This window comes from Herpailurus yagouaroundi, unplaced genomic scaffold (genome assembly GCF_014898765.1).
Source record: "Herpailurus yagouaroundi ecotype Mexico unplaced genomic scaffold, PumYag 139, whole genome shotgun sequence".
In the NCBI taxonomy this organism is placed as follows: Eukaryota; Metazoa; Chordata; class Mammalia; order Carnivora; family Felidae; genus Herpailurus; species Herpailurus yagouaroundi.
Window position 1 is genome coordinate 82,404,210 of NW_024412394.1, and position 144,179 is coordinate 82,548,388.

Sequence of the window (144,179 nt, forward strand, 5' to 3'; positions counted from 1 at the left end):
AGAGTTTCTTAATTATAATTGCTTTGTAGTCATATTTATTAATCACTTTCATTATAACTTCTGGGCCCTAATTTATTAGATCAAATTTATTTAGCATGATATCCACTCCTCACGTAAACATCTTCCAAAAGTATGTATCAACACAATCCTTCACCTTATCTAAAATTATCCTCTTGCTTATGCTATGCTAAATTACACACCCCTCTCATACTTCAGAATATTTAGAAATAACCTCCTCGAAGATAAATTCCACTTTGCACTAGCCAGTAATCATCCTGTTAATGCATGTCAATGTCTTCAGGAAAGGTTTTGGGACAAGAACTGAATGTTCATCTTATTCCCCCAGTGAGTTAGCTAGAGCTGAGCAGTGCTGATGAACAACTTCCTGGATCTCCAAACCGTGTCACAATGCCTTGTTAAGGAACAACTGATGTGATAACAGTAATAACAGTGCTAAGGGAAGAATGAGGAGGACAGGTAACATTTACTGATCATGACTCACCTTCCATTTTTATATGTGTTATCTTATTTGATCCTCAAAATGAAGACAGTATAATTATTACCTCTGTTTTAAAGATGAAGAAACTGATTCTTCAGGAGAAGAAATCTTGCTTGAAGTCACAGAACTCTTGAGGGTTATAGCCAGGATATGTTTAGTTATGACTGACCCCAGAGCTGAGCTCTTAACCATAGCAGTACACTGACATTGTATAGTCTCTGCAATATCTGTACTACCTGGTTACCCACACTCTGCTTCACCACCTGAGGCACCAAAATCCACAGTCCTCTACTCTAGACAGAAAGCTCCTTAATGGCTGGGAGCTCTTCTTATGGCCAATCAGGTCTTATCTATCCTTATAACCCCAATGTTTGGCAGGGTGCATGGTACCCTGGAGGCATTCAATAAATGTTTGTCAAGTTTAACTGAAGTGCATTACTGAAGGAAGTGAGCCCCAGAGAAGTTAATGGATTTGCCCAACATTCCACAACTAAGCATCAGAGTTGGGACTGAACCACAGGTTTTGGATTCCTGGCTCTCTTCCCCCTCCTCCACCCCATACAATATTCAATCACAAACTTCCAAGCATGTGTCTTAAGATTGTGGTGCAGGAAAGAATGATCCTTCCTCTAGCTCCTCAGGTACTTTCCTTTAGGTCTTAGGGTATAAGTGAGAGAAGACGGGAAGAGATTTTGGGGGCGTGGTGGTCGTGATGGTGGTGGCATGTGTGGTTGCCCTTGGGAGAAGAATTCCTTCATTTGTAGATCTCTTAGTTATTGGCATTCTGAAAAAATGTAGGCTGTAGGGAAATTCCAGGGCCTCAGGGATTTAGGACACTGGCTGGGGGTTACATTTCGTTTCCAAAAGCAAATCCTAGAAAATGGTTCTGAAGACCATTTAAATGAAGAGGAAACTATCCATTGAGTTTGCACTTAGGTTATGGGATTGAGAGAAGAGTGCTAAGTCAAATGATAAACTGGATTCTCTAGTCTAACTTATTATGTTTATTTAGGAAGATTTATCAGGCAAATAAAAAAACAACGAAGAAGGACATTTTATAAGAGCATCTTTCATAAAGTAGATAATGTGGGTATGGGCAAGGTAATACAGTGTCTGATACTATGTAAGCATGTAGTAAATGTTAACTAGATCCTGCAACCTCCACTTATTAGCTGGTTTCTTATCTGTAACTGTTTCCTCTGTGCCTCAGTTTCCTTATCTGTCAAATGAGAGCAATAGTACCTTCCTCAAAGAGATATTATGAGAATTAAATAGATTAACATATTTAAAGTGTTATTATAATACATACATTTACTTGTTTTTTCTTTACCCTTCAACGGTGTTTCTAAGATTCGTTCATGTTGTTACTGCAGCTATATTTTACTGTGTGTGTGTGTTAAATATTCCTCTGGTGAATATACCACTATTTATCCACTATTTATCCATTCTCCTGTCAGTGGATAGGGTTATTTGCAGCTTTGTGCTTTTTGTTATGTTTGGTCGACAAAATGTGAAAGACTCTCAATGGATGGAGCTGCTGATCCCTGGGGTATGTGAATATTGGGTTTACAAAACCCCACAATGTTTCACAAAGCAATTGTATCATTTACATGCCCACCATAAGAATACCTAGTCCAACATCTGATATTGTTAAATTTCTTCATTTTTGCCATTTTCAAGGGTGTGCAAGGTTATTTCATTGTAGTTCTAATTTGCATTTCCCTACTAATGAGGATGAGCATCTTTTAATATGTTTCTTGGTCATCCATGTTTTCTCTCTTGTGAGATGCCTATTTATGCCTTCTGCCTGGTTCTTCTAGTCTGTCTTCTGGGAAGTGGTCACATGAAATCCTTGCTATTCCTGCCTTACAAATAATAAACATTAGTCAGCCTGCTAATCCTATCTACTTCTGATGAGGAGGACAAATAATTAATATGATGTAATCAGAGGTTCTCAGGCCCTTACAAAGGTATTGTCTCAAAAGTCTCCCTGAAGCAGGCAGTATCTAGGGAAGGAGTGAAAAAAGAGGATGTTTGTTGGATTACATTTTGCTTTGCAGATTTGGGCATGTATTGGTACTTATTAATCTGGTTACGTGATTTTTTTTAAGAAACATCATAAAGCAGTTTATTAAACATTTATTGAGTACTTATGAGATAGGTACTATTCTAAGCATGTTACATATATTCTCAATTAATATTCACAATAATTTATGATGGTCAGGAGGTAAGATACTACTATTTCCCAATTGAGGAAATGGAAGCCCTGAAAAATTAATGACTTGTCCAAGGTAGAATTATTACATGGTGGAAAAAGTCTTCAAATGATAGAAACAGGCTTCCCTAGCCCATGCCTTTAACCACTCAGATAACCAGAGAAGAGAGCGAGTTGGTTGGGAGTATAGCAAAGATGGAGGGAGGGCACGGTGGGTACCCAGAAGCCACAGTCGGAGAACTTATGGGCCTTTGGGGTCTATGCTGGGCAAGGATGAAAGTGAAGATGGGAGGGCAACTCAAAGAATTGAAGAAAGATCAAGAACAGAAATTACTAAGAAGTCAGGAAAGTGTCAAAGTTGCAGAGGTGTGAAGGGTCACTAGAGTTCTGGTTTTCAGAGCATGTGAGTAAACATAAAATTAGGATTTTGCCACAGGAATGAGTTGAGTTAAAGAGGAATGGAGGCAAAGGGCAATGGAATCCAGGTGCTTGAGGAGCTGTGAATCATGGGCATGAAGGCTGTCTGAGATTACAGTGGGAGTCTGGCAGCATTTGTGTGGGCCAGGTGCTGAAGCTTTCAGTGAATCTGGGGGAGTGACCTTGAGCTGGTGGATGATGATGATTACACTTCATGCTACAGCATGAGACTCAAAAGGGGGCATAAAGTGGGGAGTTTCATACAGGTAAGAATGGAATCACCTGGAACTGGCAGCTAGAAGCTAGGAGAATATCAACACTGCATCCACATACCTCTCAGCATGTTGAAAGGCAGGGGAAAAAGCAGATTTTGTTTGTCAGGGCTCAAGGGAAGTGATGTCTTTGGGGGAAAAGCCAGGTTTCACTTGAGGCAAGAAAGTGAAGGTATGGCTCTGTGAGGATGTTGAGGCTGTAGAGAGTGCTTACGATGAAACTGTGGCTTCTGCAGTGGAAAGAGTTTCAAAGAGGTCAGCGGTGGAAAGAAGCTGGGGGAAAGAAGCATAGGCAATTTATGTACGAGTAAAGAGTTTGAGGGTAAGTAATAAGAACAGGAATGAATGGTGTAGATGAGTTATTTGGCCTTGAAGTTATAAAGAAATGCAAGTGTGGATCTGACTAAAAATTGACACTAACTTCAAGATGGTGGGGTGTGCTAATTTACATAGTAGCTGTCTTCTGTCCATTGGGGGCAACAGAAAGTACCTCTGTCCTACTGAAGGGGTGGAGGATAACTCCCTCTATCAACCACCAATTAAATTGATCCTGAGTAGGTTGGTTCATCTTCCTGGGTCCCATTTTATCCACTTCTAAACTAGGGACAATAATATCTACCTCTCTGCATTGTCAGAGAATCAAATTAATGTACATACAAGAAAGTGCTTTAGAAAATTATAAAATGCTAGACAAAGGTAAGTTAGTACTACTGATTAGGGTGTTGGTTATATCAAACTTTGTTTATGCTGAATTCTTTATCAAAAATACAAAGTCCAAGTGTAACCTTGTTCCTGATAAAGTAAGAATTACTTCCAACAATTTGTTTGAAGACGTGGCTTTCAGGAAAGCACTATGGGGGAAAAAAAAGCAGAAATGTTTGCATTACACCTCTACACAAATAAACAAAATAATTCATCAGGGGAATGGCTAAAATCAAAGTTGTTGTAAGAAGGGATTTTTTTTTTCTTTTGTCATCCTTTCCACTACAAATGACTTACACAGTTTCCATTTAAGAACAACAATTCAGGACTTTCCTTCAAGCACTTTAGCAAAGCTCAAACAGCCACAAGTTGGGACTCTGGGCCACTTGCCAATATTTATTCAAAGAGAGTTTTAAGTAAGGCAGCCCAGTAACCAGAAACTGGAAATTCCTCTCCTTTCCCACAGATAAGCACTCCTCCCTCCCCTTCCTTTGCCTGACATGTCACTCATTCCAACAGATGGAGGCCAGTTCACATCTAATATTTAGTACCAGGCAATAGCCATTTTAGCCTGAAATATTTCCTTTTATACTGCTTTTCTTAGGGAAGGAGAAATGTGTTCATGCTTGTTTTCCTCTTACCTTCAGAAAAATCAAATTTTCTTAGGGCACCTGGGTGGCTCAGTCAGTTGAGTGTCTGATTTTGGCTCAGTCATGATCTTGTGGGTCCTGGGTTCAAGCCCCGCATCAGGCTTTGCACTGACAGCATGGAGCCTGCTTTGGATTCTCTGTGTCCCTCTCTCTCTGCCCCTCAGTCACTCACACTCATGCTCTCTCTAGCTTTCAAAAATAAATATTTTTTAAAAATTAAAAGAAAATAAAAATCAAATATTCTTGAGACACTGGTGAAATAGCAAAAAGGTATCTCCATTTACAAAATAGAAGCCAGGGAAGGTCTTTGTATTTATGTTTAGGAAATTTCTATTTAGGATGTGGAGAAGGGTGTCTACTGTGGAGACACAGTGTGAGATTAAGATAAATCCACCCACACACTTTCCCTATCTCAGTGAAAAGGGAAGAGACACACTATACTGTATCCGACATATAGTTGTACCAGTTCTATAGTCCATCTCTGCCAAAAATACGAAAATTTGCCTGAAAATGTCCTGTACTTTCTGATAACGGGGTTGAGCAACTCAAAAATTTATGGAATGAGATGTTTATTTATTAAACAGAATGATTAAAGGGAATGAAGTTCATCTGGAATCCTGAATTTTAAAAAAATCTGTAAGGATATTTTCCTTGTGGTAAATGTAATATATTTTCATTGTTGAAGATGTAAAAAATACACATAAACAAAATCAAGGAAAAACATCAAACCATAACTTATCCATCCAGAGATCACAGTGCAGATATATTGGTATATATCCTTTTCGCATTTTCTTACAAATCCATATGTCTATATAACAGGGACTCATACTAGACGTAACATCGTGTAACCTACTGAGCATATGCATGTGTCAAAGTACTGTGGTGCAGAGCACAGGTTCCCATCAAGCTGCTTGAGTTGGGGTCTCACCTCTGTCATTGATTAATGGGATGACACTGGGCAAGTTTCTTAATCATTCTGCCTATGGGATTGGAGGTTTTGAGCAGAGGAGTCACAGAATCTAGAAGTGGAAGGATCAGAATGCCATCAGCCGAGGTCAGAGGTCTGTGAATAAGAGGTTTATAGTAGGGTTATCAGCAGCAGTTCAATCTATTGGACACCCAAATGGAAATACCAAGTATGCAGTTGGATTGTGATGTGAAGAAAAGGATGAATAAAGTTAGAAATGTGGGAGTCATGGCATATAGATGTTTCAAGCTTTGAGACTGGATAAGATCAAGGAAGTGAATGCAGATAGAGAAGAAGAGCAAGGAGTAAAATCTGGAGCACTCCAAGACCTGGGGTTTAGAGAAGATGTACAAGGAAAGAAACTTTTAAATGTAATAAAGGTGGAGTTAATTGATCGGGAAAGGGTGGTGGGTTGATGTAGCTTCCTCAGATGGTGAGGAATGGAGACACCTGAGTAGATGCACTTAAATGATGTGTATTTGAGTTGGCAACAGCCACTCTGCTCCTGTCCTCAGAACTCCAGCATCTCTGCTTCTCTGCTCTTTACCAGTGTAGCTATGTCTTTGGCATTCTTTCAGTACCTTCTTTTTTCTTCCTGTGAATAATTTGTTTGGTCTGTTCACATTTGCTCCCTTTACTTCATTTACTACCATTCTCTCTTAAACCCACTAGAATGAGGCTTCTTCCCCAACCCCAGCAGTAAAACTGCTTTTCTCAGCTTTACAACAACTTCCACTCAACTGCCAGTCCTCTTTGTATCCTATCAGCAGGCTTTGACAGAGCTCATCACCCCCTCTTATCCGAGATCATCTTTGCTTTACCTCCAGCACACCACTTACTCCAGGGCCACTCTTTCTCAGTCATGGTTCATTATTTCTCACTTTTCTGATTTCTAAATTGCCAGAGTACCCCTGGCTCAGTCCTCTGAACTTTACTTATACTTACTCCTTTGGTGATCTCTTCTAACTTCAGGAATGTAAATATTACATGCTAAAGATTCTAAAATTCATATATGCAGCCTGGATTTCTCTCCTGACCTTCAGATTCATACATCCAACTACCTAGTGACATTGCCACTTAAATGTCAAATAGGCATCTGCAGTGTACTGTATTATTATTTGAAATATTTTTTGCCTTCTGCTTTTTACAGTCCTAGAATTATACTTAATCTTGATGTCAGAGTTGGCCAGGTGACTTACTTTGATCAATGACATATGAGTAGAAGTGACTTGTGCCAGCCTGAGAAGAAGCCTTAAGGGCCATGATGTGGCTCCACTGTGCTCTTTCTTCCCTCTGTTCTAAAATCGGAACCATCTCTGCTCCTTCAGCCTGGGTCATGGGATGAAGTCAACACAGCCAGAGTCAACATGCAGCAGACACACAGGTGAGCAAGAAATAAACTTTTTTGTTTTAAGGCACTAAGATTTTTGGAGTTGTTTACTGCAACAAACTTACTCTAAAGAGCCTGATATAGCAACTCAAATTCATATACCCAGAACTGAATTCCAAGGCTTCCTTGCTCCCAAACCTGCTCTTGCAGAGTTCTCCATTTCATTAAATATCAGCTTCGACCTTCCAGTTCTTGGACTAAGAACCTGGGAGTTGTCCTTAATTACACTTGGTATCTATACTCCACATGCAGATCCTGAGGATACTTCAATGCACTAAAAACAGACAAAAATGATAAAAATTCCTGAGAATTTTTGAGATTACATTCAAAGAGGATGAAACAGACAATAATAATATATAATAATATTAAATATTTAAATATTTAAATATAAATATCTAGAAGGTAATGGGCAGGATGGAAATGACAGAAAAAGGGAAAGGGAGAATTAGGGGGTGAGAATGAGGGGTAGGTTGCCAAGGTGGTCAGAATTGACTTCATTAGGGAAGAAACATTTGAGCAAAGACTTGAAAGAGGTGAGAGGAGAAATCTGCACTGCCAGTAGTAGAAAGGAGTGTGTTCTGGGCAGAGGGACAACCATTGTGTCTAGATGTGGGTGCATGCCTGGCTGGCATAAGTAACAACAAGGAGTCCAGTGTGGCTGGAGTAGAGTAAGCAATGGAAATGGTGGTGGTAGCTGATGTCAGAATGTGAGGAGGTGGGCAGGTGGCTTATTATGTTGAGACTTATGGATCCTCATAAGTAAGTACTTTGGCTTTTACTCTCAGTGGGATATAGAACCATTGAAGGATGTGGAACAGAGGAGTGACACGATCTGTTTCACATTTTAAAAGAGTCACTCTGGCTGTTGTGTTAAGACTACACAGTAAAGGGGGCAGGAAGAAGGTTCAAAGTAGGGAGACCATATAGGTTATTGAATAATTTACATAAGAGGTGATGGTAGCTCAGCCAAGGTTGACAGTAGTGATGACATCAGATTCTGGATGTACTTTAAATTTCCTGATGGATTGGATATGGAGTTAAAGGGAAGCATCAGATATGATGTCAAAATTTTTGTCCTCAGTAGATGGCAGAATGGAGTTTTCCCTCAAGTAAGATGGTAGCAGATTTGGGAAGGAAGGAGCTTTCCCCATAGCCTAGTTTCAGACATGTTTATAATATATGTTATACATGTGCATAAGGTAGTTGAATAGGCAGTTGGCTACCCAAGTCTGGAGTTGAGGGAAGAGGTCTGTACTAGAGATTTAAATTTGGGAGTCACTGGCATACATGTGTTCACAACCACAGACGCGAGATTACCAAGGGGGTGAGCGTAGCCAAAAAGAAGAACCTTAGTAAATATGTACAGCTTTTTGTATGTCAGGGGGAGAGAAAGGAGGGGAGGGGAAAATGGGGGAGAGGAAACGATGTTACACAAGTCTAATTCAGTTTCTATGTTAAATAGGAGCACTGAACCTTCTATATTTAAATGCAAGTAAACCATATGATCCCTTACCATCACTACCTATTTATTGGTAATGACTTTTAACATTTATTGAGAGTTTTGTGCCAGGCTTCCAGGCTTTAGTTCTCAAAATAATGTTTGCATTAAACATTATTATTATCCTCATTTTATAGATGAAGAAAGCCTTGACACAGAAAGATAAATAACTTAGCCTACATCTTCACAGATGGTAAGTTGTAGAATTTTCTGACTCCAGAGCATGATTGAAGCAAGGCTGCTACTAGCCCATATGGTGCCCTTGTGAAATCAGAAAACACTCCATTTCCACAAGTAAAATGTAGTTATTGTCACAAAACCCAAATGGCTGATTCCCAGGGGGGCTAACCAGAGCACCAACTGGTAGCAGCTCTGTGTGCACACAACTGCCTATGCTTTTGCGTGATCCCACACCAAGACTCCAGACAAGTTTTAAATAGTTTGTGTTGCTTCTCCCACTTCCATGGCAGACACCTCTATCAAGCTCAAAGTTGGAGAATGGGAAGGGAGTCTTCAAAATTGCCAGGTAGGGGAGGGACCAATCACAGGTGTCACTAAGACAGGACAGGTGCACCTTGTGCAGGTATGTGCCAGTGTGCAGGTGAATGGTTTCCTGAGTGTGTGTGTGGTCATATGCGCCCAATGTGGGTTTAAAAAAAATTTTTTTTTTAATGTTTTTATTTATTTGTTTATTTATTTTAAATTTTTTTTCAACGTTTATTTATTTTTGGGACAGAGAGAGACAGAGCATGAACGGGGGAGGGGCAGAGAGAGAGGGAGACACAGAATCGGAAACAGGCTCCAGGCTCTGAGCCATCAGCCCAGAGCCCGACGCGGGGCTCGAACTCACGGACCGCGAGATCGTAACCTGGCTGAAGTCAGACGCTTAACCGACTGCGCCACCCAGGCGCCCCACTGTTTTTATTTATTTTTGAAGGAGAGAGAGAGAGACAGAGTACGAGTTGGGGAAGGAGCAGATGGAGAGGGAGACACAGAATTTGAAGCAGGCTCCAGTCTAAGCTGTCAGCACAGAGGCCTATGCGGGGCTCGAACCCACGAACTGTGAGATCATGACCTGAGCCGAAGCCAGATGCTCAACCGACTGAGCCACCCAGGCGCCCCCCCAATGTGGGTTTTTGTAGGAGCCAGCTCTCCACTGCTCTGGAACTCTTAGGCCTGCCTGTGATTTTAGGGGATATTTATCTATGATGCAAATTAACACATTTGCATTTATGGTACGCTTGTACAGTGTGCAATCTGAACACTTCCATGCAGCAACCTTATTCCTAGACACTTTTATTCATCAGACAATTGTTAAGTGTCTACCTACAAGCAAAGGGCTATAGGAGGCACTACAGTAGATTCAGACACTTTATCAAGGAACATAATTTCTAGTAAGAAAAAAGATATCTACATAAATAGTATACAATAAAAAGTGTTCAGTTCTACAAGAGAAGTATTGAAAAACTGCTATGTGAATTCACAAGAGGAAGTACTTATTTTCAGTTTGGTTAATTAAAAAAAAAAAATGTCATGAAGGAGGTAGTGTAGCAGGATTCTCGCACAGGCAGTCGTGACACTAAGGCTTTTCTTTCCAGGAAGCAACTTTATTCCTGCCAGCACCACTCAGTTGGGTTTGTACCCAAAGAACTGAGCCCCGAATGCCATGTGGCATAGCTTTTTATATATTTTTTACTTCTTGGTTTCCCGTATATGGTAACACACAAACATGCAGCCTGATTAAGTGGTCTCATGTTACAAAGTTGTGAGGCATGCTGTCACGTAGGCATATATACAGCCAGGTTGCCTTGAGGGTTTTTTTTTTTTTTTTCCTTCCCTTAGAGAGGGGACCACAGTAGCTACCACAGTAGCATTTGAGGAAGGGATTGGAAAGGGGATGTGCAGAGATGGAAACAAAGACTATCTCAGAGGGAAAAGTGTGGATAAAAACAAAGTGATGTGAAAGTGTATATCAAAGTGTATATTACAGTGCATGAAAATAGTGGATACTTAAGGCAAAGTAGTGCATCGATTCTGAACTTTGCCTTGGACTCCCGAGAGAGGCTAGGAAGCTATTATAGTGGTCCCCCAAACCATTGGAAAACTGCAAAAGGAATGAAAAATATCTTGAACACATGTGTACAACTACTTAAAAATATATAATTTTTTTTAAGTTTACTTATTTTTGAGAGAGAGAGAGAGTGAGCAGGAGAAAAGCAGAGAGAGAGAGAGGGGGAGAGAGAATCCCAAGCAGGCTCTGTAGAGCCCCATGGGGGTCTTGAACCCACCAACCGTGATTTTCTGACGTGAGCTGAAATCAAGATTCAGAGGCTTAACTGACTGAGCCACCCAGGTACCCCTAAATGTCTTCAAATAATACAACAGAAATCATTCAAAAACGACTGCATTCACCATAGGGCTTTGTTATTACGTATTTTCTAAGCCAACAAATAACAAGGTTACTATAACAAGCTAGTCTAAGAAATTTTTCAGTGTGAATAAAGGAGTTCTGTGTTCAAAAGGTTGGTGGGGGCACCTGGGTGGCTCAGTTGGTTCAGCATCCAGCTTCAGATCATGTCATGGTCTCTCCGATCGTGAATTCAAGCCCCACGTCAGGCTCTGTGCTGACAGCTCAGAGTCAGGAGACTGCTTCAGATTCTGTATCTCCCTCTCTCTCTCCGCCCCTTCCCAGCTCACTCTCTTTCTCTCTCAAAAATAAATAAACATTAAAAAATTAAAAATAAATTCTGGTGGATTCCTGAGTTAGACCAACTTTTATCTTAGTGGTCTAAACCAACCTTGTTTATTTTAACAATTAGAGAAATATATGGCACATTTTAGACGTTCAGTAAATGCCAAGTATTACAAAATGAAAAGCTTAGGTCAAATCAGAGTCCATCCTGAGTATCAAATTAACAAAGTGGGGCTTTTTTGGGGGGGGGCGCGATAATTACTGAGTAACAGGAGAATGGAGGAGGGAAACTAATTAGAGGGTTACTGTAGCATGAAAGCATGAAGCAGGAGCAATGAATTTCTGGACTATTACAGACTATAAACTACAAGACTCCACATTTACCTGTGTATTGAGGAATGTGAAATAAAAGCCGCTATTTTGATCTAGCTGGTGCTGTAAACAACAAAAAAGTAGACAGAGATATGAAGTTCAGTTTTGGATATTCTGAGCTTTAGCAAACCATCGTGGCTGAAAATGCACACACGAAAGAAAAGATCAAACATAATCTATGTTGAAAAGCAAGCTCTAGAAATTGTGCTCATTCGTTTAAAACGTACGAAATTTTTAACACTTTTTTCTTTCTCTCTCTCTTTTTTTTTTCTTTTTTTCTTCAAAATAAAGCGAACTTCCACCTTCGGAAAAGAAAGTCCAACGTACCCACCAAGTTCCTTTTGGCCAGACGTGAGGGCGCGCAGGTGACGTCATCGCGACGGTGCGCGCTCCTGCGTCTCGAAGGACGTGTTGCGTCTTTACCAATGAGACGCAGGGGGCGGGGCGACTCCCGTAGCCACCAACGGCTCTTCCCGCTAGCACCCATGTGCGTACTCGCACGCCCCCTCGTGTTTCCTGGCTTTGAGGACCATCTCTGCGTCGCCCTTTGTCTATCGTCATCCTGGATCAGCGCGTGCGCCCAACTCCCTGCCTTTCTCTGCGCCAGGCGAAGGGCGACGCCTCCAGGTAAAACTGAGGAGGTGCAGGAGGCGGACTCTGCGCAGGGCCAGTGGTGCCCGAGCCGTCATAGCTCTTGGCCACCCGGAGCGGGTGCGATGGCGGAGGATCAGAGGTGCGACAGCGTGGGGTCCGAGCCTTGCTCTGAGGCAGCGGCGACTGCGGAACCTAAGGTGTCTTCATCGAAGACCGCCGAAGTTGTCTCAAGACCGTCGAAGCCCGAGGACTACAGTAGCAAGTGCGTGTTCTGTCGGATCGCGGGGCGGCAGGAACCGGGCACCGAGCTCCTGGACTGTGAGGTGGGCTGCGAAGCGGACGGGGCGTGGGTGCGGGAGCCCCGGGTCCGAGGCCTCGCGTGGCGGACCGTGGTGCGGTCGTGTCAGGCTCCCGGGAAGGAGGGAGGCCTCGCAGGTGTGGACCGGGATTGGGGAGGCTGGGTGTCGTGGTGTTAATGACGGACTTGCTTCTTTCGGAGTGGGGACTGTCTCCACCAGTATCCTTGCTGTGCCGAAGGGAGGATATTGTAGTGATAAAGCCGAACACTTCGGCTTCTGTCTGCTGATACCAGGTATTTGGCAGAAAATAGCATTTGTGATCTGTTTTTAATTGAGGGATTCCTCCGCCGTGTCCCCCACCGCCTGCCTTTCTAGACACTGCTTTTAAGTTCTGCGCAGTCTGCTACTGCTACTGAGGAGCAAACTGGTGGAAAAGAGACAATGGTAATTGGGAAAGCTTCTTTGTGAGACTGGAATTAGGCTGGGGGCGGCGGGGAGCGGGGCAGAGGTCAAACTATTTCTTAACCCGCGCAGATTTCCACTGCAGGGTACAGTTCCTACAGGTGTCGACATGTGGAATGTATGCAGATTTTCAGAGCACTAAGATTTTGCTCAGATGCTTGCACACAGATACCTGCTACACGTTTTCTTCTACCGGTTCTACTTGCCTTTGAAGAAGCAGCCTTTGGAGAGGATCAGCTCCAGAGATTCTGGTATCTTTTTAGTAATCATTAATGCATTCGTTAAAGGTGAACTGGAATCTGTTCTAAGCACCTAGTGTCGGAGATTCACTGGCGAATAGGATAAAGGATAGTCAGTGTTCAGCTCTTGTAATCTAAAGGGTGGCATGAATACGGAGGAGACAACTGATGACAGTGCTCTGTGCTTGGTGAGGTGGTTCTGCCGCTTGCAGTATTTTGCTGAGCTGTGGGTTTGGTTCGGTTTGATCCCGCTAGCCACAGCCCCAATCTAGTTTTAGACAAGGTGGTCAGTTGTGTCAACCCAGGGTTGGGTCTGGCTTTGTGGGTGTTACGGAAGGGCAGTGGAACAAACGTAAGAAATTATGGCTGGACAGAGGGCTGAAGTGATGGACCTTGACATCTGTGCTGAATGGGGGAAGGAGTGAAGACAGGCAGCAGCTGACTGGGGGGAAGACCCAGTAGTCAGTTGTCTGCCAAGTAGGCCTCTTGAGCTGATCCATAGAGTCAGCAGGGACCACCAAGCTCTCCTCCTTCATTCACTCCTTATTTTACTAAATTTAAAATTCACTCCTTATTTTACTAAATTTAAAATTAGGCTAGCAAGAGGTAAAGTGAGGTTCTTAACTTCACAGAATTCAGTATTTCGTAGATTCCCAGAGACTGCTTTTAAATTTTGCACACTCCAGCACCGATGTTGAGGAAAACTAGGAGATAATAGATACTAGTAGTGTAAAAAGTTTGTCTACAAATAGTTGGGGGGGGGGGGAGTGGGATGGCCCAAACTTGTATCACAGGTTTTGTTGTTGTTTTTCTTGGCCAAAGGTCAGGGTTTTTTCTTTGTGAAGAACATTTTCAGAGAAAATTATGTGAAAAGCCTGGGGAATTTTTATAGAGGAAATTAGACAAATAAACACTTTTTACTTTTATACCCTATCTAGGGGGCACACGATGAATATAGACATTAGTCCATGCAATACAGAACATAAGCAAGATGCACATGCTTGTACAATAGTGCCTCAAAAAGGTGCAGATCTTTTTACAATTGAATCTAGAATGATTTGATATATCAGAGCTCATTAAATGTTAAAGATTTATGTTTTTAAAAAGAGAACCTAATCTTTAGCTTATGTATTTTGTATTATACACATTATATTCCTATATTAATTCATATATGTTTATTTTTAGAAATAAATATTTAGAAACTACTGGGTTTATATAAAGTAGAGTAGATTTATAATTAAGTACAGAGGAGAACATTGATTTGGAATCATTGGAGGTACTAGCATAATGTGTGGGTCAGTCTGGGAAACCTTTCTGGCAAAGCTAGAGAAAGTTCCTCACTCCATAAGCATCCATATAGTGTTTTCTTGTTGTATACTGAAGAGACTAAACAAATACTAGACCACACATTCTCAGTGGGGGAGATATCACTTCTGAGGGGATAAAAGTTGGTTTTGGGGCACGGTATCTTACTCTTTTTGTATGAGGCAAAGATAAACATAGTGGACATAAACAGAAAAAGCGTAATCTGCGGTATTAAACTTTCATGACAGTGGAATCAGGAAAAAAAGTCTTAAGAATGTCTTTTGAGGGGTGACAGTGAAGAAATGGTTGAGAAACACAAGGCTAGATGTTTATTTTCACCTTGCTTGAGACCACACTGAGGAAATACTAGTTTAACTTTGATGTCCTCCCCCTTCTTAAATCAAACCTCAGATTGCAGGGTACTGAAATGTTCCTTCAAATGTTATTTCTTCTTAATTTGCTTTAGATATTAGGGGTCAGTTGCAGAAATAAAAACTAGTTATTTAAAGCAGAAATGGATTTAATATAGGGAATTAGTTGCTAAAAAAAGTCGTTGCAAGAGCTGAAGGAACAAAATCTAGAAAAGCCTTCAAGAATGACATCCAGAACAGCATTTGCAGAACTGGAGCCGTGAGGAGCCATTTCCTGTGCCACAGTCAGGAAGGTGACTGCCATTGGAGCTGAGACTTCAGGAAGAGGTCTCTTGAGGTGTGACCCAGAGGTGAGGAAGCAGTGTGACTGCCACTGTTGAGCGGTGTCTCCAGTGAGAGCACTGTTGGCAGTTTGGGCTGGATTCTGCTTCGTTGTGCACGGCTGTTCCGCCTCTTGCAGGATGTTTTGCATTTCTGACCTCCGGACAACGAAGGCCAGTAGCACCTACGTATTTCTACTCTTCTTTGAGCAACAACACAGCGGCAGAGCTCTACTGCACCTGCTAGCTCCACACCGGTAGGCCATGGCGACAAAACAAGGGGTGTCTCCTGTGTGTCTCTTGACTCCCAGGAAACTGTTGACTAGACATTGGAATGGGAGGGGAAAGGAAGAAAAAGGAAACTGGGTAGTCCTACAGCTGACCAGTTCGCCGGCTGGAACTAGCCGAAGCAACAGAAAGATGGCTTTGCTTCAGGTTAGCTCGTCAAAGCACCTAGGTCTGAAGTACATCTAATTGGCAAGAGCTGAGTTCCATCTGGGGATTTTGGCTTTTTAAAATTTCTGAAGTACTAAAGACACAGAAGTATTTGCAGTGGAGGTTGAGTACCTACCTACCCTGTTCACCGCAGTTTATTTGTTGTATGTAAGTGGATGCTTAGCCTACATTGCTTAGATTCAGTGGTATAATGAGGTCAAGAGAGACTAGCTGTTTGTCTAATCTGTGCATTCTCAAAAGTGTTAAAAATTGATGTTTTTGCCTGGGGCAGGGGCAAAAAGCTTATTATTTATATATATGAAATACAAGCATAGCATATAGGATATAAAGGGATGTCCGAATGGCTGTGGTTCTAAAATATCAGAGGAGGGGAGCAATTAGGAAAAAAAAAAAATCTATAAAGTTTCCTTAGGGGGATGATAATGAAAAAAGGCTGAGAAACACTGTTAAAATCAAACAGTGGCCAAAATTCCAACTTAAGGTGTTTTGCAAGGACAGACTGAAAGATCATGGAAAGTCCATCTCTTATTGGAAAAGTATGTAAAAATTATAATGACATCATTTAAAAATTTTTTTTAAATGTTTATTTATTTTTGAGAGACAGCAAGCAGGGTAGGGGCAGAGAGAGAGTGGACAGAAGATCCAAAGTGGACTCTGCACTGACAGCAGCAAGCCCGATGTGAGGATCAGTTTCAAGAACCGCGAAATCACAATCTGAGCTAAAGTCAGACACTCAACCACCTGAGCCACTCAAGTGCCCCAACACCATTTTCTATTCTTTTCTTTTCTCTTTTCTTTTCTTTTCTTTTCTTTTCTTTTCTCTTTTCTTTCTTCTTTCTTTCTTTCCAGGATTAGAGGAGGGAGCATTGATAGCTTTATCTTTGTATTTAAGCTTCTGTCATTTATTCACATTTATTTATTAAACAGTTTTTCAGGCTTACTATGTGTTATTCACTTGAAGTTCAAGGATAAACATGGCATGTCCTATACTTGACAAGCTCGCTGTGATCTGCATTGAAAGCATAAAGGAAAACTTCTCACTTAGTGGTTGTCAGTAATGGAGAATCAAAATTCTGTTTTAGAGTTACTTGAAATATCTTTCTTTGTGTAGTTGTGTTATCAACATGGCATACAGTTAGGATTATTTGTTTCTGTTTGTTTTCAGTTTTTAGGGATTACCTTTTTTTTCTATTTAAGTCCAAAAAGTATGTTAAATATTCATGTTTTAAAGTCAAAATTGTAAAAAGTACATTCGGAAAAATGTAGCATCCATTCTCTTGTCATCTTTACCCTGTTGCTCTTCCTTCACAAGAAACTAAAAAACATATTTTTGGTTTATCCTTCTTCCATTGTGAGAATATGTATGTGTATGTTTAATTTTGTATTCTTCTTTCTTACACGAGAGATGGCCTAACAATTCTCCTGCTTCTTGCTTTATTTATTTATTTTTTTAACTTAGAAGTATATTTCAGGAACTCCTGGTGGCTTAGTCGGTTGAGCTTCTGATTCATGATTTCTACTCAGGTCACAATGCCAGGATCATGGGATTGAGCCCTGCGTTGGGCTGCATACTGAGTGCGGAGCCTATTTAAGATTCTCTCTCTCCTTTTGTCCCTACCCTGCGCATGCATGCTGTCTCTCTCTCTCTCTCTCTCTCTCTCTCTCAAAAAAAAAAAATACTTTTCAGCAATCATTTCATAAGTATATAAAGATCCTCATTCCCTTTTATAGCTATATATTACTTTATCGTATGTATTTAATTTATTCAACCAGTCTCCTAGTTGAATTATGGACCCTTGGGTTATTTTCTTCTTTCTTTCTTTCTTTCTTTCTTTCTTTCTTTCTTTCTTTCTCTCTCTCTCTCTCTTTCTTTCTTTCTTTTTCTATCACAAATCATGCTGTGAAGGATAGCTTTGTACATGCATCATTTCATACTTTTTTGTCAGTGTATCTTTGTAATAGGAGAAAGTTTTTCTTAAAATGAAGAGTCTAAAAGGAGCACCTGGGTGGCTCAGCTGGTTAAGCGCCTGACTCTTGATTTTATTAGCTCAGGTCATGATCTCATGGTTTGTGAGTTTGGGCCCCACATCGGGCTCTGCAGTGACAGGGCAGAGCCTGCTTGGGATTCTCTCTCTCTCCCTCTCTCTCTGTCCTTCCCCTGTTTGTGCTGTCTCTCAAAAAAAAAAAAAAAAAAAAGTCTAAATAATGGCTGGTTCAGTAGTAGCAGTGGGAGAGAGGGTAACATCAGAGGGCCAATTTCAATATTTTAGAAAGCTTGATGGAAATCTAATTCAATCATTGATTGCATAGGCTAAGTTTACTACAGGATCTTAAAAGTAACCATTTCCCCCTCCTCCCCAGCCTCATCTTATAGACAAATTACACTTAAAAAAATTTTTTTTTTAATGTTTATTTAGTTTTGAGACAGGAGAGCATGAGCAGGGGAGGGGCAGAGAGAGGGGGAGACACAGAATCCAAAGCAGGCTCCAGGCTCTGAGCTGTTAGTACAGAGCCTGATGCAGGGCTCGAAACTCACAAGCTGTGAGATCATGACCTGAGCTGAAGTTGGACACTTAACCAACTGAGTCACCCATGTGCCCCGACAAGTTACTCTTTATAAAAAAAAAAAAAAAGATTTTATTTAAATTCCAGTTAGTTAGCATACAGTGTAATATTAATTTCAGGTATGCAATATAGTGATTCAGCACTTCCATACATCACCTGGTGCTCATCACAGCTAGTGCCCTCCTTAATCTCCATCACCTATTTAACCCATCCTCTCACCCACCTCCTCTCTGGTAACCATCAGTTTGATCTCTATAGTTAATGTGTTCCTTGGTTTGCCTCTCTCTTCCTTTTACCCCTTTACTCATTTGTTTTGTTTCTTAAATTCCACATATGAGTGAAAGGATATGGTATTTGTCTTTCTCTGACTTATTTTGCTTATCATAATAGTTTCTAGCTCTATCCACGTCATTGCAAATGGCAAGATTTGGCTGAGTAATATTCTATTATATATATAATATATATATCATACACACACACACGCCCTACGTCTTCTTTATCCATTTATCAGTCAGTGGACCGTTGGGCTGTTTCTGTAATTTGGCTATTGTAGATAATGCTGCTATAGACATTGGGGTGCTCTTGCACTGTTCGTGGGAATGTAAACTGGTGCAGCCACTCTGAAAAGCAGTATGGAGTTTCCTCAAAAAGTTAAAAAGAGAAAGAACTACCCTGTGATCCAGCAATTGTACTACTAGGTATTTATCCAAAGAATACAAAAATGCTAATTCAAAGGGATACATAGACAAGTTACTCTTAAAAGCTGGATAATATTCAAGATTTTCATGTTGTTGTGCCTATTCGTTTTTGCAAATCTGGGTTGAAGGTACGTTAAGTGAGGACAGCAACAAAGTCAATAATTAAACATTATTAGTATTATTATTTAAATGTTTATTTTTGAAAGAGAGAGAGATTGTGAGCAGGGGTGTGTCAGAGAGAGAGGGAGACAGAGAACCCCAAGCAGGTTCCATGCTATCAGTGCAGAGCCCAACACAGGGCTCGAACTGATGAACTGTGAGGTCATGACCTGAGCCAAAATCAAGAGTCAGACGCTTAACCAACTCAGCCACCCAGGCACCCCAAACACTGTTTTAATAAAATGATGTTGTGGGCATTTTATAGAAATTTTGAGACAGGAAAGGGACACATAATACCCTGTTTTTGCTGCCTTCCATTTCAATCATGGCGCTCCTGAGGACTAAAGTAGACAAGTCTCATTTTCTGAAGTGTGGTCTTATCAAAAGTTGACTTGTCAGTCCCCTGAACCTTAGGTGATGAGCAGTATGGCTCCTGATAAGGAGGTTCATGGTATAATATGTACAATGGACTTTCACCATTGTTCTCATTGAAACCAAGATTACTGGTAAGGATACGAGGCCCTCATTAAATTGAATTTTTGATCTTGAAATAGAGAACTAGTGAGCAACAGTGTATTCTGGGAATTTTTCTGAGGGAAACTTGTTGATATACTGATTTATAGTGATTTTAATTTTGACTTAAAAAAATTACTGAGGGGCGCCTGGGTGGCGCAGTCGGTTAAGCGTCCGACTTCAGCCAGGTCACGATCTCGCGGTCCGTGAGTTCGAGCCCCGCGTCGGGCTCTGGGCTGATGGCTCGGAGCCTGGAGCCTGTTTCCGATTCTGTGTCTCCCTCTCTCTCTACCCCTCCCCCGTTCATGCTCTGTCTCTCTCTGTCCCCAAAATAAATAAAAACGTTGAAAAAAAAATTTAAAAAATAAAAAAAATAAAAAAAAATTACTGAAATGTAGTTGACACACAATGACAATTTCAGCTGTACAAAATAATAATTCAATAATTCTATACATTACCCAGTGCTCACCATGGTAAGTGTAGTCACCATATAACATTATTATATTATTGAGTATATTCCCTATGCTGTACTTTTCATCTCCATAACTTATTTTATAACTGGAACTTTGTACCTCTTAATTTCCTTCACCTATTTTGCCCCCCCCCCCTTTCTTCTAGCAACCACCAATTTGTTCTTAGCATAAGAACGCCCTCTGGGTGCATCCATGTTGTCAAAAATGTCCTTTTTTTAATGTCTGAATGTATTGTGTGTATACATCATCTTCTTTATTCATTCATCTATTGATGGATTCCTGGGTTGCCTGCATATCTTAGCTGTTGTAAATAATGCTCTACTAAACACAGAGGTGCATATATGTTTTTGAATTAGTGTTTTCATTTTCTTTTGGTAAATACACAGTAGTGGAACTGGTGGACCATATGATATTTCTGTTTTTAATGTTTTGAGGAAACTCCATGCTGTTTTCCACAGTAATTGCGCTAATTTACCTTCCGATATAATGGATCGGACACTTAGTACAATATACTGGAGTTTGTTTTAGCATTTCAAAGGTTTTTTAATGTTGCAAATATAGTAAAAATGTATTTATATACAGTTTATGGAAAAATGTTTAAAAAGGTAATCTCTGTAGATGCTAGATGATTTTCTTGTTATAATTGAGGAATATATATTTTGTAAAAAATTGTACAAGTGAAAAAGAATTTATCAATCTTGCTATATTTCTGTAGTCAAACTTTAGAAGTACATATTAAGAGTGAAAGACCCTTAGGTAGGTAGAGATGGAGAAATATCTAATGAAAATAAAACTCTATCATTGTTGGTAATGAAGTTTTAATTAACTTCATTGATAATTTTTTTCCTGAAATTAGCTTTATATAAATCTTCTCATTTTCTGGAATAAATGAGCATGTCATGAAGGGCAGTAAGGCTTGTCTTTGTGGACTAAATGCATATTCACAAAATTGCCCAGGTGGGCTTAGTTGTAACGTAAGTACTATTTCCCTATCAGACTGAGATTTATGGTATTCAAGACATGCCAGAACAGCATTAGGAAGCTCTTAAAAAAAAAAAAAAATCCACTAACAAACGATATGTTTTCTCCTTCAGAATGAAGACCTAGTTTGCTTCAAAGATATCAAACCCGCAGCACCTCATCATTATCTTGTGGTGCCAAAGAAGCATATTGGAAACTGCAGAGAGCTAAAGAAAGATCACATAGAACTGGGTAAGAGGACAGTAGTGTTCTTCTTAGTTATATCGTTTTCAGTGGGCATCAGTGATGGCCGTGACAGTTAAAAGAGAACAAGTCTGGCAGGTATTATGAAAAAGGAGCATTATGACTCTTCGAAATTTCCACTGTGAAAATTTTCAAATATATACAAAAATAAAGAACATAATGTAGTCTCTATATATTCATCACCCAAGCTCAACATTTATTAACTCGTGGCCAGTCTTTTTCATCTGTTAACCTTCTCCCACTGGATTTGAAATTCCAGACATCATATTATTTAATCTTTAAGATCTCTAAAAGATAATGCCTCTTTATGTTTTTTTAAGTGATGGCTTTTCTCGACTCTGGAAATGGAAGATGCTATTTAAAAAATAACAAGCAAATAAGTTGTGATATGGCCTAGAAGCTCATATTGCCTGGGAGTGAGACCATATTGGTACCTCCCTTGTAAGCTTCTGGTGTAGATGACACCAAAATTTAGTTATGAAGTTTAGCAATGAATTTTTCACTTCTGAAAAGAAGATTTTGAATCTTGTCCTTGTAGGATTATCCTGTATTTTCCTACTCATGATTTCTGTGAGTTAGCAGTTATCATTTACTAAGACATTTCTAAGTTCACTTCATATATGTTTTGATAGCCTTTGCCAACAGGGTCTGGGATTAGTTTGGTCAGTAAATTAAGTAGCTGATAAAATAGATAAATTGGGCCAGATTATTTTGGTGTTTTTTTTGTTTGTTTTTTAATTTTTTTAAATGTTTATTTATTTTTGAGAAAGAGAGAGAGAGAGAGAGAGAGAGAGAGAGAGAGAGAAAGCAGGGGAGGGGCAGCAGAGAGAGAAAGAGAGATACAGAATCTGAAGCAGGCTCCAGGCTCTGAGCTGTCAGCACAGAGACTGATGTGAGGCTTGAACTCATGAACTACAAGATCATGACTTGAGCTGAAGTAGATGCTCAACTGACTGAGTCACTAGGCACCCCTGGGCCAGATTTTTTTTGAAGGTGAATAAGAAATATCTTTGAGGGAAAACTTTGATGTGTACTTCATTAGTGTTTAGACTACTGAATTATCCGTTTTTAAATTGTTTCTTCTCCATATTGCCAAATGCCTTACTCATCTTAAGTTCTATGAGTATATTTCATACTCATTCCAGCAGGTAAAGGCCAATATATATGCAATATTTAGTATCAAGCAACAGCTACCATGCCTTAAGTATTTCCTTTTTATACTGTTTTTAAGCAGTGAAATATATGTTCATGCTTGGTTTTCTTTTTCTAATATGTCTTCTATTTTATTGAAAGTTGTTATAATTGTTGCAAATAAAATGTTACCAATTTTGAAGCAGCATGGTAGGTGTTTGAGGTTTCATTACACTGTTCTTTCTGATTTTGTTTATATTTTAATAGTTTCATAATAAAAGTTTAAAAGTTCTTTCAGGGTGCTAGGTTGCTCAGTCTGTTAAGCATCCCACTCTGGATTTCAGCTGAGGTCATGATCTTGTGGTTTGTGAGATCGAGCTCCATGCTGGCAGTGTGGAGCCTGCTTGAGATTAGGTCCCTCCCCCTCTCTCTGGCTCTCCCCAGCTTGCTCTCTCTCTCGCTCAAAGTAAATAAACTTAAAAAAAAAAAAAAGGTCTTGCAATTAATATTTTTATACAGTTTATAAAGTTGGGAAAATAATAAGCATATGGAAGAGTTCAATAACACTGTCATAAGCACTGTGATTATAACTGATATTTATAGAACTCCACTTAACTATAGAATACACAATTTGTTGAGACCACATGTTCACCAAGGTAGGCCATATGCTGGGCAGTAAACTAAGTCTAAATACATTTCAAATGATTGAAATCTTATAACATCTGTTCTCAGATGACAATGGAATTAAAGTAGAAAAATAATAAAATCTAGAATAGCACTAAGTATTTTTAAATTAACATACTTTTAAATAATTTCTAAATAAATAGGTCAAAGAAAACAATATTGAATTGATTGGTAACAAAAATCCAACATATCAAGATTTGTGGAATTTGCCAAAACAATGCCTACAGGGAAATTTATAGCTGTCTGTGTTTATGTTAGAAAATGAGGTTTAAAACCAATAGCCTAAGTTTCTGCCTTAGGATGCTAGAAAGGTGAATCAGTCAAAACCAAGTATAAAGAAAGACAGAGGACGTAACAGTGAAATGGAAAGGAGACAATAGGTTTTACTCCATGTATTTTGAGTTTGATTTTAAGTGAATACATAATTATGATTGTCATGCCTTCTCAATGAATTGAGCCTTTTTTATCATTGTAAAATGTCCCTGTTGATCTCTGGGAATACTTGTTGAGTCTATTTTGTATGATATTAATTTAGCTACTTTAACTTTCTTATTGTTCACATTGGGTATCTTTTTCTATACTTTCAACCAATTGAATATTAATATTTAAAGACTTGAAGATAGCAATAGACTTGGGTCTTGCTTATTTATAATTATATTTTAAATTTAATGTGAAAATCTGACTTTTAATTGTTTAGTTCATAAATGTTTAATGTAACTATTGATACAGTTCAGTTTAGGTCTACTGTCTTGCCATTTGTTTTCTGTTTGTCCCATTTTTTAAAAAATGTATTTATTTTGAAAGAGAGAGAGCATGAGCTGGGGAGGGGCAGAGAGAGAGAGAGAGAGAGAATTCCAAGCAGGCTCCACACTCAGCATGGAGCCTGCCACGGGGCTGGATCCCATGACTATGAGATCATGACCTGAGTCAAAATCAAGAGTTGAACCCTTAACCAACAGAGCCACCCAGGTGCTTTATGCCCCATTTTTTGTTATTGCACTGTTTCTTTCCTTCCTTCTTGTGGTTGATCATATATATATATATATATATATATATATATATATATATATATATTTTATAATTCCACTGTAATTTATCTCGTGCCTTTTCATGTATTCCTCTTCATATTAAAAAAAATTGTTGCTCTAGAGAGATTAAAATATACATTGTGTAATTATCACAGTCTACTTAGACTTCACATTGTAGCAATTCATGAAAAATGTAACTCTGAAACACTTTGTGTTATTGTTGTCATATATATTACATCTACACACTTTATAATATGGTACTGTTAAAAGCATTGCTTTAAAGCAATTAAAAGAAAAAAAAAACATTCTTTACCCCCATGTCTAGGATCTTGGGAATATTTTATTTTATTTTATTTTTTAAAAAAATTTTTTTTTCAACGTTTATTTATTTTTGGGACAGAGAGAGACAGAGCATGAACGGGGGAGGGGCAGAGAGAGAGGGAGACACAGAATCGGAAACAGGCTCCAGGCTCTGAGCCATCAGCCCAGAGCCCGACGCGGGGCTCGAACTCACGGACCGCGAGATCGTGACCTGGCTGAAGTCGGACGCTTAACCGACTGCGCCACCCAGGCGCCCCGGATCTTGGGAATATTTTAAAAGAGAACAAGATACAATCTTGCTTGAAGTAATGAGCTTTTTTGGATGATATGCTACTGTCATCCTCCTGGCTCAAGCCTGACTTAGAGAAGAAAAATTAGCAATAATTTTATAATCCTCTTTATGATAACCATCTTCTGTAGATTCTCATTTCTTCCTCTTCTAAATACTTGACTACACCATTCAGAAATAAAAGGGGTCTAAAGCTTGGCATTGTGCTTTGGACATTGCAGGTTACCAAATTTTTTTCTCATGGGAAGCATATTTCCATCCAAAGGCCATAAAGGACCAAGATAATAAATACAGTAAGGCAGAGAGAGTTTGGCAGCCAAAACAATTATACAAACATTTAGCTAGTCAAAGGTGGCCTGACACAAAGTGCTATCATATCTCTAATTTTGACTGAAAGAAAAATTCAAAGTTTTCCCGTGTGTCTTTTCTTAATTCAAGTATTTTTTTTTATTACTTGGTCTCCTTATGATTTGAATTAGACTTCAGTAGGATCAGATGTCCTAAGTAGTCACTTGATAGTACCCCTTAACAGCTGTTCAAAGTCAACCTATACATGACGCTTTGTGATAGGTTGAACCTTCATTTCAGTGCTGATGGGCAAACTTCTCAGTAACGTAAAACTATTAAACAGGTGGTTTAAATGTTTACCCATTTGATACAACTTTTGACTGGGACCCTAAAAATTAATATTAATTACAACTTAGTAATGTCTCTTGCTGTGTAATGTCATTTCTTTTCTGTTTTATAGTTGAGAACATGGTAACTGTTGGAAAAAGCATTCTTGAAAGGAATAATTTCACTGACTTCAAAAATGCGAGGTATGTGTACTTGCAGATAGAAACCAATATATGCAATCGTTTTTTCTGAAATATTGTTTCTTCATGGGAAATGAGAGCAGAGGTGGCAGGCAGCCTGGTTTAAATGCAGTTTTCCTGAGAGTGAAGCATTCATTGTTCAGTGGTAGTGTAAATTTAATAAATAAGTCTTCCTGTCATGTCTCAAGATTTTCTAATGATTGCCACTCATAGTTTAGACAGACAAGTATATTTAAGCAGTGCATAGGTAAAATAGTTGAGTCTACCTTTCTTTGTTCAAGATGTGTTTTTCTATAAAATTGTGTGTAAATTGAATTTCTTTAGAAAATATTTTATATGATTTAAAAATGTATTATTATACTTGTCGTGTGAAACTACGTGAATTTTTTCCCTGCTGAACTGAACTCTGGCATTCACCAAAGTTTGAGCAAAAAGCATGTAATAAAAATACTCAACTTGGCAATTATTTTAATTAATCTAAATAGTGGGTTTTTTCCTTTTTAAAAGACTTGTGACTGCCTAGTGTGACCAAAGGAGTAGCAAGGCAGGTGTAGCAGAGATCACGTCTAACATCAGAACTGGAAGTGAAAGAGATCTGAATTCTGATGTTATCTGTGCTACTTGCTGAGTACTGTGCTTGTACTGGCTGTGCTACCTGAAGACATTTAACCTCTCCAAGATAACAACTGCTCTGCCTACCTATGGGCTCAAATAAGATGGCGTGTGAGAAAACGCTCTGAAATCTGTTAAGCACCATTTAAGAGTGATAATGACAAGGAACAGATAGTATTTGAGACCCTTTGGCCAAAAGCAGCACATTGCCTTTCCAGTCACAGGAGTGTGTACTAGAAGAATGAACGGCACCATGAGAGTCAAGAGCCCTGAGTCTCAAGCCTGTCTCTACCACTTCCTTACTTGGGGACCTTGGGAAGTCTCCCACTTTCTGGATTTTGGCTTCCCCATCTTTGAAATGAAAGGGTTGAATGAACCCTTGAGTCTCTTCTACCTTTTATTTATTTATTTATTTAAAAAAAAAAAAATTTTTTTTTTCAACGTTTATTTATTTTTGGGACAGAGAGAGACAGAGCATGAACGGGGGAGGGGCAGAGAGAGAGGGAGACACAGAATCGGAAACAGGCTCCAGGCTCTGAGCCATCAGCCCAGAGCCCGACGCGGGGCTCGAACTCACGGACCGCGAGATTGTGACCTGGCTGAAGTCGGACGCTTAACCGACTGCGCCACCCAGGCGCCCCCTCTTCTACCTTTTAGATTAGTTGATTCTATATTATATGAGCTCCTGTTTCATGGAGGGAAGACCCAGTCTCCTTTTCTCAGTAATGGTGGAAGCTTTTCAGTCTGTCTTGTGTATCTGACTCCACATTGTCAGCTATACTGTTGCTGCAGCATAGCCCTTCTCCCATGCCTTCCTCCTACACTCCACTCACTGGAGTTTTTTGTTTGTTTGTTTGTTTGTTTGTTTGTTTTTTAATGGAGACTCACAAATATTTGAGCAGGCAAATATTCCTAGGCTTGGATTATTCTTACAGGTATGCCTTGCTCCACTCAGAATTGCTAAGTGGACTTCCAAAACTGTGAACTTATTTTTAAGAGGTAGAATCACATTTCTTAGTAGAAATTTGTTAGTAGTCCAAGGAATTCTCTTATGACTGTTTTATAAAGCAGATAAATTGTGAATAATTAGGTTATCTTCATTATTAAGAAACTTGAGTGATGATAAAAATTTTAAAATAATGGTATAATTAATCTCATTACTGAAATATTGGTTGGTAAGGAAATCACTATTAAAGGAGAAAGCACACCATCTACTGGCTATGTCCTGGAATAAAGGAACCCTTCTACTTGAGTTTCCTGTAATTTTTTTTTTTTTTTAAAGATTCATTGCAGAGCCATATCTTAGGAAAATTAAAGGTTAAAACGTTAAGGACCAAGGTTATAAAACAATGCCAAATTAGAATTCATCAAGGTTTTACTGAGGCATAGTATGCCTTTAAGCCCTTCCTTGATGAAGAGTTTGTTACTATGAACTTCATGAAAAGAGGAGGAATTGTGAATACTTTTAACTATAGAAAGAAGGCAGTAAAAGATACTTGAGTGGTAACCTGTTTGGGATGTCCTTAATGTTTATGTGTTTTATCGTAAAAAAAATAGTTTTAAACTATTGTAGAACTGATTTGCCAAGTATCTCTTACCTTTCTGTTTTAGAATGGGTTTCCATATGCCGCCTTTTTGTTCCATTTCCCACTTGCACCTTCATGTTCTGGCACCTGTCGATCAACTTGGCTTCTTATCAAAATTGGTTTATAAAGTGAATTCCTATTGGTTTATCACAGTAAGTGTTACTATTGTAGTAGCTGCATACAAAAGTATTTAAAATATTTGTCCTTTTTGTTGTAGATCTTCTTTTCTTGGCAACACTAGGCACTTACAGCTCTCATAGACCTGATCATCTCTTTTAACATACTGCTTGAATGTATGCAAAATAATATTTTTATTTTGAGGGATTTTCCAGGCTATCGTATCTGTAGGAAGAGAAGCTATGGCTAAGTCTCTCCATTGCAGGCAGTGGGTATGATATAAAAGAACCATGGCATTAATAGTTTAGAATCCAGGGTCCAATCTGGATTGAAATTGTGGCTCCATTAGTTATTTGAGGTTCTATGTGCAAGTCACAAACATTTTAAGGCCCAAGTTCTTTATCTGTTACCTACCGATAAGGAATACTGCCTACCTGTAGAGTTGATAAGTGGATTGATAAAGTAATTTGTATGTAAAGCACTTAAAACTACCTTGCAAATAGTGCTAGTAAATATTACCTGCTGCCTTTGTTATCATCATCAATATTATTATAGAAATGAATTTTTGTAATTTTCTAGTTTAGAAAAGGACTGCAGTAGTAGCATCACCTGTCAGATCTGAGGTTGAAGCTTTGAGACTAAAAAAATGCAGAATTCTGTTTTGCTAGTGCAAAAGTAGAATAGAATTCAGCTGATTATAGGCCTGTTGCTGGACAGTCAAACCTTAGTTGATAAGTGACTGTCCTTCCAAGGCCACTTGACTAAGTAATATGCCAGTTGCTATTGTGTCCGTGATGTTAAGGTGACCTGTAGTTGCCATATACAAATTATCATTGAATTACAAATAAAATAATTACTGTTAGTTAATGCATATTATTATTATAGCCATGATACACAAGAAATTAAAAAGCATGATTTCTAGAAACTTCATATTTCAAACTTATCCCTCTAATTAACTTGTCCAGATGATTAATTTAAAAATAATTTAAGATACATATGTGTGTGTGTGTGTGTGTGTGTGTGTGTGTGTGTGTGTGTGTATTGTGTGTGTATGTGTTCAAAATTTAAAAAGTGGATGTTTGACAGGGCAGTTGGTGTGGTCTCTTTAAAAAAATCAGTGTGATTAAAAAAGGAATGTTTTTCCTTATTTGTATTTTTTATTTTCTACACTATCCATGCTTTTATAATAAAAAACTCATTAAAATATATTCTTGTAGGGTTTTTAAGTATACTTCATTACATGACTTTTTAGTTAGAAAAAAATGAATGAACATTGTAAATTATAGGATCTGTTAATGGTTCATCCTGTGAATCTGAACTCTTCTTAAATCTGTCAGTATGTATTATGAGACTTTGAAGAAAATTAGGAGAAAGATATTAAGGTTTATTTCAAAATCTCTTATATGATGTTTCAGATATATAAGATGTTTGAGAAAAGTATTTGAAATAATAATTAGAAGACTTTGGTTTACTTTTTTTTAGAGTGGTTTTAGGCTCACAGCAAGATTGAATGGAAAGTACATTGAGTTCCGATATAACCTCTGCCCCCCCATACTATAGACATCCTATATACCACAGTGATACATTTGTTATAACCAATGAAATTACAGTGATACATCATTATCACCCACAGTTCGTGATTTACATTAGGGTTCATTATTGGTAGTGTATATTTTATGGGTTTGGACAAAAGTGTAATGACATGTATCCCCCATTATAGTATAATGCAGAATAGTTTCACTGCCTTAAAAAATCCTCTGTGTAGCCACTGATCTTTTTAATGTCTCCACAGTTTTAAGCCTTTTGTAGAATGTCTTATGGCTGGAAAAATACAGTATGTAGCCTTTTCAAATTGGCTTCTTTTACTTAGTATTATGCATTTAAGATTCTTGCACACCTAGTTTACTTTTTAAAATGTCAGTATTATATTTATTTTCCCTTTCTTATTGAAGCTTTTTAACAAATATGCAATGTGGATAAAAATCTGCCTACTTATATACAATATTGAATCCTTTTACTATAGTTTATAAAACTATTATATTGAGAAAATTTTTAAGATATTTTTAGGAACAGAATATGTCATATCCACCTCTTCTGCTGTGACTTATTATAATAGGGATGCCAGTAGAATTATTTCATGTAGGCTGTAATAATTAGAATTTAAAAATATGTTATGTTTTCAAAATTACAGGCTGATTGTTTGATTGAAAAACTAAGAACATGAAAATGTCAACAGTGGAAGATTTTCCTAATCTTGGCTCAACATAAACTAATATTTTGGTCCCTTTGAAGTCTAATTATCATTGTAAGGTTTGTTGGGTTTTATGAGAGGCTATTACTGGGTAGCGTTAAATCTTTTTTGAATGTTTCTTGAGATCTGTGATACAGTTACATGGATACTTTGTCACTAACTTCTTTGTTTTAATGGTTACATGTCTAAGGTATAAGATACTGTAGATAATATCCCATTAAAACAAGTTCTGTTAATCAGGGAGGGCTCTATTTTCTTTTTTAAAAGTTCAAATGTTTTCATTTTTCCAGTAGTCAATTATAATCATGATTTATTTATGAAGAATAAACTGATACAGAAAGTACTTTGTCGACTTTGTTGGAGCCTTAATTATTATAAAGGGGGGAAAAGTAACCATTTCTTGACAGTTCTGTAATTTTACACACGAAATTTAAAAACAAATAGTACCATACTACATAGTGAGCTCTGTTCTTGTTGCTGGAAAGAATTGTATATGTATTCTGTTTTACTCAGATTTCGGGTGCTGGTTTTCACTTCTGAAAGCCTAATGTTTTTGTAATAAATTGAAAGCTATATAATATACATAAAATAATTACTAATGGTGAATTTACAAGAACAATCAACTTGGTTATCCAAGAGAAGTCGTTGTAATAGAATTTTACCTATAAGAGCATAAATGGGGAAGAAATACAAAGTGGTTATAATAATGTTATTAAAACTGGACAGAAACTGTTGTTTTATGGTTTGTTTATTGTACCAAAGGAAAAGTAGCATTCAAAAGTGGTTATGCTTAGCTTTTATCGTGAAGAAATCCTGATTAGAAAGTAGTGATAGATAAGCTTAGGTGAGAAAATTTATTTTAATAGCACAGAGTTAGCATTATTGATCTATCATTTCATGAGACCTGTATCTTTAGAAATTGTGCTGATCTACACTAACAATAGTGAATGTGAATGAAGAGTAGGTACTGAAAGCTTATCCTACGTTGTGCCAGCATATAATAATACCATGTGCATGAATATAAATGAACACAAGGATTAAAGTTTTGATGTTAGAAACAGGCTGTGATGATTAGTTTTCTTTCTTATTTTTGGCATGATATTAAATGTAGTTTTATGTAATGAAATAATTATTATAATTTTTAGTTACAACATCTGGCCTATTTAGTTACAGCATCTGAAATAAATATTCATTTATTCATTTAACAAACATTTGTTGAGCATTTAGCATTTACCAGACACTGCCAGGATCAGGAAATAGAGAAGTGAGAGAGGACAGTCTTTCTTCAAATGCTAATCTGAAGACAAAACCAGTGATCGTAGTATAGTGTGTTAAGTGCTATAAAGTTCTCAGAAGAGGCTGTGGAAAGGAATACAATTTTGAGAGCAGGTTGTCAGTAGAACTGAATATTTAAGACTCAGTGTTAGGCAGGTAGACAGCGAGAGTTCAGTTAGGCCAAGAGTCCCACATGTACTTTTCTTGAGTTCTGCTTCTGTTATTATTTATTTTATTATTGAAATGAATGTTCACATTCCATTTTATTCACTGAAAGTGGAAGTAGGGGTTATAGGCTCTCAAAATTAGATTTCCAGGGTTTCCAGGACAGCTTTGTTAAGTAGCTCTCTGAGCACCTACACGGATAAGCAGTTGCAAGTTTGCAGAAATTAAATATGACCACTTTCAGAAAAGGAATTTTCTGCATGTACAACATGTTGTACTGTGTGAGTTTGCAATGGTATAATTGACAGTATGATGATAATAACATGTAAGGTATTTAAGGAATTCTCAAATGCCTTATGGACTCTTCAAAAATATGATTAGCCAACTGATTTAATTTATACGTGTTTATACCCTCTCATAGTTGTTTTCCTTCTTTGTTGGAAAACCATTGATCCTCATATTCTTAGCAGCATTTGTCTTTTACTTGTAAAGATTAATAAGGTTACTACAGTTAAAATTCACTGAGCCTTTTCAGTAAAATATTTGATAACTTAGTAGCTATCCATAACATTAGCTCAGCACAAAACTAATTCATAACTTGTTTTTAAAATGTTTAAAGTACTATCTAGAACATTATTTATGCATGTTATGATTTTACTTGTTTGTAATTGCAGAATTGTAAAATTATTAGTGACCTGTTTCAAACTGTTCTTACTTATATAAAAGAAGGCTAAATAAATATGGAAAAATACTATGTCAAGTTTTGCCTCTGGAGTTTTTAATGTATATGGGTTTTTTTAGTGATTTTATTTTTTTACAGCAGTTGTAGGTTCACAGCAAAACTGAACAGAAGGTACAGAGATTTCCCATATAGCTTCCCCCCACACATATGCATAGCCTCTCCCATTGTTAACATTCCCCCTCAGAATGGTACATTTGTTGCAATTGATGAACCTACACTGACACATATAATTACCCAAAGTCCATTGTTTAGCTTAGGGTTCACTCTTGGTGTGGTACATTCTAGGAGTTTGGGCAAATATATATTGACATATATCTATCATTATAGTATCATGCAGAGTATGTTCACTTCCGTAAAATTCCTCTGTGCTCTGTCTATTCATCCCTACCTCCACCAACCTCTGGAAAGCAGTAATGTTTTTACTGTCTGTGTGGTTTTGCCTTTTCCAGAATGTCATATAGTTGTAATCACACAGTATATAGCCTTTTCATATTGGCTTCTTTCACTTAGTGATATGCATTTAAGGTTCTTTCCTGTCTTTTCATGGTGTGATAGCATATCTCCTTTTAGCACTGAATAGTATTCCAGTGTCTGGATGTACTACAGTTTATCCATTCACCTACTGAAGGATATCTTGGTTGCTTCCTAGGTTTGCCAGTTATGAATAAAGCTGCTGTAAACACCTGTATGCAGGTTTTTGTGTGGACATAAGTTTTCAGTGCCTTTGGGTAAATACCAGGGAACATGATTATTGGGTTGTATGATAAGCATATGTTTAGTTCTATAAAAAACTGCCAAACTGTCTCCCAAAGTGGCCATACCATTTTGCATGTCCCACCAGCAATGAATGAGCTTTTTGCTTCACATCCTTGCCAGAATTTTACATTGTCAGTGTTTGGGATTTGGCCATTCTACTAAGTGTGCAGTGGTATCTCATTGTTTTAATTTCCTTTTCTCTGATGACATATGATATGGAGCATGTTTTCATATGCTCATTTGCCATCTGTATCTTCTTTGTAGAGATGTCTGGGTTGGCCTGTTTTTAATTTTTTTTTTTAATGATTATTTATTTTTGAGAGAGAGAGAGGACAGAGTGTGAGTGGGGGAAGGGCAGAGAGAGAGGGAGACACAGAATCTGAAGCAGGCTCCAGGCTCTGAACTGTCAGCACAGAGCCTGACGCAGGGCTTGAACTCAAGAACTGTGAGATCATGACCTGAGCCGAAGTCAGCCGCTTAACCAACTGAGCCACCCAGGTGCCCCTGGGTTGGCCCGATTTTAAATTGAGTTGTTTTTTTATTGTTGAATTTTAAGAACCCTTTGTATATTTCGGATAAAAGTCTTTTATCAGGTGTGCCTTTTTGTAAATATATTCTCCCAGCCAATGGTTTGTCTTCTCATTTTCTTGACATTGTCTTTTCATGGAGCAATTTTTAATTATAATGAAGTCCAGCTTATCAGTTATTTCTTTAATGGATCATGACTTTGGTGTTGTATCTTGCCATATCTGAGGTCATCTAGGTTTTCTCTTATATCTTAGGAGTTTTATAGTTTTGCATTTTACATTTAGGCCTGTGATCAATTTTGAGTTAATTTTTGTGAGGGTTGTAAGGTATGTGTCTAGATTCATTTTTTTGTATGTGGATATGCAGTTGTTCCAGCACCATATGTTGAAAAGACTATCTTTACTCCATTTTATTGCCTACGTTGCTTTGTCAAAGATTAGTTGATTATATGTATATGGGTCTATTGCTAAGCAATCTGTTCTGTTCCATTGATCTGGTTGTTTTCACCAATTCCATGGTCTTTGTTACTAGAAGCATCATAGTAAATGTTGAAGTCGGGTTGAGTAAGTTCTCCAACCTCATTTTTCTCTTTCAACCTTGTGTTGGTTATTCTGGGTCTTTTTCCTTTCCATATAAACTTTAGAATCTGTCAGAATCCACAAAATAACTTGCTGTGATTTTGATTGAGATTGCATTCCAAATCCAATTGATTTTACGGATCAATTTGGAAAGAATGGACATCCTAACAATATGGAATATTGAGCCTACCTATGAACATGGGCTATCATTTATTGAGTTCTTTGATTTTTTTTCATCAGAGTTTGGTAGTCTTCCTTGTTAGGATCTTATACATATTTTGTTAGGTTTATTCCTAAGTACTTCATTTTTGGGAGTGCTAATGTCAATGGTAATGTGTTTTTAATTTCAACTGTCACTTGACTTTTGCGTATTAACTTATCCTGCAACCTCACTATTTATTTGCTTATTGGTTTCAGTAGTTTTTTTTTTTTTTTATTGTTTTGGATCTTCTACCTAGATGATCATTTGATCTGTGAACAAAAATAGTTTTATGTCTTCCCAATCTGTATACCTTTTATTTTCTTTTGTTGTCTTATTGTACTAGCTAAATCCTACATTATGATGCTGAAAAGGAGTGGTAAGAGGGGACATCCTTGCCTTGTACCTAATTTTAGTGGGCAAACTTTGATTTTATGACTTTAAGTATGATGTTGGCTGTAGGTTTTTTTTTTTTTTAAAGAAATTCTTTATCAAAGTTGAGGAAGTTCCTCTCTAGTCCTAGTTCAGTGAAAGTTTTTATCATAATAGGTGTTGGGCATTGTCAAATACCTTTTCTCTATTGATACGATCATGTGATTTTTTTTAGTTTGTTGATGTGATGGATTACATTAGTTGATTTTTGAATGTTGCACCAACCTTGATACTTGGGGTAAGTCCCAACGAGTCATCTGAAATTTTTAAAATAGTACTAAAAACAGAAGTTGAAATAAAAGATGTATAATAAATTGATCCTAATATATGAAAGATCCACTGACAGAGTTGTAGACATACCTCTTCTAAGAATCCGAGGTCAAGAGCACAGTCTTTATTATTGCTATGCTCATACATTTCTAGATTTTGATATCAAAAGACCATCTACAAAAGTTGATACCCATACTTTCATTAAGTGCCCACTACTCCAATTCACTAAAATGAAGCTGATACCTGTTGATTATCTGCTTGTGAATCAGCTTTTATTATAGCAATATAAATACAAAAAAAACCCCTGTATTTCTGATTCAGTTTAAATAACCTTATTGAAAAGTCTACCTTTAATTGAGAAGAATCAGATTCCTGGGGGCACCTGGGTGGCTCAGTTGGTTAAGTGTCCAACTTTGGCTCAGGTCGTGATCTCATGGTTCATGAGTTCAGGCCCTGCATTGGGCTCTGCACTGACAGCACAGAGCCTGCATTGGATCCTCTGTCTCCCTCTGTCTCTGCCCTACCCCAGCTCTCAAAAATAAAAAATTCATTAATTAATTTAAAAAATAAGAATCAGATTCTTGTATGATTATTTCAAATCACATAGGTGGGGATGAATCCACAATCAAAACCAATCCCTAAGTCAATTTTTCTTTTAGGTAAATGTATTACATTTTTTACTGATATAAAACAGGCACCTTAAGCTTATTTCCCTCTACCCTGCCCATTCCCCTCCATCGTTCCCATCTTTGTTAATGGCAACTGCAATCTTACAGCTGCTCAGGCCAAAAATCTTGCAGTTATCCTTGACTCCTGTTTTTCATACTTCATATCTGACCCATTCACAAACCTTAGCAGTATTCTCCAAATATATTCAGAATTTGACCACTTCCCACCACTCATACTTCTGTCATCTTGGCCAAGTTCTCATCATCTATTGTCTGGATTATTGCAGTTGGCCTCTGCACTATCTCCCTGCTTTTGTCCATGTCCACCCTCCAGTGTATTCTCAACATATTTGTACATTCAGTGTACAGAACATGTATGCCTGAATATTCTCTCAGCCCATTGGTCCCAAACAATTTGCCCTCAGACATGATGTTACCTTGAGGGGCCTGAAACAAAAATCAACTCATTCCTCTCAGTGTCCAGTGTCTGTCTGCCTTTTCATCCATCCTCTCTTGCTCTGAACATTTCTAGAATCACTTGACTGGGCTCCATGCCCCCACTGGCTTCCTTTCTAGCACAGTCTCCATCAGAGTTCTTTCTACATTATGACCTGATTATGCAATTTTCCTGCTTATGAAAACCCCACTGTGTTCCCTCAGAATTATTCATCAGCATTTTCAGCTTCATCTCCTGCACTTGTATCCCATATGCCAACCATTTTTGCTATTCCAACTAAACTGAGCACACCCTTGGAAATCTGTTTACTTTTCATAACTGGATTATTGCCTCTTGGAAGTCTTCCCTAATACTCCAACCCACAACCACAGTATTGGTTCTTCAGCTCTAATCCATGATATTTTTTCTTAGCATGAACCTTACACAGTCTAACTGGGGAATAATAGGATATCTCTTGCCACTGGATTTTGAGCTTTTTTTGAGCTGGGGAATCTAATTTTTTATCTTATGCCCCCATTGCCTTAGCTCAATGACTGATTTATATTACTGGTCAATAAATGTTTTATTTTAATCTCTGAGTCCCTTAAAATGTTACCACAACAAACCAAAATCTAATTGAGTACTATGATAACTTTCATTTCAACTACTTTCAATCTAAAAATCAAGAGTATAACCTAGATGTCAGCTGGATATCCCTGGCCTTATGTTCTTAATGGCAGTATGCACAACCACTATAATTTAGGTGTAAAACCTCTTTGAGTTTCTGAAGAATTAACCCACACCAAGCATTTCAAGCATTTAATAACCAAATTTGGCAGGGCAATGGTAAAGTGTCATCTAGTTCCTGCCATCTTGCTGACTTTCCCTCTACTTCTCCCCTTGCCTTTAGAACATATTTCTCTTTTTTTAATCATTATTTTTGAGAGAGACAGAGAGAGAGAACAGGGGAGGGAAGAGAGAGAGGAAGACACAGAATTCAAAGCAGACTCCAGGCTCTGAGCTGTCAGCACAGAGCCCGATCCGGGGCTCGAACTCACAGACTGAAAAATCATGACCTGAGCTCAAGTTGGATACTTAACCAACTGAGCCACCCAGGCGCCCCTAGAACATATTTCTCTTCTCTTTACATTAGAATTTTAAAAATTCTCTCTGAAGCCTTTGTTCTAGCCAACATTCATTGCCCACAGGAAATCACCTAAGTAGGCTATTCTAGATATTTTCTCAGCTAAGGAGATTCTCTTGAGATTCTCAATCAAGTTGATAAGAGAGGAATACTTTCTTCTTGTTACACCTTCTCAGAAAAATATTTGCAGCATTTTGCCAATTTATCACATAAGTTCTCTCCCCAAGCAGGCGTACGCAGTACTGGGACTCAAAGCCTATCTATCCATACTCTTCTTTCCCAGGCAAGGATTCTCAAACTTCAGTGTGCACCAGACCACCTGGTGGGACTGTTTGAAACAGAATGCTGGATCCTTCCCCCAAGTTTCTGATTCAGCAAATTTGAGGGTAGGCAGGACTTTGCATTTCTAAGTGGTTCTCAAGTAATGAAGTTGCTGGTGGTTGCCATCAAATTAACTGAGGAGTTTTTAAAAATATGTTCATGCCACACCCCAAGTTCAATTTGAATCCCTAGGGATAGAGTCCAGGCCCCGTATTTTTGAAAATTCCTCAGGTAATTCCAACACGCAGCCAACTTTAAGATCCCGTGTCCTGTAGGACTGAGTAAAACTCCTTCTAGTGCCCTGTTACAGTAGATTCTCAGGAAGGAATGTTAATATTTGCATATTACTTGCCAAAAGCCTTTCTTTATTTAGAAATCATGTTTGCTTCTTATATTTTAGGAATGAAGGAAGGAAGGGGAGAAGGAAAGTGGGAAGCAGGGAAGGAGGAAGGACAAAAGGCCTGGCTCAAACCTGGCAAATGCACTGTGAATTTACATTACCTCTGGTTCACAAAGTTCTGCCCAAGAGAAGTATTTAAATGGCGTCCCACTCAAAAATGTGCAAAGCTACCTAAGCTACAAAGTTGAAGCCTGGTGCAGTGTGGATAATATCCAGGTCTTGCCTTGCCTTGTATTTGGAGTGGAATACAAGTAGAGTAAAACGTTTTTTGGTATCTTACAAGCTCAACCTCACTGCAAACAAAAGAACCAAATTAAGGACTGGCCCAAGGAAGGAAGGCATCCCTAATTTTGGTAGGCCCTAGTTTAGGCTCCTTATGGAAACCTGTTTCTATTGCAGCCAGTTGCTAAGATATGGGAAAAGTCGTTCTCTAGCCTAGCTCAATCATATGTCTGGAAGTGCATGGCTTTTGATTATTTGAATTGTGGCAGCATTAAGAGTTTAAGGATGACCTGGACAGAAGGCTGAATCTCCAGCCCATTTTCCTTCACATTTTTTTCTGTGCACAGAACCAACAATTCACAGGTAGCAAATTAGTAGGCCTAATTTACAATCAGCATTTCAGGTTTGTTCTGGGGAGTTTTTTGACCAGATGACAAGCTCTACTTTTTTCCACTTCTGGAGATCTTGAGTCATACTTAAATCAACTGCAGCTGCATAAGTTTAAATTGGTGCCTCGTCCCTACTTGTTTTATTTCCTAAGAGAACCCAGTGTTAGTTCTCTCTTACCCTCTTCCTGGATTATCTTCATTAAGATTGAAGTTACTGGAGACCCTCTGGCATTTCATGAAACTGAAACTCTGTCAGGAAGTTTCACTTCACTATAGTGAAGTTTCCATAGTTGTTACATAACTTCTTCCAATAAAACTTTATTCTCCAAACTGTTCAAACTGTTTTTTCCTCATTGCAAAAATCTTCTAGTCTTAATACATATTGTAAGGAAATTTGCTACCCCTCATTGGTACACAAATCTCCACGGTTCTCTGTGATACCCAATCCCTTTTCAAGTGTTAGATGCTCAGCCTGAGACAGATGTATGGACAGTTTTAACATTACATATAACTTCTGCTGCTGGGACCTATGAACTCTTTACTCATTTCCTTTCCTCACTGATTCTGCCCTACTAGTCTCAGCAGGATAGCAACATGTTATAACCAGAACTCAAGATCCTTCTCTCCAATTTCTGGTCCCAAATATTCAGGAATAACCATGGTTTTCCAATCATCATCAGCCTATTACCAGATACTCCAATGCTTGCACAATAGTAATCTCACAGAAGCAGCCAAATTTCTAAGAAGTCTGCCCTGGTAGATGAAGCATGGACAGAGCTTTAGAGCAGTTCCCAGAAGACAGACTATGAACTCTCTTGCCCCTTCCAGTACAAATTTAAAAAAAAAAAATTGCAAATCTCCAGATGTTTAAACACCAACTTTCAAAGTCTGTACTCTCTTGCTGCTTCTTAAGGATTCTAAGCTCAAAAACATGGAACAGCTGTGTGACTTCCTCAAAGGCTGTTTAATGAGTAGTTCCACACTACCGCTAATGGCCTGGCCTGTGCAGGGTTAATTTCTACTTTCCCAGACCATGTACCCAACAGTTTGAGATTCATGATGTACATGGTCTGCTCATTTATGGAATGGAGAATTAGTGGGGATTTAGCTTAAAGGAAGCTAAGGAAATTCATGTGAAGAACCAGTGAAACTTGAATTTGTCTGGGTTCTCCTAGACTGTGTATTCTCATTTGCTGTCTCTACACAGCATCATCGTAATCCAGGCATGATATCCCCTAAAAAGTTGCCCCATCAAAATTTAATGTTTGGTGATTCTGACAAGTTTTGGTGATGGGACATATCAAGCACTGCATGTCATTCCCCTAATGTTTCATTGGTTCTCTGTCCTACCTTGACCTCTCTTCTCATGTCTCAGAGCACTTTTATCCCTTTTCTGAGGCCTTGGAGCCAAGAGACATCTGTGTTCCTCAGAGACTCACTTTATCACTTAAGTGGACTTATCAAGACATTTTCCTAGCAAAGAGATTGTTTGTTAAGAGAAAATTTTCACACTTTAAGAGGAGAAAAGTCTCCTTAAATTCCATTTATTGGTTTGTACAATATACCAGGTATTAACATTAAACACTTTATGTACATTATTCCACTTAATCCTAATAATCCCTTGACAGAGGCAGTAGTACTCCAATTTAGATAAAACTGCTGTCAAAGGAGGCTAAGAAATTTGCTTAAGAGCATATAGATTGTAAATAGTGAAGTTGAGATTTGAACCTAAGACTGACACCACAGCCTAAATTCTTAATCACTGCTACTAAGTATCTAGTATATTCCCAGCACATGGTGCTCGGGATATGCAGTACTCTTGTATTATGCACAACGTTACGGTGGGAGGCAAAAGAAATTGCTCTCAATAAGGCAAAGGATTCAGTACTCTCAAAAGCAATACACATATACATGGACTATGCAAATTTAAAAAATTTGTGAATACGCTACTACTTATTTTATGTGCTACTATGAAATTTGTGCCAGTGTGGATAGTTAGAAGCATTTTCATCGTTTTAATATAGAGTTGGCTGTGGATTGAGCCTGTGAGTCTAACATCACAACCTCCTACTTATTGAGTACTTCCTCTGAGGATGACATTGTGTTTTCTGGGGAGGTACAGAATGAACCATAAAAGATGGTCTAGGTCAAGAGCTTATTGTAGTTGGCGCAGATGCTATGTATCCTTTAGAAGTTATTGAAAAAATACAAAAAGTATACTGCACGTTAGATGAGTGGTCCAGGTCGTCCAAATCTTGGAGTGGTTAGAGAAGTGTGAAGTAATAAGGTGAAATTCCAGTCCAGTTTCGAAGAACGAGGATTGGAATTGCTGTAGAGAAGGTTGAAAGTTCGCTCTTGGTGGGAGGATCAATGGAAACTACTTGTGTTATCACAACCTGCTCCTGAACACAACACGGCCCATCACACCAGCTACTCGTACTCCGGCACTCAACCACAAAGCACCTCGCAAGCGGACATTGCTCCTCCAGCAGCTGCCAAGCTCAAAGTACCAGTGCGGGAACGCCGGGACAGCGCCCACCTCTCCCAGCTTCCGCTTCCGGTCCTTCAGGCTCCGCCTCAGCAGAAAAGGCTTTGCGAGAAGGAGGAGGAGTAAAGGTGGGAAACTGCGCGAGCCGCGCAGGCGCACCTTGGACGGCTGCAATGGCGCTGTCGTGCTCCCTGAATAGATATCTGCTGCTCATGGCTCAAGAGCACCTGGAGTTCCGCCTGCCGGTGAGCCCGCGGCGACCTCCACAACTTAAGGACGGGAAAGGACGGCACGGTGGGGGTTGGTGTGCGGGCGGCGGCGATCGTCCCAGCCTGAGCAAGCAGGGACCCGGGGGTGTGTGCTTGTCGGGGATATCACGGGTCCCCAGTCCCTCGGTCCCTAGGAAGAATCTGAGCTTGGAGGAGGATGTGTGAGAAAGAAGTCCAAGACGCACTCTCTCAGCCTTGCCAAATATTTTCATTCATTCTTCTACCCATACGCCAGGTATTGGAGTTAGGTGAATATGACCGGTCCTCTTGCTTCGGGAGCTCTTCGTCTAGCAGAGAATAGAGACAGCCGATAGAAATGCTCAGGGCGGTGTTTTAAGTAGCAAATATGTAGGTCAGAGCCTGTGTAGCAGGGTGGGATTGCTGATGGTGGTAGTAGGTGGTAGGAGTTAGATAATGGAGAAGTTGGAAAAAGTGTTTTATTCATTCAAGAAAAATTTTCCGAGTACTTGTAATTGCACGTGCTGGACGCTGGGGATATAAAGATGAAAAAGACTATTTCTGTCTTCAAGGAGCTTACTGTTTAGGCTAAGGGCTGAACAGATGTTATGAAATAACATTTGTAAGTGCACTGATAGATGCTTAGGGAAGTATGAGAGCATAGAAGGGGAATCTAATCCACCTGTGGAGTGGAAGATGTTGGTCTTTAAGATCGCTTCCATTTGACACTTGAAAGTAACTAAAGTATGAATATGAGTTAGTCAGGCCAAGCAGAGAAGTAAGTAAATTAGGATTACAATTTATTATTACTGGATTATGAAATATGTAGCTGAGAGTGGCAAGAAGAGAGCAGGAGAGGCAAATAGGGGCCAGAAAATGCAAAGCCTTGAAAACCCTGGAACGGAAGAGAAAATGTATTTAGCTTGTAAGGGAAATTTACTGAAAAATTTTAAGCTAGGAAGTGACAATAGATTTTTCCTTAAAAATCACTTTGGCGGCAATAATGAGGACAGATTTAAGAGGAATTTGAGTCTAGAATCAGAGACCAGTTATGATTCTGTTGGCATAGTATTATTAATAGATCAAGGAGGCCTGAACTGTCAGGGGGTAAGAGGATGGGATAGACGGAGAAAATATTTAGGTGATGAAATCATCAGGATTTGATGATTGAATATGGGGAGGGGGGGAACAGGGGCCAATTAAGAATGACTTCTGGGGTGCCTCTAAGAGCTTCTCCATTTAAAATGTAGAGCACAGGCAGATAAAAGATTTAAATATTGGTTATGCCAAATTTGATGTGTTTGTGTAATAAGTGGAGATGACTGGGCAGTGAATATATGAGTAGGCACAGAGTACAATATACTGGTAATAAATGCTTGGGAGGCTTCTGCATATGAATACTGGTAGTAAATGGATACTAGGAGGGAAAGTGAAATTATTTAGAGAAAGCACAGTGTTGAAAGAGTGATGGGCCAAATGGAGGTGCTTGGAAGCACCGATATGGAGGGGAAGTGAGAAAAGGAGGTCATGAAGAGGATAGGCAAGTATCAGAATAGGAAGACTGTGAGGGCACAGAAATCAGGAGGGTAAATTTTTAGGAATTTTGCTAAAGCTGTTGTGTAGAATTTTAGGAGGGTAAGCTAGATTGCTTGGTTTAATGGTCGCTGAGAAAAAAGGAGAGATAGACTGCTCCAGAGCAGTCTAGAGCGTAAGAAGGGAAAGAGATTGGTTAACAGGTTGAGGGAGGCCTAGCTAGGGTCAAGCAAAGTTTGTGGGCTGAAGAGAAGGGGAGAATGGCTATAAGGACACAGTGGGGGGTGTTGGCCTTTCACTAGAAGGAGACAGCTTACAAAGGAGAGTTAGTTTGGATGTGGGGTGGCTGCCAGAAGGTCTGCTTTCTAGGTAATGGATGAGTCAGGGTTATTTCTTGAGAGATTAGGGACCAAGCAGTTGAGTGGAGAAGTTGAGAAAAATAGTTAAATTAAAATAGTCATTGAGAGCAAAATAGGGAGCTGATCGGTTAAAAAATTGCGAACACGGTTGTTAGAGCAAATGCTGAAAATCCAGCTGAGGGTGAAGATCATGTGTTTATAATTGTGCCTGAGAGTCTCTGATTTTCTTCAGTTGTGCTCAGTTCGCTGGCCTTAGGAATTATGAAGGAGACTGTGGCATTGATTCAGGATTGATGTTTTGCTGGGCTTGTGCATTGGCAAGATAGGGGTGCAGGGCGTAGAGCTTCATGGAGGAAGTAATATTTTAATAGATATTAATTGATAAAGAGTTGTTTTGTTGGTAAAGAGGACTAGAAAGCCCACTTCAGTAAGACACAAAAGCAGGTGTAAAGGCATGGAGGGAGTTGATTATGCTGGTGGTGTGGGGTGTGTGGGAGTGGGGATGAAGTAATGGGCAGTGAGGCTGGAGAGATGGGTAGGATCCAGATTTTGGAGTGTTTTGAAACTATTACAAGGGATTTGGATCTTATTTTAGATTTAATGGGGAGCCATTGATTCTTTTTTAAGGCAGGAAATGACAATTTTTTTTTTCTTTTTAAAACCAATAAGTGACCAGTAATCATTGGTGTTTTAGAGAATTCTGGAGTATCAGAGGATATCACTTAGAGGATACTGAAGTGGAAATAGAGGCCAAGGAGGGTACGTGCTCCATAGGCAAGCAGTGCAGTGAGAATGGGTGGCTAGGCTGCAGTCTTAACAGCATCCCCAGTACTTGCACATTTTACCTCTTTTCTTTCTCTCAAATTATTCTTAGTCATTGTCTTACCCTAGTGCCAATTTAATCTCCCAAAAAGCTCAGTTCTGTTTTACATTTTCATTGTCCCAAGGCTGAAACTTCTTAGTCTGGCATTAGCCTACCATTGCATGGTTCTTTTCTCTGTCTCCCCCCACCTCCCCATGTCCCCTCCTTCCCACTTCTCCTGCTCCCCACCACAGTGAGACCTGAAGTGAATCCCTATCATTCCTTGAATGATGCCCTCAGTTTTGTGCTTTGGTCTGTGCTGCCTTTTGTCTGGTGGCCCTTTCCTGTTTCAATGTTCGATCTATTATTGATTTTACATAGTCAGTATTCATTGAGATTGACCCACGTATTTAGTCTATTTTAGGTTTATTTTTTTACTTGTTTCTTTTTCAAATTCGCAATTTCCTTAATGGGTTTTTATCCTTCAATAAAATTCTTAATTATGTCTTTTATCCCCTTCAATATAGAAAGCATAGTTAAATATGATAAAAGGAGTCCTGTGGGTATGCTACCTTTGTGTATTGTTTCTCTTGGTTCTTTTTCATATGGGTGCTGGCTTATTTTTAAATATATGCTAGATGTCTTTGTAAAGTTATTTGAAGAAATAACATGAAGACTGGGATGATGTAAATCCTCTTAAAGATAGCAACATTAATGATCTAGAGTGACTTGAACTCATTTTCTGGTGTTAAATTTTGTTTCTGTTCTGATTCACACATGCTCCTCTGGTATGTAGCTTTTGGGGATCTCAATCCAGACTGAGGGGTTTATCAAGCCATCTTCCTTCTCCATGGACGGCCCAATATTCTTCTGTTTCTCTAGCTCCATTAAGCTGTCAAAAACACTTTCCACCCTCACAGCTGCTTTTGGAATTGATAAATGCCCCAGGAAGCAAGTGGCTGCACCTTGGGATTTTTGGCTTCTCCTGAAGTTTGGTTTGGTAATTCTTATAACGTCTCTATGTCTTCAGATGCCAGGTTTCTCTAGTTCTTCTCAGAAGGCTTAATCTGAATTACCTAGTTTGCCATCAGTGGAAGTGGAAGTCCTCTTTCATTTTTACCGATTCTCCCTGTATTACGGGCTTAAGTCAGTTTCCGTGAAAAAAAAACTGAAGTAATCTTTTCTCTCTTGAACTCTGATATAATACCTTTTTGAGCACTCACTGTTTTACACCTCATATTTCAGTTACTAGGTTGAATGTTTTGTTCTACTAGACTGTAAGCTCTCTGAGGATAAAATGTGTGTTTATCTTTACATAGCTTAGTGCCTTGCACATGTTAGTTTTTCAGTAAGTATTGAATTGAGTGAAAGGATCCTTTTGGGGAAGGGAATCATAAGGGCTGTCAACACTTTTGAGTCAGTCTTCTGTATGAGAACTGCTAAGAAGGAAAGCTGCAATGAGTAGCTGCCTTTATGATTTAAAATGAGAGATTAGGAATGTACGTGTGGTCCGGTTTTACCTTTGTAGAGTTAATCAGGGCCAATTTTAGTTGGCGCCTGCCTTATTGTACTAAAAGTAGACATCTGGGTTTTATTGCTGGCTCTGAAACAAACTAAGTGTATGAAAAAGTGAGTGGCTAAAAGAACTGAAAATCTCGTATGAATCAATGCATTAGGCATGCCCCAGATCAGGCTGTATTTTTATATCCGATATAAATTCTTTTGTTCCTAATGGAGAAAAATTCCCAACTAGAAAAGTCAATTTGCCATAAGAAGAGTAAAGATTTTGTGTTTTGCTTTTTCCAAGTGGATTGAGTAGTTTAATACAGGTTTTGCTTATAAATTTGAAACTTGGGTCATCATATCTCGTTTTTAAGTCATTGCTTAAGTTTTAGGTAGTAGAGCTAATGCTATGCCCTAAACTTCAATAATCCTTCACTTTTTTTTTTCCAAAGTAGGAATTTTAAGTGTTTTTTAAAACCTTTGTGGGTTTTTGGCCTGTTACTTTTATATTTTATTTTATTATTTTATTTTTATTTATTTTTAATTTTTTTAATTTAATTTTAATTTTTATTTATTTTTCTTTTTTGAGAGAGTGCACACAAAAGCAGGGGAGGGCAGAGGAAAAAAGAGGGAAAGAATCTTAAACAGGCTCTGCACAGAGAGTCCCCAGTCAGGGCATGATCTCACAACACTTAACTGACTGAGCCACCCAGGCACCCCAGCCTGTTACTAATTTTTAACAAGATATCTCAGGAGCAGCAAATTTTGATGTTTTAAATGTAAAGCTGATCTTGGGGTGCTTGGGTGGCTCAGTCAGTTGAGCTTCTGATTTCAGCTTAGGTCATGATTTTGCAGTCTGAGTTTGAGCCCCACGTCGGGCTCTGTGCTGACAGCTCTGAGGCTAGAGCCTGCTTCGGATTGTGTGTCTCCCTCTTTCTCGCTCGCTCTCTCAAAAATAAACATTAAAAAAAACGTAAAGCTGACCTCACAATATGATTTAATATAGAATGAACAGTAATCATTCTAGACCAAAGTAACTCAATCTAGAACTTCATTTTTTTCTTTTAAGAATTCTAACTGTCAGTCTTGCTTGATTTCTTGAGGTACTGGACTTCAGTGTTGTGGTCATCATCATCTTGATTCCTTTACTAACACCCTCATTTCTGTGCGCCTGTTGCCCAGACCTCCTTATTTTGTGAGGTAGCTATGATTCCCATTTTACAGGTGAGAAAACTAAGAGTTGGAGGACTGAAGTGTCTTGTATAAAACCACATGGTCCCTATTTGGAAGAGGTGAAAATAAAATTGTGGTCCCATCTGACTCCCAAGTCCAGTGGTACCTCCTATTTAAATGTGTATCACCCATGTTGCAAAATGACTTTTGGGTTACTTTCAGTGATTTACTGATAGACTATGCTAGTTCTTAGTCTCTCCATATAATTCAATTGAATTTAGCTCCTTCTACTACCAGGAATTAAAAAAAAAAAAAAAAGATTTATTTCATAGACAAAAGGAAAAACAGAAAAGGCATGAGTTGCTCAAACCTTCCATTCTTTTTGGTCTTGAAGTAGAGGATGTAGGTGGTCTAGGTATACTGTCTCATGGTGGCTGTGGCTCATGATGAGCTTGGTGATCAAGGCTTCTTGTAGTTGGGATGAAAGGGGACTGTAGGCACCCAGCAGAGGGGACACATCTCTAATTAGGTTACCTCCATAAGACCTACAGAGACCAATGGGATTCTACCTGCTTTATGTTATTTGAGGAGAGTAAATTTGTTAGCAGTACAAATTGTAAAATGTGTATAGTCCTCTTGTATTTAACAACACAAAGTGATTGCTTCATGGAATATACATACTATCTGAACAGATTTCAGCTTTGCGTTCCCGATGTTTTTAAAGTAGCTACTGTGTTCTCTTTCTAGTTCTATAACTTTATCCAGAGAGAAGAGGAAGTTCACTTGCTATTAACTTCTGTTTAATGAATCCACAGTGATGCTTCCTGGTTAATCACTTACTTCTTGTCTGAAAATCCTCAACTCATTTGTTTACTAATTCATTTTATTGACCAGTTGTCAGATTTGCTAATCTATAGTTTTTGTCATCTAATATTTTCTAAAATCAGGGCATTTTCTGACCAAGCCTTTTGGCAATCCTCTTGTCTAAAATTTCTCAGAAATTATTTACCATGGTGTGGCTGTAAAATTTTTTCAGAGCTTAGAGTTGTAATTTGTCTGGTGTTGAAACTTAAATGCTTTGGGTAGATCACCAACCCACTCTTTAAAAAGATCTAATTATACCAATATCTGTTAATAGGCTTTGAGTTCCCTGTGTTAAAATGTGTTCTTTCTATAATATTTTCCATATAGGAAATAAAGTCTTTGCTTTCACTTTTTGGAGGTCAGTTCACCAGTAATCAGGAAACTTATGGAAAGGTAAGTTGAATTTATATTTTTCATTAGACCATGTGCAAGTAGAATCTTGTATTTGAAGAGAAAAACTGCAAATCTTAAATTTATATTTGTATAGTTGCTTGTATCTGTTTCTAGGGGAAATTGAATAAAAAGTATATTTTTGGGGAAAAAGGTTGTGGTTTTGCAAAGTCATTCAAGTTTATTTTCTTTTTTTTTTTTTTTTAAATTTTTTTTTCAACGTTTATTTATTTTTGGGACAGAGAGAGACAGAGCATGAACGGGGGAGGGGCAGAGAGAGAGGGAGACACAGAATCGGAAACCGGCTCCAGGCTCTGAGCCATCAGCCCAGAGCCCGACGCGGGGCTCGAACTCCCGGACCGTGAGATCGTGACCTGGCTGAAGTCGGACGCCCAACCGACTGCGCCACCCAGGCGCCCCCAAGTTTATTTTCAATATTCATTTAGTTTACTAGTTTTTTTAGCTCAGCATCTGTACCGTAATGGGTATCTGTCCCTTAAATGAAAAAAAGGGCTGTTTTCTGTTGATGAGGTATGATTAGAATTTAGAATTTAGTGGAATTTCAGACTCATATTGAGAATTATTTAAAAATTTAAAATTGTGCATTTATGAGAATGTGAATTGATGAGATTTGTATTTTGTATTTGATAGTTTATCAGTGTATTAGAGAAGTTTGGAAAATAGAAAAAAGTCATTGACAATTCTTTCACATGACTTATAATTTGAGGGTACTGCCTTCCAGTCTCTTTTCATATGCTTTTTCCCCTTCAGTTCCAATACTATGAACTTCTGCAGTCTCTTTTTCACTTGATAATATTAATTATTAACATATGATTGATATTATTAATAGGCACGTATTGCTACGTAGCCTTCATCACTAACAGGGTTATATAATATTTCCACTGAAATTTTTCTGTAGACTAGTATAAATATTGGAAGAAGAAAGACAGGGTATGGAAGGGAGGATTTCTTCCAAAAAATGAGAGAACTTAGTTGAAAGTCGGCTATGGTTGGACTTTACTCCTGATTGACTTTCGTGTATTGAGGGAGGCGGAAAAGGGAGATTGTGGATATAATTGGGTGAAAGTGTTGAACTGAGGTCAGGAGGCTGCTTTGTGTTTATGTGTTCTGGCAAGGTGTTATTTGGGTGGAGATAAAAAGTGCCTTAATCTTGAGGGTTGAGACAGGGGATTGGTAAACCCTCCTGGGGCACCTGGAACTGTTTTCCTTAGGTAAAATAACAAATAATGATAATTTAATAACGTACCCTATGATTTTCCATCATAGTTATTTCAGAGTTCCTCATCTACCCACTCAGATGGCCACAACTACCTAAAAGAGAGGGATCATTCAAGAAATACATTACTTAGAAGTTAAAATAGCTCCATTATAAGGAATGATAACAATAAAAAAATTCCGAGATTATACTTTGGGGTAAAATACGCATCCTTTGCATTCATTATTTTGGTCAAAATACATAAGAGAACAAATACAGAATTAATCTTAACTGTGTATTTGCTGATCTTTGCATTTATAGTCATTTATAAAAATGTTCTGATGCTGTAGTTTAGTATCCTAACAAATAACCTGTTAAAATAATTCACTTTTTTACTATTGGAGCAATTGTTATTTTGGTTAGAGTCAGATCAGGTATTCTTACATAGACGTTGCAGATAGGAATCTCTCCTTATTGACTTCTTGAATAGAAGCATATGAGGCCATAAAAGCAGTTACAAGTAAGTTGTATATATTGTTATTTTTTTTCAGTCTCCTTTTTGGATTCTTAGCATTCCCTCTGAAGATATTGCCAGAAACTTAATGAAACGGACAGTGTGTGCCAAGTAAGAGAAACTTATAATGTTTTCCTGCAGGTTGTACACCATACTTATACTACTCTGTCCTTTTTTGCTCTAGTGGCAGAGAATAGAAGGGGTTAGTTGTGGGGAGCTCACTGTAGCTTGCAGTTACATGAATTTGCCACTGGATGGTGGTGGTAGAACAGGGAGTTCTCTGCTGAAACAGGGTGGGGGAATCTTAGTGGTGCAATGCATAAATAATTGTTTTGGAATAATGTTTTTAAACTTCTGTATAAACAGGAATATGGTATAAGATGTAAATGCTGTTAGAGGATAAATGCCACATTTAATTATAACCAAAGTATACAAAATCTAGATGGCTTTTAGTTGGGTGAGCTGATTCAAGTTGAAATGACAAAAAGTGAGGACTGCCATAAAATATGTTTTGATATTTTATTTGTTAGCAGAATCCTGACTATCATCTCTTGTGTGGAAAGGAAAGGAAGAGTTCGTTTTCAAAGGATAATATTCTCAATCCTAATGGCAGCATTAATTACAGTTACAAAGTAGTTTGAATTTAGATGCACAAAACTGTGCTACTATGTAGAATGCAGTTCCATTACAATGAATTCTTGCTTGCAATGTTTGTTTGAAATTTGCTTGTAATTGTCTAAATGTTCCTGGAAATTGGTGGAAGCTTTAGGATTAAAAAAAATTTTTTTTGAACATGTATTAATTTTTGATAGACACAGAGCGCAAGAGGGGGAGGGGCACAGAGAGAGGGAGACACAGAATCCAAAGTAGGCTCCAGTCTCCGAGCTGTCAGCACAGAGCTTGATGCAGGGCTTGAACCCACAAACCGTGAGATCATGACCTGAGATGAAGTCAGACAGCCACCGAGGTGCCCTGGATTTTTTTTTTTTTTTTATATAGTAATTTGCTTTTTGTAATCGTTAGGAGAGTAACTACTAGTTACTAAATGTTAGTATTAGCTAAGTATTATTAATAGTAACATTTTAGCTGGTCTTTTTTCTTTTTGTCTTATGGAGAAGACTTTGGGAAAATTGGATTTACTGCACCCTTTCACCTGTTTCACTAAAATAAATGATGTTACTGCATGATTTGTATTCTGGTATAAGAATACAATGATGAAAACCTGGAAAAATCTTGACACATGTTAAATTTCCCTCCTTCTGTGTAAAGTGAAACTTCTCTGTGTAATTTGAACTAAAGCTATGTTGATTTTTAGGACACATTATTTCTAGCTTAGAAAATACAGGTGATAGTATTACTGTATTGTATTAGTGGAGCAAGCATAACGAACTAGGGAAGTAATTGTTATATATTACTGCACGAGCTGATTTCTTTACTGAATTTAGTACTAATCATTTATTTCCTAGGTCCATATTTGAACTATGGGGTCATGGAAAATCTCCGGAGGAGCTGTATAGTTCTCTTAAAAACTACCCTGCGGAGAAGATGGTGCGTAGTGAAATGCGGTTTTATATAGGTATATTTACATATACTGTAGAACTACTAAACTTAAAAGAATTTATCTGCTTTTATTTTAGGTTCCATTCCTACATTCAGATTCTACATATAAGATAAAGATTCACACATTTAATAAAACATTGTCACAAGAAGAAAAAGTCAAACGAATAGATGTAAGTGAATTTAGCTAAAATCAAGATCAAATGTAGTCTGGCTGCTGTTGATAGGTGATAGTACTCAGCTCTGCTAAGTGCTTGTTTTGTAGTACACTGTGTGCTAGGTCATTTTCATGTTTTGTCTTAATGCTGATACCAAACTTACAAGATAGGTATTATTCTGTAAGCACTATTTTTCCTTTACTATTCTAATGAGACATGAGAATTACTTTTATTTTTTAGGCACTTGAATTTCTGCCATTTGAAGGAAAAGTGAATTTAAAGAAGCCACAGCATATATTCTCTATATTGGAGGATTATGGCTTGGACCCAAACTGCATCCCTGAGAATCCACATAATATTTATTTTGGTAGATGGGTAAGCAGGTGTTCTTGTTACCTATTTCAGATCGTTTCTTTAAAAGCTTAATGTTAGACCTTCGAAGGCTCAGAACTACTGTGTGAATTAAAATCGGTGGGAAATACGTGGTTATGTGTTCTGTTTGTTTTTTCAGAGATTCCTGTGAAGTGCAAGAGGCTTGTTAGATACAGGGTCTAGGTAGGAGGTGGTATATGGGGGAAAAAATAATGTAAGACTTGTCTGAAAGTCTGAATTGCTTTTTAAGCAGAGAGAAGGCAGAGTGCTGTGATAGCTGAGGGATCTCCTTTGTGGAGCTCTCGAATTTGAGCTTGCCTACTGAAAAGAAATGAGATTACAGCAGAGCAGTTCTGCCCACTTCCCCTAAGGCTGTAAGTGGGTAATGGAAGCTGAGCCTTATGTTACAGAATATTGTTATTTAGCAGAAACAAAAGAGGTGGCTAAAGTTTATTCACCACCAACCCCTGGAATTATTGCATTCAAATTCAATGCAAATTTAGTTTGAAAAGTCAAAGTCATTTGCAACCATTAAAAAATACAAGGTAATTGTCCATAATCACTTCAGTCACAGTTTTTAAAGGAACAAGTTTAGAGCAATGGTAAGTGGAAAGAAGTTCTTATCATTCAGATCCTGTGGTTTTATTGTGAATAATGATCTTAAGTCTGTTATGCAGTTACACTAATTTGAAGAATCTCTGATCTAGATTGCAGATGGACAGAGAGAGCTTATTGAGTCATACAGTGTTAAAAAGAGACACTTTATTGGAAATACAAGCATGGATGCTGGTTTATCATTTATCATGGCCAACCATGGAAAAGTGAAAGAAAATGATATTGTCTTTGATCCGTTTGTTGGAACAGGTATTTTTATTTAACTGCTAAAATAGTGCATAGATGTTACTTGTCTATATTAGTCAAGGTCATAGTAATATTTTTGCTAAAAGATTAGTACATTTGGACAATAATCATAATTATCATAAGACAGTGGCTAAGAGACAACCACATATTTGTGTAATAGCCCTGTATGTAACACTTTCACCACTTCAAAGATAATGCTGATACAGTTTTGTGAACTTTTTCCCCAGGTAAGCCACTAGGTGGAGAAGCATACTGTCCACTGCAATACCATGCACTGTGGAAGTGTTTTGCAGTTATATAGTTTATTTAAGTAGGAGAACTCTTGGGTGGAAAAAAGACTTGAGTGACAAGACAAAAAAATGTGTTCATCATTTAAAATTGATAACCATATATTTACATGGAAAAAAATGGGTAATGTGTCTTATCTTTGGTGTGGTTTGTAGAGGTCTATAAGTAAGTGTGAAAGTAAGAAAAGTGACTAATTACCAATGGGCTAGAGCCTGGCTGCTGAGGCTGCAATCTGGGTTTTCTGTACACACTTGATTAGATGTCCGTATAATTAACTGTGTGTAGAAGACAAAATTCCAAATTTACCTCATATGGCTCTGTGAAGACATTTTCCTGCTTCACCCCATGTTTTGCTGGGTCTTATTCATGCCTAGGGGATACTAGCATTTAGGTTTGTCTGGCTAAATTCATTGTAATTCCGATTATGTAGGAACAAATTATATTTGTGGTTGGAGTTTCTCCCTATAGCTGTCTTTCCTCATCAGAAACTTGGGAAGCAGTGTTGATGCAATAGCTAACGTTGTTGAATTAGAAAGAAAAAATCTTCCTGAGGAGATTATGGCACAGGGAGAGGTTATGTGACTTAGCTAAGGTTATACAGTGTATAAATTTCATGAGATTCAAACTTAAGCAGTCTAACTCCAAAGCTCATGCCCTTGACTGTTATCCTATCTGTATTAGGATCTGTCGGCCAACTATTATACCATAAACTAACTTGAAGAATGTCTCCACATGTGATTAGGAAGAAATAGTATCAAAGTCAAGAGATTTCCAACTTGGAATGATTTTCTGTGTTTGTTGTTGAATTAATCTGCTAGTGAGTCTCTCTTCCCCACTCCACCAGTGTCTCCATATATCCCACATCGAACATATTATCTGTTTGTTTCTTTCTTCATTATCCTAAGTGCCTCCCCCCACTTTTTGTTTAAGTTTATTTTATTTTGAGAGAGAAAGAGAGAGCAAGCACATGGGAGGGAGGGGAGGGAGGGTGGAAGAGAGATAGGGGGTGGGGGGGGGGGAGAATTCCAACCAGGTTCCAGGCTCCATGTTGTCAGCGCAGAGCCCCATGTGGGGCTTGAACCCATGACTGTGAGATCATGACCTGAGCTGAAATCATGAGTCGGACGCTTAACTGACTGAGCCACCCAGGCGCTCCGTCTCCCCACTTTTTTGTTAAACTCTTGTTGGAAATAATACCAAACTTATAGTAAAGATCTAAGAATAAAAATATAACAGAGAACACTGGCATATACTTGACGCAGATTAAACTATTATTAACGCTTGGCCTCATTTTGCTTTATTTGTTTTCTTTTTATGTTTTTTCAGGGAGACACGTTAAAACCACATAAATATTCTATTCCACATCTAAATTATCCTCACCCCTGTCAGGTTGTCAGGTTTAGCACTCATTGATGATTCTTGCCTGAACCAGTCTTAACTTTGATGGTTACAAAGCGATGATTTCCAATAACAGCATTCCCCCCACAATAACCCTTTGACACTCATTTTATTATAAGCAAGAGCCCTTTCTTCTCTTCTGTGTATTTATTATTAATATAAACTTGTAGATTCCCTTATTTCTCCTTAGTGATCTATAATCCATTACTTATTTTGTTGCTCAAATTGTCCCACATTTGCCAAGTGAGAGCCCTTTTGCACTGGATTTTTGTGACACGTTTCTATCTTATTTTTGAGCACTTTCTTACTTTCTGGCTTATCTTTTTACCTGCCCAAATCCTGGAATCAGTCATTTCTCTAAGAAACCATTGTTTCTTTTAGTGAAAATGGGATTAGAGACCACCAAGGTCTGGGTGCTAGACATCTTTGTTTCTCAACTCTTTCAGCAGGGAAGCTAGGACACTTGTGTGTGTATGAGCACATTATGTGTATAAATGTGTATGCAGATACATGTTCCTACATGTTCATGTACACTGCAAATTCTGGTCTATGCTGACAGATTTCTTTCTTGCCTATCCCTATTCCATTTTTACATGTGCCTTCTTCTTCAGTGAGAATACTGTTTCTGCTCACCATGCACAGGTTTATTCTTTTGCTCATTCCTATCATGCATCTAAAATAGTTTCAAAATTGCTTTGTCCATACCTCTAAAAGCAAAGCAAAACAATACAAAACCCTATCAAAATGATACGTTTTTGGGGTATGTATTCAGTTCTCTACCTCACCTGTCAGTAAAGTCAAATATTGTGCTTCTTTTTCCCCTTCATTTACAAATCAGTTCGGAGTTCATTTTTTCTGTTTGCCCTCAGTTTTAGATTTTTACCTCCTTCCATTCTTGTTGATTTATTTTTAAATATGTAGAAGCTCAATTTGCTTCCAAAAGTCAACTATACAGGAGGTGTACTCAGACAGATGTCACTCCTCTCCTTATCTCTTCCACCCTCCTCCCCGCCTAATCCCTTGTAGATAACCAACTTCTTTTTTAGTTGATTCTCCATTTTTTTTTTTTAAGGATAAGCAGATATATGTACATTTTATTTCTTTTTTCTTATACAACTTTGCTTTTTTTCACTTAATAGTATTTCCTGGAAATCACTTTCTGTTAATTCACAGAGATTGTCTTCATTCTTTTTTATAGTTGTACTCCATGGGTGTATGTACTATAATTTATTCAAATGGTCTCCTATACTTGGACATGGGGAGTGTCCAGTGTTTTACAGTTATAAATCATGCCTGCAATGAATAATCTTTTGAATATATACTCGCATAATGTTGGAGATGTGGCTCTAAGGTAAATTCTTAAAAGTAGGATTGCTGGGTTGACGAATGTATGCATGTGTAGTTTTGTTAAATGCTGCCAAATTCCTCTCCATTGTGCCATTTTATATTCTTGCCAACCGCATATGAGAGTCCCTGTTCTCCCACAGCCTCACCAGCACGGTTCATTGTCCAGGTTTTCAGGTGTTGCCAGTCGGTTGGATGAAAATGTTATCTCGATGTAGTGTTATTTTGTATTTCTCTTATGAGTGAAGTTTAATAATCTTTGATTTTTTAGGGGGCACTTTTTTAACTTTTTTTGAATTATCTTTCCTCTCTTTTGTCCATTTTTATGTAGACATTTTGTTCTTTATTTTTGAAAGTATTTTTTATGTTAGGGACATTAGCCCTCCCTCTTCTTTCCTGTTGTTTTGTTTTTTGTTTTTGTTTTTGTTTTGCTTTTGTTTGTTTATTTTTTTCTCTTTTTTCTTTTTGAGAGAGGGTGTGCAGGCACGAGTGGGGGAGGGGCAGAGGAAGAGGGAGAGAGGGAATCCCAAGCAGGCTCCACACCCAGCGCAGAGCCCAAGGCAAGGGGTCACCATCTCACCACCATGAGATCATGACCTGAGTCAAAATCAAGAGTCTCTCAACTGACTGAGCCACTTAGGCACCCTCCTTATTTACCCCTGTTTTCCATATGTATATAAAATGTATAAATTAGTAAATATATACATATATATGTACACACATACAAAATTAAATATATTCTTTCCATTTGCCATTTAACTTTGCAAGTAATTGCTTTTTTGCCATTCAGAAGTTTTCCCTGCATCTAAGTTATATAGAGGAATCTAACTATGTTTTTCTTTTCGTGCTTCTATAGTTTTAATTTTTTTCTTTTAAATCTCTGGTTTATTTGGAATTTTTCTTGTATACTATGAGGAATGGATCCAATTTCTTTTTCCAAATGTTAAACCCTTTATTAATCCTTAATTTGTTCTTGAACTTTTAACAACTTTTCCTGTGAACTGAGAAGTCTTTGAGATACATACATGTACATAATATGTATACAATATGTAGACAACACCATAAAGGTTACAGAGTTCCTAATGTACATAAAATTTCTTTCCTTTCCCTTGATGTATATGAGGTTGGGTGTATAATGAAATGCTAACTGCCACAGCAATCAAAATATTGATTACCTTCAGTGTTGTTAAGAGGCAAGGAGACCTGCCTCTAATTTAAGCTGCTTTAGAGCAGCTCCTTAGAGTGGTTAGGATATCTTGGTCATGTGACTGTTTGCATAGGACAATTAATGGAAATTTGCAAAGAGGAAGATCTTTGCAAAAAATGCTGCTAAAATATATTTTTGTAATATGTGTTTGTAATCTAAGCATAGATTTCGAGCTTTAGTTTTTGGTGCTTTAGTTTTAACTTGGTGATAGTCCATAACTGTGAATAGACACAGTTCTAAGTATCATTTGTCCTCTTTCTTGGGCCTTTGTCTCACTGATGGGTAGTACCTTCTGAAGGATTGCAGAAATAGCCTAGTGCCCTCTTCCATGGCCATAGTTTTTCACAAAGTATTTGATGATATTTTTATCCTTATGTTTCCTTTTCTAGTATTTAAAAACAAAGTCAAGTGCATTCAATCTTTTCTCATTTTAAAAGCACAAAATTAAAATGTATTGCATTCCCGAACGCTTTATCCACTGACTTCTCATGACCTGTGATTTTCTCAAGGTTACAGAGTAGAAGGTTTCTGGGAAACTGAAAGGAGAGCATAATCTTTTCCTGCCTAAATGCCTTTCCTTTTTCTTTGAGACAGTCTGCTATTGTTGTCTAGGATGACAGTATGAACTGCAGAAACACACTAGTTTTTCATTTTAGTGAATATGTTGAGTTTAACTTTAATAAGATTAAAATTTTTTTTTTGTTTATTTATTTATTTTTGAGAGAGAGACAGCTTGAGAGGGGGGAGGGGCAGGGAGACGGAGACACAGAGTTCAAAGCAGGCTCCAGGCTGTGAACTGTCAGCACAGAGCCCACTGTAGGGCTCAAACTCACAAAACTCTGAGGTCATGACCTGAGCCAAAGTCGGACGCTTAACTGACTGAGCCACGCAGATGCCCCATAATAAGATTTTTTAAAAGTTGTGTATCTCCATTTTTTTTCCTAAGAGAGGAGGTATGTATCATTGGCCAGATCAATCCTCTTGGTATTTAGGAAGTTAGGAAGTCCTGTTGTTCTAATATGAGCACAGCTACAGGATGGATGAGCATGGATATGTTGAGTACTATAATGGTACCAGCCTGCCTGTGATATATAAGAGTTGTGAATGGTATACAAGTCATATTAACTGAGTGTGCCCCTTTACTTATTTAGTTTGATAACAAATTTAATTTTGTTTATCTAATTGGTAAGCTAAGTGTATATGTCATTTCAATTGGTGCTGACCCCAAAGGAAATTAAATGGCATAGAGAAAACAAATAGGATGAGTTTAAATCTTTACTCTATCAGTTATTATGTCACTTTGGGCAGCATTCTTTACTTGTCTGAGCCTCAGTTCCATCATTGATAAAATGGTAATAGTAATACATTGTGAGGTTAAGTGAGATAATACATGTATATGGAATTCTTAGGAAGTTGCCTGATGTATGTAGACACTCAGTGAACTGTAATGGTTATCACTATTTTTAAATTATTATTTTGTTAGAAGCATGGATGCCTGTTTGGTGAAAGATGTTAGATATAGCCAGTATTGAATGGTGATGATAAACAATTTGGCCATGAGCTCATTTTCTATTCCCTTCTTTGGCTAATTTCCAAGATACTCATAATTTGCAACTGTTGACAATTGTGACAACAGGCAAGGAAAGTGAGTTAAAATCACGAACATCTAATTCTTTGTAATGAAAATAATTGGTACAAGTGTCTGCCAGTTGTTCTAGGTAGCTGTCGTGTGATTTTAGGATGGAGCTTCATAGATACACTTTTGATTCCTTTTCTCCTCCATCTCAAGTAAGTCAGCTGTTATGGTAATTGAGAATATAGCCAAGAGACTATGAAGTATTCCTTGGCTGCTTCTACCTTCAGATAACCCATAGTATAGGGAAAGGGGTGTAGCTCCTTTTGGAATTTCATCGTTGCAGAATGATAGACACAGGTCCCAGGTGTTGGGAAACTGACTGTTCTGGTCATGGGAAGAGACAAGGAGGGAGGAGATAATTGATCCCTATAAACCTATGGAAGAGTCTCTGCTTCCTTCTCATTTTTGTCCACAACACTTTGTAGTCTCCTTTTCCTTTTCTTTGTAGACTGAATAGCTTACCTAGTAAAATTTTTATTTTCTAGCGATATCCTTTTGCTCAGGCAGCTGGTGTGACTTGAGTTCTATTTTAAAAAGGATAAAGTAGATATAATTGCACTTCATTTTTCCTCCTTCTCTCCTTTTCTTTCAGCAAAACCAAATCCCAATTTCTCATTTCTACACTTTTCTGAGGCTTTTCACTTAAATCTCTAACGATGAAAGTCATACATTAGTTTCTGTATTATAAAGAAGTTCCACTTATCGTGTCCTTTTGCCTATAAGATATTGTCCTAACCTTAAAGTGGTTACAGTTTAAGAAAGCAAATATTAAAACACTGAGTTTGTGGTATTTGTACACTTGATAGCATAGTAAGAAATTGGGTGAGTCATATTACCTGCTCCCTCACCACGTCACCCCTCCTTTATCACCCCTTCCACCAGAAAGCATCAAGGAAACTCCAACTGGACTAGAACTAAATGCAAAAAAAAAAAACAAAAAAAAAAAACCTTCAATTTAATTGAGAAAACAACTAGATGTTTAGCAGTGATTACCCAGTGACCAGTTCAGAGAAACTAATTTATAATGATTTTATTTAAAATTTGAAAGCTTAAAGGGCATGGAGTTAACAGATGCCGTCTAACGGATTATCCATCTCCTTCCAGCAGTGTGCTCTAAATTGGCTCTTCTCAAAACACACTCTAACCAAATGGATAAGGTTCTGTTTAAGGAAGCACAGGAAAGCTTTTCTGTTCCCCTTGGCAACTAGTTCTTCTAGGTGAGTATCTGCCTTAATTGGCAGAATTGTAGTAATTCCTCATAATTTGGGTGAAGTGATTTTGTGAGAATTCCAAGCCACACAATACAGTATCTTTCCTAAATATGGACGGTTCCATTTATAGAGCAAGAGTAGTAAGGTCATAGCTTACCTCTCACACAAATGCTTCTGGTAGTTAGTATGAGGGAACCTAGGTTTTGGTTTCTGCTGTACTTTTAGTCCTTCATTTCTCTTCTTCATGGACTTCAATAATAGCAGTCAGTTACAGTATTTTTCACAAGCAAAGTATATTTAAGTACATGTTCCCAGACTGTGTTTTAAATGGCTATGGAAGGAACACCATTCAATTATAGATCTTGACCCTCTGGAGGCACTACCCATCCTCGTGTTAGAGATGACCTTTGTAAAGGATATAAGGGAAAATACATAGTTATTTTCCCTTATCTGAGTTGGTGCATAGTTTAAGAATATATTTCTGATGTCCGTTTTACTGACACGCCTTTCTACAGTATAGCTATTAAGACAGAGCATTTTACGTTGGATGATTAAAAAGTAAAGTTCAATGAGAAGTACAGTTACTAAAATATTTAACTTTGTGACTTTTTTCTTAAACAATTTAAAAATGTTAATACTTTTTAAAGACTTCCGTTAATTTTTAAATCTTTATTAGGATTTTCTTCGTATGTGAGCTGGTCACAGCTAACAAGTTTTTTAGTCCGGTCAAATTTCATTGGGATATTTGTTCTAACTTTGATCACAGCACGAAGGAAACAGAAAAGTTGTATTATTTTTGTGTATGCTTGATAATAGTTATTCAGAAATTCATTTTTACAGTTTAAAAAAAGAGATTATCGCTTCACTGGTTACAGGAATAACTATTTCTTGTCCTAACATTTTAATTTTTGTAGGGATTAATGTCTTACATATTAATTATGCCCTATTTAGTTATTTGAAACCCTGATTTCAGCGGGAATTGAGCCCAAATGTCAGAATTTATTTATTGCCAACTCTTTATGTAGCAGCCTTTTGTGCTCATTTGTAAGCAAGGATCAAGATGCTTTGTATAGACGTCTCAAAGTCAGATGAAGATGTCTAAACATCCATTATTTTGATCAAAAAGTAATTTTCCCTAAGTAGTGCATTTAGAGTAATGATCCCAGGACATGCATTAATTCCCTATGTTGTGACCATTGTAATGAGCACAGCTTTGGGGTTTGTTTCTTTAGTTCTGAGGCCTGCTAAATATAGTCAGGACCAGTGTTACTCTATGGTACTCTGCCTACAGCTAGTCAGTAAGACTCTGGATCAAATTAAATAGGGGAAGAAACAACAGTCTGGGACTTTATGGTTAAAAGATCATAATTGTGTGATTTTTTCAGGTGGCCTTCTGATAGCATCTGCTCATTTTGGTGCATATGTATGTGGGACAGACATAGACTACAATACAGTTCATGGCCTAGGTGAGTAGAGGTTCTAGACAGTGTTAGAGTCTTTGTTCTTGTACCAAATGTGCCTTTATAATAATTAAACAGGTTTATATGGTATTATACATCTATCTTTAGTGTTAAGGTACAGAGTTGTGATATAATGTAGTTTTACTTATTTTTCCAAACAGTAAGATTTCATTGGTTATCTGCTTTTTATGAAGTGATCCAGTATGTACAAAGTGATCTCCTGGGTAACACAAAGATGGCTAAGGAAGAGCTCTCCCCTCAGAGGTATTTATGGTTTTAGTAAGAGAGATTTTTTTCCCCTTTGTTTTATAGTAAGAGATTTCTAAAAAGTTGGCAAACTACAAGGCTGTGAGCTTTAGAGTTGGGAAAAAAGTTGGAGAGGGACTAGCCATTTTATTTATTTTTTAGAGAGAGAGGGCACAGGTGAGCAAGGGACAGAGAGAGAGAGAGAAAGAGAGAGGGAAGAGCTAGAGAGAAGCAGGGCTCACCCTAAGCGGGGCTTGTGCCCACCTGAAGCAGGGTTCAAGCTCATCTGATGTGGGACTTGAACCGATGAGCCATGAGATCATGATCTGGGCCGAAGTCAGATGCTTGACTAACTGAGCCCACCCGAGCGCCCAAAACAAGCCATTTTCTAATCAGCATGTCCATATTAATAAAACATACAGTTTCTTTTTAAAGATTGTCACCATTTTTTTATTCAGTAATCATATATTGTGTGAATACTAGATTAATTTCTAGTCCTTGAATACTATATCGATTTTAATTTCATAACCAACCAAAATATCTTTGAAACAGTTAAGGTGATAGTAACTTAGAAGATTCTGTGTTAGACTGAGGTTAACTTGAGACAAATATTTGCTTGCTTTTGAGGCAATTTTGGAAATTATTTTGAAATCTAGACACTTTGCTAATGTATGTATGTGATTGGATGGAATTGAATCAAACTGGAAAAATTTCTATATTTCCATATTCCCTGAATAGTACTAAAAATGTCAAGTTCACTGATGATTTTGAAATTCTGTTCATGTTGGTATTCAATTATTGTATCTAGAATCAGCCTTTTGAACACCCTTTTTCTGTTTGTCACCCAGTTATTCTCAAGTTATTGTATTGGTAAGAATTTTCCATACTTTTTCCCCCCTAAAAAATTTGACATATTGTGCTTGATGAACAGTCTTTTTTCCTAACTTGACTATAAGGAATTTAGTATATTTATCATAAGGAAAATTGGTTATATTAAGTTCACCTAAATGGGCTATCCAGAAAAAGATATTCTTGGCAATATGTTAGAGCAGAGAGAGTGCTAAGAATTATTCCAGTTAGCTTTTAGTAGAAGCAATATGTTTGCTTTAAGGGGATTGTCCTGTATAATTTAATAGAATTCTTATTTATGAAAATTATGTTTAAAGTTATTTATAACCTTTCAGTTTACTTGTATAGAATTCTGGTTGAGGTTGAATTTTTTCAGAGCTTATCCCAGATGCTGTTAAATAGGCCCTTTGTTTCTTATGCTTATAATCTCTTTCTATACTCTGAAATATTCTCAAATTTCTGCTATTTTAAAAATACAAAACCTTTTCTATTCCTGTAGGAGCCCTCTAGCTGCCACTATTTTCCTTTTCCTTTTGCCAAAGTGTATCTTGAAAGCTGGTATTTACTTGCTGTCTCTTTTTCTTCATCTTTCACTGTCTTCTGCCCAGTATTTTTTAATTTCTGTGCCTGCTGAAATCTCTTAGTAGGACCACAGATCTACAGCATTTGGCAGTGTTGACCTTTGTAAACCTCCCTTGGTTTCCTAGACAGTGATCTCATCAGGTGGTACTTGCTTGACTGTTCTGTCTCTGGCTCCTTAAGGCCTTGCAGTTTTCTTTGACCTGTATTAACATGTTGTTTTCTCCAGGCATCTCTCTTTGACCACTTCTCCTGTCACAGTGCATGTTATTCAGAGTCATGTCATTCTTCTTTTGATTTTTAAATTTTGTTTTTATTGTGAAGTAGATCAAGATGCAGAAGAGTGTATAAAAATAGAATAACTATAGAACAAACACATAACTGCCACCTAGGTCAATAAAAATGTCATTCGTTCTTACAGGATTAACTTTAAGTGCGTATATTCTGGCCTGTACCCACTAAATAGCTCTTTCTGAATGATCTATAGGTAGCTGATAAGCAAGGTTGATACATCTCAAGGAAATCTCATTTTTTCCCTTAAGCTTGTTTTCCTCTTGGTTTTTCTGATCTTAATCAACAGCATCATCATCCACTGGTGATGCCTAAACCAGAACTTTGAACTTCTTCCTTCAATCCTCATTTTAACTTTTCTTCTGTAATGTCTCCATTTTGCTTCCTCTCTCCATGGTCCTAGAGCTCCATATTTCCCAAGTTAGCTCTCTTCATTTATCATTTATCTGATTCATCACTATTTCTATATGGGGCTGATTGCTCCTGCAGGAAAAGGACCATGTTCTTTTCAGCTCTGTATCTTACTTGTATATGCTTTGAGTTTGGTAAGTATTGAATGAGTGTTTTAAGGCAGTTTCACTTGAAAGGTGACAGAACAAGATCAGGTAGAAAGTATGTTTTACTGTTCAAAATATTTTTTGTAGTAAATGGAAATAAAAATAAGTTTATGTAAATAAAATTAATAACTTGAACAAGTTTTATTGTAAATATAGGTGTAAAGGAGTTAAAAATTACTTCTAGCTAAATGACAAGAAGTAAGAATGTTCTATTTGATTTAGTAGTTTCTGTATTCCTTTTTCTTTCCCTTCAGGAAAGGCTAGTAGGAAAAACCAGAAATGGAGAGGACCAGATGAAAACATTAGGGCAAATCTTCGGCAGTATGGTTTAGAGAAGTATTACCTTGATGTCCTGGTTTCAGATGCATCTAAACCTTCCTGGAGGAAGGGCACATATTTTGATGCAATCATCACTGATCGTAAGTTTATTTTTATACAAAAGTAGGAGTAGAATTAGTTCCCTAAAGTCACTTACACTTAAAATACAAAACTTATCAACACACACAAAAATGTCAGCCTTGTCTTCTCCCTACCTCTACTGTCTTCATATTTCTTTATTTTTCCCTCTGGGACAATAATATCCAGTCTAGTATCAGGTATTACATTTGGTAATCTCTTTCAGGCCTCTTTTAGTTTGTCACACTTTCACAGCTTTTCTTTTTTATGACACTGACATTTTTGAAGAACACATTGGTTTGCTGGCCCTCCCACGGTTTTAAGTAGAATCTTCCTTGTGTTGTGTATTCTTGGCTGGAATATTTAATGGGCAGCAATGCGTTCCTTGAGTGTCACTCTAGAGACCCATGATGTCCATCTGCGCCTCATTGGTGATTAGGTGACTTTTGACCACATTATTTGTTTTTTGCCTAGCCCCATATGGTATCAGAGAATCTACAAGAAGAACAGGTTCTCAGAAGGAAATACCAAAGGGGATCGAAAAATGGTAAGTGACAGTTAAATGCAATAGGTTACTATTTTGAAAAGAGCATGTTGTTCTTTTTAATTAGCATAGTTTAAGCCTTAAGATTTTTCATTGATTTTGAAATTTTGTTTTCTTTTTCTAGTCCAGAAAGCCACGTTCCTGTTTCCCTGAGTTATCATCTGAGTGACATGTTTTTTGACCTGTTAAACTTTGCAGCGGAGACCCTTGTATTAGGTGGAAGACTAGTCTATTGGTTACCAGTATACACACCAGAGTATGTAATATTAAATAATTTTATTTTTTAATTTCACTTTCATTATGGTATTTGTATATCTAGTATATTTCCCCCTATTTCCAGTTGTATTCAGGGTAAATATATTTATGTTTAATGTTTATAACAGTCTTTGTTTACCTACATATGTGTATAAAACCAGCCCTTTTCTCTTATTGAATTGCTTTAACCTTTTTATTTTATATCAGAAGTTGGCAAACTATAGCCTGTGGGCCAGATGTGGTCCTCAGCCTGTTTTTGTAAGGCACTTGAGCTGTGTTCTTACATTTTTAAAGAGTTGTTAAAAAATAAAAAAACAACAACAAAGAAAGACATGTTACAGAAACATATGTGGTCCACAAAGGCTAACGTACTTACTGTCTGGCCTTTTAGAGGAAAGGTTTGCCAACCACTGTTTTATACCATTTTTAACTCAGTGTCTGATAAATCATAGCTCTTCAGTAACTGTTTTGCCAGGCCACAAACATAGGTAATTTTTAACAGCTTAGTGGAGTGATTCATCTACTACTAGCTAGCTTTAAATATCTATTGGCTATTATGATCACCCTAAATGCAGTAAATTTTTTTTTTTTTTTTTTAATTAGAGCATGTGTGCATGGGACAGAGGCAGAGAGAGAGACAATCATATTTTTTTTTTTTGAGAGAGAGAGAGAGAGAGAGTAAGGCAGAGAGAGAGGGGCAGAGAGGGAAACAGAGAATCCCAATCAGGCTCCATGCTGTCAGAGCAGAGCCTAATACTGGGCTCAATCCCACAAACCGTGAGATCATGACTTGAGCTGAATCATGAGTCAGATGCCTAACAGACTGAGCCACCCAAGTGCCCTGAGAGAATCTTAAGCAGGCTCCATGCTCAGTGAGGAGCCCCGTGCAGGGCTCAGTCCCACAACCCTGGGATCATGACCTGAGCTGAAATCAAGAGTCAGATGCTCAACCGACTGAGCTACCCAGGCTCCCTGCAATAAATCTTTTTTATTGTATTGTATTGTATTGTATTTTTTTATGCGTGAGCCGGGAGGGGAAGAGAGAGAGGGGGACAGAGGACCCAAAGCAGACTCTGTGCTGACAGCAGTGAGCCCAGTGTGGGGCTTGGACTCACAAACTGTGACATCATGACCTGAGCTGAAGTTGGATGCTCAACTGAGTGAGCCACCCAGGCGCAACATCTTTGTTAAAAACTAATACAAAATAAACGTTGTGCGTATATTTAAAGCCCTGATTATGTTCAATATTGTTGGTTTGGGTTTTATTATTCAGTAATTATTAATTATAAACAGAGCTGTATATAACAACAATGAAACACAAGATATCTTGAATAAGACAGCATCTTTAGATTTCAAAGATAGTTTAGAATTAGGTTCAAAATTTGGCTGTTTCCTTCAATCTGCCATAGAAATATTTTTTAAAAATTATGTAGTTCCTGTATCTGCTATACATAATTATATAGAAAGCATTTTAGAAGTGTTAACTTTCTGTTTTTTCAAAATGGCGGATGGTCCTTCAGCTGTTGGAAGCCGTGCTGGTTTTTGTTTTATAAATGTGTTGGAAGTTACCATGGCTTAACTTAAGTCATGCATTTGTTTATCAGCTGATAAGACTGTATACATTCCTGCCCAGACTTCTTAACACTGACCTGTGATAGTCTCATTTAATCTTTTCATTTTAGAAATAAGGAAAATTACTTCCAAGGAGTGAAGTGACTTGTCTAAAGTTAATAGCTAGCTAGCTAGCTAATTAGTTTCCTTATTCTCAGGGCTGTGTTCACTTAATTTAACAGTTTACCAGATCTCAGGTACCAGATCTTTATTAATATTTTCAGAGAAGAACACATTTATTTCTTTCTATACAAAAGTGGTTCCTGCCTTAGATAAGCTGAATTCCAGCAGTAAATTTTTAGAAAACTTATTTTGAGATAGTTTCAGACTTACATAGAAGTTTCAAATGTAGCACAAAAAATTCCCCTCATCCAGAGTTTCCAACCATTAATGTCATCTGCTGTATCCTCCTTTCTCATTCATTACGTAATCACATACCCATTGTCATTCATCCTTTTTGAAATTAATTAAGAAGTTGCAGATAGTAATGCCCCATCACTTGTACTTCTCAGAAACCAGAACATTCTGGAAGTTTGGAAATCAGTATTGATAACACTGCTGTTCAGTACATGGACCTTATTCACATTTCATCAGTTGCAGTCCATCTGAGAAAAGGTGCTCTATTAACCCATCTTGTCATTCTCCTCCAGTCTGGGATATGTCCCCATTCTTTTCTTTTGTGTCTTTGATAGTTTTGTAGAGTATACCGCGTATATTCTAAAGGTTGACCCTCAACCAGGGTCCATCTGATGTTTCTTTTTTATTTATTTATTTATTTTTAATATGAAATTTATTGTCAAATTGGTTTCCATACAACACCCAGTGCTCATCCCAACAGGTGTCCTCAGTGCCCATCACCCACTTTCCCCTCCCTCCCACCCCCTGTCAACCCTCAGTTTATTCTCAGTATTTAAGAGTCTCTTATGTTTTGGCTCCCTCCCTCTCTAACCCTTTTTTTTTTTTTTTTCCTTCCCCTCCCCCATGGTCTTCTGGTAAGTTTCTCAGGATCCACATAAGAGTGAAAACATACAGTATCTAACTTTCTCTGTATGACTTATTTCACTTAGCATAACACTCTCCAGTTCCATCCACATTGCTACAAAAGGCCAGATTTCATTTGTTCTCATTGCCAGGTAGTATTCCATTGTGTATATAAACCACAATTTCTTTATCCATTCATCAGTTGATGGACATTTAGGCTCTTTCCATAATTTGGCTGTTGTTGAAAGTGCTGCTATAAACATTGAGGTACAAGTGCCCCTATGCATCAGCACTCCTGTATCCCTTGGGTAAATTCCTAGCAGTGCTATTGCTGGGTCATAGGGTAGATATTTTGAGGAACGTCCACACTGTTTTCCAGAGTGGCTGCACCAGTTTGCATTCCCACCAACAGTGCAAGAGGGTTCCCGTTTCTCCACATCCTCTCCAGCATCTGTAGTCTTCTGATTTGTTCATTTTAGCCACTCTGACTGGCATGAGGTGGTATCTGAGTGTGGTTTCGATTTGAATTTCCCTGATGAGGAGCGACGTTGAGCATCTTTTCATGTGCCTGTTGGCCATCTGGATGTCTTTAGAGAAGTGTCTTCTTTAGAGAAGTGTTCTGCCCATTTCTTCACTGGATTATTTGTTTTTTGGGCATGGAGTTTGGTGAGTTCTTTATAGATTTTGGATACTAGCTCTTTGTCTGATATGTCATTTGCAAATATCTTTTCCCATTCTGTCGGTTGCCTTTTAGTTTTGTTGATTGTTTCCTTTGCAGTGCAGAAGGTTTTATCTTGATGAGGTCCCAATAGGTCATTTTTGCTTTTAATTCCCTTGCCTTTGGAGATGTGTCAAGTAAGAAATTGCTGCCGCTGAGGTCAGAGAGGTTTTTCCTGCTCTCACATTCCTGTTTTGATGGTTTTGATGGTTTCCTGTCTCACATTCAGGTCCTTTATCCATTTTGAGTTTATTTTTGTGAGTGGTATAAGAAAGTGGTCTAGTTTCATTCTTCTGCATGTTGCTGTGCAGTTCTCCCAGCACCATTTGTTAAAGAGACTTTTTTTCCATTGGAAATTCTTTCCTGCCTTGTCAAAGATTAGTTGGCCATACTTTTGTGGGTCCAATTCTTGAGTCTCTATTCTATTCCATTGGTCTGTGTGTCTGTTTTTGTGCCAATACCATGCTGTCTTGATGATTACAGCTTTGTAGTAGAGGCTACTACATCCTGTGATGCATCCCGCTTTGGTCTTCTTCTTCAATATTACTTTGGCTATTCGGGGTCTTTTGTGGTTCCATACAAATTTTAAGATTGCTTGTTCTAGCTTCGAGAAGAATGCTGGTGAAGTTTTGATTGGGATTGCATTGAATGTATAGATTGCTTTGGGTAGTATTGACATTTTAACAATATTCTTCTACTATGAGCATGGAATGTTTTTCCATTTCTTCGTATCTTATTCAATTTCCTTCATAAGCTTTCTATAGTTTTCAGCATGGTTAGGTTTATTCCTAGGTATTTTATGATTCTTGGTGCAATTGTGAATGGGATCAGTTTCTTTGTCTTTCTGTTGCTTCATTATTAGTGTATAAGAATGCAACTGATTTTTGTACATTAATTTTGTATCCTGTGACTTTGCTGAATTCATGTATCCGTTCTAGCAGACTTACGGTGGAGTCTATCGGGTTTTCCATGTATAATATCATGTCATCTGCAAAAAGTGAACGGTTGACTTCATTCAATTTCTTGAATTGACTTGATTCAATTTCTTTGCTGGTTATGGGTCTGTTCAAGTTTTCTATTTCTTCCTGTTTGAGTTTTGGAAGTGTGTGGATGCTTAGGAATTTGTCCATTTCTTCCAGGTTGTCCAGTTTGTTGGCATATAACTTTTCATAGTATTCCCTGATAATTGCTTGTATTTCTGAGGGATTGGTTGTAATAATTCCATTTTCATTCATGATTTTATCTATTTGGGTCATCTACCTTTTCTTTTTGAGAAGCCTGGCTAGAGGTTTATCAATTTTGTTTATTTTTTCAAAAAACCAACTCTTGGTTTCATTGATCTGCTCTACAAATTTTTTTAGATTCTGTATTGTGTATTATTTCTCTTCTTCTGTTGGGTTTGGGGTGTCTTTGCTGTTCTGCCTCTATTTCCTTTAGGTGTGCTGTTCGATTTTGTATTGGGGATTTTTCTTGTTTCTTGAGATAGGCCTGGATTGCAATGTATTTTCCTCTCAGGATTGCCTTTGCTGCATCCCAAAGCATTTGGATTGTTGTATTTTCATTTTCATTTATTTCCATATATTTTTAATTTCTTCTCTAATTGCCTGGTTGACCTATTCATTCTTTAGTAGGGTGTTCTTTAATCTCCATGCTCTTGGAGGTTTTCCAGACTTTTTCCTGTGGTTGATTTCAAGTTTCATAGCATTGCGGTCTCAAAGTGTGCATGGTATGATCTCAATTCTTTTATACTTATGAAGGGCTGTTTTGTGACCCAGTTTGTGACCTATCTTGGAGAATGTTCCATGTGCACTTGAGAAGAAAATATATTCTGTTGCTTTGGGATGCAGAGTTCTAAATATATCTGTCAAGTCCATCTGATCCAATGTATCATACAGGGCCCTTGTTTCTTTATTGATCCTGTGTCTACATGATCTATCCATTGTTGTAAGTGGGGTATTAAAGTCCCCTGCAATTACCATATTCTTATCAATAAGGTTGCTTATGTTTGTGATTAATTGCTTTATATATTTGGGGGCTCCCATATTCGGTGCATAGACATTTATAATTGTTAGCTCTTCCTGATGGATAGACCCTGTAATTATTATATAATGCCCTTTTCATTTCTTGTTACCACCTTTAATTTAAAGTCTAGTTTGTCTGATATAAGTATGGCTATTCCAGCTTTCTTTTGACTTGCAGTAGCATGATAGATAGTTCTCCATCCCCTCACTTTCAATCTGAAGGTGTCCTCAGGTTTAAAATGAGTCTCTTGTAGACAGCAAATAGATGGGTCTTGTTTTTTTTATCCATTCTGATACCCTATGTCTTTTGGTTGGAGCATTTAGTCCATTTACATTCAGTGTTAATATTGAAAGATAGGGGTTTAGAGTCATTGTGATGTCTGTAGCTTTCATGCTTGTACTGATGTCTCTGGTACTTTGTGGTCCTTGCAACATTTCACTCACAGAATCCCTCTTAGGATCTCTTGTAGGGCTGGTTTAGTGGTGATGAATTCCTTCAGTTTTTGTTTGTTTGGGAAAATCTTTATCTCTCCTTCTATTCTGAATGACAGACTTGCTGGAGAAAGGATTCTTGGCTGCATATGTTTTCTGTTCATCACTTTGAAGATTTCCTGCCATTCCTTTCTGGCCTGCCAAGCTTCAGTAGATAGGTCTGCTACTGCCCTTTATGTGTCTACCTTTGTAAGTTAGGGCCTGTTTATCCCTACCTGCTTTCAGAATTCTCTCCTTATCCTTGTATTTTGCCAGTTCCACTATGATATGTCCTGCAGAAGATCGATTCAAATTACGTCTGAAGGGAGTTCTCTGTGCCTCTTGGATTTCAATGCCTGTTTCCTTCCCCAGATCAGGGAAGTTCTCAGCTATGATTTGTTCAAGTACAGCTTCAGCACCTTTCTCCTTCTTCTGGAATTCCTATGATATGGATATTGTTCCATTTGATTGCATCACTTAGTTCTCAAATTCTCCCCTCATACTCCTGGATTTTTTTATCTCTCATTTTCTCAGCTTCCTCTTTTCCCATAATTTTATCCTCTTTTTAAAAAATTTTTAAAAATGTTTTTATTTATTTTTGAGACAGAGAGAGACAGCACAAGCAAGGGAGGGGCAGAGAGAGAGGGAGACACAGAATCTGAAGCAGGCTCCAAGCTCTGAGCTGTCAGCACAGAGCCCAACACGGGGCTTGAACTCACAGACTGTGAGATCATGACCTGAGCTGTAGTCGGACACTTAACTGACTGAGCCACCCAGGCACCCCACATAATTTCATCTTCTAATTCACCTATTCTTTCCTCTGCCTCTTCAGTCTGTGCTATGGCTGCCTCCATTTTATTTTGTACCTCATTTATAGCATTTTTTAGTTACCCATGACTAGGTTTTAGTCTCTTGATCTCTATAGCAATAGATTCTCTGCTGTCCTCTCTGCTTTTTTCAAGCCCAGTGATTAATTTTATGACTATTATTCTAAATTCTTGTTCCATTATGTTGCTTAAATCGTTTTTGATCAATTCGTTAGCTGTCGCTACTTCCTGGAGTTTCTTTTGAGGAGAATTCTTATGTTTCAGCATTTTTGGTAGTTCCTGCAGTAGCTCCAAACTGCAGGGCACTTCCCCTGTGCTGTCCAGAGAAACTTGTGCTGGTGGGTGGGTCTGCAGTCAGACCCGATGTCTGCCCCCAGCCCACCGTTGGGGCCACAGTCAGACTGGTGTGTACTTTATCTTCCCCTCTCCCATGGTCAGGACTCACTGTGGAGTGGTGTGGCCTCTGTCTGGGCTACTTGCAGACTGCCAGGCTTGTGGTGCTGCTTCAATGCGATCTGGCATATTAGCTGGGGTGAATCCATAAGGTGCGCAGGGGTGGGAGGGGCAGGTTTAGCTAGCTTTGCTGATGGTGGTCCCCTGCAGCACCAGGAGGGAGGCAGGCCCATCAGAGGGATGGATCCACAGAAGCACAGCGTTGGGCATTTGCACGGTGCAAGCAAGTTTGGTGACAGGAACTGGTTCCTTTTGGAATTTCAGCTGGAGGATGGGAGAGGGAAATGGCGCTTGCCAGCACCTTTGTTCCCCTACCAAGCTGAGCTCTGTCTCCCGGGGTTGACAACTCTCCCTCCGGTGTCCTCTAGCCCTCCTGCTCTCCGAGCAGAGCTGTTGACTTTTAACATTCCAGATGTTAAGTCCCGCTAGCTGTCAGAACTCACAGACTCTGGCCCCTCCGCTTTTGCAAGCCAGACTTTGGGGGCTCTGCCTTGCCCAGTGGGCTGCCTCTCCACCGCCCCGGCTCCTTCCCATCAGTCCGTGTAGCATGCACCGCCTCTCCATCCTTCCTACCCTCTTTCATGGGCCTCTTGTCTACGCTTGGCTCCGGAGAGTCCGTTCTGCTAGTCTTCCGGCGGTTTTCTGGGTTATTTAGGCAGATGTAGGTGGAATCTAAGGGATCAGCAGGATGAGGTGAGCCCAGCGTCCTCCTATGCTGCTATCTTCCTGTTGATGTCTCCCTCCATCTGATGTTTCTTTTAGGACCAGATTCAGGTAATGATCTTGGTAGGAATACTACAAAAATTATACTGTGTTTTTCATGCACTGCATCGTGGGGCACACAGAATTAACTGCTACTAGAGATCTTAAATTTGATCATCTAGTCCTGTTCTCTGTCAGGTTTCTCCACTGTGAGCCATTATTTTCTCCTTTGATTAGTATTTCATCAGGGGAGATATCCCAGTGTCACATCACTATCTTGTTCATCCAGTCACTATTCACATTGTCAACTCCATTGTTTACAACCACCACAATGATGACTTTTCTGTTCCATCATTCCTTCTACATTTCTAAGTTGGCATTCTACAGTAAGGAAGAGTTTTCCCTTCTTCCCCTATTTGTTTACTAATTTATTTATATTTTTATGGAGTGCTTAATTTATACTTTTATGGATGCTTGTATTATTCACTGGGCTATAATTTATTATTGTCACTATTTTCTTGCTCAAATTGTCTCAGATTTGATCAGTGGGAGTTACTTTGAGGTGGTTCCTCTGTCCTTTTGAAATATTCCCATTAGTTTTTGTGTACTTATTATTTTTTGGCATTTCTGACTGCCCACTATTTTGTTGTTTTGTATTTAATTATAATTCAAGTTGAATGTGCTTAAGAATATCTTTTGTAGTTCTTTTATTTATTCCTTTCTCTTTATACAAAATTAAATTGGAGGTACTTTTAAGTATTTTTAATATTTCTAAAGACCTTACAAATGGACATTGGATATTTTTTTCAGTGACTTCTCAATTTTAATAATTTTCAACAATGAGAAATTTCCAAATGCATATAACCAAAGGGATATTTTAGAAGTAGAAAAGGGATACATGCTTTTATCACTTTTTTTTTTTTTTTTTTTTTTTTTTTTTTTTTACCCTAGATGTTTATCAAGGGAAAGCTCTCATCTAGGTATGTGTCTGATGCACACATGGGAAGACTACTATGGTATTTACTTCCCTGACTTTATCTCTCAAGAAATTTATGTCCATGTTCTCTAATGTTCATAATTAGGCTTCTGTTGTTTTACCCTCCCTGTACTTTTTTTTCCTTTCTATTTTTACTTTTATTTGCATTTATTTTATGCAGAATTTACTCCTGGGACATAATTTTTTGTTTCTTCTTAAAAAAATTTTTTTTAAATGTTTATTCATTTTTGAGAGACATAGAATGCAAGTGGGGATGGGGCATAGAGAAAGAGGGAGACACAGAATCTGAAGCAGGCTGCAGGCTCTGAGCTGTCTGCACAGAGCCCGATGCAGGGCTTGAACTCATGAACCATGAGATCATGACCTGAGCCGAAGTTGGTTGCCTAACTGACTGAGCCACCCAGGTGCCCCTTCTTCAGTTTCTTCTGGGGTATATTTTTGTTCTGTGCAACCTCCTCTTCTGGTTTGGGAACAGTCTGCTCTTTTTCAGTAAGGATTATCTCACTGAAAAGAGATCATCTCACTGAAAGTGTGGCAGGGAGAGCTCATGTATGAGTTAATCTGACTGTGAACCCTGTAAGTTCCATGCCACGTCTTGGGGTCTTTGTTCAGCTAGATGTGCTCAATGACCAGAAAATCTGCATCTAAACCCTTAAACTCAGCATTACTCTCTGCATTTTTAAGCATGTGCAATAAAAATTCGGCTCTCTTTTTAGGCCACTGACCCTGTGTGCAGCCCCACTCTCTGGCCTGGGCACACCTACCACTCTGCCATTGTAGCAATGGAATGGCACACATTGCTTCTGCAAAGTGACATCCTTCAAATACTCGGTGGCTTTTCAGATATGCAAACCCTTGATGGCCTGGGAAGTTTCACATGTGTTCTTAAAGTGAACATGATGATTTGAACCTCTTGATTTGCATGGTTTTGTAGGGGTTTTTTGGGTCAAGTGAATAGAAAACCATTCTCAGAGGTCACCTCAGGCTGCATCTGGGAAGAGGAAGATCTCCTTCTCTTTAGCCTAAAGTGACCTTACTAATGAAATAGTAATTATTATTACTGTTAACTTATTAATGAACTTAGTTTGTCTTGTGTTAGGAAATAAATTATTTTTACTTCTGTACTATATGTCATCCAAAATCTTTGTTCTTTTTAAAATAGCACAATATTATGATGAATTTAAGACTAAAATCATCTAGAAATGTTTGAAATAATGTTCTTGGTTCCGAATTAAACAATTTAGAATTTGTTTGGTTATATTGTATTGAAAATATAGCTTTTTAAGAATAAAGATTTCCTTTTAAAATACATTAGCACAGCTTAATTTTATTTTTTTTATTTTTATTAAAAATTTTTTTTTAAATGTTTTTATTTATTTTTGAAAGAGAGAGACAGAGCATGAGTTGGGGAGGAGCAGAGAGAGAGGGAGACACAGAATTCGAAGCAGGCTCCAGGCTCTGAGCTGTCAGCATAGAGCCCGATGTGGGGCTCGAACTCACAAACTGTGAGATCATGACCTGAGCTGAAGCCGGACACTCAACCGACTGAGCCACCCAGGCGCCCCGAGCACAGCTTAATTTTAAAATGTTTGTATTTTTGGTCTATTGAATATGGGCTTTTAGTTCTACTGAATTCATTTACTCAATCAAATTCCGTTACACGATTCAAGTTTAAAAATAAGAATTACATATTATAATCAAGTTCAGGCATTGCTCTTTAAATCCAGGGCATTTTAAAAGTATAAGACATGATAAAAATAAAGTACTACCTTTGAAAGTTTAGTTATTTGCAAGGAATTGTCAGAGCTGATGATTGAAAAAGGATTTTCCATTTGCAGTGAAGAAATTGCTACTCAACAGACTGGCTGTATTTCCTTGGGTATAGTTTTTCCCCCACTCTAGCATGTCGGATTTTTGCCAGCATCAAGATGCTCTGTACACTTCATATCTTTTCACCTTTGTTTATTCTGTGCCCATTGCTTGATAAACCATTTCTTCTTTCCTCTGCTGATAAAATTCTAGTAATCTTTCAAGGTCTGACTTAACTGTCACCATCTCTGTGATACTTTTCCAACCCTTCTTAGTAGAATTAATCTTTTATCTGTGCTCTCAGTAGTTTATTCTTATCACTCTTAGAGACTGACCACATAAAATTACTGTAAACTGTTGGTATTTATGGGTTTATTATTCAGAGTTGCAGCTACTTGCAAGTGACCCCGAAGATCTATGTCATTAATATCGTTTGGATGACATAACTTCAACTCATGTGTGTTTGATATTATAGGAATTGCTAAGCTACAGAGTTCAGCTGTTTGCTCAGGCTTTATGTCTCCATATTGTGTTGTTTTCTTACTGGCATTACACACAGATAACTTTCTTGAGGTGATCACAAACTGCATTTCTTTGTAAAAGATGCCCTTTAATAGAAATCCCGCTGCTAATGCTTGTGATAAAAATGTTGATAAAGTAAAGAAGCTTTATAAAGTATGCCCCAATGTAGGATTTGGGGATACATTTTTCTTCCCAGTTTTACTGAAGAAATAATTGATATATATCACTGTATAAGTTTAAGGCATATAGCATGATGGCTTGCTTTATATTGGGAATAAACAGTAACTCTAGTAAAATGAGTTTTGGAGTGGCTCAGAGCAGCAAAGAAAACATGTTTTTCATCTCTTAACTAGGAAACGAGAAAAAGTGATACCTTGAGCTATTTTCAGTGAGTGCTCTAATCAGTGCAAAATCTGTTTCTCAAATGGGAGGTGAAATTGTAGTGACATTTGGAAATAGCTTACGGCATGAAGATTCATAGGAAAATGAGTGTCATGATTTATGGAAAAGCTAGGGGCCTATGCACAGTTGGTTTTGCTTTTAAAAAAATAATGTGTTATAATTTGTATATCATGAAAGTCACCTTTTTACAGTTTACAACTCCATGGTTTTTAGTACATCCACAAAGTTGTGCAACCATCACCACTTTCTAATCCCAGAACATTTGTATCACCCCTAAAGAAACCCCATATACATAAGCAGTCACCACTATTTCTGCCCCTGGCAACCACTTATCTACCTCTGTGGACTTGTCTATTGTGGCTGATTTAGGTTTTAAATAGATGTTTGGATTGTAGGGGTATAGTAATAGAAATTAAACGAAGATAGCATACCATACTATCATAATAACCCAGGCATAGTACAGATTTATGGCTTCTATTTAACACTTTGTAAACAGTTCATTGAAGTATGTTGGTATAAAATATATTAGTAAATCTATAGTAAAGAATTTTAGCGGGTACCTGTGTGGCTCAGTCAGTTTAAGTGTCTCTTGATTTTGTCTCAGGTTGTAATCTCATGGTTCATAAGATGGAGCCCTGTGTCAGTCTCTGTGCTGACAGCGCGGAGCCTGCTTGGGGTTCTCTCTGTCCCTCTTTGCCCCTCCCCTGCTCACATGCACTCTTTCAAAATAAGTAAATAAACATTAAAAAAAATTTTTTTTGTTGATATTTTAAAATTCTTAGCATGGTATTTTGGGAGTATACAGCTAAATTGGTCCAAGTATAATAGGGTAGTGATTCAAGGCGAGCTTGTTCATGGGGCGGGGCACCTGAGTGGCTCAGTCGGTTAAGAGTCTGACTTCAGCTCAGATCATGATCTCACGGTTTGTGGGTTCAAGCCCTGCATTGGGCTCTGGGCTGACAACTCAGAGCTTGGAGCCCACTTCGGATTCTGTGTCTCCCTCTGTCTGCCCCTCTGCTGATTGTACTCTGTCTCTCACAAATTGTCTCAAAAATAAATAAACATAAAAAAAAATAAAAAAAAATGAGCTTGTTAATGATAATGATAACCCAAATGACGTTCTTTCATGCTTAAACTTAAAGATCAAGTCAAAAAGGTAATATAAAACACATAACTATGTTTTTCTGCTCTTAAGCCAAAGGCCTGGTGACTTAGTTTCACAAGCTTAGCATCATTCGTGTCATCAGTATTAAAATTGTATTGGTTTTGTACTTTTGATTTGTAAATTTGTTTTGGTTTTATAGGTATTTAAAGAATGTAAGCATATGGACTTTATATCTAACTTATGCTTATATATCTTTAAGTTACATTTTAATAAGAATACTTTAAGTTAACTCTGCCAGGAAATAAGATTTTTTTCCTTTAAAAAAAGGTACATAACTAAGTTTGACAAATACTATTTTAGACATCTACAAACTCTGCTTTTTCAAGCTTAAGGTCAAGGCTATATATTTTTTTTTTTCTGTTAACCATGGTGTAGAATGTATGTCTCCATATCATAAATGCTTTGTATGAAGACTCCCAAATTTGATATTAACTAATCTTAGGAGAAAGACAACATTTCTGACTAGATAGTGAACTTTAGAGAATTGTTAGATCAGGCAAAATTTGAAATGGTCATTACCTACTGGAGAGCTCTAAGGAAGGATGCAGAGAATGACTTCAAGGGAATTCCTTCCACTGATAATACAGTGAAGTGCATTATGAATGTTGCTTTGTAAGTGGGTGATGAAGGTTTTGAGTATGTGGTTGAGGTAATGAGGGAGAGCTCATTGAATGTCAGAGGGACTAGAGTAGACAGTAAAAGAGTGGTAGTGAAGACCATGTTGATGCATTGGAATGGGCTAGCTGAGATGGTGTCCTTTATGGGAAGTGCTAATTGTCACCTTTCCCACTTTGGACCAGAACTTGAAAATTTCCCATATAATAAATGTTTGCAGAGGTTACCTAGAAAGGCAAAAGATTTGCAAAGGAAAAATAAAAACTAGGCATCACAGTGTTCTTAATGGTACCCATACCTAATGAGTGCCTCCCCTGCTGTTCTTCAGCATTCTTCCATAGCTGTTTCCCCCTCATCTGTCACCTGTTTCTTCTGCCAAGAGTGATGCCAACAACCTGTCAGATGGTTCAGAACTACTGCTGCCTGACTATCCTGCTTTCTAGGTGTCATCACCTCCATACACGTGGTACCTGGGCTGCATAGAAGCAATCACCACTGCTCATTATTGTGGCTTTGATTTCTTCCATGGTTAAGGTGACCATGTGGTGCTTATTTTATTGCTAGTTTATTTGAATAATCTTACAAATAACTTTTCCTGTATTTACAAAGGTAATAGAGATCTCAAGATGCCATTAAAATTTTGCAGGAGCACTTCATTTTATATATGCCGAGTAGACTTCATTCTTTGGGAATTCATAAAAATCTCCAGATGAGTCAGTCCCTCATGCATATCAAGGGATTGTTTGTTACAGAATATATTTCTGTCTTTTGTGCTCTTGTGGGACCCTTTAGGGTGGAATCCTTGTCTTGTTAACGTCAAATCGTTAAATGCTTTGTGTTCTTCTGTAAAACATTCTTTCACTGTCTCTTAGTGTCAGGCCACAGGTAAAGAAAAATTAAACTGCTTTTTTCAGATGTAATATTAAAGTACTTTGTAAAATGTTTGTTTATGGATTATATAGTCAGTATATGTAAAATAAAATATGTAGAGCGGGGAGTGGGAGGACATCCATACCACACTGGATAACCCCGTGACGATCCTGTGTGGGGTGCACATATGAGTGTTCCTAAAAGTCAGCTGTGCTTTCTTCAGATACACTGAGGAGATGGTACCCTGGCACCCTTGCCTGCAACTCATTAGCAACTGTGAGCAGAAGCTTTCCAGTCACACATCAAGGCGCTTGATAACCATGGAAAAGGTGAAGACATTTGAGGTAAATTATCCTAGTATTTTTTGGATAAATTCTGGAAGAATCCAAAAGAGAATTTTATAGTTTTCCTGTAATTGAGTTTGAAGTTCAAGAGTTTTGTGACATTTGGTGAGATTTAGAGGGTAGGAATTGGATATAGAAGTTAAATAGCAGAGTAGAAATAGAAGTTGACTTTAACTTCTCATCTTTGTCACGAATGCAGTTAAACAAAGAAAAACAGCACACTTAATTAAACAACTATTGTCTAACTAGCAATCTACTAGTTACCGTTTTTCCTCCAAAGCAGAACCTACTTGATTGAAGACTATTCTGCAAAGAAAAAGTCACTTTATATAATGGACAAAGTCATTTTCTCTCATCTGTTAGGACTCAATGCATGTGTTCTTTCTGACACACACACACACACACAATTCTTGAGAAGAACAAAACATCTGTTATTTCATATCCAGATCAGAATTGATATGAATAATGCTTCATAATGAAGCTTAATTAAATCTACAACATGCTCCTTCAGCTATACTTATCTGGATTGACAACCACAGCTTTCCAAAATTCACTAACCTTGAGTGTGTCCCATCTTTGTTTTTGATCTGTATAATAAGCAGGAAAGAACAGTGTTACTGCCCGAAGATTTTGTCATACTCACCTCTACTCTGCATTTGATTTTTTTCATCTGATTTACAGCTTATGGATTCTTTCACAGTAATGAAAACTAATATTTGTAAAGTGCTTTTTGAATATATTATTATAGACTTCTTGTTTTTGTCCTTTGTCCTTTTAATTTCCATTTGCTATCTGTCTCTAATTTAGACTCTTACTATCATATACCTCGTTTGTTCTGGTTGTTTCCTAAATTATTCTTTTCCATTTTTCACACCTCTAGTTCTTAACTGTTAAATGACTTTCTAAAACACTGCATCCATTATGTTACTTCTTTATGCACAAACTTTAGTGATTTATTTTAATTACTAAATAAGATTCAGTGTGACATAAAGTTTCTTCATTAATCAGGCTTCAGTATCGGGGCATTTCAGAACATGAAGTTATTTTTTTTTTTTTATTTAAAAAAAATTTTTTTTTTCAACGTTTATTTATTTTTTCTGGGACAGAGAGAGACAGAGCATGAACGGGGGAGGGGCAGAGAGAGAGGGAGACACAGAATCGGAAACAGGCTCCAGGCTCTGAGCCATCAGCCCAGAGCCCGACGCGGGGCTCGAACTCACGGACCGCGAGATCGTGACCTGGCTGAAGTCGAACGCTTTAACCGACTGTGCCACCCAGGCGCCCCTAACATGAAGTTATTTATGTATATAAATAGTTGATTTGTGTTCACTCAGGAACGGGGTTATATGTGTGTGTTTACATACATATATATATATAGGTAAATGAGATATAATTAATATAAGTGGTTGTCTTTTTTTAAATGTTTATTTATTTTTGAGACAGAGAGAGACAGAGCATGAACGGGGGAGGGTCAGAGAGAGGGAGACACAGAATCTGAAGCAGGCTCCAGGCTCTGAGCTGTTGCACAGAACCCGATGTGGGGCTCGAATTCACGGACCGTGAGATCATGACCTGAGCCGAAGTCGGACGCTTAACTGACTGAGCCACCCAGGCGCCCCTAAGTGGTTGTCATTTTTAAAACAACAGAATTTTATATTGAAATGATAGATATTCTTGGGGTGGCATCTTGTACTTGTTATATTTATGTTGTACTTATTCAGCATATTCTTGAAATTTTTAGATTTACATTTAAAGAAATAATATTAAACAGTTATTTTGCTATATAGTGACACTTTGCTTTTCTTTGAATTTTATTACTGGACTTTGGTGCTCACATTTTATAGCAGACCCATCACCTAATTGTTGTTTTTTGGAAATCAAATCCTGTTCCAAGATTGATGATCTACCATTGAATATTTAAAACATTAGGCAGATTCAGAAATTCTAAAAGAGGGGTTTCCATATTGTTTGGCACGATGACAACATTCCGAAGTGACAGTTTTTTTGATGGGTAAATGTATTTGGATATACAATAGAAATCCTCTTAACCAACCTCCATGGCAAACTCCATTGATTGTCTAATACTGGCCATTTTTGTCCTAAAACACCAGCACCTATGCCTGTAACATGTTGCATACTTCCAGCTGGTGAGTTGCTTGATCTCTATTATATCTCTATGCTTCTGTACCTACCAGCTGAGTTGTCTGTATTCCATGAGCCAGTTGTGTTTGTTTTGTGAGTTGTTTATGCTGGTTATATTTGTTATGGTAATTATGTGATGTAATTAAATGCTAGTTATTCCAGTGAAGTGTGAGTGTGAGAATAAAGTTGTCGTTTCTATAAAAGCTAAGTGGAGGGGCGCCTGGGTGGCGCAGTCGGTTAAGCGTCCGACTTCAGCCAGGTCACGATCTCGCGGTCCGTGAGTTCGAGCCCCGCGTCGGGCTCTGGGCTGATGGCTCGGAGCCTGGAGCCTGTTTCCGATTCTGTGTCTCCCTCTCTCTCTGCCCCTCCCCCGTTCATGCTCTGTCTCTCTCTGTCCCAAAAATAAAAAAAAAAAATAAAAAAAATAAATAAAAGCTAAGTGGAATACTTTAGAAAGATGGGATAAAGTGAGTTGCTAAATAAAACTCTTGGACTGGGAATGGGTGAGATGAGTATAAAAGGTTAGAAAAAAGCTATCCGAATCTAGGTTTCTGTACCCAGATTGCTTTGTAAGAGTCTTTAAGTTCTTGCATCATTTTACAGAAGCCAAAACTAGAAATCTTTGTAGGAAATCTTTGATTCTATATCAAAAGATTGATAAATGAATATACAGTTTTTCAAGTTAAGATATTCAGTATTTTTACAGAGCATTTTTATTTTTTTCCTGCTTTTACCAACTTTTTCAGTGAACTCTGTGTTAATCTGCTTGGGCTGATATAGCAGAATACCACAGACTGAGTGGCTTAAATAACTGAAGTTTATTTTCTCGGTTCTGGAGGCTGGAAGTCTGAGGTCAAGGTGCCAGCGGGTTTGGTTTCTGATGATGCCTGTCTTGCTGGGCTGCAGACAGCCTCCTTCTTGCTGTATCCACTGTGTGTGTATATTCTTGGTGTCTGTCTCTACTTACAGGGACATCGGCCCTGTTGGGTTAGGACCCTACCCTTCTCATGTCCTTTAACTTTAATCATCTCCTTTAAGGCCCAGTCTCCAACTACAGTTATTCTGGGAGTAAGGGCTTTAGTATATGAGTTTGGGGGGACACAATTCCATCCATAACTAACAGTTACTAGTATCTATCACAGTGAATAAAATGCCTGTTGTATGTTAGAATCTGCTTTTTTCATGCTGTCTCAGTCAGTTCTCATGTATATGTTTGTCTTTTAGTATTTTGAGGGAAGTAAGGCATTTGATAAATTAGTAACACTGCAGCTCTTAGAAATCACAGCACTTAATGTAATTATTTGAGTTATAGTAATAGTAACTAACATTTATGTGCCAGGCACATGAGTAATACATGTAAAAAATAGAAATATTATCTGTGGATTTTATAGTTGTAAGTCTTGATGTTAGAAAGTAAAATGAATGACATCAGCATTCTTTTTGGCCTCCATAAATAGTACTTGGACCTGGGGCGCCTGGGTGGCGCAGTCGGTTGGGCGTCCGACTTCAGCCAGGTCACGATCTCGCGGTCCGTGAGTTCGAGCCCCGCGTCGGGCTCTGGGCTGATGGCTCAGAGCCTGTTTCCAATTCTGTGTCTCCCTCTCTCTCTGCCCCTCCCCCGTTCATGCTCTGTCTCTCTCTGTCCCAAAAATAAATAAACATTGAAAAAAAAATTAAAAAAAAAAAAAAATAGTACTTGGACCATATAATGGTTATGATGGCCTGAAACATTGTTCAGAGGAAAATATAGAGAAAGGATTCTTTAATCATTAATGGGGTCACATAATAAACCAGTCATTTCTGTCTTTTTTTTTTCTTTTTCTTTTGACTTGTTTTGTTTTTTTAAATTTACATTCGAATTAGTTAGCAATGCAAATTAGTGCAACAATGATTTCAGGGGTAGATTCCTTAGTGCCCCCTACTCATTTAGCCCATCCCCTCTTCCACAATCCCTCCCGTAACCCTCAGTTTGTTCTCCATATGTATGAGTCTCTTCTGTTTTGTCCCCCTCCCTGTTTTTATATTATTTTGTTTCCCTTCCCTTATGTTCATCTGTTTTGTCTCTTAAAGCCCTCATATGAGTGAAGTCATGTGATTTTTGTCTTTCTCTGACTGACTAATTTCACTTAGCATAATACCCTCCAGTTCCATCCCCGTAGTTGCAAATGACAAGATTTCATTCTTTGTGATTGCCGAGTAATACTCCATTGTATATATACACCACACCTTCTTTATCCATTCATCCATCGATGGACATGTGGGCTCTTTTCATACTTTGGCTATTGTCGATAGTGCTGCTATAAAAATGGGGTTGCATGTGTCCCTTCAAAACAGCACACCTGTATCCCGTGGATAAATGCCTAGTAGTGCAATTGCTGGGTCGTAGGGTAGTTCTCTTTTTAGTTTTTTGAGGAACCTCCATACTGTTTTCCAGAGTGGCTGCACCAGCTTGCATTCCTATCTTTTTTTTAAATGTTCTTTTTCTTTTTTTTCTTTTATTTAAATTTATTTACTTATTTTTGAGACAGAAAGAAAGAGAGAGCAAGCAGAGGAGGGGCAGAGAGAGAGAATCCTAAGGTGATAGTGCAGAGCCCGATGCAGGGCTTGAACCCACAAACTGTGAGATCATGACCTGAGCTGAAACAAAGAGCTGAAACCATTTAACCGACTGAACCACCCAGGTGCCCCACCAGTCATTTCTATCTTAATGGCAAAATTGAGACCTGTTGTCAACAATGTCACATTTGCTTTCCTGTAAGTTTAATTTATTTAAGAAAATCTTTTTTCCAGTATTTTTTATCAGATTTATAATATTTCTCTAAGCAGTTTATTTGATGCTTGGAAGAAGAAATAAAGAATGATCTAAGGATGTTTCTGACAATCTTCTACATAAAAATGATAAATAAAGGCACTCACCTTAGATATTTTTAAACCTATAAAGGCAGTGTTAATTTTTGTTTGGTTGTTTTTATTATTTTACTCTTGTCCTTTCCAAATTTATTTAAAAAAATAAGGGAAAAGCCTAATGCTCAAGTAATTTTTTGAAAGTCTTCATTTTATTTATTTTTTAAAATGTTTACTTATTTTGAGAGAGAGCATGTGTACATGTGAGTGTGGGAGTGGAGAAAGAGAATCCCAAGCATGCTCACACTGTCAGCACAGACCCTGACACAGGGCTCGAACTTGTGACCTGAGCCGAAATCAAGAGTCAGATGCCTAACCAGCTGAGCCACTCAGGTGCCTTGAAGCAGTCTTCACTTTATAAGATCAAATTTGATCAGTGAGTTTTAACTCGTATGCAGTGTACTATAACTGAAAATACTTTGTCATGTTAAATTAATCATTTGGTTTTTAATTAATCACTTCATTTCTATGTCCTGTTTGTACGAAGAGGACTGTGTATAATTGCAGCAAGATCCTAGTCCTTTATAATGCAAGTGATGATATAAAATTGTCAAACTGTTCTCATATGCATCTAACAAATTATTCTCAGTCTTGTTCAGCGTTGTTGATTTTGGCAATGAAAGACTTAATTGTAGATTTTTACACTCTTGTGTACTGTCTCTCTGTGTTTTTGGTTTGTCACTTGTTAGGTTTAACCTCAGTTTAACTTTTGGCCTACTTAATACATTTTGTTATAAAGTGTTCTCCCCCTCCCCTTTAAAAATTTTTTTTTTTTCAACGTTTTTTATTTATTTTTGGGACAGAGAGAGACACAGCATGAACGGGGGAGGGGCAGAGAGAGAGGGAGACACAGAATCGGAAACAGGCTCCAGGCTCTGAGCCATCAGCCCAGAGCCTGACGCGGGGCTCGAACTCACGGACCGCGAGATCGTGACCTGGCTGAAGTCGGACGCTTAACCGACTGCGCCACCCAGGCGCCCCTCCCCCTCCCCTTTTAGAATGTAAACAAGTTATAAATGCAAAAACTGTCTAAAGAATGTGGGTATTTTATAAAACTTTGTGTCTTTTCATTATTGACTATAGTTTTTAGACTTGCTTATTGGGCATTAGTAACAAAGAAGAAAATTTTCACTGCCCATATTAATGAAGATGTCTGATAGGAGAAGCCATTATTCCCAGTTGATATATTCTGAAAGGGTGTGTGTATATATGTGTTTATATATATGTGTATATATACACTTATGTATGTATATATACATATATATACATATACATACTTACATGTATCTATAAACACATATGTATATACAACACTTTTATGCTGCTTATTGTTTACAAAACTTTCAGATCCATTTAAGCACATTATTTTGCTAATTTTAGAGACTGGGAAGTGGCCCAGTTGAGACCAAAACTCTTCTTTGTACTTGAAATTCTTTGTCCTTTGTTATGCATCATGTTGCCTCTTTACCAAAACATGTTTCTGCCTTTGGAATATGCTAAGGTTAAAAGGTAAATACTATTGAGTGGCATATTTCTAGTTTCTTTTAAAGATCATTTTTCTTCACTGTTCATGGGGCCATGGTAGAATGTGATTTGTTTTACTAGAACTCATTTTTCCTGTTGATACAGCATGTAGTCGATGCTGCAATATATAGTTGTGGTCACAGTGGCTACTTCTATAAAACATTTTTCTCGTACAAAACTCATTAGGAAAAGAATGCTGATTTTCAGACGTGTCCAGAGCGGACCAGTGTAATAGCAGTGTCATAGTTATATCTTCAGTGAAAGTCACCTGTAACAGCACTCTGTCCGCCTTTTCTACCAGTATACTTGGACAGATGAAAGAGTACCCAAGTAGCCCATTTTGAGACTTCCTTGAAATCTTTTTTTTAAACATGCAGGTTTTAAAGTCTATTCTATAGTATGTTTAAGTGTAAAAAAAAAGAGTATCTTAAGTTGCCACTGCACTAAATGGGCCATCAGGTGCCCTGTTTGTTTTGTGGCTTCTTTACCTGACATGATTGATACCTTATAGTGATTTGGGAAGTACTGAAGTATAGATATATGGACACTAATTTAGACTAAAGTTATGTATATCAGCTGTAATTTTACAGTTAGCCAGTGTAATTCAGATGATTTAAAATAGGGAATGTTGGGAGGTCATAGTGACAGGTGCTGAGGGTTAATGTTCATTTTTTAAATTTTGGATTGAATGAAGAGTCCACTAACAGGAAGCTGATGAATGCTTCATTAATCAGAATGGAGGGTGGCCGGGGCGCCTGGGTGGCGCAGTCGGTTAAGCGTCCGACTTCAGCCAGGTCACGATCTCGCGGTCCGTGAGTTCGAGCCCCGTGTCGGGCTCTGGGCTGATGGCTCAGAGCCTGGAGCCTGTTTCCGATTCTGTGTCTCCCTCTCTCTCTGCCCCTCCCCCGTTCATGCTCTGTCTCTCTCTGTCCCAAAAAAAAAAAAAAAAAAAATGGAGGGTGGCCAAAACTGAGGGACTTAAGTACCAAGAAATTTTGAAGCTATGGAGAGAGAACCATTAATATAACATGTTTTAAATGAGGAAGGAAGGGAAGAGACACCAAGGTCACTTCTTTGAGAAAATGACTTAGGGATGGCTTGAAGTAGAAGAAATTAGTCTTTGCCATAAGTAGTCTACATATTAGAATGATTAATAGTGTTGCTAATCATAAACTGGTGTTTTGCTGACATAATGCTTGTGCATATTTTGTTATGCTTTATCTGTTCTCAGGATTAGTGCTGTTAGTCGTTTTGGCAGCTCTTTGAATTAAAGATGGCTTCTCCGGGCTGGCCTTTCTTTCTGAAATATTTTAGTTGTGTTTTTTTTTTTTTGTTTTTTTGTTTTTTTTTTTTGTTTTTTTGCCTATCTCATGCCAGGAAAGTGGATATTTTCCTTTTGATTAGAGCTATGAAAAATTAGAGATTAGGTGTGAAGTATTTCAATCATATAATGCTTGGTAGAAAGGAGACACTACTTCATTTATCAGTGGGAAAAATAAGACCAGGTGACACTGGTAATTAGAATCTGGTAAGAATCTGGCAGTTAGACATGAACTTTAAGTCTGTATTAATAAGATACAGTGTTCATTGCCATCAAATGCATATGTAAGAGAGGGGGTGGGGGGAGAAAGACCAAGAAAGAAGAGTCTTCTTAAAAATTATTTTTTGTAGTAAGTCAGAAGGAAACTATTTGGGTTATCTATAAATTATGTTTAGACTTGATGTTTGAAAAAGGCTTGTAAAAGTAGATAAAAGCCTGGTGATGCTGCATGTCATGTTGAATTAAGTTTTAAGGACGATGGTCATCTACGTGTCTCATCTTGTTCTGAATGACTTACGTTAGTTGCTAATGGTACTTTTCCTTGAATTTAAATGTTAAAGGTCATCATTTGATTTTTTTCTTCTCTACTTCTGCAACTAAGTGGTTTTGCCAAACAAACTGGATATTTTGTTAATACTCTCATAATGGTTTTAAATTGTTTCTGGTAAACCAAGTAAAAGCAAAAGTTTATCCCCTACCTGCTCCAGGAAGGTAATCATTTAAGATATCTGGATTCTAGGATATGTCTCTTTTATTTGCAGGAAAAAGCAGTTCTCTAAAGGTAGAGAGAGCATCTGCCATTATGCTCTGACTGTAATGATCATATTTTCAAGCTATGACAGTAAAACAGTTTTTAACATACTGATATTATATTATAGAATCTTAGCGATCAGTTGCAAAATACAATCTGGGAGTCCTAAGGTATGAATGGTTTAGGGAAATGGGAAATTTATGTGTGGAATCTGCATGATCCTCTGGCTTCCTTTAAAATTGGTGAATGGCAATTCTAGTTGGTATTGTGTGTGTGTGTGTGTGTGTGTGTGTGTGTGTGTGTGTGTGTGTGTGTATTTTATCCTCTATTATATGCGACACTTAGAATTATCTTCCTAGTGGTTTTCAAATTCAAACATGAACATACATCTTCTTCCCTCCCCATGACCCATGAGGAATACAACTGTGAGATTTTCAACATATTTTTTTGCCTAAAACCTTAGTGTGCAGTTTAATGAATAATTATAAAGTGAACATCTGTGTAACCACCACCAAGGTCAGGGTTAAACAGCAGTCAGCACCTCTATTTCTGATCCTAAACACCTCGCTTGCAGGTATAACCACTAATCTGACTAATATGGTAATCACTTTCTTGCTTTCCATCATACTATCACTGGTATTGAAATGATCCATAAGCCAAGTAATTTTGCTTTTTTTTTTTATCTTTACATAAATGCATGTGTATTTTTGTTAATTTTTCTCATAATGGGTTGTGACAATTTAAAAAAATCAACTAGGAGAAGAATAGTCTCCAGTTTAAAGTGGAAGAGTATGTGTGTGCATGCCAATGCATATTTTGCTCTATTTTTCATCCTTTGCTACTGACTTACTTAGTTTTTATTAAGTATTTTAGATATAGTAACTAGTAAGTTGTCATAACATTTTTACCTGGTGTGTTGGCCCTGTATTATTTTAACATTCGAAGTTAAGTTTTGAATTTTATAAAGTTAATGTATTTTTAGTGGTAGGCATGTAGAAACTACTTAGAGACTGCTAGGTGGCTCAGTTGGTTAGGTGTCCAACTTTGGCTCAGGTCATGATCTCGCAGTTCACGAGTTTGAGCCCCATGTCAGGCTCTGTGCTGACAGCTCAGAGCCTGGAGCCTGCTTTGGATTCTGTGTCTCCCTCTCTCTCTGCCCCTCCCCTGCTCATACTCTGTCTCTCTCTCTTTGTCTCAGAAATAAATAAACATTAAACAGTTTTTTTAAATAAAAAAAGTACTTATAGGACTGTATCATCCTAATAGCTTAAATATCCATGATGGTCTTTTTACAGTTAGAAAGAAGTTATGTGTTGAGTGCCGGATATCAAAGTTGAATCATTAAATGTTACTCATTTTCAGAACTCAGTGAATATTTTAATATGCATTAAAGTATTTTAATAGACTTTAGGTAACTTAATATCTTGCAAAGTAATGAAATTTTTTACAAGTACAGATTATATATGAATACCTAATTTAGGGATGAAGATTTCCAACCTTACCTTGTTCCCATTAAGAATAATGTTAGAGGTTTCTCTTAATAGTATTGGATGCCAGACTTTTGACCTGCTTGTCCTTGGTTTGGAAATGGCCTAGTGCTGTTTATAGTTGTATAACTTTAGCACAAGTGGTTTCTATAGCTACTGTCCAGTACCAGATGTAGAACAGTGGGAAGCTTTGATAAGGGGAGCAGGATTTTTAAACAAAAGCCGGACATGGGTAATTACCCTGAAGCTGAACTGAGGCCTGTTAGATTCAACACTGTCATTTACCTTTCATTTCACTCTACTGATTACAAGAAAGGAAATCTACCCAATGTTTTTCTCTTCCATCTCTTTGCCTTCTTCCTCTCACCTTATGTAAGAATGTGTATCATAGCTTTAATCTGTTTCAGGAATACAGGAGTGAGTCTTTCTTGACAAAATCAGATGAGCATTGTTAGTTTGGTGGCTTTCACTACGATGACAGCATTGTTGGTTTTCACTTATCATAGAATAAGTTTCATAAGCCATTTGTACTCTGTTGTTTGCAATGAAACTGCTGTTTTGTATAAACTACTGTCACTCTGAGAATATAAATGGCTTAAGGTTAATACTAGTGAGGTAGAAGAAATCATTATCTCATTATCAGGAACTGTCAGTAAGTAAAAGGACAACTTGAACCTAACCTGTAATTATAATAGAAGCCATTTGGATTTCTTCTGAATGGCTGTAGAACTTCTGCAATTTCATCTCCAAACTCACACTTTTCTAGGGGAAATCCCTTATTTTTAAATGGTAATTTTATACATTGATGATTACCTCTCAGATATTTTCATCAAAGTTTGGGGGTTTCTATAAAAGTAACTCTTTTGGCAGTAAAAGGACACAGTGAGAGAGAACTTTGGCCTTACTCAGAATGTGGATGGGGATGGTGTGAGAGGTAAAGTTAGGGGATTGTTTATAGTAGAGGATGGTGGGGCAAGGAAGTTGAAGAAACTCCTACCTGATGACTCATTGTTTCTCTGTAAAGGAGGTTTTAAGTTTTTGCTGGGAGTGAATAAACATAGTAATCTAAGGTCTTGAGGACAGGTGAAATTTTGGAAAAGGTGCTGTCAGAAATTAGTAAGAAAACTGTGTCTTTTAATGATTTTTATATTCATGTACTTCTCATATTTTTGTATGTTTTCTTTTCTGGACTTGATTACATGTTCCCTAAGGGGAAAGGCCTGGCTTTCATCACTCGGCCTGTGTTTATGGGACCATTTGTGTAAGGTGATGAGGCTAAAGAGACTAAGTCATAGTCCTTATCCTTAGAGTACTTGCACAGTGAGAGAAGTGGGCACCCAACCCATCCCAATCTCATATGTTCGGTTCTGTAGTGACCTGTGCGAGGTGCTATGTGAACACCGGAGAGCATCTACCTGAGGAAATGGTGCTTGTCAAGAGAGGAAGCCAGTTGGGGTGCCTGAGAGGCTCCGACTTTGGCTCAGGTCATGATCCCAAGGTTTGCAAGTTCGAGCCCCACGTCGGGCTCTGTGCTGACAGTGTGGAACCCGCTTCAGATCCTGTTTCCCTCTCTCTCTGCCCTCCCCTGCTCATTCTCTCTCTCTCTCAAAAATAAATAACATAAAAAAAAAAAAAGAGAGAGAGAGAGAGAGAGAGGAAGCCAACATTTTAAGCAAAGGTACAGAGGCATGAGAGGGGTTGTGGACCATTCAGGGAGCCCTGAAGTATTTTAGCACGACTGAAATACTAAGTATTTGGGGGAGGAATGGTTGGAGCGGAAGTTGAAAACCAAAGAATGCTTAGTGTTGAAGGTCTTTACATACTAAAGAACTTCGAGTTGATCCTTTTGGTGATGGCAAGCCCATGAGGGATGTTAGGAGAGTGGCAGAAGTTCGTGTTTTATGAAAGTCACCTGGGCTTTAATATGCAGGTAAGTTTGAGTTGTGGAAAGATACCTGTGGTAGCAATGTAGAGGCTTCTGACATGGTGGTGCAAAGATGATGAAGCTGTAAACTAAGAAGGGTAGAAGAGATTGTAGAGGAGTTAATAGAATTAAGAGTTTGGAGGGAGGTAGACATGACAGAATTTGATTACTGATTGTATAATTGGGCTGAGGGCAACAGGAGTTAAGGTAGCGTCCAGAAATCTGGCTTGAGATGAGTGGATGATAGTTTTCTTGAATTTTTTTTCCCCCTTTCACATGAGGACAGTGCTTTCCTGGGCTATTGAAATAGTCTCCCAACTGGTTTCCCTGCTTCTGTGATTTCTCCTGCTGTTATATTTCCTATGCAGTAGCCAGAGGATCTTTAAGAATGTAAATAGGTAAGCTCTTACCTGTGATCTCATGACGCATTGGTAGTGTGTCTGACTCCAGAATGTAAATAGATAGTGGAGCTCCCCTGCTTAAAAGTCATCAATGACTTTCTGTGGAATTTAAAATAAAATTCAGAATCTTTCACATAACCTTAAGGCCAGACTGATCTATTTCTGGCTTGTCTCAGCCATTTCATTGTGTGTCGCCTTCGCTTTTGTATACCAGGCGTTAGCCACACTGGCATGTTTTCAGTTCCCAGAATGTATTTATCTCTTTTTAGTTTCAGAGTCTTCTCACATTGTGTTTCCTCTCTTATCCCCTCTCACCTGAGACTCTTAGGTCTCAGATAAATGCTCCTTCCTTAGGGAAGCTTTTTTTGTCCATACTCTTCACCCCATCTTCACCCCATCTAGCTGGGTGTCTCATATTATGGTAACTCTTCCCAGTGTTTAATCACGGTTTGTAAGTATATGTTTGGGTAGACAGTCTTTAATGTCTGTCTTCTACTAGCATATAAGCCCTGTGAATTCACAGATCTTGCCTGTTTTGCTCAACTCAACAAATACTTAATGAATAGTAATTGTTCAGGGATTATTTTGGGGCCTTTCTAGAATAAAAACAATCCAATTCAGCAATATTTAAATCATCCATTTGAAGGAAGAGAAAGAACAGTTATGGCTAACTAAAAGTTTTCTCTTTGAAAGTACATGGGATTTTGTCATTACCCTGACATCACTCTTCAAAAATAAGTGTTACAAAAACATTTCAGTCCCCTGGTACCTAGGCTTCATTTCTCACGAGAAACAAACCAAACAAGCAGCCGAATCACCATATTGTGGAAAATCCTTACACCTTCCTGCTGTTTGCGGAGGAGATGATAATAAAGAATGGCAAGTTTCGGGGAGAAAGCAGTAACTAGAAGGGTAGTGTTACCTATGTGGACTTCTCAGTGAAGAAACTTTAGTTCCTTTAAAGTCTGAGCAGTTTGTGAGGCTCCGTTTGAGAAATACTCTTACATGTGTGTATTCTCAGTATAATTCAGGGTGTCATTAGTTCCATTTAAAGTGTCCATTTCAAAAGTTACTGCAAAACATACAATTTTGTTTTCTTGAGAATTTGTTCCCATTTAGATTAAAATAAATTGTAAGTGGCTGAAGTACTTTCAATGTCTTTTTTGTTATTTTACTCCTTTTTATGTAGAGTTGTAAAAAATAATTAACTTGAATAAGGATTAACTTGAACAATGTCTAGTTTATGTACTTTTTCTTTCTTTTATTAGAGAATAATTTACAGTTCTAGGTCTGGCATAGATGACAAAGTGATACATTTTAGAATCACCAAAGAGGATATGTATTTCTATATTTCCACATCATTCTTTAAAAAATGAAACGGTGTGGATAAATGCTGATGTTTCCTGAAGTAAAATGGCCATCCCGATCATGTTGGTGCTCTGTGACTGTAGGTGTTTACAGCAAGCAGAACTCACAGTGAGGGACTGACTGACTGTCAGTTGGGCTTTAAGCTGCCATTACCCGCATTAGGAAGTACTCTAGAGAAGGATTTACCTACTTCAGCCAGCAGAGGGCAGTGTACACATAAAAGTACACTACCGGTTGTAAGTCTTCCTTTGGTTTCTTTGGCAAGTGTGTTAAAATTCTTCAAGTGGTTTATGTTTAGAATTAGCAGTACTGATAGGACAGGAAATTGGCTAACCACTGATAGGACAGTGGTTAAAGGGGTTCTGTCTAAAAGTTTAGATCAGAAATATGTGCTACCATAATGTTGCTGTTCTGTAAGGAATGTCTTCTAAATGTCAAATTCCATTTTGAATGACCCACTGATCTACCATGTGGGAAGTTAACTCTTTAGCCATTGTTTTGATATAATTTCCACTAAGAAAAGAAGTGTAATGGAAAAAGCATGGGCTTTGAAGTCTGGTCTAGGCTACAGTTCTACAAATGCTACTTACTGGTTTATCGGTGGCAGATTATTTAAACTCTTTCAGCCTCCATTTCCTTATCTGCAAAATTTAGATAACAATCTTCTAGGAAAAGATGCAAAAAATAATTCACTTTTGTAAAACACATAGTTGTAAATATAAGTTCTTTCTTGAATCAGAATTTGTGTATTGTCATATTTATGCTGTTTGTCTTACAGGGTTAAATGATAGGTCTGAAAGCAGTATATTTCCATTATGTAGCCATCTGAGACTAGTACAAATTTTCCTGTAGAAACTCTGTTATAAAAAATGATATGTTCAATAAGGGGTTAATATACAAAGTATATAAAGAACTTCTATAGCTCAACACCAAAAAACAAAAATAACAAAACAAAACAAAATGAAAAAAACAAAACACAAGCAATCTGATTAAAAATGGGCAGAGGACCTGAATACACATTTTCCAGAGAAGACATACAGATGGCCACCAGACATATGAAAAGATGTTCAACATCACTAATTTTCAGGGAAATGCAAATCAAAACCACAATGAGATATCACCTCACACGAGTCAGAATGGCTAGTATCAAAAAGACAAGAAATAACAAGTGTTGGCGAGGATGTGGAGAAACGGGACCCCTCGTGCTCTGTTGGTAGGGATGTAAATTGGTGCAACCACTGTGGAAAACAATATGGAGGTTCCTCACAAAATTAAAAATAGGAATACCGTATGATCCAATAATCCCACCACTGGGTATTTACCTGAAGAAAACAAAAACAAATTTGAAAAGTATATGCAACCCCTGTGTTTATTGTAGCATTATTTACAATAACCAAGACACGGAAGCAATCTAAGAGTCCATCAATAGATGAACGAATAAAGAAGATATATATGCACAATGGATAGCCATAAGAAAGGATGAGATCTTGCCATTTGTGAACAACATGGATGGACCTAGAGGGTATCATGCTAAGTGAAATAGGTCACAGACAAACACTATATGATTTCATTTATACGTTGAATCCAAAAAACAAATATACAAAGTGGTGGTTACCTGAGGGGAAGTGGGTGGGGGGATGAGCAAAATAGGTGAAGGGGATTAAGAAGTACAAACTTCTAGATATAAGTAAGAGATGGCAGTGAGGACGTGTACAGTGTGGGGAGTATACTCAATAATATTGTTAATGTTTTGTGGTGACTGATGGTGACTACACTTATTGTGATGAGCATTGAGTAATATATGGAATTGCTGAATCAGTGTGTTGTACACCTGAAACTCATGCACCTGAAACCTGAAACACCTGATACTGTATATACACTGTGCTTCAATAATGAAATTTTAAAAATGGTGAGTGTCTAAAACATAGTGTAATCAATAATCTTAATAATTTATTCATATCTCCTGTAACTACTAACCTACTAGTAGGTTACTACTAACTACTAGTTAAATTTGGGAAAGGTAACCTGTAATCATTCACTGCCATAATTTTCTCTCTGGGCATTTCCTAATTCTTTGTGTGTTTTAATTTTCCATGAAGCATTTCTTGCTTACTAAAAATTGGCAGGACTCAGACTTTATGCTACTTAGGTGATATGATGACTGATAGTGATAGGCAGGTTTGAAAGTGTTAGAGAAACCAGAAGTCGGACACTGTCGCAAGCTTGAGTTATGAGGGACATCAGTGGTTGTGTTGCTTGAGGATACTCTTCTCCTTTTAAGTAAACACTTTGGACCTTCGAGATATGGAGTTGAAAAAAAAATCTGCAGATATTCTTGGTTGAGATGGGCAGGGAATGTGAATAGAGAAGAGCATGAAAAGGTGATGAAAAATATGTAGAGTTGAATATCATCATCTCAAGTGTGAGCCCTGATAAACTAAAGATAGGATGAAAGAGAAAAAAGAAAAAAACCTACCGAGTTTGCCATTTTCTTCAGCGTCAAGGTAACTTAAATTCTGAGCAGTTGCAAATAGTATATTTTTTATGGAAAGGGTATATTTTAAGTGTGTATTATTCATAGGTATATGATACTTACATGTCTGATATAATACGTGGTGACTATAGATATACTAAATGTTTCATATGGAACATTTATGAACCATGACTTTTCCACTTAGGTGAAAACGGTAGCCCAAGTCCCTGGAGTGTCTCGCTTACCCTGAAGCGGGACTTAGGCTGCTCGCTACTGGAACGGCTCTTCCCAGATCTCTGACTGCACAAGGGATTTGGAATTTTTGGGTTCTCCAGGAGTTTTTGTTACAAATGTTTTATTTCACAATCAGCCTTGTAGAAGGAGGCATTCCAGCACAGGACCCATATGCATTCCTTATACCAATTATTCCCTACTCCCTGAGAGATAAAGATGAATAGGGATTTTTCCCCCCCTCCAGAGGTTGCATTTCTAAGGTTATAGACGTTCCTAACTTTTCCAGTCGCACGTATTTCTCTGCCACTGGGTCTCTGTACCACTGAACACAATGTCTGTTAGGAGCTTATTTTACTTTTACTCTATTCTGAGGAAATCTTGTGATCTAAACTACCCAGATAAGTATGTCATAGGTAGTATATGTTTTCTCGATAGCCATTAATTAGTATAGGTTTTAATTACTGCTATGGGATCTTCCAGGCTCCTGCTGTTCATTTCCAGTCCCTTACTCTGATCATCATATTCTCTGCTCTTTATCACCAGTTTGTCTTTTTTATATCCTTTAGGTCAAAGGCCAGATGTTTTGTTAAGCTGTCTCGTTGGTCTGTGAGGAAGCCTATTTCCCACTGTGTTTCAGCTTTTGTGTTCTGTACGCCCTGCTTCCTCAGGTGCACTGCGTCCTTGGCAGCATGGTTGTCTAGGCCCATTACCAGTTGAGCCTGCGTCAGTCTCCAGCCCGTCCTCAGCTGCCTACTGAGCCCGCATGCTGGAATCTATCTTGTCCTCCTCACCACTGCGTGCTCCAAAACATTCCCCAAAGTAGTCTGCCGTGCATTTCAACATAGAGGTGGTCGTGCATGGCCTGGAGGCGTCACAGGGATAAGAGAAGACAGAAGGCAGAGCTGGGAAGGACCTCACTGCCAGCTGGTGTTGTGATTCCTCCTGTGTGGGAGAGGAAACTGAGAGGACGTTCAGCAAACTGATGTGCAGTTGAGTCCAACTCCCAGACATTAAGGGGAAAGCCTCAGAATTGGGGAATGTTCGAACCCATGTGGATTTTAACCAGGAATGCTGGCACATTAGATTTGCATTTTAACAAGTTGAGTTTAGTCTCAGTAAGGAAAATAGACTGGAGAGGGAGCCACTGGAGAGAGGGCAACTGGCCATTGAGGGGAAAAAGAGGAGAGATGAGGAAGTTTAGATGCCAGTACTGGAGTTGTCGTGAAGAGAAGTGGATTTGAGACATTTAGGGTGGAGAATCAAAGATTTTCGGACTGACTGAATGTGACAGGAAAAGGGAGAGGCATTTGACCCAGGCTTCTGATTTCCATGTCTAGGTAGAGAGTGATGCAGGGAGCTGTGGGGAGGAGTAAAGCAGCAGGAGATGTCGACATCTGGACAGAGTTTTAAATAGCCAAGCAACATTTCTGCCAGGAGTGAGCTAGTGTGGCTCAGGAAGTGGACAGGTTTTCTAGCGATCTTTCTTGATAGAAGGACAGAAGTTGGAGGGTAGTCGAATGGCATGTCCCTTCCTTTCAGATGACCCTTCAGTCAGACTTTTGATGAAAGTTGAAATGCACAAGCCAAGGTTAAGTGCTGGAACGTTGTTCTGTATTGCTGCTGCCCCGCGTACAGTCTTGAGATGTGGACCAGACCAGAGTCCTCCTCTGAAGTCCACTGTGCCCCTGGGGGTATGGTATCCCTCAGGCATCCTCGTGGCTCCTTATTTGTCCTCCTGCTATAAAGATTTTGTGTCATTGAAATAATCCTCTTAGTGGCCAGAACGAAGTTAATAGTACTTCTGATCTAGTTCTGTTGCTTTGTGGGTAGGCCGCTTAGCTATCAAAGCCTTAGTTTATCGCCTATTTATTGCCAGAGATACTCCTTCTCGAGTTGAGGAAAAAGTTAACTCTTGGAGAAAACCTCATTGTGTTATAGTTAAGAGTATGGTATCAGGGGTCAAATGGACCTGTGTTTAAATCCTAACTCTGCCACTTACCAGCTCTGTTATCTTGGGCCTGTACTCTATAATTCCTCAGCTGTAATGGATGTTAATAGTGTACTTATCTCTTAGAGAAGATGAGTTTATATTAGGTAGTTCATATAAAACATTTGTGTAGTTTGGGGCCCATAATAAATATCTAGTAAATGCTACGTTTCATTAGGTGTTCATTAATTATGTACCTACAGGTTGATCTGATAAACTTTATCTTTCATCTTTTGCAAATTACATAGCCTGGAGTTAGTAACCACTGGGATGTTTTCATGCACTTGCAGAAGTATGTAATGTACTTAGTGTCATAAAATTTAAGTAGCTACTATTTTCTAAATTTGGTACTCCACCTTTATTCTTATGGTTTATGTTTTTTTGATAAGCAAGAAGGCATAAAGGTTAAGGGCTCAAAATTTGAATCTCATTTATTTTTACTCGAGTCGTGTGACCTTGGGCAGGTTAGTTAACCTTTCTGTGCCTCAGTTTCCTCATCTGTAAAATGGAGACAATTGCAGTACTGTTCTCACACAGTTATTGTAAGGATTGAATAAGTCAGTGTATATAAAGTACTTGGAACAGTGCCTGCACATAAGTAGCCCTATACCTCTTCTTATTGGGTTACACAGTTAAAGTGCCTCAGGCATGGTAGTTTTTCTGCTTGTGCCGAGAAGCACAAGTTGTAACTTTTTACAATCTTATAGGGTAGTATTTTCTGTACAATAATCCCCTTCAGAGCTTGCTGAAGTACTCAGCAAATGGGGAGCTAGTGTGCACAGCAGGAGTGTGGGAAAGGGGTTCCAGTCCAAGGCGATGGGCTGACAATACGGGTTGTCCCACCTTCTTCCTGAGACCATGAAAAAGATAATAAAGACACTCACAAGAGAATGAAGCCCTCACAGCAAAGAGAGCAAGAGAAATGAACCAACAAAATTCCTAGGAACAGAGTGCGTACAGAATCCAGTGGATACGTGAAATGGAACCCTGCAGGCTGCAGCACAGAATGGCAGAAGGGGACCACAATGAAGGCCTTTTTTCTTTGCTTTTTTTAATGAATCAGGAAATCTGGACATGTTTAACAGTTTGGATTTTGTGTGATTTAAAAAGAAATTCTGTGACAAAATAGTTTCTGAATAAACAAGTCAGCCAACATAATTTTATTTGGGCTACACCTAGGCTTTATTAAATATTAGGTATGAAGAAAAGGATGAAGATACTCATTTCATACAGGAATAAGGAAAAATATAAAAATATATGAAGATTGTTATATTCCAGATATATTTGTAGATACCATTCTGATACCGAAACCAGGATAAAAAATTAGGCTTCATATTTTCTAATTATGTCTTTATATCTGTTGTCAAAATCACATCAATTTACATGCAATGGAATCTGATTTTACAGTACATAGGAAGAGAGATTTTATTTCTAATTAGATTTTTTTTCACAGTTTGAGATGACTAGTGAAATGGGGAAGATTAATTAGCCCTCAATTTTCTAAGCTGAAATATAACCTTCCAACCCAGATTTCTATTTCCAGTGTCTAAACATCAGTCTGAGCGCTAGTCCTTACCTGCCTCTGAAGTCTGAGAGTGTGGAAATCGCTTGTTTAACTTTTATCTTCATCTACTGTGGTAAAGTTGCCAGAAATAGTTTACTTCATGAACTGAATATGGTTTTGCCTCCAAATAGTTTTCTCTATCTGTAGGACATTACATAAATCACTGCTGTTAAATATCTCTGGAGTGGAAGCTTCCATGTGTGAGGATTCTTACTGTCATGGGTGATTTCAGTTTCGGCTGAACTGTGGATCTGAAGATGTATGTGGTTGTCTGAACTTGTGTTGCCTGGGGCTGTTCTCTGTGCCCTCCCTGGATCTCTGTTTTCCCAGTGAAAGTATTTGCTCTCTTTGTGCAGAGGATTGTTGTACAGATCACACAAAGTGAAGCAGTTGATTGAGAACACTGTTGGATACCCAAGCAGGATACAGATATAGAATGGTGGTGTATTTCTAATTCAGATAATAAAGAAAAACAAACATGCACCAGAGAGCGGGATTTTGCTTAAAGTAAATGGCTGCCTTGGTTTCAAGCTAACTAAAGAAATAACTCAGACATCTTTGTTTTTTATATTTTCCAACCAACCAGAACCGGGACCAGTATTCACATCTGTTAAGTGATCACTTTCTCCCATACCAAGGTCATAATTCCTTCCGTGAGAAATATTTCAGTGGCGTAACAAAAAGAATTGCCAAGGAAGAGAAATGTAGCCAAGAGTGAAAATGAAGATTCTGACAATGGAAAAAGAGTAAGGATTTAACAGAAAAGACATCTGGATGTGAACTTCCATGTATGATATAGAAAACATATACTGTTTTAAATACTTTTATATAACGAAATAAATGGTACAAAGTAAATTGAACAATTCTTTTACAATTAGCTTTGTTTTATAGACTGTTTTGTTGTATGTAGTCTTTGGAACCATATTTAATTTATATTTGTACTTTCAAGTATTATGGAAATTGAAAACAGTTATATTTTTGGTAATTAATTTGCAAGGGGAACTGATACTGTTGACTTTTTAAACAGATACTTGCCAGATATGTTACAAGCAGTTAACCATGGTTGAGAGTTTATTCGTTTAGTAGGTTTGTTTAATTTGGTTTCTGATTGTAATTGATTTACAGTGCCACTAATAAAGTTTACTGAGGATCCCTAAAATGGTGGTGTATTTGGTGCTTTTGGGGAAGGGGGATGTGATGAAGGAAATGAATTTTTATTTATAAGTTCCAGACTAGTATGTAATGATAGCATAATGGTGATGAGAGGAAAGGCTAAGACCTGGCAACCTGAAAAGCTCCCCAACTCCTTGAGGCCTGTCCACATCTGAAGCTCGTCTGTACCTTGGACTTGCTCCTGCATTCCTAGAACTTGACTGTTGGTCAAGTTAACTACCCACAATTTTTGGTTTAGAAAGTAACCAATAGTTAAAAGCAGTAACAACAACACAAATCCTTGATGGTTCCCTAATGGTATTAGGCCTAATCAGAGCTCTTTGAAATAGAAGCTATATTTTTCTTGAAGGAGAAACTTTGCTGAGTCTACAGTGTGTCCATCATGAAAATATCTTGTTTGAAAACCACTCTACCCATTAATTCAGGATTCTAATAGCTTTCCTGCTTTTGGTGGTCAAATGTACCTCAGCAGGGTGGCAGTAAACTGATCCTCTCCTCTAACCATAGCCTATTTTTATTTATGCTGTTATTGTTATTATTATTATTATTATTATTATTATTATTACTTTAGTATTACTGCAGGCTTTTATGGACTCCCCATTTGAATTTGCATGGCTTAGGACCTCCAAAAGACCAGTGCTGCCCAAGCAGAGGGGTGGGGGGTGGTGGGGGGCATCCACTTAGTTCTCTCTCCTTTTCTTGTAGTTCTCTCTCCTTTTCTTGTCCCGCTACCCTGAATCTCAGCAGCAGATCTCAAACATTTCAGCGATTGTTTTGTTTGGGTTTCTGGATGTGATTTGTGGTACACTGGGGAAAATCTAAAAGTATTCAAGGATAATTTATTTTCAGTATTTCTGTTATAAACCATCTTATTTAAAATTTTTTGAGGTTATATGGAGGGTGAGTTTGCAACTTGGTAGCTGACTAAATTTGGAACATGAGATTGTAGCCTTGCACCGTTTTTTTGCTTATCACAAAAGTTAGCCCAAATAGTTCTGGCAAATTACAACATGAATTTTAGTCACTTTGTCCTTAAAAATTATCCAACATTAAAAAAAAAAAGAAACTTCAAATTATTTCTTATTACTACTAACGGAGGTCTTCTAATCTTTAATTCTTCATCATATTTATCATCATGTTCAGTGTCCTATTCTTGAAATGTCACTCGGCTCAGAGTGTTAAATGTGTGTAGTTATTTTAAACTTGGTGCCCAGAAGTAGAAATTTCAACCAATTTTGATTTTAGAGCAGAGGTCCCAACTCCTCTTATTCTGCCAAAAAAAGAGACTTCATTTTCTGGCGTCAGGATCTTGTTCCTTTCTGCATAAGTTCTATCAGATTGTCTCCAGGAGTGCTTTGCTTTATGTGTGTTCCTTATGTACTTACCGGCATAAATGTCACCTAGAAAAGTGCCTGCATTTTGGATAGTCCTGTAGTATGAATTTGCAGTGTAATCTGTGTATGAACCCTAGGTGGTCCCTCGGCTGGTCTGTTTAATGTTTATAATATGGCACAATCTGTAACTTTTTTCTGGTATATATTAAATATCCATAAAATCCAGATGGGTACCTTGGTGGTGTTTCATCAGAAGTAACCTCTTTCCTCTCCATTCTGGTGGGGATTTTTTTTTTTTTTTTTTCCTGTGATAGCTGGGAGGAAATAGTGGAGCAGATGGTCTTTGTCTACCCAGAGTGGCCAGCATATTAAAAAAAAAAAAAATTTTTTTGCTACAAATTTCTTAGCCACTTCCTGCCCATTGTGACCCAGGTTTTGGCCAGCTTGCCTCTAACGTCCATATGACTAATTCTTTAAATACAAAGATTGAGCAATAAAATATTTCAGACTCTATGAAATTCTGGGAGGTAAGTCAGTGTTACCACTGTTTTCTTATGGAGAAAACTGTCTTAAAATTTGAGATTCCCTTCATATTTAAAAACAGTGATTATAACTAAAAAGAACCTTATTTCAAGTATGGTAGGGAAAGTCGAGTATGAGTTAACATTACCAGATGCATCATAGTGAATATGTTTGTATTACTGGATGAAAAATTTGCTTTAAAAGTTTGAGACTTACAAACAACTTTTGAGAGACTCTTATTATAATTCAATTAAAGAAGCAGGGCAGGGGGTTGACTTTTTTGTTTTAAGATCAGGAAATTAGATATTAAGGTTATATTATCTAGATGCCAATAGAAGCAAATCTGGCTCTTGAATCAAAGACCTCAGTTGCTCTGAGTTAGAAGAACTGACATCCTATGCGGGAAGTGTTATCAGGTATTGCTAATCCAAAGAAATATGGAATTAAACATGATGTTTATGTGTTGAAAATTGGATGTGGAACTTTTTGGGGGAAATGATCTTTCTACACTATTTTAGTCTCCCTAAAAAAGCACAATGGAACTAAGCTGATGTTAATGGTTCTTCTAGGAAAAGAAAAAATTCTTTGTTGATGAAGCAAGGCATAAATAAATAAATTCATTAATGGACTATAGGGGTGGAAATGGAGGTGAGTGTTGCTGAGAAAGTTGGTGACCTCATTGTTGATTTTCCTGTTTGACCAAAAGGGAATAAATTATCCCAGAATAAGGACCTTGGCTCCTTTTACAAAAGCATGGTTTTGCTCCATTATAAAGTTATTTAGAAAACTAAACACTTGTAAGAATCTTTTTTCTTAGAAGGATTGTATTCATAAAATAAGTGAAGTCTTACTTTCATTTCCAACTCACCCACTCCCATTTTTCTCAGATATTTATCAAGTAATGTGGTTTGTAATCCAAACAAAAAAAAAGTGCCTTAATCCAGAACATACACATGGACACAATAACACTAGACTGATGATGTTTGTACTTTACTAAAACATTGAGATCTTCTCTAAAACAGAGTGGTTTGAGAACATAAGGTCTAGAGTGTAAAGAATTGTAATGGAATGATAAACATATCTGTGATTCTATCTAGCCATAGAATCATAGAGACAGCACATTCCTGTCTATCCTTTGGGGTGAAAAAGCTTACCAGGGAACCTGACCCTATTCCCTTAACAGAGGTCTGCCTCAGGATGTTCATATGTTTCACTGTGTGGGATAAGCAAATTGACATTTAGACATAACTGAGACCAACCTGGAATTTGGCTCTTATCCCTTTCTTCTGAGCCATTGAAGACAGGCTCTTAGGGGAATGGAGGCTAAATTGTCATGGATGGCAGTTTCTTAAGAAGCCTGGGTCATGAAACAAAATGGAGCTTAACAGATGAATGTTAAGATAAGCCAGCTTCACTTTCCGTAACTGCTAGCCTTATTTCTTGCGATATTAGGACGTATTCAGTATATTTTTCTCCTAGAATTTGAATGTTCCTACTAAGATAATATTGCAGTGATGTCAAACTGAATTGCCTAAAAAAGGAATCTGCTTTGACCTCTATTACTTTGAAATCTCTCCTTTAATCAAGCCTTCCTGGAAGAACTCTATTTTGTCTAATATTCAGCAGTGAAGATTAACTGGGCTTATGTATGAAGTTGGTCAAATTAAAAAAAATGTTGTGAAGAAAATTTTGTGAAGAATTGAAGACTGTAAATGGTACTTGAGTTGGGTTTTCATGGACTGTACAAATATTTAATGTGTTACAAGTTTGTGAAGTGGATCAAGATGGTCAAAACCAGTATCGGTGAGCTTTAGAAATCTGAAAGCTCCTTAAATATGTATTTATTTATAAATCACAGACTGGAGGATCTCACACAAGTCTGAGTTCTGCCAGCACAAACATCAGAACTTTCTCTCTCTCTCTCTCTCTCTTTTTTTTTTTTTTTGCGTTTCATTTTTCTAAAACTTCTACTTATGGGGAGAGAATTCTCCATAGGTATCTTGCATCTCTATATATCTAAGGAGGTACTGACTGTCTCTGGGGATGTGGGAGCACGATTGAAAAACGGAGATAGTATCTCCACTTCCTGTGCCCCTCCCCCTTCTGTAAAAACTATTAGCAAACTACTGTACTTTTCTCTAAACTAAACAGCCATCAACCTCCTGTTTCCATTGTGGAGCAGATGAAAGAGACTCTCACCAAGGTGAGAAGGGCCCAACAAGCCTAGCTCATCAGATAATTGGTATTTTCAGAAGTGCAACTGGCTTAGCCCCAGTGGCATCTTGGATATGTGAAAAAGTGGCAGCTATACATTTGGGGAAAACTTTCTCTCTCCTACCACTGCCTGAGACAAAGGTGCTGGCCCAGTGTCATCTTTGATTCATAATTTAGGTTGCATTTAGGAGATTCCTTCAAACACCTGCTACCCCTTTCACTATTGGATTGGCTCAGCTGTAGCCCAGTGGTCTTCAGTGGGCTGCCAAGGCTGCTTAATCTCAGTGCTAGATGTGCAGAAATGGAAATGGATGTGGTTGGCCAGGTCAGTGGGCAGAACACAAAGCTGTTCTCATAGTTCCGGTTACTACCCTCCTTGCTGAGCCTTGTTATATTTTTATTGACTCTTAGGCTACTGCTAATGACCTTTGGTTTGGTCTGTCAGTTGGAAAACTAGAGATTGGTAGATTAAAGATACCTTTCTTAGGAGCTACAAATAGTGGAAACAGATTGTGGCTGCTGACAGAACTATATGGGTCATTTTCTGATGAGACACAACTAGAATAAAACTATTGGTTGAGCTGGCACCAACCAAATGGCTATCACTGTTGTCTGGATCTGTCATTGTCTCAAACACATCCACCATTATAGATGGGACATAAAATGAAGGACTGTATTTCTGATGCAGAGCTACCATTTGGTGCCAGACTTGTGACTCCTGGCCAAAAGTGACCTGGTTGCCTTGCGGTTTAGGAGACCACATTGCATGGGGTATTGTCCAGCATGTTCCTGGCAGATTGATTACTTCGGATCTTTGCCCCACTCTGAGAAAGCTACTGGTTGTGCGTCACTGCTGTTGACACTTTCTCAGGTTACGGTGTTCCTGTTCCAGTCCAATCAGTTGACTCCAGCCATACCACTTTAGCCCTTCAAAGTAATCTGTATCAAGTGTTTGGCTTTTTGGACCATCTGGTATGACAATGGTGGTATACCTTTTATTGCAAAAGCCACTCAACCATGGGCTGATAGTCAAGGTATTTGATAGACTTACCATGCTCCCTGCCATCCAGAGACATCTGGAATTTTTGAGCTTTGGAAATTTTCTCTATATTTGTTCCATGTTTTCTCTGGCAGTCCTTGACCAAGCCTTCTCAGAAAGGCTCAGTACATTGCTCCAAAGTTAGCTCTGAATAGTACAGTGTTTTGTCCTATGTCAGACACCAAAGTCTTAACCAGTTGTCTCTGGTAATTACTAACTTGAGTTTCAGGCAGGGAAAGTTTTTCACAACCAGTACCAAAGAGGGAGCTGTGACAATCTAGTCCAAAAGGATTCCTCTTTCTGGTTAAAGCAAGAAAATAAAAATTCCAACTCTTATTACCTTTAATTTTCTTTACATTTTCTTCTAGATCTCAGAAAATGTTTAAAAAAAAAAAACAAAATTTCTATTTTATTTTAGTGGTAACTGCTGTTCCCTGTACAAATTGCATGTGTTACTCTACTTTTCCTGCTATATATGTTGTAAGGCTTACCTGCTGGTGATTGGCTGATGCCAAGGCATAGGAAGAGTGTGGTATGTGGGGGAGCTACATATAATTCAGAGCCACTGAAGTGTGAAGTGTGAACTGGGAACCAACAAAGTAAGGCTGGAAAGTGTGGCAGGAGGATTTCAGTATTCTCCCTGCCCCTGCGCCACACTGAGGAAAGACGGGGAATTACCTCAGGATTTTCAGTGAGAAGGTGGTATTATCAGGCTTGGTCTGACTGTCACTTCAGTGGTAGTGGTTTGGAATGGAGAGAGAGAATCTTAGAAGTTGCAATGCTAGTCAGGAGGTTGATGCAGTCATCCAGGTTAGAGATGTAAAGATCATTGAGTACCAGTAGAAGGGTTGATTGGAGAATATTTAGAAGGTGAAATGAGCAGGTCCTGGTGATTGATTGGAGTACAGGGATGAGGAATAACAGATAATGTCCAGAGTTCCAGTGGGGGACTCAGTGGATGGCATGATACACACTGGAATACAAAATGGTAGAAATAGGATACTTTTAGGTTTAGACATACTGAATATGAGGAGCTGATTGAACAGACCTGGAGAAGTGCACAGCAGGCTGTGAAATATGAACAACGAAAGTTGGACAATGATGGCATATGTGAGGAGCAGAAGACTCCTATATGGGACAAATAACCGCTTAAGATACACCGCACAGCTCTCAAGTTCATTCTGTCGTATTTCTTCCCTTTGCATGATATATGTGTTTAGCAAAAAGAATTGGCACAATCCAATGTTCATGAGACTGAATCAGGCAATTCCAAGTTTATTACAAAAAAATTTCTACTCAAAATACTAATGAGATGAAGTTACTCTGTTGCGTTACTTGAAGCTCTAGAGAACAGTACTGGCTTTGGGGTGATGTGCTTCTGCCCGAATTGGATGGGTAGATGTACTCCATTTGTTGTAGAAGTTAGCATATTATGTGGTAAATTTAGGCCTTAAAGAAGCTGACAAGCTGTTGTTAGTTGCCTCTATGAAAACCTGCTAAAGAAATACCCAGGCTAACTACTGTTTGGACTCAGGATGTGGAAAAAGAAAAACTCAGAGTTTTTTCTCTCTTCTCCTTATCCCTTAAAATTAAAAATATTTCCCCTTCCTTTCTCTTATTTAAGTAACTACATAATAGCTTTTGGGCAGCGACATAAAAATTACAGGGTAGGCCAGAATATGGGGAAAATCTTAATTAAATCGGGAGTTTTGTTTGTTTTTTCATTTATTAAAAAATGTTGAGCCAAAAATCCTAATTTCCCCCTGCCCCTTTTTATATATCCTTATACATTTGGCAGAGTTCATGACAAAACCTCTTTCCAGCTGTGGACCCACCAAAGCCTTTTCTGAAGCTCCTACTAATTTGGAATAAACTGGTTGAAAGCCTCACGCAGAAATTCTGCCAGGAAATGTCATAAAGTCCCTTGACATTTAATTCTACAAACAGTCTTATCTTTTGGAGCAAAGTAAATTAAAATGAATAAAAATTTATTTTTTTATTTTATCTTTGGTAACTTGTTTTCACGTAGTTTTGGAGAAACAGATTAAGAACCTGAAAACAACAGAACTTATTTTGCCTTCAGTCTGGCTTTTTTGAACCCAAAGAGAAGACCTTTCATGACGCTAAGTGGGTTCCTAATGAAAGATGAAGGGCAAGTAATGTGTCATGAATAAGGCTTCTGGGGGGACAACCTGACATTTCCACCAGCGGTAAGTGGCCCAGGAGACTCATCCCTGCAGTAGGTGATCTCACCTACTGTGTCAGAGCCAAGGGCCAGACCTTGAATACTGTAAAACTGATCTCTGTGTACTTCATTGCCTTTCTCAACAACGAGAAGGACACTGCCTCTGTCCTCAGTGGCCTTATAGTCCAGGGGCCAGGGGTGGTGATTAACAAAGAGGTAGTAAGTAGTTAGTTAAAATAGTGGTCAGTCTTTTCAGAGGGTAAGCCTAGGATGAGTATAAGAGGAACTTAGCCACTTCTAACAGTGGTAGTATGTATTAGCCGTGTGTTTCTGATATTTTGATTTGGGGGACCTTGATGACCCGGGAGAGGCTGCTCCCCTAGGACCAGCCAATTCCTAGAGGTAGAAAGGGATGCCTGCAAGAGTGCCTTTCCTATGCAAATTAAGCAGTCCAAAGGCTACCACCTCCTTTCTATTCTACTCTGGGCCACTGTTCCTCTGTCCTAATAACTCCAGGCACAGGTACCAGGCAACTAGGGACAGACCCTACACCCCAGAGCCCACTGTAATGATTCAAACTAGTCAATCCCAAACCTACTTCCCCGGCCTTGCCCATCCTTTCCCATGGGAACTCCAGTAAAGGCTCTTGCCCACATTTTCTCTTTGCCCCACTCTGTCTCCCAGCTAACCCTTTGTGGTCGTGCATTGCAAGGCATGCCCTCTACTTTTGTGAACTTCAAGGAACAAGCTGTCTTTTTAGTGGCAATTGTCTTCTGTTATGTTGGTCTTTCCATACCTGAATAATTATAAAAGCTACATTTAAAACATATAGTTGGGAGAGGATTGGGTCAAGGAAGACTTCTGAGAGAGGATGACATCTAAGTAGACTCCTGAGGAAGGAGTAGAAGTTGCCAGATGAAGTCCAGTGGTGAGGGAGGGAGGGGTTCCAGGCAGAGGGGTTAGCATCTGAAAAAGCACAATTTAGATACAATTCAAGTAACTCATATGCCTGCAGCTAAATGTGTTGGATGAAGAGAAGAAATGAAGCTGGAGAGAAACTGAGGGCCAGATCATATAAGACTTCTGTGCCTTGCTACAGAGTCTGGACTTGATCATAGGAGGATCTCCCTCCCCATGATGTTTGATGTCTTATGATGATGACATCAAGGACTCTTCAGGAAGTTTTAGCTTCTTCCAAAATGGTGCCCTGTGGCTGAAGTGCTTGACTTCCTTGAGAATAGGGTCCTGGGATTTATAGCTTTGCCACTGTTCTAGGGTCTGTTTTTTCTCTTGGTTCTGGGTCTCAGTTAATGACTGAGTTGGATGAGCCATATGCTTTATGCTGCCTGAGTATTACTACCCCGGAGCCTTAGTTTCCTCATCTCAAAGCCGCCTTAGGTTCCCAGTTACACTGTGTAAGAGATTTCCTGGATAAATGCAGCAGAAACCTTCCTGACCCTGACTGACAGATACTTGCTCCAGAGCCAAGAAACAGTCTCCAGTTGGCCTCCTGCAATGAAGGAGACGATTTTTATTGATTTCATTCCTCACATAGTGCTGACGGTATAGGCCTGCAGAAGAGCAAGCTGACGAAAATAAGGATGGTGGGCTGCCAACTCATGTTTGTCCTTATTTCCAAGGACAAACACAAGCCCCGTCTCCAGGAGCTGCTTCTCTACTACAAGACAAATGAGCTGTTGAAGTGTCATGATTTTGAAATCCCTAGCAATATACATAAAGGATATTTTACTGATCAACCTCAAAGAATCTGTCATAAATTAAAAAAAAAAAAATGATTCATGATTTGAACACTGTTGCTTATTTCAGAATTTCTCAGTGAGGTCCATTGTTCTGTCTTCTGAGACACAGTGGTCCCTGAAGGAAAGTGGCTCAGAACCCCTGCACTTCCCTTTCAACATGCCCTTGACGTTTTAAGAGCATCCAGGATTTTTTTAAGTCACCATCTTCTGATGACCTTAAAAAGAATTCACCAATAATGAGGGTGAGAGGGAAAGAAGAATGGGATGCCTGTAGCCCTTGTTTGTCTTTCTTTCCTCTCTGACCCTCTCCCTTTGTTATTCTTTGCTTTCCTCTCCTTCAACGTTTACTGCATACCTGATGTATACCCACTACCTTGGATACAAAGATGATACAGGTGTGTTTCTTAGGCTGAAAAGCTACACATAGTCTTTGGCTAAAGGAATTTTTGTTAAATTATGAAAAACAATCATACTTATTCTGAGCCCCCGTCTCTGATACCTTAAAAAAACCCCACAAGACTGTACACTTTCAGTATACTGTTCTCTGGGTGACATACTAACAAGGTTGGGAATGGTGGGGAGGCAGGGTGAGGGGATGTAATCAATCTTAAAGGAATTGAAAAATTTTCTCCTTTAGTGCATGTTATTTCTTTTTATGTCTTAGCCATTTTCTTTAAATGTTCGTGTTTCTGCCTATAAAGTTCTACAGCCATCTTTTTCATGCTTCCTCTATAAATTTCTGCAGCCCTTTTTAAAAATTTTAATTTAAATTTTGTGAATAGGCAATAAATTTACATGGTTTAAGATTCAAAGCAGTTCAAAAGGGTATATCCAGTGAAAAGTTTCCTTCTCTCCCCACTTTCCCTCTCAGTGGGTCCCCAGCTGCCCAGCTCCCTGCCCCGAAGACAACCATTGCCACAGATGACTTAGCTCAATGTCAGATAACATAGGATGGTCCAAATGTGAAGGCATATTTGCAACACCCATGTGGAGTAATGACAAGAACAAAGGACCAGGAGTCAGAGGGACTATCCCAGCCCTATCAGGACAGCTCTTAATTCATTCGTGTCTATTTCTCACTGTTAACGTAAAAATAATAATAGTAATGTTTCCTTAGCTATCTCCCTTAGAATGAGAATCCATTGCGATGATGTGTATAATGCATTTGGAAAAATTGTGCCCAAAGGGGAGGGAAAGCCCAAAACCTAAAGCTAAACCCATCAGGCATGTTTGTCAGGGGAAGGACTTGAATCATGCAGGATGTTGCCTGAGAAACTCTTTCATTTGATTTCAAAGCTTCCAATGAAGAGATGTATGTGAACAGGGTACTGGGCCCAATAGGGGAGGATAAAAGGTGGATTTATTTCTTGTCAGTTTTCAAATCCTCTGTTGAGTTCTCCCATCACCTCCCTGAAGGGATGGCCTCTCCTAGATGCATAACTAAGCAAAGAATGTGGCTCTTTTTGTAGCTGCTGATCTGCCACCTTTGGGGTCATCTGAGCCTTATTTTTTGGGCTGCTTGATTCCTTTCTGGTTCTTAGAGTGGTTTCCAATCAAGGAAAGATATGGTCAAGGCTACTTTGAAAAATGTGTGAGTTGGGAGAACATACAAGACTGCTGTAGGATTGTTACTTCAAGATTAATGTCCACATCGTCCTGGAGGCAGAGTTTGCCATTTACCTCAGAGGAAGTTGTACTTTGGGAAGGAATGCAGACTTCATGTGCAGTTAAATGTGCAAGTGTGAAGGGGAACTGGCCTGATAGCCTGGGGCTGGAGCCCTTGTTTATCCACAGAAGATAGGAAGCAAGGAGTAGAGATAAGGCAGGCTTTCACTTGGGTGTGCCCACACCTAGCCCCGGAAAGGCTGTGTCTAGTGCAGATAGGAATTTTGGGTTGGCCCACTGAGTCTTGTGTGGTGCCAGATAGAGAGCCCTGTAGTAATGTGGAAGAGACCAATGTCCTCTAGTCAGTGAACTCTGGTGCAATTTAGCAAAGGAATCCTAAGCTTATGCCCTTTGTAGGCCCTTCCTTTTTAAAGAGACAATTATTAATTTGCAGAGACTCAGTAAATGATAAACTTGTGAGCATTGTTTTTCCTTTATAAAGTAGCTTAAGCAAAGCCCCAAGAAACCAGGTGGAGTATCCAAATTGGCAAGCTTTTCCTGCCTCCTCTCTCCCTTTTCACTCTTCTTCATTCTTCTGGGGTAAGAAATAAAGGTTACTCCACAGGTAACTATCTAATAATGGTGTCTATGGTCATCTTGACTTTTGGATGCTGGGAATTGAAGTCTTATGTCTTAGGTTGTGTTTGAAGTTACTTATCTTCCGTGTATCAGGGAAAAATCAGGTACTTTTAAGAGTGTGTTTTAGTGAATTATATTGGGATGTCTGGGTAGAGACACTGATTCTATTAGTTTCTCTATCAGAGGAGAAGTTTGTAGTACTCCACTGACAGGAAGGGATGGGTGGCTTTTTGTCGGTTTCTAAGAGGAATCACAGTGACTGATGAACAAAACAAGCATGGTTAAACAAGTTGCTTAAAATGCACAGACACCAGGAGCTTTGTAATAGGTTTGGTAATTATTAAAATAGTTAAAATCCTTCTGTCCAGGTAGCAATTAGTCTCCAGGAAAAACACAGCAAATATGTCATTTACACCATTTCCTTCAGTCAGTCAAACCCACCATCTGTATGTGAGATGGTTTTAGGTTTTTGACAACAGTGGAACTCAAGGAACCTAGGTCAAGACCTAGTGGCCTAAGAGATTACCTCCTTATTATTGCCTTGGTTGTCTTTAAAAGTGTTTCTACAAGAGCATCTTTGCTACAGGGGGGGCAAGGATTGAGTGGCTTAGTTGGGCAGTTCCATCACCCCAGTGATATTTCAAAAAGATAGGCCTAATGCAGAGGACTGAGCTGGCTGGAATTTGTGACTCTAGGAGCCTGCCTTGTGTCTTGTATACTTTCCTGGATGTGTCAGTTCTTTGCACCTGCACCTCTGCTCTCTATTCGTACTAGTCTGTCTCCCTGTCGATGTCCAAAGATGGGACAGTTAATAGCTCTACTCCCAATTGGGTTAGTTACTAGATTTATTTCATTTTTTGTTTTTAATGTTTGTTTGTTTTTGGGAGAGAGAGAGAGACAGAGCATGAGCAGGAGAGGGGCAGAGAGGGAGACACAGAATCTGAAGCAGGCTCCAAGCTCTGAGCTGTCAACACAGAGCCAAAATGGGGCTGAACGCATGAACCGTGAGATCATTACCTGAACCGAAGTCAGATGCTTAACTGACTGAGTCACCCAGGTGCCCCTAGTTACTAGATTTCTAAGTTCCTGTTCACTTCTAAGACTGAACCCAGAAAGATCCCCGAGGTGGTGTAAGCCTAGAGTATATCATATTGTTCAAGGTGCTTATCTATATCCTCTCAATATATTTTGGACCAGGCATTATGTGGCCATGACAGCTCTTGTAAATAGTAGGAAAAGCAGTTAGGGAATAGAAGTCAGAGGCTGGGAATAAGGGGATTCGATGAACTATACTATTGATGATGATAATTACAGTATGTACTAAATATTTAATAGGCTGACATTGTGATAAATGCTTTTTACATATTACCTAATCTGTATAACCATTCTGTGCCCTAGGAATTATAGTCACTTTACAGATAAGGAAATGGAAATTCATAGAGATAAGCAAGTTGAGCAGTTTAGTGGTGAGTAATGTTAGAAGTAGTATTTGAATCCACATCTGACTGATGAGATCTGCATTTCTGACCATTACTCTACTGCAGTAGCCAGTAGCTCTTGCCTCTTGTAGGTGTCTCCAGAATAAGACCTCTGGCCCTTTCCTCTTGGTGTTCTCAGTGCCTAATCATAGTGTCTGGTTGTGTGTCATTAAATCCTCCTCTCACAAAACTACAAAGGCCTCCATTGACATGGAATTGTACATTGTCATGTCCAAAGACAGCTCTTAAAAGTGTTCAGAAAATTTATCTGGAGGAAAGGAAGGAAAAAGAAATCATGGCCAATGGAAATGTATGTGGGAATGGTTTGTGCTGACAGTAGCCTTTTCATGAGTCCTCCACTCATGAGCATTCTAGTAAAAATGATCGTAAAATGACCATCAAAAACCAGAGAAAGATTATGTAAACCCTATGGATTTATTTCAAATGCATGTAACTCTTACTCTTCTGAACAGGTTTTGTTTTCTTCTTCCTTTCTAAATGCTGTAGACCCAACCTAGACCTGGTTGCAGGATTTTTATTCAATTTCTTGGGTCAAGAACTCAAATTTAAAAATTTGAGGAATTATTTCCCCCTAAAGGTTAGCTACACTATTACCTACAGGCTCTAAAAATAAGGCTCTGCCCCAGGACCTGACATCTGCTGTTTCTGTTTTACTTTTATCTTATCGCTGGCTCTCCAGCTCAAGCCGTCCACCAAGGGAAGTGAAATGCCAGAGGGGGTGTATGCGGTGACCCCACCTCTCCTTTTAGGCAAGAAAGGCCAAGGGAGATAGGAGAACAGGTTGGCTATTCACTTCTTGCTCCATCACTCAGGGCATCTGTGACAAGGTGCAGATAGCAGCACCTCAGGGCATCCAGAGGTTTTGGGTTGGCCCTGCTTACAGGATGTGGCCAGTCACTGCTGGGGGCGAGGACAAGGCCTGGGCTCTGTCCAGAAGGCATACAATAGATTCGTTTCAAAGTTTTCCTTTTTTTTTTTGACTGGAAATAGATCCCCCAACTCTGATGACAGACAATGACCCACTTTAAGGGCTGAGGCTAAGTTAGTGTATTAGATTTCTGAGTATAGCAGCATTTTGAGAATGCAACACAGACCACTTGCCTACTTTCATTCAGATCAGAAGACTGATGCATTATTTGTGTAGTTTCTGTGCTCAGGGAAATGGGATCACTTGGTGTTTTAGTCTGTTTGGGCACCTATAATAGAATACCATACACTGGGTAGCTTATAAACAGCAGACATTATTATTATTATTATTATTATTATTATTATTATTTTATTATTATTTATAGTTCTGGAGGCTGAGAAGTTCAAGATCAAGATGCTGGCTGACTTGGTGTCTGGTGAGAGCCTGGTCCTGATTCGTAGATGGTTGTCCTCACATGGCAGAAGGGGCAAAGGAACTCCGTGGGACTCTTTTTACAAGGGCGATAGTCCCATAAGTGAGGCTCCACCCTCATAACCTAATTACCTCCCAAAGGCTCCACCTCCTAATAAACACTGGGGGTTAGGATTTCAACATAGGAATTCTAGGGGGACACAAATATTCAGTCCACTGCACGTGTATAAATGAAATCTACAAGGCTCATTTTAGTGGGCAGTTTTAATCTTCTTTCTCACTAAATCTTTCTAAATTTGCCTAAAGAGTGGCCTCTTGTTACTAGAGAGAAACTAGAGTATTTGAGTAGAGAAGCTAGAGTTACTTGTTGCTAGGGAGAAGCGGGATGGCCGAATGAGGGATTGAGTGATAAGAGAGGAGATCTTCGCCATGGGTGATCCACAAGGGGGCAGGGAGCCCCAGGCTTTTGCTAGTTTGCTGTTCATCAGAATTACCCCAGCACCTGTTAGAAATGCCTAGTCTCAGGCCCCGCACCAGGCCTGCAGAATCAGAATCTGCATCTTTACAAGGTCTCCAAGTGATTAATATGGTCATTAAAATTTGATAAGCACAGCTTCAAACTCAAAACATACTTCCATTAATATCACACATGTTACAACTATTGTTGGCTGGCAGCGAAGAAAGATGACCAAAGTCATTAACATAGTTCCTAAACTTTTGTTATCAAGGTTAATCATTTGTTTATATAAACTAAAATGGTCTGCTTTCTTTGAATCCATTTATGGTGCATCAGTAAATCACAGGCTTTTTTATTCTTCTGCTTCATAGTTCTCAGGATGAACTAAAGGTCAGTCAGTTTTTTCAGCGACGGATGCCTGTTACCAGTTCAGTCTGACACTCAAGTGTGTTAGTGTCCTTTGTACCAGTGTTGGAAGGCAGTGGCTGTTGTGGGCAGCTGTTGGTTTTACCTGCCCAGACACCTACTTCCTCCTCACTTCATAACTTCCTTGTCAGAGGTTTGCAGGTTAGTGGGACTGTCATTCAAGGTGCTCTCCCCTCCAATGACCAGGGGTCGGTATGTGACCACAGCAATGGGATGCTCTCAGACTGTGAGGCTGGAACTCATTTACTCTATCATATTAGCTGCAAGGACCATTGCTACCTAGATCCCAGAGCTTCTGGATTGCTGTCCTGCCTGAGGCCTGGCTTTTAGCTTTTTCTTCTGTCACTCTTCCATCTTCTTATAATAGAGTCTATTTTTATTTGCCCAAGGTAGCCAGAGTTCCTTTCTGTTGATTCAAACCCAAGCTCCCAGCTGAGCAAAGGAATCCAAATATGGTTCATGTTGTGGAAAACTAATTTTGTTCTTAATGAAGAGAGAAGGCACTTATGAATCACCACAACCTTCCACTCTGTTTTATTGGCTGGATTGTGTCTGTAGCCAGGTATGAAACATTTTAAGGTTTTCAAATGTTATTTATAATTTTTCTTCCTTGCCTTGTTTTACCTCTTATATATGTGTGTATCTGTGATCAGTCATTATCAGAATACAGGTAGTCTTTTGCCACTTCCGTGGCAATTTCGACCTTAACCTCAGTGTATTATTAGTTTTTAAACTTAGGACTTAGGACTTCAGGTACTCTTAGTACAGCCTAAGAAAGTTGAAAATTAGCCCCAGGACAAGAAAGAACATATGTATAACTTAGCAATCTATCAGATTAGTTTTATCTAATTAGAGAACTGTATAAAAATTCACATATCTTTCCCACAAATGAATCTCTTAATTTTATCAGTGAACACAAAGGATTGAAGGCGATAGAGACTGATCAAATAGTAAATAATACTGCCTTATAAAAAATTGATTAAATCAATCCCAGGACATAATTAACAATATAGCTCTATTTTTTTTTTTTATTTAAAAAAAATTTTTTTTTTCAACGTTTATTTATTTTTGGGACAGAGAGAGACAGAGCATGAACGGGGGAGGGGCAGAGAGAGAGGGAGACACAGAATTGGAAACAGGCTCCAGGCTCTGAGCCATCAGCCCAGAGCCTGACGCGGGGCTCGAACTCACGGACCCCGAGATCGTGACCTGGCTGAAGTCGGACGCTTAACCGACTGCGCCACCCAGGCGCCCCAATATAGGTCTATTTTTAAAGTGACATTGGAAAAAAAAGTAGAAATGGATTCTGACACAACACTGGTTGATTTAATGTCTTAAATAAGTAAACAGTACCTTTCAGCCATTAAAAAAATATTATAGCTTGATATTTAATGCACATGTATTCATGATAGAGAAACAAAGGGTATGTACCATTTGATTACATTTTATGTTATTTATAGTAATATTTCTTACACATGCAAGTATTCTAATGTCTTACAGTGGTCATCTCTGCATGGTTGTATTTTTTATTTATTGATTATTTATTTCTTTATTTCTTTATTTATTTATTTTTGGGAGAGAGAGAGAGGAAGGCAGAAGGAGAGACACAGAGAGAGAAAGAGAGAGAGAGAGAGAGAGAGAGAGAGAGAGAATCCCAAGCAGTCTCCACACTCAGTGTGGAGCCTAGTGCAGGGCTCAATCCCACGACCCTGGCATCATGACCTGAGCTAAAATCAAGAGTTGGATGCTCAACTGACTGAGCCATCCAGGTGCCCCATTATTTTATTGATTTGTTTTATTTTCATTCTAGCTATATGTTTTTTTTTAATTTTTCTATTAAAACATGTTTTGCTTTTATAACATGAAAAATGGAAAAGGTTATTTTTAGTTAAAAATATATTAGAGACTCTGTGGACTTTGTGTGTAAATTAATATCGGAATATATGTCAAAGATTAGATATCTAGACTCAACCTTGTTATACTATGCAGAAATACTATATTTCCCTGAGAATGCAGGAAAAGTCTTATTAGCTTTTATTTTTTATTAACCCAACTCAATGGAACTTAAATTAAGAAAAGATTTCTGTAACAATTCTGTTTAATTTTGTAAAAACGTTCTGTAGTTGGGGATTTAAAAAAAAGAATAAATTGAACTTGTAACAGACTTTTCTGTTTTCTAGACCAGAGCTTTTCAAATTTTAACATGCCGAGGAGTCTCCTGGGGATCTTGTGAAAATGCAGATGGGTCTGGGATGAGGCCTGAGATTCTGTATTTCTATCATGTTTCCAGGTGGAGCTGGATGCTGCTGGTCCGTGGGCCATGCTCTGAGGAGCAAAGGTCTCTACACAGAAGTTGCCATTCTTAATGACATCAGAAATCACTCTGAGTCAAGGAAAAAGTAGCTAATTGCTGAGCAAAAGCTTTTACAGCCCAGGGCAGAAAGTTGGGAGGATTGGAGCCTTCTGGGTCTGGGACTTGAATGTTGCATGAGAATAGGACAGAGGTTAGAGATGTAGGAGTAGGAGTGGGCTGGAATGTCAGGTCAGAGCATATGGAGGTGGGCTGAGGGGGAACCCCGCCCGGGAGGAGGGAGTTCATCCCATGACCTGACTGTTTTTTACTGTATTATTTGCTATAATCTTCCTGAAGATGCCACTGCTGGTCTCCTTTAGCCAATGGATTATAAAGAGAGAAATGTTGGCAGCCTCTGGGGAGGACACTTTGGAAGAAGTTGTGGTCCGTGAGCATGAGGGGAAGGAGAAGGCGGGGTGAGGTCTGAGTGCTGGTGTTAGCACCTGAGCAAAAGTGGGCAAGCGGTGGAGAGAGAAAGGGCCCATGCAACAATCTGGGATCCTTGGCTCTGGTGTACCTGAAAATCCGCTTGTGTGCCAGCTGATACCTGGATTAAACCAGAGCTCTCTGGACCCCTTTTAAGAACATGTGAACAGTTCCAGGAGGATTAGTTCTTCCTCTTCTCAAAATGGAAATGAGAATACCTTCAGTACACTGCTGCTCTAGTAGCTCAAAGCCGTGGGCTTCTGGATTGATCTTGTGTGGGGGAAACTGAGGCAGAACCTGTTAGATCTCGTTTCCCAATTGACTTGCTTTCTGCAGGTGGAAAGGCAGTCTCATAAGAAAGAATTAACTTGCCTCCATATACAATAAAAGTTGCAATTAATGATTAGAAGCAATCTTTTGAAACTGTGTATTTAATAAGCTGTGACAGTCTCTGACAAGATAATAATACTCAATAAACCGTGAAGTGCAAATTCTATTTTGAGAGCAAACACAAGGTCAGAAACATGGTTTCTGCAGGCGAAAAAAATCATGTAAGTTAGGAGGTCCGGTGGTTTAGGTTCTGTCTCTTAATCATTTGTTTAACAGCCTAGTTTTATGTTTGTTTAGTACTTTTGGTGCAGAGCAGGGGTAGCTAAAAAGGATAATTAGCTGTAATTACTTGATACTAGAACAGAACTTGCTTTTTACTTTAGAAGTGGAGGCTGATCCCCCAGGCAGCCATGGGACCCTGGCTTTGAGTCCAGGAGCATCTAGATTCATGCTGAGATTCTCACCAGCAGAGATGTGCAGAGTCATCACTTAGATTAGAGGAGGAAGAAGATACCGAAGGAGAAAGCAAAAGGTTAGGGAGGGTGCTTTGCAAAGACAGAAACCACCCACAACATCCCATGCATAAAAACATGAACAATGTGCCCGTGAAAAGAGCTCTAAAAAACTGAGTAATTGAATCAGGAGCTTCTTTTTTTAATTGTTTAATAAATAGCTCAAGATGACCTATTATAACGGGAATCTGTTAGCTAGACTAGTGTGAAGGACCTGGGGAAGCTACATGGCTGTTCCAATGTGGAGGCAGGGTGGGAGCAGAGCTGAGTCCCACTGGCCTGAGGTGCCCACATGGAACCCAGCCATCAGGTGGTGTAAAGCATTTCCTGTTAGTGTTTCTTCATTCACTGGTAGCACCCTTCTCCTGATACATTTGAAGATTCCAAAAGTGAACACTGGTTAGCTCACCCTTGAATTCTGGGCACCTGCCGGCTAAACTGGGGCTGGGGCAAATTTGGTTTAATGTGACGCCTCCATTCACACCTTGAGAAAATTACTTGGTCCTCTCTGTGTCTCAGTGTTCTTAACTGTGAAATAGAAATAATCAAAGTACCTGTCTCATAGAGTTATTGTGAGCATTATAAAATCAATAAAGTGCTTAGAAGGGTGCCTGACACACTGTACGTATTCAACAGATAATAATAGAAATTCCTCTTCTGCTTCAGCCACACAGTATGAGCAAATTGCATTGTTTCTCTGAAATTGTTCCTTTTATTTACAGTGAGGATAATAGTCCCTATTTCATGAGCTTCTCAGGGGTATAAAGGGATAGACGCCAAGATAGGTGCTCGGATTGTGGATGGCTGGAGCTTACCGGCTGCTGGGCAGAGTTGGGGAGATAGATTCCTGTGCCTGTACAGCTGTTGACATTTACATGGGAATGGGAACCTCTGAGGGAAGTGGGCTCAGATTTGAACCCCTTCCTTGTTTGATGGCTCCAGGGAGCCAGATTGCGACAGCAGGACCTCTGGAAGAAGTGCACTTTGCAGGCCAGGATCAAGGCTGGCCTCTGTCCCAGGCTGGAGTGAGGAAGGGGTGCTCTGGGGCCAGAACTCACCCTCCCCAGCCTCACCCTATGAGGGAATCATAGGTCCAGGCTTGAGCCTTTGTGGATGGAGTATAATCCTGCTGTCTGGATACTCAGTTCTCTGGCCTAGAGATGCTGGAAGCCCTAGATGAATTGCCAGGCGTGCCCCGAGGGCAGGCAGAGGGCAAGGTGCAGCAGGGTAAGGCTTGCTCCAGGTGCCCTCTCCCTGGACAGCCAGGATGTTGGCTACACCAGCACGGCAAAAACGAGAGTGCACTGCCTAATGGTGGGAATGTTGGGGTGCCTGGGCAACTCCCTTCACAACTTCACTTTTTCAATTAAAGAAAATATTGTTTTGTAAAATATAGATAGCAAAATGCATAAAACATAAATATATTGCTCAATAAAGTGTCACAAAGTAAACATGTAACCGCCACTTGAAACAAGAAAGAGAAACCTGCACAAGTAGGAAGCTCTCCATGTACCACCTTCTCAACACTGTTGCCACGGTGCCTGCCATGTGTAATCAACATCCTGACTTCCAGGAACCACTTCATTCTTACCTTATAGTGTTACTGCCTAAGAGTGCATCTTTAAACATGATAGTTTAGTAGCTTCCTTTGTTTTGGTAAGATTCATCTATATTGTTGCATGTAGCTAAAGTTTGTTCATGTGCTTGGAAGTATGCATAATACCATAGTTTACAGTGTTTATCAAGCCTACTGAGGATGGACATTTGCAATATTTACAGTTTTTGGCATTTGTGAATAATGCCTCTGTGAACATTCTTTTACAAGTCTCCTGGTGATCATTTACATGCATTTGGTTAGGTTTATACCTTGGAGTTGACCTGCTAGATCATAGGCATGAATATTTTTTTTTTTTTAATTTTTTTTTTCAACGTTTTTTTTATTTTTGGGACAGAGAGAGACAGAGCATGAACGGGCGAGGGGCAGAGAGAGAGGGAGACACAGAATCGGAAACAGGCTCCAAGCTCTGAGCCATCAGCTCAGAGCCCGACGCGGGGCTCGAACCCACGGACCGCGAGATCGTGACCTGGCTGAAGTCGGACGCTTAACCGACTGCGCCACCCAGGCGCCCCTGCATGAATATTTTTAACTGTAATAGATTATGCCAGATTACTTTCCAAAGTGGTGGTACTAATTTATGTTCCCCACCAGGCATGATTAAGAATTTTAATCGCTCCATATTCTCACCAATACAGAATCTTTAATATTTAGTCATTTTGGTAGGTGTGTACTGATTTTGTTACGTTAAAAAATTTTTAGTAACAGTTGTATTGATATATAATTCACATACTAGGTAAGTCACTCCTTTAGAACGTATAATTCAGTGGCTTTTAGTGTATCCAGACTTGTGTATCCATCACATACTGTTTATAATTTTTATTTTCCTGGTTCTGATAGGTGACCACTCCTTCCCATGTTTTCGGATCATTTGTCTTCCTTTGTGACGTGTCTTTTTAAGTCTCTGCCTTATTTTTCTATTGGGTTATCTTTTTTTTTTATTGCTTCATAGGAGTCCTTAAAAATATTCTGAATTTGAGTCTTTCTTCAATTGGTGGCTCTTGACTTGTTTAATATTACTGTCTGATAAATAGAAGTTTTCATTTTTGTTGCAAATTAAACAATTTTTTTTTCCTTATGGTGAGAACTTCATGTGTCCGGTTAAAAGAATGTCATGTTTTCCTGCCTCAGGTCATGAAATTACTCTCCTATATTATTTTCTAGAAACTCTGTTATCTTGCCTTTGACATTTAGATCTCTGATCCACTTGGAAGTGATTTTAATGTATGGTGTGAGTTAGGGAAGTCAAATTTAATGTTTATTCCATGAGGATATCCAGTTTTCCTAGCACTGTTTATCAAAAACATCGTCGACTCCCCACTGCTCTGCAGTGCCACTGTTGCCACAAATCAAATAACAATTTATGTATGGGTCTGTTTTAGGGCTTTCTTTTCTATTTTATTCTGTTCACATAATCGTATGTTTGTGCCAATACCATACTGTCTTAATCACTAACTTTTAGAATGTGATTTGATTTTTAATTAATCAATTAATTAATTAATTTTTTAAAGTTTATTTTTGAAAGAGAGAGAGAGAGAGAGAGAGAGAGAGAGAGAGAGAATGAGCTAGTGTGAGCTAGGGAGGGGCAGAGAGAGAGGGGGACAAAGAATCCAAAGTAGGCTCCAGGCTCTGAGCTGTCAGCACAGAGCCTGACACGGGGCTCGAACTCACAGATCGTGAGATCATGATCTGAGCTGAAGTCAGACGCTCAACCGACTGAGCCACCCAGGCACTTCGTGATTTGATATTTTATGTCTAGAAAATAAAGTCATCCGATTTTTCTTTTTCATTTTGTTCAAAAGCATCTTGGCTATTCTTAACTCTTTGCATTTCCCTATAATTTTTTTTCTTTTTTTTTTTTTTTTTTTTTTGGAGTGGGGCAGGAAGAGGGAGAGGGAGAATCTTAAACAGACTCCACACCCAGCATGGAGCTCCCTGCTCTGAGAGATCGTGACCTGAGCCAAACTCAAAAGTTGGATGCTTAACCAATTGGGGCACCCAGACACCCCTCCCTATAAGTTTTTAAATCACCTTGTCAGGTTCCACAAAAAGGTCTGCTAGAATTTTGGCCAGAAGACGTTTTTCATTCTCCCTACCCGCCCCCCCCCCCCCCCATTTTTATGAAGTGAATCCCAGAAGAATGATTTCTTCTCACTTTGTGAGAGACAGTATTCTAGGTCTACCCAGTTCAAGTGCACTGTTGCTTTGATGGCCACGGCAGCAGTCTGGTACTGGCTTCTGTAGGAACCAATCTCTGCAACAGCAGTTGCAGAGTTGTCAAGGCTCGAGAGCCATCAGAGTTCCTAACCTAAGGGAGCTCCAGGACCACTTGGGGGATATCTGGGGATTTTTGGAAAAGACAAGAGTCTGCTGATTTGGGGAGGGAGAAACTGGAGTCATTGCAATTTAAGGTTTCAAGGTGTATCCCTGGAAGCTGGAGAAATCCAGTCATTCTGGTTCCATGGTGACTGAAAAAGTGAAGGGTTTCTATTACCCCAAACAATGCCAAGTCACAGAAAATGCACATGAGTTACATTTCTCCTTCCCTTGCTTTGCCCTAACCACCTGTAAGGTGAACACACAGCGGGACTAGATTGTGACATTAGGCAGTGTGCTAAAGCGGCAGTAGACCAATGGCTTGGTAGTTTGTGATCAGAGAGAGGGAATTTCTTTTGAGCAGACATGTCTGTGACACCATAGAGATAAAGCTGTTAGCAGCCATTAAAATGCCAAGTGTGACTGTGCCTTGTTTTAGCTTTACTATTTCTGAGAGAATTCTGAAAATATCCCCAAAGCTATAATCACTTGGGTTTCTCTGGTTCCTATTTATTTTCCTAAATGAAACAAACTTCTGAAATAATACAACAAAACTCCAATATTGAATTTTTCCTAGGTATTCTTGATGGGTTAGTTGCTTTGGACCTTTGTCCAAGACCTGCAACCGGAGACAGCTACCAAGCTGCAAAGCTGTGTGTTACCCAGACTCCCCCTTTTTTAACAGTTTCATCATGGGAACTATCTGTCTGCTGTTGCCAGCAGGGTGTCTTTGTTTCAGAACCTGTCATCCAGGACCTGCTGGCATTCAGATGCATCATCTTCTCTGGTTATTGGAGACTTCTAAAGAACAGTTTTTCTTTTGTTTTATGAAGGCTATCATTGTGTACATGAGGGGAGAGATTGATAATAGTGATACCTTTGGTTTCTGTAGATGAAGGAGGTATCTTTCTGGTTTCATTGAAGCAAAAAGGTCTGTCAAAATGCCCTGTTAGAACTATCTTAAGTTTTTTTAATTAAAAAAAAATATTTATTTTTGAAAGAGAGTGCATGAGCAGGGTAGTGGCAGAGAGAGAAGGAACAGAGAATCTGAAAACAGGCTCCAGGCTCTGAGCTGTCAGAACAGAGCCCACTGTGGGGCTAGAACTCACGAACCATGAAATTATGACCTGGACCAAGTCAGACACTTACCTGATCGAGCCACCCAGGCACCCCGAATTACCTTTATTTTTAAAGAATCAAATAGAGGAGTTAAGATATAGCTACTTCCCAATTGGTCTCTTTGGGGGGATTTGGGACAATTAGAGGGTCCTACAAAGCAGAACCATATGAATCAAAATAAAACCAAACACACAGGTGACATATTAAGTGGCCATGGACTCCCTTTCCTTTTCTGAATTCTCTGGAAAGAAACTTAATCAGGAAAGAGAGACTGATCTCTGGAGACAGTGACGGAGATGTGCTTCCCATCAGAGAATGAAGGGACTTTCACTTCTTTTGCTTTCTGTCTAGGATTCCCATCTCAGAATTAGAGAAAGTTGGTTTCCAGTTTGCTGCTAGTGGTTGGGGTCTAGAGAACGTTGGAAGCATGTGAGGTTTGTCCTTTTGGCACAGACACCTACTCTCTTTTTATTTTTTTGTCCCCTTTTATATACCTGGCACTCTCACATGTTCTCTTTGTCCGAAATTTGAATAAAAAATGACTTTCAGATCTTGCATTTGTCCTAAAGGAGAGACGTTTGCAAAATCAAATGGATTTATGAGGTCAGAAACCTAAAATAAAGGAATGAAGCTCTAAAGGTAGAATTCTAGGAACTGGCCAATTGGTGGGAGAGTTTGAATGGTTTTCTCTTCTGCCCTTTTCTCCTTCCCACCTTCTTTGCTAGAGGTGATAGACTTAGTACTTGTCTTCTAGGAATTTATATTCTGGTTGGTGACGTCATCACACATAAACCAAATTTGAACAATAATGCAATATAACACCACCACTCATTCAGCATTCACTTAAACAACATGCTGAGCATTTTATAATTTTTGTCACATTTAATCCTTAAAACAGTTCTGTGATCTTAGTAGTATTATTCACCACATTTTTCAGATAGGGAAGCCGAGGCTTAGACTAAGATCTTGCCCAGTGCCACCCATCTAAGTGGAAAGGCAAAGCTGGCCCGGCTTCCACCACTTTGATAATTCAGCCCTACCCATACCGCACAGGCCACAGTAATTTGGGTTGTAAGAGAAGGAAATAAAATGCCAGCGAAGAAAGCTTTGTGGGGTTGACAGGACTTGAACTGGTGAAGGATATATGGAAGAAATGGGTAAATGAGTATCATTTATGGCCTTAATATGTCCTCAGCTCTGATCAGTTCTTTGCTTTCAGCCGCTACAGTCATTCTCATTGCCAGACATGAGTGTTTGGAGTGTAGTAGTTTTCCACTCTAAGTAGGGACTGGTTATCATTAATCACAGTGTGCAGTGCTGTTTCCTCTGGCTTCTTTTGGTTGCTGATAAATCTTTCTAATTAGCTGTAAAAATAATGAAAGTACACGTCATGTTTTAATCATAAACCGAATGGGCCATTGGTATTCGTGTGATAGCTTGAATTTTTATTTTCCTGTACCAAATTGCTTTGAGTTTATGACATTTTTAGTAGATCTCCTGTGAGTCTACAGAGCTCAGGATTGCAAAAGCTATGAATTGTTTTCAGTTACTCAATCACAGAAAAGCAAAGCAAAAAAAAAAAAAAAAAAAAAAGCATTGACACATTGTCAGTGGTTTCTTTTCCCATGTGTTGGTAGGATATTAAAGATCTTTGAGATCTTTGCAAATAATTCAATGCAGGCCTGGTTCTAAGAATAAAAGCTGGCATACTGATCAGTGAAGGAGAATTTTTTTTTTTTTTTCTCAGAAACTAAAGTGAGCTTTTCTAAGAGTCAGGGGAAAATATATAGGCTTAGAAGTCACACTATAATTGGCTTTCAGTATTAAGCCATAGCATCGGGGCAGGTTCAGTACATAATGGCTGCAGCTGGGAAAATCCCGTCTTAGCTAAAGTTCTCCATGTCATGGCATATCAGTGCTCCTCAAACCTCAGCATGTATCAGCTCAGATTGTGGGGCCCTGGGCCAGACTTTCTGACTTAGTAGGTCTTGATGGGGCTGAGATTTGCACTGCCGACAAGTTCTCAGGTGATGCTGCTGTTGCTGCTGGGACATGTACCAAAATTCGAGTCTGACTTGCAGCCCCAGCTCAGTGCTAGCCAGCTATGTGACGTGAGCACTATTTAGTGTCTTTTTCCATGAATCTCCTGTACTAGTTCAGTGAAGGTTTAGGAACCACTGTGTTATATCTAATAGCGTCTGCTGGGATCTCAGCTAAGAAAAATATTTATTTCTTTGTCCATTCCAGTTTGAGTGGGATCTGCTTTGCCTGAAGCATTGGTGGGGATTTTCTATTTCTGGGGAGCTCTGAAGAAGAACTAATGCTGTTCTTCAGGATGCAAAGCATCCCTCTGAGTCTGATCCTCATATAGATGTAGAAGCCATAACATAGGACAGGGAAGCCCAGTAGTTATATTCAGCACTTATTCTGAAAAGAAAACACTCTTATTTCTGTTAGTCACATACTTGTGTTCTTGCCTGTATATTCCACAGTGCCTAATAGAATGTCTTGAACTTAGTACATGTTCAAAAAATGCTTGCTGAGTTGGAAAATTTATTATTTTATTAGTATATTAATAATATTATTAAACATTTAATACTTTTTAAAAATATTAAATATTTAATATGTAAATATTAAACAACACACTACTGCACAATGGCCCAAATAAGAAATCAAGAAATCGAATGGCAAATCAAAATATGAAACATTAATTGAGAAGATTTTTTTAATGTTTATTTATTTTTGAGAGAGAGAGACACAGAGCACGAGAGGAGGAGGGGCAGAGAGAGAGGGAGACACAGAATCCAAAGCAGGCTCCAGGCTCTGAGCTGTCAGCACAGAGCTGGATGTGGGTCTAGAACCCACGAGCCATGAGATTGTGACCTGAGCTCAAGTCGGACACTTAACTGACTGAGTCACCCAGGCACCCCTGAAACATTTAATTTTAAATTTACAGTTGGTGCCAAGAAGTCATAAATTAAATAGTGTCTTTTGAATAAATAGAAGTAATCACAATTGTATACATTTTATATGTGCTTTAGGATTTACACAGAATTGGAGGACAAATTATTTGTCCTTCTCAATCTTTATAAATGTTGAATGTACTGATAGAACATTTGGTGCTCAGATCATGGGAGATCCTACATGAAGAGTATTAGTATTCCTTTGATAGGATTTTTAGGAGTAACTTCTGGCCCCAAGTCATTTTGGAAGGATTTTCCCAGTAGCCATTGATGACTGGGTCTGAATATAGTTGAAAAAGCAGTTTTGTATCATAGCAGAGACATTGTGACCCCAGTTGATTAGTAACTCAGAGGGAGCTTTGCCTACTCTGAGCACAGGAGAACAGTGCTCTCCCAGAGCACTCTGTTCCATTCTCCTGATGAAGACTCCAATGAGAGATTGAAGCTATTTTTTCTTAAAATGCACTCTGAATCACTAGATTCAACACACCAAATGCATACTGATAATTTCTCTTTTTAAAAAAAGTTTATTTATTTTGAGAGCAAGAGTGCACGTAGGGGAGGGGCAGAGAAAGAGGGAAAGAGAGAATCCCAAGTAGGCGCTGTGTTGTAAGTGAAGAGCCCAATGCGGAGCTCAAACTCACAAACTGTGAGATCATGGCCTGAGCCGAAGTCAGATGCCCAACCGACTGAGCCACCCAGGTGCCCCCTGATAATTTCACTTTTTTATTTTTAAATGTCAGGGCAAACTAGTTTATCTCTTTAGTTGATAAATGCAATCCTCTAATAAGACATTATTAGTCACCCACTCTTGTTATCCATTTCAAATGGGTATATGAATCATAAAGTCACAACATAAACCACTTTGGAAATGTAACTTGCCTGGTACTCATTTCGTGAAACTGAGCCATCTTCTCCTCCTTCTCTAGGCTCTTGCTGTGGGTGCTCCTGTGCTTACGGCTTACATTGCACTTAGTCCTTATTACACCGTAAATGTCCATTAGCATATGCTCCATTGGACCACATGCTCCTTAAACACAGGGCATGAGTTTCATTCTATATTATAGGAATATACTATTTATTGAATGGATAAGTGGTATCTAGATTTTCCTCATCAAAGTAGACTTCTGGGTTGGGGATGGGGATGGGAATATATAAGCTAAAGTATTTTTTTTTTAATTTTTTTTCAACGTTTTTTATTTATTTTTGGGACAGAGAGAGACAGAGCATGAACGGGGGAGGGGCAGAGAGAGAGGGAGACACAGAATCGGAAACAGGCTCCAGGCTCTGAGCCATCAGCCCAGAGCCCGACGCGGAGCTCGAACTCCCGGACCGCGAGATCGTGGCCTGGCTGAAGTCGGACGCTTAACCGACTGCGCCACCCAGGCGCCCCTAAGCTAAAGTATTTTGAATACTACCTATAGCTAAAAGAAATTTGCAGAAGTGGAGAAAAAAGACACTAGGGTCCAGGAGTTATCACTTAATTTTTTTGCTGTCAGGCCCCTGGGACAATGTCTGTTTTTTTTTTACAGTGTAAAATGTCTTTTATTGATTTTTTTTTAAGAATTAATTTTTTACACATTCTTTCCTCAATCAGAGAGAAGATTCATCCAAAATGACAACTTCTCAATTTCATATTACAATGAAACATAGATAAGTAGGAACTTTATTAGGTATAATCTTTAATTAACTGGATCTCATCTGAGCCAGACTTTAGAGAAAGAAGCAAAAGCAAAGAACAAATATTTAAAGAATTATTTTCAAGACTGGCTGCCAGAAAAAATCCATAGATTAGTATTCATTCAATCCATTTCTTCATTTATTTAAGTATATAAAAATAATTGATCTTCATGGGAATGTTCCATCATCAAAAATTTCTTAACTAGAGGGGCTCTGGGTGGCTCAGTCTGTTAAGTGTCCGACTTTGGCTCAGGTCATGATCTCACAGTTCATGGGCTCAAGCCCTGCGTTGGGCTCTGTGCTGACAGCTTGGAGCCTGGAGCCTGCTTCAGATTCTGTGTCTCCTTCTCTCTCTGCCCCTCCCCTGCTCATGCTCTGTCTCTCTCTATCTCTCAAAAATAAATAAATATTTTTTAAAAATTAAAAAAAAATTCTTAACTAGAAAAAAAAGTAATGGCTGATAAAGGAATAGTACACTTAAAAAAAAATTTTTTTTTTAACATTTATTTATTTTTGAGACAGAGAGAAAGCATGAACAGGGGAGGGTCAGAGAAAGAGGGAGACACAGAATCTGAAACAGGCTCCAGGCTCTGAGCTGTCAGCACACAGCCCGACGCGGGGCTCAAACCCACCGACCGCGAGATCATGACCTGAACTGAAGTCGGACGCTTAACTGACTGAGCCACCAGGTGCCCCGAATAGTACACTTTAGAAAAATTCAAAAAATTCAAAAACTTTTTCAAAAAATCATTTTAATGCAAACAGAATATCCTATTTAGGGAATCAGGCTTCTTAAAGTAAGTCTGAAATGCCAATTATGTTCTCTGTATAAAGAAAGCACTTACTGTCAACAAATTAATCATGGAGACACAAGGCAGGACAACCTTGAAACGACTGCTTCTCAGTCTCTATTTAAAAGAAACTTTCAAATTTCCATGTTAAAGAAGTCAGAGAGTAAATGACTATGTGAGATCCATAAGACTTTATTTAACCACTACTTATCTCCACAGAGACGCTGAGAAATAGTAATGTATTTGTAGGGTAATTACCTCTAGCAGCTCCAACAGGTAACTCCCCAAGTCTCAGTGACTTAATGTAATAGAGTTGGTTTCTTGCTTGCATGGAATCCAGTTTGGGCTGGAGAGTCCTCTTCCATCTAGTAGCCAGTCATCCCACTTGAACCACAGAGTCGCCAAGGTCACTGTTGCAAAGGAGGAGGAAGATGGAGAAAGCACATGGCCCTTAATTGTCTTGGTCTAGAAGTGACACATGTCACTGTGGCTCGGTCTGTTGGCCAAATCTAATCACAGGGCCCAAGAGGAGAGGCTGAGGCATGTATATGAACATGTGGATGGTTGGCAAGCATTAACTGCTTCTGCCACAGTGTCCTGGGAGATGACATCTCATCCACCCCCTTTTTCTGCCTGCTTAGTGTGCTACCAAAGTTGATAGGGTGGGGAGAAACTGGGGACAAGAGGATATATGTAGTGGATATGTACTATTTCCTCTGGTAGCAGAACCCACATTTGCTCATGAGAACCATCTGTCTCCCAATTTTGGTTCATATAGTTTTGGCTTGACCTTTCCTTTTCCTCCAGAGTTGGGCATGCGCCCAAGCCTGGCCAAGCAGAGATGGCCGTGACACAGGAGAGCCCTTCCTTCAGATCTCCCTAGCTTTAAGGGCTATGTATGCCTATAATGTCAATATCTGTGCCAGTATAGTACCACCAGTGGATGTGTCTGCTTGAAAATGAAGCCAAAAAAAAAAAAAAAAAAAAGATACTTTAAAGCCAACAGAAAACAGAATTTGGATGCCCTTGATTGAACGCCTGGAACAAACAGTGCCAGTTCATGCCTTGACTTTCCTAGTCATGTAAGCCATGTATTCCCTTAGTCTGAGCTAGGATGAGTTGTGCTTCTGTAACTTGCAGCTAAGAGAGAAGAGCCTGCATCTTTATACCCCTTTGTCTTTACACCCAAATAATGACAAAACTTCAAAACAGCATCCTTACACCCAAATAACTAGCTGTTACCTTTTAACCCAAATAACTAGAAGTTACCTAAGAAAGTACTAATAATTGTAACCTTCACATTAACATTGAAGAATTGTTACTTTTTAAAAAATAGATACCGTATAAATAAGAAGTGACTAATTGTCCTATATGCATTTCTTCTAATCCTAGTTCAACCATTAGTAGTTTTTATAATTACCAGTTGGCTGATTACTATCTGAGTAACAATGGATTTAATTTTGCCAGTTAATCATTTCCACTCGTAACAAGTCAAATATTTAAATCTGCTTCAAGAATAGTAAAGGAGAAACACATCTTCATTCCTTATCATCTCAACAAAACTCAGATTATTTGTCACTAGAAGGTTTTGCAAATATCTGAAATAAATCTGAGCAATGTTTTCAGTGGCCATGGCACTTCAAGGGTATAGATCCCTTTGCAGAGTGTGTGGAGGGCTTTGGCCTAATTGTCCTATTTAACCCAACACTTCTGAAAAAAAAGATACACAGCAACTTTCTGGTGATCAAACTGTTGTAACTTCAGTATCTAAATCACATATTTGCTTACTTTCTTCCCAATAAGCTGATTAATTATTTGCCTTTATTTAGTGCTCTATATCAGGAGCCAAAAGAAATTGAGCATATGGGGCCAATTTTTAAAATTTAAAACTAACAGAGCATTTAGCTGTCTAACGTGGAACTGAAGGGTGTCTTCTTTAACACTTTCACCAACACAGTGTCCACCCTGCTCTGTTCCAGATGTGCAACATCTGGGCTTTGAAGAGTGTGATTAGGAAATCAAATGGGACATGTGGACATCCAAAATGAGATAAGGGACTCCCAACAAATCACTTTCCTTTTCATCTGATTCTGTCAAAGTTTGCTAGAAACATCTATCTGGAAAGCAGAGTTCCTCCTCTTTTATAAACAAGGCAGCAAATGTAAAGAAAGCTTTATTGTCCATGATAATTAAGTGAACTGAATCAGAATCCACATGAAAAATCCCCTAAATCCCTCCCCATAGAATATCCTCAGGTAATAAGGTATATTAAACCCGGATCCTCTTACTGACTAGATAGAAAATGTTACTGGTCCTGGAGAGGTGGGTGGGAGCAATCAAGTTTCCTCTTAGAAGATATTTACTTTTTTCCCGGATTGGGGCTCATTTTCCTTCAACCTATAAAAACATTATTTTCTTCCCTGCATTAGACCAAAGATATAACAACACAGTTGACAACTGCAAATGACAGTAATTGATATATAGCAACTTTGGCTGGGAAAAGCTAATGTTAAGCTTTAAGTAGGATTCTCTAGGATTGGAAGGAGGTTGATCATTTGACTATTAGCCTGTCCTTCATTAAGACCCTTCTTCTGTGATTAACGCAATCACCTCATGTCTAAAAAAAATCCTGATGTTGACATAAACCAAGTCTGGGCTGAAGCTAGTTGTTTCAGTTGAATACCAGTGTAATCCTGGGGCACCTTGGGTGGCTCAGTCAGTTAAGCGACTGATTTTGGCTCATGTCATGATATCATGGTTTGTGAGTTTGAGCCCTGCATCAGGCTCTGTGCTGACAGTGTGGAGCCTGCTTGGGATTCTCTCTCTCTCTTCCTCTCTCTCTGCCCCTCCCCTGCTCATGCTCTTTCTCTCTTTCAAAATAAATAAAAGTTAAAAAAAAAAAAAAAGAATATCAGTGTAATCCTAATAAAGGAGTAAATATCCTTTGTCAAGTAATTACTGAGTATCTGTTGAGGATACTCTTCATGCTCACATGGTATTAAGAGAATGGCAGCAACAGATCATGTCCCTACCTTGTTCACACTGTAGTTGGTAAGATGATACTAGCACAGATGAAACAATGGTTGCTAGTAAAAAGCAGTATCCCATTAATAGTATGTTAATGTTGTATAGACTAAAACTCTCTAGGAGCTCAGAAAACAGGCTGCAGTCATGATAAATGATGGCAAGAGTGAGGGATTGTTCTGGGATTTAAGAAAGTTTAATCACTGATTGTGCCCCTCACCCCTTACATGTGCTTTAAAAACACACACCCTTAGTCCCAAGATAGACTGGTGTGGGAATATGGGTAGCTCCGCGCTAATGTGTTGTTCCCACTGAGGAAACAATGTTTGTGTTCTACTTTGTGGTTTTATTGCATAAGTGTTATGCTCATTGGAAAGAATGTCTATCCATAATGTATCCCATCCTTTCTTATTCTTACAAAAGCGATCTCCAAAAGGTAAGATAGTCACTTTCCTGAGGGAAGTACAGGACTCAGTGATGAAGAGAGCACTTTGGGATTGTGAGAATTGCCTGTGAAATCAAATTTAGGTAAAAAGATAGCCCAGCAGCCATATGTAAATTGTTCCCTCATGTAGAAACAATAGTGTGCAATGGATAATTCAATAGAAAACATTAGTCATTTATCATCCTTAATTATCAGTCATCTCTAACTGCATCTGGTTTGCATTTTTTATTAGAAAGTTTTTTGTTGTTTTTTTTTTTTTTTTTTTGAGTTGGACCGGGGCATTTTTTTCTTCTGTTCCTGATTTCATTTTGTTATTCTTTTCAAAATTCCATCACTAATTCCCATGATGTGAGGAGGTTTCGATTTCATCAGGCACAATAAATCAAGCGGCTCCTCTGCCGTAACATTGTCCATACCGTGCATTTGTCATAGGCCCTGGATTGCTAAGTTGACTTAAGGTTAGAGAGTCAAGCTGCTTTGAAGACAAGCTCAGCCAGCATCAAGGGTGTGCACGTAGCCCCAGTGGAGGAGCCAAAGGTACATGACTTCAGTCAACTTGAGGGAGAACAGCTGCTTCAGAGAAGTCAAGTGGCAGAAACTGACCTTGGGACAGTTTTGAAGTTTTGAAGTTCGTGTGCTCTTGACCTGCTTCTCTGGACAGTGTGTGGTGGCTGAGGTGCACGTTAGCCTGCAGAAGTGGTGTGTAACAGTCTTCTGTCCTAAAATACTAGTGACAGCTGATATGTGCTCTGTGTTATGCAATGTCCTTTTATGTGTTGTCAAATAACCTTTTGAGAGAGGTGAATATTATTATGTGTATCTTCAGGTGAGCAAACTAGGACCTTAGAAAGGTGTAGTTGCTTGTTAATTTCTCAACGGGGGGAGTCCCTGGACCATAAAGGTAGAATAAATCAGAACCTCAAACCTGAATGAGGTAGGCTTATGCTATAATTTCTCCAGAGAGAATCATTTTTACCATGAAAATCCCAGGACAAGATAGGTACATTCCATCCCCCCCCGCCATGATATTAGTGTGTGTGTGTGTGTGTGTGTGTGTGTGTGTGTGTGTGTGTGTCTGCTGTTTTTTTGCTTTTTACTGAGGTTCTAAGTTTCTGTAGAGAGCAACAGGGGCATAGTAATCATCAGAGTGCATTGGGCTGCAGAGATCTCTGGTGGTGGCTATTGATTATGGATGGTGTCCCTAGGGATGAAATAGATGGGAAGTCTACTTAGAGCATTGTTTGATATATAACATAGAAAAACTCTAGTTCTGGTGGCCAAAAACATGACTTGAATTGCCACAATGGAGGGTAAGGTACATTTACCGAGTCTCCTGACCCAAGCCAATTCACAGAGGGAGAGTCTCTGGACTGAAGGAAAGGCCGGATCCCCTTTAGGAAAAAAAACACTATTGCCTCAAGTAAATACCATAAATCTTCCTGCTAGTCTTTTCTAAAAGGAACTGGAAGCCATTTGATAGAATGTGCACTGTGGAAAAGGAAATACCTAGATCGTTTTGGAATTACTAGACACTGGGTTTGAATTATGTTAATTCTGGTGACCTAAACTGTTCACTGTAGCCCACCAGTTAAAATGGGAATTTTTAGTGGCCAGGAGACAGATGAAGTCTGAGCCCAAGTTTAGTTTACGGTGAGCCCATTTGGTCAATTGAACTATGCTGTGGTTATTTTCCTAGTTCCTGAATCTATAGTAGCCAGTAGTCAGGAACTGCACATTGGCTCTCCGACCCATGGAGTAAGGGCCATTATGGGAGAAGGAACAAAACTGAAACTCCTGGAGCTTCCCATCCCTACACATGTGGTAAACCAAAAGCAATATCACATCCCTGATAGAAATTGCAGAGGTTAGTGCCATTGTCAAAGACTCGAATGGTGCAGAATGATACCTATCACGTGCCCATTGAACTGACATGATCATTCTGTGAAGACATTGACTGGATCTTGGAGAATGACTGAATCAAACAGGTGGTAACTGAAATTGCAGCTGCTCTCGCAAATGTGGTATTTTTCCTGGACCAAATCAACAAAGGCCCTGGAACTTGAAATCCAGCTACTGACCTGAATAATCCCTTTTACTCCAGACCAATATGCAAAGACCGTCAGAGGCAGTTTGCTTTTGTCTGGCAAAGCCGACAGTTATTCACACATAGACAAGAAGACCTTCACACCAATTCTGTTCTCTTCTCTAATGTAGTTTGAAGAGAAATTGATTGTTGTGACATTGTCCAAAACATCACACCGGTCCTCTCCATAATATTATCTTGATTGGATCTGATAAGCAGGAGGTAGCAAATCATATGCCTTACTAAGAAATATGTAAACAAGAGAGCAGGACATAAGTCCCACAGAAATTCAGTGCACAGAAATTCAGTCCCACCACATCAGTGCAGTTTCAAGGAGTTCAATGGTCTGGAGTAAGGTGAAAGACAAGTTCCTCCACCTTGCGTCATCTCCCATGGAAAAAGAGGTACAGTGATTGGTGTGAAGGCTTAAAAACTTTTTTCAATTTCATGTGTACCACATTTGAATATGTTGCTTCTAGCTACATGCAGAATTAACCCCATAATGCAGCCAGTTTTGAATGTTAACCAGAGGAAGAGAAGACCCTAGCAATTCCAGCTGTAGTGCCTGCTGCTCTACCACCTTGCCCTTATGCTCCAGCAGATTCAGTGACACTGTGTGCATAGCAAATAGGGATGCTGCATGGAGCTTCTGGCAAGTAGATCTCTAGGTTGCAAATCTATACCTTCCTCTGCAGTAATTATTCTTCTGAAAACAGCTTCTGGCTTACTACTGCACCATGTAGAGATGGAGTGCCATGGGACACCAAGTAACTACGGAGATCTCTGGTGGTGGCTTTTGATCATGGATGGTGTCCCTAGGGATGAAATAGATGGGCAGTCTACTGGTGACTGTGTGACTTGAGCTTCCTCTCATGAATCAGATGTTGTTTGACCCACTTAGCCACAAGGTTGGGTGCGTACAGCATGATCTATCATCAAGTGGAGATGATATATAAGACATTTGGGCAGGTCGAGAAGGTATCTGTAAGTTGCTCTAGCAGGTGGTTCAGACTCTTCCGCAGTTGACTCCTGTTGCATTGCCTCCTCACTCTTGATTCAGTCCTATGACCTCCAGTGGAGTTCCTTACAACCAAATGGACAAGGAAGAAAAATCTTGAGCCTATTTTACAGAAGGTTCTGCATATGATGCTGATACCACAGAAAATAGACAGCTGTGTCTCCACAGCCCTACTTAGAGGTGATTCTGGATATATAAATCCTACTGCTTCCGTTCCTCTGAACCCTGGTTAATACAGACAATGTTATTGTGGTGTAATGTATTGTAATATATAATCAATATGTTGTGTATTTTATGGCAATTTCAATTATATATTGTAATTTAATATCAATTGTGTATGTAATATACATGTGATAATGTAATATCAATTAACCATTCCTTAGGTCTTCTTTTATTTGAAGACTTGGTTGCCACCCTGTAGAATCTTGCTTTAAATCATTATCATGTTCACTTTTTATAATCTGTCATTCATTTGGAAAATAAGTCTTTAAACGTGTTGTCTATTCTCCAAAATTCTTGAACTGTTGTCATTTTTGATCTACTTTATAGCAGGTTTCTCATTGTTCTAGAAAGGCACCATGAGATGCTTATTTCATTTTAGTTTTCACATTTTAGAATTTCATACTCTTATTTAAATTATTTTCCAGTTTTCAATGTTAAGATCACTGCTTTCAACAGATAATGCAGAAGCAGGTGCAAGGATTCACCCTAATCCTTTGATATCACTTTCCTTTAATGACTTCTTGTTTCATTTTTAAAGTTTATTTATTTTAAGAGAGAGAGAGTGTTCACACATGCATGACGAGTGGGAGAGGGGCAAAGAGAGAGGGAGAGAGAGAATTCCAGGTATGCTCTGCACTGTCAGCTCAGAGCCTGACAGTGGCTCAATCTTACTAACCATGAGATCATGACCTGAGCTGATATCAAGAGTTGGATGTTTAACCGACTGAGCCACCCAGGTGCCCCTAACCACTTCTTGTTTTTAACCATGATTTTTGCTGAGCATTCCTTTTGGAAGCCTCAGCTTCTTTCGGAGCTTTGCTTTTCTGATGTGCTTTCAGGCCTTGACAAACTGATATCCCATTCATCATTACTCTTGATTAGGCAATCCAAGGCACCATTACTGAGTTTATCAACAGTAGTTTCTAACCCTTCCTTCTTCCTGGAGCACTCTCCCTTTTCCCTGACCCCAGTTGACCTAGGTCTAAGTATAAACATCTTTTGCTCTGGGATATTTCTATGACCCTTTGCACTAGATTTGATCCCTTAAGTGAAGTCCTCTGCTGTTTACTTCCATAGTACTCTGTACCTGCCTCTTCTGAATTTTCAGCAACCTTTCATCATTGGTTAAATGTGTTTTTCACTAGCTTACACATTCCTGATATAGAACACCAGTTAACATATGGTCAGGAAATGCTCTAGACTTCTTAGTTATTCATGAAATGGATAGTTACCCATTCTTATTTCATAAGAAGGCTAGGACCTTTACCATTTTTCTTTGGTCTCTTGCCATTTCAAATTCCTTTACCTTCTAAACATATCAAACATTAGAAAAATGTTTGATATGTGAAGTAGCATAACATATTTAATATGAGAAAAGCTGTTCCCTGTGACTTTCAGTATGCCTCAGTGTATCATGTACTCATGAAGGCCTACGGCATCAGTATGTTACAATAGGCCAATCCTTGATACAGTGGAATTCTTCAGTCGTTTACATCATGGCTGTGTTCAAGGTGATGTCTGCCTGTTGTCTGCCTGTTGACTCAGAGGTTGAACAAATGGATGAGAAGTGATATCAGAGGTCTATAATTGTAGGAAAATATCCTTAGATTACTCACTTCAAAAATGGTACATTTTCCTCTTCTTTCAAAATTTTATTTAAATTCTAGTTAGTTAACATACAGGGCAATGTTGGTTTCAGGAGTAGAATTCAGTGATTCATCACTTACATACAACGCCCGGTGCTCATCATAACAAGGGTCCTCCTTAGTGCCCATCGTAAAAGGGTACATTTTCTAGTCTCTAATTTCTGTGCTGACTTAAAAGTGACAGATTTAAATTAAGTGCTCAATTCAGACATCATACAAATATAACCACAAATGAAATTTTGCCACTTTATTCTTGAATTGCGAATGAATTAGTTAAATTTCCCATTATTAAGCATATTTATTTAACTTAGTTCTGGGCAAAAACGACTTGAGCCACAAATGAGTGTAGGAGAGGAATGTTTGGTTAGTGGCATCACATCCACGTAGTTGATAAAGCTAGAAACCTGGATGCCATCCTTCACTGCCTTTTCTCCATCCTCATCAAAGCATTCCATGTGTCTGTCAGTTCTACCTCCAACTGACTCTCAAGTTCATCCCTTTGTTAACATACGAATCTCTATGACTATGAGCTATAGTCTCACTGTTTCTTACTCAGATTACTGAGTCTACTTCATCTGTTCTCCCTGTCCTCGCTGTTTTCCAAATCACAGCCATGTTAAGCCAGATCCTGCATCTCTTACTTAAAGTGCTTCAGTGATTACATGTTGTGTATATGGGTAAGTTCATACTATTGGGGACCACATTCTAGATCTTCCAGACTTAATTCTTGTTCATCTCTTCGGTCCTATCTTAAGTTACTTCTTCCATACACTATCTTCATGAAATCTCTTGGCTTTAGGCCTTTGTATAAACTTCTTCTGCCTTCAGAGACCTTTTCTCTTTTATTTGTGCAGTTAAACCCTTTGATTTTACCATAGTAGAGGCACCACTTGGGATTGGGACTACTCTCCCTCTGGGCTTGCCATAGCTCCCTGTGCTTACCTTTGTCATGACATTATTCACATTGTATTTTAGCTCTCTTTATTTTTCTGTCTCCTCTACACTCCCCAAAGAGTTATAAATTACTTGGAGACAGGAGTTGAGACTTATTTGTGCCTAGCCTGGTGCCTGACACAGAGAGCATGTTTCCATAAACATTTGCTGAAGGAATAAATTAATGAATAAAAGGAAAAGAGTAAACATCCAAAAGTTTCCTACTGTTTATTAGTTCACAAACCTAGTCAAGTTAGTAGTTTACCAATTATAAACTGTCACAAGTTCTATGCAGGAACTCACTTTTGTTCTAACTGAATACACTGTTCTTCAAAGACACAAATGACATTAAATGTTTTGTAAATGAACCCACTGGGATACAAGAAGGAATATTATATTGGAAAACATTAAACAACCTGAAACAAAGAGCAGATCATTTCCTGACCACAAATTAAAGAAGAAAAATCTTCAGCCAATATTAAAATCTACTTTAAAGTACATACTGACAGCATGTTAAAGAGAGGGCACAACCAAATCCAGGGACCAAGAGTGTAGAATGAAGACAAATGATAAACGAAAGAACATTAGCTAAGAAAAGAAAATATCAGGAAACCCATTTGGGCAATGATTGAAAATGAAATACATTTAGGGGTTTAAAAATGTCTCATTTTTACAGGATTGCTTCATTGTTTTTGGTTTTGTTTTTCCCTGTAAGTTGATCTCAGAGACTTTCCTTTGTAGAAAGAGGCTATGGCTATCATTTTATCATGGTGTGTGTTCATATCCTATACAAGCACCAAATTATGAAGAAAGGAGAGTCTCCTAGGAAGTCAGGGACAGGCTGGGCATGCTTTTAAACTAGGTGATGATAAATAGGCCCAGCTAGAAAGATGAGTTGAAAACTGGATTCTTCCCAGCACACATCCCCGAAAAGAAATGCTGAAATTCCTTTTCCTTTCCTGCTTTTACAAATTTTACCACTTTAAGACCTGTCTCAGTTGTTCCCAGTTTCTCTGGGAACATTCGCTTCTCTGTGAATCCCCAGGATTCGACCACTGTGCCCATTTTTTCCTGCCCATTTTGTTGTTGATATTATTGTATTGTAGTTATCACTAATTATGGTTTTGTGTGTAAATACTGTCTCCCTAATCAGATTATTCCCTCTGCCAACAACTGTCACTGACTTTTAAAAAATATTCCTGACAGTTATTAGCACAATGTACACTATACATAGCAAGCACTCGGTCAACATTATAGTTACTTTGAATTAAACAAAAGACACTTAATGACAGAGAGATAATTTTCCCCTTGCAAAATTATTAACAGAAACAAAAATCAGAATGTGACCATCTCAAGTGTCCTACATATAACCAGTATTTTCTTCTCTCTCTCTCGTTTTCCAAATTATAAGTGGGCATTATGCCACACTAGTGGTTTTCAATCCTGTATGCACATTTGAATCACGTGAGGAATTTTTAAAATACAGATGCCAAGGCTGCTACTAAGACCCATTTAACCAGAAAACACAAGGGAGTGTAAAAGCATCCCCAGGTGATTTTAATATGCAGCCAGGGTTGAAAAACACTGTGCTTTCCTATCAGCTGTTGAGTCTGCCGATCCACAATGCTAATCAATCAAGATATCCGTGAAAACTGCTTATGTGGGCTTCTAAGTAGTAAGTATACCATGCTCTTTATGAGCTTTTCAGCTTCTCAGATATCCAGTATCCCCTTCTGTGGTATATAGGTGCTTTTAGTTCACTCGTTTATTTATAAGAAATAATATGAGCAACTTGTAACTATAGACTGAAACCCAATAACCCAAGTCCAAGAAGTTTAGGGAGCTTAGTGAGAACAGAAGTTTAGGTTGCTTCTATACACTTATGGGATGAGAAATGGCTTACTTTGCCAGAAAAATCAAACCTCAAACTATCTGCGTCTGAAACCCACATTATTATTTCATATCTAAAATAGTTATTTCTCAAGAATTAGCATGATCGATTATTTGCACAATTTCATAAACTCCTAGTTTTGCTTGCACTTATAGACCAACATTGTATTTTTTTGTTCTGACTTTGAAATTATTTATTGAGCTCCTACTACATGCCATACTCTCTGCAAAGCTCTTTACATATAATCTCAATTATCCGATTATCCGATTGAGACATGTGCTTGTATGACACCTGTCTTATACACAAAGAAATTCAGACTCAAGAAGGTAAGTAACTTACCAAGAGTCACATAGCTACTGAGAAACAAAGGCAGGATTCAAAGGTTTTAACCTCCACACTGTGCTCCAGGAATGGCTTCTACCACCTGCTGCTGCTGCTGAGTAAAACACTAAGTGAAATGCTTAACCTGAAATCCAAGAGTGACGGAAAAGATATAAATTGCAGGGAGGGGGTTCCTCTTCACTTAAGTTCAACTGTAAGTCGTTTATGAATTACGTCTACTCTCTACTGTAATTGTGTTTGTAACTTTCCACTAGAATGTGTTTTGGATGATCCTGTGAAATTCAAAGAAAATTCATGGGATCTTTTTTCTTTTTTTCATATTAGAGGCTGGGAAAGAAGCAGCAATGTGGCTTCAATGTATCAATTATTTATTGTCAGGAAATTAGACACAACTGTTCTATGTTTAAATCTAGTGACAGCTCAACTGTTGGTTGAACATGCTGTGCTGTTTTTGCCTCTGTGAATATGCACATGCTGTCTGCTCTACCCACATGCCCCTCCATCTCCTTTTGGTCATGTCTCCTTGTCAAATTCCAGCCAATCCTTTAAGATGCTCAAGCATTTTTCCTCTTGTTGAACAGTTTTCATGACCCCTATCTCCCTCCCACCCTGGGCCCTAAATAACTTTTTTCCCATGTCTCCCTACTTTAGGCTGTACCTTATGACTTTCTCTGTTCTAGCTTCTACAGTTTTTGTGACAATCCTGTCTCACTTGTCCCTCCTGTGTGGTGAGAAGCTTCTTTGGGGAGGACTCTTTCTTGAACCTATATCCCCAGTGCCTACCACATAGCATGTGCTCAATAGATGGCTGATTGCATTTTTGAATGAATCATTAAACAAACTGGAATTTACCTGAGAGCCCATGCTGTGAAAGTTGAGCAAAACTTTCATCCTGATCTGATTAGGTCTCTATTCCATTTGAAAACCTGTCACCCCCCTCCCCCCTTGCCGCCCCCCCCACCCCACCCAGCTCCCCAGCCCCTGGAGTGCCTGGGTAGCTCAATCAGTTAAGCATCTGACTTCAGCTCAGATCACTAGCTCATGCTTCGTGTTCAAGCCTGGTGCAGTGACAGCAGAGAGCTCACTTTGGATCCTCTGTCTCCCCCTGTCTCTGCCCCTACCCTGCTCTCTCATGTGTGCTTCCTCTCTCAAAAATAAATAAACATTAAAAAAAAAAAAAAGAAAACCTGTCACCCCCCCAAAAAATTTTAAGGGAAGTATAAATATGCAGATAAGCACATTTACTGTTGAACAAAGAGAAAGTCTTCTGTGAAAGCAGTTAGTTGATCTACAGTGCCATTGGTAGCAATGTTTATGTATGGATGTTAGTCTCATGTAGACAGTTTACCTCTTTCAAAATGTTGATGTTCTATGTAATATTAAAATTTGATATACCAAGAAATCCTTATATCACTGTTTAGTATATAAGATTGGTTCATCCTGACATTCATCTGTGGGATGTCTGTGACTAAAAGAACCACTTTGGGAAATAATTAATCCATACATGTGGGATATAGGTGTTTGTTGGTTAATATGGGAAATGGCAACTGAATCCAGCCTCCTGTCTTAAAGCTTTTCTTGGAAACAGATTTCTTCTCTCATGCTGAAGAGCATGGTGACCTAGAGTGGCAACTTGGTGGTTTGCACAAAAGCCTGAGGAACACTAGTTATCTTTTTATGTGTTGAAATAGTAAAACTCAAACCGTTATCTCTCAGTGTAAAGAATGCTGTGCATCTTGATGACACACAGATTGCTTTCCTTCAGTGTTTTCTGGCCTTAAAATGATCAGATGGAAATTCATGCAATTTCTTGAGATCTTTTCAGTTTGCTTAAATTCTGACTTCTTAGTTAACACATTTCCCATGTGTTTCAATTACCCAGAAGAGAGGAGTTAAAAATAAGTCATCACCTACATTCATGAGTCTTAAAAACATTTAAGTCACATGCAGCCATAGGATTTCAAAATTTAAAAAGCTGTGCAAGAAATAGGAAATAGCCAGTAAAAGCGGTTATTCAGGTGATTCAGGTTTAGTCTGATGAAAATTTTATTTGATATGATAAATCCTAATTACTTGCTTATAGTGGTTTAATTCTCTGTGTAGATTTAGTTTTAGTTTGAATTTTTTTTGATGGTAGTGGTTAAATTACTTTTTTTTTTAATTTAGTGAAACAATGATTTGAGGAGTAGATTCCTTAATGCCCCTTACCCATTTAGCCCATCCCCCCTGACAACCCTTCCAGTAACCCTGTTTGTTCTCCATATTTATGAGTCTCTTCTGTATTGTCTCCCTCCCTGTTTTTATATTATTTTTGTTTCCCTTTCTTTATGTTCATCTGTTTTGTCTCTTAAAGTCCTCATATGAGTGAGGTCATATGATATTTGTCTTTGTCTGACTGACTAATTTCACTTAGCATAATACTCCAGTGTATATGCATAATAACTCCAGTTCCATCCATGTAGTTGCAAATGGCAAGATTTCATTCTTTTTGATTGCTGAGTAATACTACATTGTGTGTGTGTATGTGTGTGTGTGTGTGTGTGTGTGTGTGTGTGTGTGTGTATACATACCACTTCTTCTTTATCCATTCATCCAGGGATGGACATTTGGGATCTTTCCATACTTTGGCTATTGTTGATAGTGCTGCTATAAACATGGGGGTGCATGTGTCCCTTTGAAACAGCACACCTATATCCCGCGG

At 38.6% G+C, this 144,179-nt stretch overlaps 2 protein-coding genes, 1 long non-coding RNA gene and 1 pseudogene across 8 annotated transcripts; 2 read left to right on the forward strand and 2 right to left on the reverse strand.

The window, feature by feature from the left end:
- Positions 1–1,488: 1,488 nt before the first annotated feature.
- Positions 1,489–12,120, reverse strand: LOC121030015 (uncharacterized). 4 transcript variants are annotated; one of them, XR_005790031.1, is made up of 5 exons: positions 12,006–12,120; positions 11,687–11,737; positions 7,215–7,386; positions 5,684–7,051; positions 1,489–4,254 (listed from the first exon to the last, which is right to left on the reverse strand). It is a non-coding gene; the product is annotated as an uncharacterized LOC121030015 (long non-coding RNA). The 4 variants fall into 4 exon arrangements; XR_005790034.1 differs by having other exon boundaries at positions 5,684–5,818; positions 6,922–7,386; XR_005790032.1 differs by having other exon boundaries at positions 5,684–6,317; positions 6,922–7,386.
- A 137-nt stretch (positions 12,121–12,257) lies between these two features.
- Positions 12,258–32,386, forward strand: HINT3 (histidine triad nucleotide binding protein 3). The gene is made up of 5 exons (XM_040474564.1): positions 12,258–12,591; positions 21,223–21,340; positions 25,554–25,623; positions 27,844–27,970; positions 30,127–32,386. The coding sequence occupies exons 1-5, from the start codon at positions 12,391–12,393 to the stop codon at positions 30,157–30,159; spliced, it is 549 nt and encodes a 182-aa protein (XP_040330498.1). The 5' UTR covers positions 12,258–12,390; the 3' UTR covers positions 30,160–32,386.
- Positions 32,387–41,317: 8,931 nt separating this feature from the next.
- Positions 41,318–100,736, forward strand: TRMT11 (tRNA methyltransferase 11). Of its 3 annotated transcripts, none has more exons than XM_040474566.1 (13): positions 41,318–41,444; positions 47,988–48,053; positions 49,818–49,891; positions 51,247–51,328; positions 51,418–51,510; positions 51,736–51,870; positions 52,575–52,731; positions 61,198–61,278; positions 64,049–64,213; positions 64,665–64,737; positions 64,859–64,990; positions 79,377–79,497; positions 100,164–100,736. In XM_040474566.1, the coding sequence occupies exons 1-13, from the start codon at positions 41,373–41,375 to the stop codon at positions 100,293–100,295; spliced, it is 1,383 nt and encodes a 460-aa protein (XP_040330500.1). In that variant the 5' UTR covers positions 41,318–41,372; the 3' UTR covers positions 100,296–100,736. The 3 variants fall into 3 exon arrangements, with proteins under 3 accessions (XP_040330500.1, XP_040330499.1, XP_040330501.1); XM_040474565.1 differs by having other exon boundaries at positions 41,336–41,703; XM_040474567.1 differs by lacking the exon at positions 51,418–51,510 and having other exon boundaries at positions 41,337–41,703.
- On the reverse strand, positions 74,112–74,736 carry LOC121030017 (60S ribosomal protein L17-like; annotated as a pseudogene).
- Positions 100,737–144,179: the final 43,443 nt, after the last annotated feature.

Bases quoted from the DNA above. Each gene is read 5' to 3' on its own strand.
- HINT3 (XM_040474564.1), top strand. From the start codon at position 12,391: ATGGCGGAGGATCAGAGGTGCGACAGCGTGGGGTCCGAGCCTTGCTCT. The intron at 12,592-21,222 runs GTGGGCTGCGAA...TTTCTCCTTCAG, and splicing joins CCGAGCTCCTGGACTGTGAG to AATGAAGACCTAGTTTGCTT. The intron at 27,971-30,126 runs GTAAGTGTTACT...TCAAAATTACAG, and splicing joins ATTCCTATTGGTTTATCACA to GCTGATTGTTTGATTGAAAA.
- TRMT11 (XM_040474565.1), top strand. From the start codon at position 41,626: ATGTGTGAGAAAGAAGTCCAAGACGCACTCTCTCAGCCTTGCCAAATA. The intron at 51,511-51,735 runs GTAAGTGAATTT...TTTATTTTTTAG, and splicing joins AAAAAGTCAAACGAATAGAT to GCACTTGAATTTCTGCCATT. The intron at 64,991-79,376 runs GTATGTAATATT...TGCTTTCTTCAG, and splicing joins TTACCAGTATACACACCAGA to ATACACTGAGGAGATGGTAC.